The sequence below is a fragment of the Castanea sativa genome, chromosome 5 (assembly GCF_040712315.1).
Source record: "Castanea sativa cultivar Marrone di Chiusa Pesio chromosome 5, ASM4071231v1".
Classification (NCBI taxonomy): domain Eukaryota; kingdom Viridiplantae; phylum Streptophyta; class Magnoliopsida; order Fagales; family Fagaceae; genus Castanea; species Castanea sativa.
Genome location: NC_134017.1, coordinates 70,531,761 through 70,675,462, shown reverse-complemented (window position 1 = coordinate 70,675,462; position 143,702 = coordinate 70,531,761). Strand labels below are relative to the sequence as shown.

Below are 143,702 nucleotides of genomic sequence, written 5' to 3'. Positions count from 1 at the left end.
TGGTAGCGGTATTCAGCTGCTTCACCCCTAATGGTTAGGAAGATGAGTATGGAAAGGAGCACTAGGTGCATGGAGACACTGAAAGAAGGGATGCCCATATTTACATGATCAGTCTTGTGCTCAGCCTCTGCTCAGACTCAGAACTCTCAGGAGTCAGGAACATGGAAAATGTTTTGTTTATAAAACACGGTCAATAATACAGTAACACGGAGACCTGATGAAAGAAAGCCAAGCTATTAATCCTTGGTCCATAATTCACACCTTGACACGGTCATCAAAGTGGCAAAAATTGTGATTATAGTTATAGTCTTAATATTTTTATTTTTCAAGTAATATGGAAATGGAAAATTAAAAGTCTACCAACCGAAACTTCTTTTTCCACAATTTGTGAAGTGTGAATAATGAAGTAGCAGATGTTAGCGGTAACCTTACCGTGTCTTTTAAGGATTAGTTGTTGTGTGGTCCATCTAATAAAAATGTGGAATTATTGAAAATGATAGGGACAAGATATTGGGCTGAAGTGATAAGTGAATAAAGCAAAGCCACTCACCCTTGCACTTTGCAAATACCGTATGGAAAATTAAAGTTCGTCAACGAAGACTTCTTTTTTCATGAGTGGTGATTCATGAATAACAAATTTACGTGTTTATTATTTTCTTTTTTGATAGGTAAAAAGCGGGGAGGGGAATGTTAGATTTAAACAAGAGCTACCACAAAATATATTAGCATTTGCAGGGTAGAATTAGAAATTTTTGTTTGAGGGACAAGACTAAACTATGATTTTGAATCATCATTCAAGTAAAATTTCAAAACATTGTGAGAGCATTATATCTTTCTAAATCCTTCTGAGCATACCAAAATTTATAGTTTGCATTAATACATATGCATAAAATTTTTTTTTTTGAAGGACTCAGCATCTTGACCTTAAAGTGGCAATATATGTAGCATTATGCGGAGTAAAACACTTGTCATCAAATTTAGCTACTGTTTTAATAAGAAAATGACTAAACATACAAACATAACAAGAAAATTTATTCATCATGACTTTATAAAAAAACGAAAATAATAAGCCACATAATTTTTTTATTTTTTTATTTTTGTAAGAATACTTAGACTTTCAATAAAATAAAATAAAAAATCAGCCACAATTGGCTAACAAAACATTATTGAGTATTGAGGAACGTCCTTCATCTACACTGATAAATTGCTAACATGTCTTGCATATTTAACAAAATTATGAGCTACAAAATATCATTGTTTACCGATATAAGAAAAACTAAAATTCTGAAAGGACTCTGCATAAAGTTTGACCTCTGAAGTGAGAGGCCTAAACGATGCAATGCACTGATCTTCACACTTGAGATCTTTAATTAACTTAAATAAAAAAAAATAAAAATTGAACTCAAATTCTGCCACAAAATAAATAAATAGAAATTAAACTAAAATATTAATGAAAAAGAGAATCAAAATTTTGTACTTCCCAAAATTTTAAAGCCATTTTCCCTTAATCTCTCGTTCTTGTAGTTTATGTTGCGATCGAATTCCATTGCTATATATTTTTTAAAATTAAAATTGATATTTAAAACAATAACCCAAAATGTTGTTTATTTCTCATTACGAAGTCCTTAAATTGTTTCAAGCCTTTTATAATCATATCAATATATGCAAGGCGGAAGAAGTCACTGAAATATCATTTTAGTGAAAGAACATGCCAATTCTAAACCAAAACTTTATAGAAGACATCTCATTACACGTTAACTTAAACTCGGAATGAAAGAGTGGTTAATAAATGGACGATCTGGAGTCTAGACTCTTATGGCCTGTGTGGATGAAGGAGTGAGAGTAGAGTTAGCTAAAAATAAGCTAATTTTTTGCTAAATCTACTCTACTCTCCCTTTCTCACTCTCAATCCAAACAGACCATTAATTGAGAGAAGTGAAGTTAGGATCAATAGAGGCTTCTTCCTTTTGATGATCCTTTTACATTCCCAAGAAGCAAGGCAGAAGATGTAATTGATTCTATGTTTGTGAAATTATTTGCCAAAATTCTAAAATGTGCACTTTTAACTTCACAAACAAAGTCAATGGCATTTCATAAGGCCATTGACAACCTTGTTAACATGCGAATAAGGCCAAGACTTGCGCTAAGCGACTACCAGCTGGCCTAACAGCTTCTAACTACTCAACAACTTCTATAATCAAGCACTTTTTTTTTTTTTTTTTAAATTATAATTTCATCATTACTGATGGGACTGATGAAGTTAAATGCAGACGGTACCACCTCCATAGACGAACCCGACCAATCGTCCGCGACATTAACGAGAACATTAAGGCCATTCAATGCTGCCAATAATGTCCCGAACTGTTACAAGACCAACTGGACGAACCCGTGGAAACGCATTAAAACCCGTTACTCCGCCAGAGACGTTACCAGGTGAGACATTAATGCCCCAACGGCTATAATCCACAAAGATATATAAAGCCCTCGCAACACCAATACGAGGTATGCATAGTATCACAATTTACACTAAGTTGTTCTTGATATTTTGATTACGACCTTCTTTCACACTGACTTTGGCATCGGAGGCGTTGTGGCAGGCACCACACCGATGACCATTCGAGTAAGTTCTTGAATCCATAGGTTCATCAGAGTACTACCAGGAACCATCTGGACGAATCCTAGAGAAACCGACGAGATTTTGCTTCATCAGTTTAGCGCCGTCTGTGGGGAACGATTTTCTCATACAACGAAAACGTGATTCCTACCAGCTCCAGATGGAATCCAACCAGGACTCAGCGGCCTTGGCACAGCAAGTTCGAAATCTTGCGGCCACTGTCGAAGAACTCACCAAACAGAATCAGGAGATGAGGCAAAGGTTGCAGCAGGAGGAGAACCGGTCAAGAGCTGTCCAAGAGGACGAGGGGGATAGCCACGGAAGGAGTGACCGACGGAGAACCGTTACTCCAGAAGAGGAAGGAGATGGACGAATTAAGAAATGCCATCAAAGAGAAGACGAATCCAAGCCTAGATAGAATGGTCAGAGCGACCGACTCCCCTTTTACCATGGCGGTCTTAGAACGACCAGTACCAGCAAAATTTCGGCTGCCTCAGCTCGAGCCTTTTGATGGGCTCAAGGATCCCCAAGATCACCTTAATACCTTCAAGATGACCCTAGGCCTTCAACAGCCCCCTGATGAGATCATGTGTCGTTCCTTCCCTACTACGTTGAAGGGAGCTGGACGAGAGTGGTTCACGAGATTGCCCACTTCGTCCATCGACAACTTCGAGCAGTTAAGTAGTGCTTTCCTGCGCCATTTTGTTGGGGGGCAACGCCCCAAGAGACCAGCGGATCACTTACTCACAATTAAGCAAGGAGAGAGGGAGACCTTGCGGTCGTACATAAAACGCTTCACTCGAGAGACCCTAGAGGTGGACGACGCGTACGACAAGGTCCAGCTGACAACATTTAAAGCAGGGCTTAAGTCCAGAGAGTTCATTGTCTCACTGGCAAAAAATCCGCCTTGGACAATGGCGGAGATGCTACTGAAAGCCCAAAAGTACATGAATGTTGAGGACGCGCTGGCGGCCATCGTAGACAAGGAAAGGCCGAAGAAGGAAAGAAGGAAGACGAACGCAGGGGACAAAAGAGGGAGCGCCCAAGCCGCCGAGGAGGTGACACTGACAAATGAAGGGACGAGAAAGTTTCACGACCGGTAAAATTCACACCACTAATTATGCCTGTTGACAAGATTTTGACGCAGATCCAGGATCAACACCACCTAAAATGGCCGAGACCCTTGCATTCGTCACCAAACATGCGCGACAAAAACAAATATTGCCGGTTCCACAAGGATCACGGTCATTACACGGAGGATTGCCGAGACCTAAAAGGGCAGATAGAAGAGTTGATACAAAAAGGAAAGCTTTAGAAGTATGTGAAAAAGGGAGAACCCAGTAGGTTCAGGGAGGTCGACAAGAGCCAACGTGAATCCCCGTCCAAGAATGAGATTCGCCCGTCCCAACCACAACAAGACGCGATCGGGGAAATAAGCACAATCACAGGGGGGCCACTCAGGGGGGGTCATTCAAGTCACTCAAGAAAGCATGCCAAAGGCAAGTAAACAGTGTCCATACGGAACCCCTGCTGAAGCAGAGACGGACGAGCCAGGACATATCCTTCAGCGAAGAGGATGCTCGGGGAGTAAGGCAGCCCCATAACGACCCCTTGGTTATAACACTCACGATCGAAGGATTTAACACTAAAAGGATCCTCGTCGATAACGGCAGCTCCGCAAACATCATGTACTTACCGGCCTTTCAGCAATTAAAACTAAATCCTGATAGGCTGCGCCTATTCGATTCCCCCCTCGTCAGCTTCAGCGGAGACAGAGTATATCCCAAGGGCATCGTAACGCTAAAAGTCACAATAGGCACCTACCCGAAGCAGCAGACCCGTCAGCTAGATTTCCTGGTGGTAGATTGCACCTCCTCATATAATGTGATCATTGAGAGACCCACGCTTAACAATTGGAGAGCAGCCACATCCACCTACTGCCTAAAAATAAAATTCCCAACCGAAAACAGAGTCGGCGAAGTAAAAGGAGACCAAGTTTTGGCCAGAGAATGCTACCAGGCCGTGCTGGCTAGAGGGGAAAACCACACGTGGGCGATCAAGGGGGAAAAAGAAGGCAACATGGAAGCCCTGGAAACAGTAGAACTCGTCGAGGGGGAAGCTTTAAAGGTAACGAGGATAGGAACAACCTTAAGCCCCAAAATGAGAAATAAACTCGTCCACTTCCTTAAGGGAAACTTGGACATATTTGCATGGAGTCACGAGGATATGCCTGGTATACCACGCCAAATAATCCAGTACGAGCCGAGGACAGACCCCAAGAAAAAGCCCGTCCAACAGCGACGACAGGTCTTTGCCCCCGAACGGAACCGAGCAATCACAGAAGAAGTTAACAGGTTGTTGCAGGTAGACTTCATCCGAGAGGTTTACTATCCCGAGTGGCTGGCCAACGTCGTGCTGGTGAAAAAAACAAATGGAAAGTGGAGAATGTGCGTGGACTTTATGGACCTGAACAAGGCCTGCCCAAAGGATAGTTTTCCCCTGCCGAGGATAGATTAATTGGTAGATTCTACGGCTGGACATAAGTTACTAACATTCATAGATGCATTTTCAGGATACAACCAGATAAAAATGGCTGAGGAAGATCAGGAAAAAACTGCTTTCATCACAAGCCAAGGACTTTACTGCTATAAGGTAATGCCCTTCGGACTGAAGAACGCAGGAGCAACATACCAAAGACTGGTAAACAAGATGTTCAGCAAACAAATTGGTAGAAATATGGAGGTATATGTGGATGATATGCTCGTCAAGAGCAAAGAAGAGTTGACTCACCTGGAGGACCTGGGAGAGACATTTGATACCCTCCGAAAATACCAGATGAAGCTAAATCCTAGTAAGTGTGTGTTCGGGTGGCTTCAGGAAAGTTCTTAGGATTCATGGTATCCTAGAGGGGAATAGAAGCAAATCTGGAGAAGGTGCAAGCAATACTCAGCATGGCATCACCCAAGACCGTCAAAGAAGTCCAAAAGCTCACGGGAAGGATAGCTGCACTCAATAGGTTCGTCTCTAAAGCAACGGACAAATGTCTCCCATTTTTCAAAACGTTGAAGCAAGCTTTCTCCTGGACTAACGAATGTGAGGCAGCCTTTCAAGAGCTCAAGCGTTACCTCGGTAGCTCGCCCATCTTGAGTCCTTCAAAAGCAAGGGAAAACCTTTATTTATACCTGGCATCGGCCTACCGACGTCGGTCAGCGGCCTTAGTTCGAGAGGAAGATAAGAAGCAGCTTCCAGTTTACTATGTCAGTCAAGCCTTCCAGGGAGCAGAGGCCAGGTATCCCAGGATTGAGAAGATCGTTTTCGCCCTAATAGTGGCTTCACGAAAGCTACGACCGTACTTCGAAGCACACCCTATCCTTGTAATGACGGACCAACCTATCAGAAAATCCATGAACAAACCTGAAGCAACTGGGAGAATGGTCTAGTGGGCAATCAAACTCAGCCAGTTCGACATCGAATACCATCCCAGAACGGCCATCAAGGCGCAAGCTCTAGCAGACTTCATCGCCGAGTTCACCCTTCCAGAAGATGACGACGGCAAAGACGAGGTGGAATTGTGGACGATTCAGACTGACGGATCGTCAGCCCAAAAGAGGGGAGGAGTAGGGGTCATTATAAACACCCCCAATGGAGAAAAACTCCAATATGGAGTCCAATTAAAATTCCCGGCAACCAACAATGAGGCTGGGTACGAAGGGATACTAACGAGACTAAAACTCGACAAAGCCCTTGGGATTAAGAACCTGCTTATTCAAAGTGACTCGAAGCTGGCAATAGGGCAAATTAGGGAAGAGTATGAGGCGAAAGAAGAGAGAATGCAGAAGTACCTCAAGCTGATTAAACATTTAGCCCGTGAGTTCGATAAGTTGGATTTCGTTCGGATCCCGAGAAACCAGAATGTGGCGGCAAATGAGGTCGCCAAAATGGCCTCGTCTAAAGAAGAACCAATGAACAGTGAAATTCTCATGGAGATTCAGAAACACCCAGCATCGAAGAAGTCCCAGTATTCTCCATCCAGAGCATAGGTGGTTGGATGGCACCGATCGTCTCATACTTTCAAGACGGGCATCTCCCTCGTGATTCAATGGAAGCCAGGAAGATTAAAGCAAGAGCGGCTAGGTTTACAATTTTGAATGATACCTTATACAAAAGAGGGTTCTCCCTGCCTTATCTGAAGTGTATCGACGAGGAAGAAGCCAAGTACGTCCTTCACGAAATCCACGAAGGGATTTGCGGAGACCACGCCGGGCCTAGATCCCTGGTAAGCAAAGTTGTTAGAGCAGGATATTTCTAGCCAACCATGCAGGCAGACGCTACGGATCTCGTCAAGAGGTGCGATAAGTGTCAGAGGTTCGGGAATGTCCAGAGGCTGCCAGCAGAAAAGATGACGACAATTACCTCCCCGTGGCCATTGCACAATGGGGGATTGATATCGTCGGCCCATTACCCCAAGGAAGAGGACAGGTAAGGTTCCTGCTCGTCGCTATCGACTACTTCACTAAATGGGTCGAAGCAGAAGCAATAGCAACGATCACAGAGGCAAGAATCCGTAGTTTCGTGTGGAGAAATATAATTTGCAGGTTCGGGATTCCAAGAACAATTATTTCGGATAATGGTCGACAGTTCGACAGCCAGGGATTTAGAGACTTTTGCTCAGGACTAGGTATCAGGAACAAGTTCTCATCACCGGGACACCCATAGTCAAACGGGCAAACAGAATTAACTAATCGAACACTGCTCAGAATCATCAAAGCTCGGCTAGACGAGGCTAAGGGCGCATGGCCGGAAGAATTGCCCAATGTCTTATGGGCCTACAGAACAACAGCAAGAACCCCAACGGGAGAGACGCCTTTCAGGCTCACTTATGGCACTGAGGTGGTAATCCAGTCGAGTGAGGTATGGCCAGCACCGGCGAGATTCGCGAGGAGAACAATGACGACCAACTTCGAATCAATGCGAATTTGCTTAGACGAGGTAAGAGACAAGGCCTCGAACATGACGATGAAGTACCAACAGAAGATGACTGAATACTATAACAAAAGGGTCAAGCTCAGAAGACTAGGAATTGGCGACCTCGTCCTACGCAAGGTGACTACTGCAACTAAAAACTCCGCCCACGGGAAGCTCGGTCCTACATGGGAAGGACCTTACAGAGTCGTGCACTACTCCCGACAAGGCAGCTATCATTTGGAGACCCTAGACGGGCAAAAGCTCCCGCGACCCTGGAACATTAAACACTTGAAGAAGTACCACCAACAGATGTAACCCAAGAATGTACCCATTCCTCAAAATTAATGAAATAATGGTTCAAATAGTGTGTTCATACAGGTACCGTCAGTAGAAAATCCCGGAGACTCACTACGGCATAGACGAATGTACATTACTGACGAAGGCAAAAAAAAAAAAAACGCCTACGTAATAAGATTCCGCATAGACGGATGTACATTACTGACGAAGGCAAAAAAAAAAAAAAAAAAACACCCAAGTAATAAGACCCCGCATGGACGGATGTACATTACTGACGGGTACGAAGAAATTGACACACAGAAGAACAATATGTGTAAGTAAATACGATATTATAAAAGCCTAGAAACCAAAGGCAATCATCATTGTTTTTACATTTAGAAACCCATAAACACTGGGCCAAATATATGCTTAACAAAAAAATTTAAAGATGTTCAGGAATAAGGCACCATTAAAAAAAAAAAAAAAAATTTCTTTTTTCCTAAACAGGTGATGGGGTCAAACATCCAAAGTAGCGTCGTCCTTGGCAGGGGCATCAAGGGCAGGGGCTTCGACGACAGGAGCATCAGGAATGTCTCCAGGAGCTTCAGCTGCTACGGCTTGGGCAGCTTCGTCAGCAGAGATCTCCCTGTCCACCTCCTCCATGTCCAGCGCCTCCAAGCCTACCCCGGAAGGGTGCTTGATGCAATACCTCCTCAAGAGCTCGAACCCTTTAAAATACCAGCTAAAGAGCACAGAGTTGTACTCCTCAGTCTGCTGGAAGCCCTCGATGGCCCTGGAGGTGACAACCTTAATCTTTTCCTTCGTGGCTACAAGCTGCTCGTCATTTTCCAGAACCAGCTGTTGCTCGTCCTTTTCCAGAACCAGCTGCTGCTCAACCTTAAGGTCGTCACCCAGCTTCTTGACCTCTTCCCTGGAGTGGTGAACATCCTCTATCGCGGCTATCAAATCCCTCTTCAGCTTCGAGTTCTCCATCTCCAGGGCTTTGATCCGAGAAAGCGAGGACTCGACCTTGGCTTCCTGAGCCAGATACTCAGTTGAAAGATGAACAGTCTCCCCCAACACCTAAAAAATAAATTAAAAAAAAAAGGGAGAGAGAAAAGACACGCGAAGGGATAAATAAGTAAATAAAAAAAAAGCATATATATATATATATGAGGGCGTTTGGATAGCCAAAACGCGCGTCCACATCCAAATTTTTTTTTTTACGCGTGTTTGTTACTGTTCATTGACCATGAACAGTGATTTTAGGCCAATGAACAGTAACTTTTGGCATGAACAGTGTTTTTTACCCATTTAAAAATTATTTTGCTACAGTATTTTCAGTTTTCAGTTTTTAGCAATAAGTTCTATCCAAACGGACCCTATATATATATATATACGTCACGTAAAACAAGCAGGTTACCTGGACGAGCTTATGGAGGTGACGACTCATCAACTCATTTGGGGTCGAACCCGAGAACACCTTTAGGTCTTCTGCAGTCACGACCCCATGAGCCCGTTTTGTCACCAACTTCTCGTCGTCCCAAATGGTGGACGAGCAAGCAGCTTTCTTCCCTCTGTCCGATGTACGAGGCCTCTTTGAAGCAGGTGTCGGGATCTCTTCGACCGAGGTGGCCAGAGAAGCCGTCCTCGTCGTCTCGGCACCCGAAATCACGGGTGTGGCCGAAGCCGTCGGAGTAACGGAAGAGACTTTCCCTTTTACACGGACCACCTTCTTCCCGAGGTTGGACAAAGGTTCGTCCTTCTTAGACCGCATCTTCTCGTACATACCCTTATTGAATTTCGTCATCATCTCTGCGAAAGAGGAAAATTTAAAAAAAAGAAAAAAAAAGAGCAAGTCAAACAAGTGCAGCTATAGGATCGAGTCCGACGAACTCAGAGGCTTACTCTTCTTTCCCTCAATATCAAGGCTCCGCAAGATGTAGGGAGACGGATCGGGGCCGAGGTTGTAAAAAGCAAGTGTCTGCGGATCTACTAAATCGTCCCAGTTTTCGATGGTCTGGGAATACGCGATGGCCGCCTCAACGCGCTCCTTGTACCTACTTTTCAGCTTTGGCCTCCGTTTAACTGCACAGGAACGAAAGAAGTTAGTAACGGTAACATCCGGTAGAACAAAAAAAAAAAACGAGAAAGGAGACTGACGCACCTATGGTCGGGGTTCCCCACCGACGAAGCAACCTAGGGATCTCACCCCAGTCCTGGCTAGAGGGGGTCTCAAAATCGTCCCCGGACACAAACACAAATTTGGACTTCCAGTACCTAAAGGACGAAGGTAAGCCCTTGACGATCCTGGTTCTTCTCTCCCAAGGTACTAGCTCATAATACCCGTACTCTTTGGACTCTTTTAAACGATATAAATAGACAAGCTCGTTTACCTTGATCATATCCCCGTTAACAGCCAACCATATTTCCATACAGTTGACCACTATTCTCCACGAATTGGGCATAAGCTGCCCAGGGGCAATCCCCAAATATGTCAGGAGCTCCATCACAAACGGGTGGACAGGAAGCCTAAGTCCACAAGTAAAAGCGGCCTCATAGAAGCACACTTCACCTGGAAAAAACTGACAAGCCCTATCCTCGTCAGTAGGCCGACGAATACGAACCCGCTCTGGAAACTGAAACCTATCCCTAAACCTACCGACGGCGTCAGAATCTAACCCACACGGCTCCACGAGGGCATGAAAAGCCCTAATCTCTCTAAAGGTCGACACGGCTGTGTCCCCCTCCATAAGGTCGCCGCTAGACGACAACCCAGTGTTGAGGTCACTAGACCTAACTTCAGATATCGACTGTGGCTCCCTTCCCAAACCTTCGAACCAATCGACCGACTCTCGGAGCAATGGAAACAAGTCACCTAAAACAACGCCTAAGCTGCTACCCTCAAAAACAAAACCCCTCAAATTGGGAAAAGCGCCTAAAGACCCCCCTAAGCGAGCAAAGAGAAAGGAAATCGAAGGACAAGCTTCCCTAACCTCTAAATTACTGACCATGAACTCCCAGGCTAACAGGAAAGTACTAAAATTCCCACAAAAAAAGGAGGGGGAGAAACAAACAAAAACACAAAGAGAACTAAGAAACAAAAACCGAAATGAAATTAGATATTTGCAAAAGGGAAAAAGAAGAAGGAAGAAGAAGAAAAAGCTTACCTCAAAGAAGAGAAGCGAGAAGCCCAGCAACCAAGCAAACACCAAGAAATGAAGAAATATATGAAGAAGGTGCTCAGAGGGGATGAACTGAAATTTGAAAGAAAATGAAAGGTAAAGTAGAAAGAGAGGAGTTTAAGAACCAAAAGAGAGAAAAAACCAAAAATCGGCGGGAAAACCAAGGGTCATAAGGACATAGGCCTTCTCCAACCACATCAAGACATGTGGCCGTAACCCATGTAACGCCGCCACTACGCATTCAATGCGGCACGAAATCCCAAAGGTCAATAAAAAAAAAAAAAAAAAAGGAGGAAAAACTTTTTGTCTCCCACAGCCGTTAGGAAACTCACTGACGACCATGGAACCCGGGGGGCAGCTGATGGGATTGACGAAGTTAAATGCAGACAATACCACCTCCATAGACGAACCCGACCAATCGTCCGCGGCATTAACGAGAACATTAAGGCCATTCAATGCTGCCAATAATGTCCCAAACCGTTACAAGACCAGCTGGACGAACCCGTGGGAACGCATTAAAACCCATTACTCCGCCAGAGACGTTACCAGGTGAGACATTAATGCCCCAACAGCTATAATCCGCAAAGATATATAAAGCCCTCGCAACACCAATACGAGGTATGCACAGTATCACAATTTATACTAAGTTGTTCTTGATATTTTGATTACGACCTTTTTTTACACTGACTTTGGCATCGGAGGCGTTGTGGCAGGCACCACACCGGTGACCATTCGAGTAAGTTTTTGAATCCATAGGTTCGTCAGAGTACTACCAGGAACCATCTGGACGAATCCTAGAGAAACCGACGAGATTCTGCTTCATCAGTTACAATAAAGGAGTGAGAATTTGAATCATATTTCTTTCCGTGAAAACAACAAGAGGTGACAATTACAATAGTCAATAGGCCTAGTCTGAATGCACATGTTTACAAGCTTGTACACTATGCTATGCACGTACAACACACAACCATTTTCACAACATTAATCTCTCAAAACTCAAGTCATCATTATCAAAGAATATTGCATGTCTAGCTTTATTTAATTTCACTTCTAGGTGATGTAACATTACTAGAATCTTAAGGGGGCGTTTGATTTGTCATAATGTTACATTACTCCATAATATTATGTTAATGTAATCTTACATTAATGTAATCTTAATACAACAATATTACAATGTTTAGAAAGTAATGGAATTAAGATTTTGTAATTTTAAAGTATGGTAATAGAAAAAATAAGGTACATCAAAAATATGAGTAATGTAATTTTAAAGATGTGATATATTTTGTAATTTTAAAATATAGTAATATTAAAAAAATAAATAAATCAAAAACTTTAATGTCATATCATAGAACACGTTAACGGTACATCAGCAAACCAAACGCCCCTTAACTTAAGAACGTGACTATGAGACCACTAAATGGATGGAAAGTCAATGAATAATGCGACTGTGAGAGAAACCGCACCAAGGAATCGTTTAGAATTGGGTTGTTCATGGCAGGAAGTGTTGATTGGCTATTGCCTAATGCGTTTGGAAAACCAATTTGAGGCTTAAAAAAAGACTAGAATTATCTGTACATTTTACGTACCGTTGCGGGCTCAGATTTCGTTGGCATTTGCCATTTTCCAGTTGTAAATTGTAAGTGGGTACAATTCATGAGATAGATTGGAGGTCCAATCCCCCACATTTCATGTGACTTGTGTTCATTATTAGTACATTTTACGTACCATTGCGGGCTCAGATTTTGTTGGCATTCCATTTTCCAGTTGTAAATTGTAAGCGGGTACAATTCATGAGATAGATTGGAGGTCCAATCCCCCACATTTCATGTGACTTGTGTTCATTATTAGTACAGTGATATCGCTTAATTTTGGGCCCTTGTTCCTTTGCTTTTAAACAATAATTTTAGTACTTGTACCAAAAGAATGTTCATGATAGAGTGCACGATAAACAGGAAATTTTGCTTTGACCATCTTCAAAACTCGGTTGCGGTTTCACCAGCAATTCAACATATTTGAATTTATTAAGTAATAAAGATGGGTGAAACTTGTGTCCAGTGCATCCATGCACTGAATATGATATGATTCAGATACGTGTCTAAAATTGTATCGTGTCTAATACATAAATGCACTAGACACAAGTCGTATCCAACAAAGCTGTATACTTTTGTATGTGCTATTTAAAACAGCTTTAAAGCAGATATCAACCAAAAATATTTGGGCGTGAGTGATTTACTTAGGCATGGTAGGGATGGGTCATGAAGATCTAAACCCAGAAACAAAGTGTTGTACAGATGCAATAAAAGCTAAATTTGGGTCCAGCTATTTAATCTTAACAGGAGGTCCAGTTCCAACATATGTATTATAGTTAATCAAATTCAAAGAATTTGTGATATTAAAGTGATAGCCCATTGATAATAGCTTAAAAGTACAATATTACCTTAATTTTGGTAGACTTTATCACATCTATTTTGTGTTTATTCCCACACTTACACGTAAATATGAGAGTTTGCAAGTATTCTGTAAAATATACTTACTACGTGTATTTTTCTCTTATACAAGATTTTAACTAATGAGTTAAGCATGCAAAAATGAAGCCAAGAGAATCCAAGGGTGAAGATTGATTGAGAAGTGGCTTTTGATGAGTTTAATGAGTCAAAGACGTGTAGAAACATAAAAAGAAAGAAAGAAATTTGTTTAAGCCAAAGATGGAAAAAATCCTAGAATGAAAATATTTTGACCAATTTTGGTATTTTGGCCATATCTTTTTAATCCATGACGGATTGACTTGTCTTGAGGCTACTGAACGAGAACTTAAAGATCTAAAACTTTATAGTTTACCAAAACCTCAGAATCTACTGTATTCAGGGCAAAAAACTACTTGAAAGTTGACTCACTTTTGAAAAACGAGAATTGACATTTTACATTTTCCTTTTTGGAGATCATGTGTTTTAGGGTTTTGAATGTTATAAATACTAGTATTTAACCTGCACAATGTGCGAGAACATTTAACATATTTAAAATACCATCAATTTAACGTAACAATACAATAAAATACATTGAAATTCATTTGGGTGAAAAGATTAAAGCCTATAAACATGTTCCCATCTTTTTCCAGAAGTTCCAAAAGCTTCTAACAATATTTAAGGCACTCAGCATGATGTACAACAATTAATATTTGTAACATAGGCTTGTTAATGTCAATCACTTCAAAAAACAAAAATGACAATTGTGTAATATAGGGTCAAGTTCAACAACAATGCAAAAAGTCCAAAATTCCCCAATAGCAAAAAATTAAGTCTAAGATTTTTTAACCAAAAAACAATTTAGTGAGATTAGCCATATTTTGGCCCTGATGCACTGTAAGTGCCAACTCTATTTCACTTGGATGAATTGAGACATCATCATTCACCTACAAAAACTATAGCACATATGGAGAACCCCAGCAAATGTAGTCCATCTTGAACATGCCAACTACAAAGGTATGCACAATAGGAACAAACTGGTTTATGGTGTGCTAAAAGGTGATTGTTGTCCTACTGGAGGAAATAGCATAATGAAGACCTATTTAAATGTAACCTTTGAAAAGATAGAAACTAATACAACATTTTGAGCCCCACGTTCCTAAAAATTCTTTCAATGGTAGAAGTGCACCTAGATTCATAATCCATTCAAACTATTTCTATTGATCTATAACAATGATGAAAACTAAGGAGAACATATTCAATAATATTATAAGGTAAAATTCCAACGTATAGATATAAAGAAACAATATTTTAATTTCTATTAGTAGAAACACTTTAAGAAGCAAAATTTAAATGTGGAAAAACCAAAATCAAACCTTTATGGAAAAAAAACACCACCTTAAATTCTCTAAATTTGGTGGTTTGAATCTAAATGACTCTGATAGAGTAACTAATTGATAAGAGAAAGCATAGCTGATAGTTTAAAGGAATTCGGATGTACTTAATAGTATTATAAGATCTTTTATAGCTAACACTTAGCACTAAGCAACAGAATCACTTACACCTCTGCTAGGGAAATCCAAATTGGAATGTAGATGCCTGAGATTGATGTTCTATTCTTAAATAGATTAAAAAAAAAAAAATCATTGAACATAGTTAACAATTGCAATTTTTAATACACAAATAGCATCTAAATTAAATCCCTAAAAGCCATAAAAGAACAAAGGAACCTAAACAAAATTGGAAAAGAAAAGTAAATACATATTTTTTCCCTTCCAAGTTACACTTTGCAACTTTTGTAGTCCAAATTCTAAGAATGCATCTTACAATCCCAACCACAATATTTCCACTATGGAAGTTTCAAGTGTGTAATGGTCATAAGCACCATAGTGTCAAGAAAATTTTTATTAATAATTAAAAGCACATAATTCTTGTAATTCAAGCAGTATTATTTTTTTGATAAGTTGTAATTCAAATAGTTCTTAAGAAATTTTTACAAAATCTATGTCCAAAGTTGAAGCACATACATGCTGGAGGAATTGCATCTAAAATCTCATTTTGAACAAATTTAAACAAATCAATTAGTTAGACTTATACATTAGAGAACATAATTGATGCTGAAATTCCTTCTTTTCACTAATTATAGACATTTCCTTCACTTTAGATAGACTATTATTTCTACATCGATTTCATAGTTTTTTTTTTAATAAAATTTTAGGCAGGAAGAAACTTCTTAGTGTATGAATGATTCAACATAGTTCTCTAAATTCACCTGAGACACTGTACACATACCATGTCCTTCCTATTCCTAAATTTTTCTTTCTTTCTTTTTGACCGTTTCCCACAAAAGTATAAAATTTAAAATGCATAGCAGAAAGAAAAACACATACACATTATTGAACAAACAATATAATAAAAAAAAAAAAAACAAATTGCAGGTCGTACATGACAGCTTATTATATAGCATGAAGAGATTATGTATCAGGCTTCAATCCGAGATTTGAGAGATCCATTTGTATTTATTAAAATCTGTAACTGGATTAACAAATTATCATTAATTCTAGGTACATAATTTGTTAGATGGGTTAGTAGTATTGCTAAGTTTTTGTAAATACATTTGTTTTGGAGGCTTTTGTTGCTATTCTTTCTTGAAGGTGTAAGAGCATATGTGTTTTTTTCAATAAAAGTTTCTTATGGAATTCTAAAAAAAAATAAAATAAAAAATAACTATAGCATTAAAAAACCCAAACAAAGGTTCTTTTTTACCTTGACGGGTCCACTGTTCGACTTGAGGTTAATCTTCTGCGTTAGTCCTATAATCCTTAAATCATTCACGACGTTAAAAGACAAATAGAGAATATAAACTAAAAAGACAAAGCTTTGATATAGAAACCCAAAAACCTAAAACCGAACCAAAATACCTAAAACTAAGTCATAAATCTTAGTTATATTCAAATCAAAGGAAAGGAAAAAATTCTGGCTTTGATATAGAAACCCAAACCAAAATACAATCTAACCCAAAAAACTAAAACCCAACCAAAATACCCAACTAAGTCATGAAACCCAATTTAAGATTTTAGCATTTGGTTCATTTTCAAATATTCTAAAAAGATTAAGCATACTAAAAACAAAATATACTGACCATATTGGAACTCTTAACTCTTCCAATTAGAAAGTAACAGTTTGTCAGTGCCACCCTCCCTTGAAATCAACATAGGTAAATAAGCATATCCATAAATAAAAGAATTTGTGCAAAAAGTATAGAAAGCTAATAAGAAAACAATTGTAACTAATCATAAAATTTAGCAAATTTAGACCACATTTGGTAACATAAAAAATCATGACAGCAATAAAATGTAAGTCCATAAGACATTTATTAGTTCATAATAAGGGAATTGATTCTAAAACTGTACTGCTAGTCGATCATTGTGGTTCCTTGTTATGTTGTAGCACTATTCACAGATTGCTGCTCTACACCTAGTCTAGTGCTAGTGTGCTAGTGATTTGGCCATTTGGTCAACTGTCTGGCTAATATACTTATTGTAGGTCCATATGTGAACACCTAATACTAAGAGAATTTTTTTGAATTAATAGCTTTCTCTTTTTGTTTTCCTAAGCTCTATGTTTTTTTTTTCAGATTTGATAAACTCAATAACTTATAAAGAATAAAAAAAAAAAATCTTCATTAAGACATACCTAAACAATTATACAAACAATACCAAACAGGCAATTAAGCTAAGCTAAACCAAATCTACTAAAAAAACCGAAATAGGAAAAAAGGCAGAACTTGAAACTTACACATGAAAGCAAACAACAAAAAAGCAAGAGCTGTAGGCTTGTTGACTCCAAGTTGCTTAAGATTTTGCTGATCTCTCAATGGTGTAGACCAAGAATGGAACTGTTTCTGTGGCTTCTACATTTCCTTCTCATCAAGAAGGAACCAATAAAATAAGACTAATAGCATTCTTTTACTCTGATTTTGTGCTAAAGTTTGAATTTCAATAACTCCATTCACTCTAATTCTTTTCTTTGTCATCCAAATTTTACATGGGTCATTATCATAGTTAGGGCCCGTGGGTAACAGGAAATAGATGTGTATTTGGTAGTGGGGCTGTGGGGGTAGTATTGAAGAGCCTCCCAATCAATTGCACAGCCATAAAAAAACAAATATGTACATGCTATGTAATACTACCAATTGCCTCACATTTGTTTCATAATTCATTTTTTCCACCATGTTGATATCTTCTAGACTTCATCCTTGAATTTTTTTTGTTCAAATTCATTGTTCATAAATGAATAAATCATTTAGATTTATCATGGTAAGAGGGAAAAATTGAATACAATCATCACTAATTAAGTCTAAAAGGGATTTTATCGAACATGTGGAATGCAATAAAAACAAAAATATAGAATACCAAAATAACATATATAGAACAATGCAAATTTTCATCAGCATTCAAAGAAACCCAAAAATTCATATCAGGTCCATTAGTAACACCATAGACATAGCAGCAAGCAATGAAACATATATTGTAGGATTCGAAGATTATATTAGCTTACCAATAAAAGCTATTGTGGCCCATTTCATTGTTGAATAACCCCCATCATTGAAATTTTTGACTCTTACGGTGTAGGAGGCTGGCCTGACAGTGGCAGCGTCCTTCAGATTTCTCTCTCTCTAAAGAGAGAGGTTATTTTTTACTCTAGAATGCATAATAACCTCTCTCTTTTTTTTCTATTCTACGCCAAGATGGGCTAGATTGTAAGAGATGCTATTTGTTTTCTTTTTTCCTCTGTTTGTTGGTTTGGAACGGAACATGCAAACAGTAAAAAAGTGGGCCGAATTAATGATGGCAGAAAATGGTAAATTACACAACAGAGAGAGTATCTGAAAGAGGAAAGTTAACAACACTATTCTGGCCTCGTGTGCATGGAGTTGCAGCGAAGAAACGGAACAAGGCCTGATTTGATTTCCTCTCCAAGCTCTGTTGTGGTTGGAGCGAATGGGTCCCATTGTTGACAACTCATTTTGCAATTCGCATTAAATTTCACCTAGAGGGTAGAAGGGCAATTTTACCTTGAAAATATGCATATTGATTCTGATCATTAGATCCTTAATCTCATTTCATCAAAATGATATTACAACGATCAAATCAACTGGTTATAAGTCCTAATCAGACCACCAGATTGAAAATTATCATCAAATTAAGTTTTAATGGCTGAGATGCACTATCATAAATTGAGTCCAACTATATGTGATTATGAACAATTTATTTCAATTGATTATAAGTATAATCAATTTGAGATCAATAATATGTCATAATTTGATTGGTTAGGACTATATTTTATGGTAAGGTTGCACAAACCTAATTAACTAAATAGTTAAACATTAATTATTTAATGAGTAATTTGTACAATTATCTTTTAATTATGGTGAATTTGAAACTAATTAAGTCTGAAATGGGAGTGATTGGAGTCTATTAATTTTAATTGGAAACTAATTTGGGACTTATTATTGCTAATTGTGCTAAAATTGTTTCCTAACAAATGAACTCTACTCCCCATTTCGATGATATCTCTCAGAATATTTTGAATATGTGAATGAGGTTAATTTTCCCATAAACTAGACATCCGAGGCTTCAATTGAGCACAAGAACGAGATAATTCTGATCAGAAATAAGTAAGATATGATTTTTTGAAGTTGGCTCTACAGGCTGTTACAATAGTGATGGGAAAACCGAATTTTGCTTGGTCCTCGCTCCCACCAATCTTTACATTTAATGCCTCTGATTTCCCTAAAGGCTAAAATAAGGTCTAGATTCATAATTCTTTGTCGACCCTCATTAAATGTTCTTTCATTCTTATTTCCTCTACCACTACTATATAAACCACATTCTCCTTCATTCCAAAAGACCAAAAAAAAACCTCTCTTCCCCTCTCATGAGTTCTAGTGAAGTTGAGTAGTCTTGTCATATCTTGATCTTTCTAAGACTCAAGGTATTGAGTGAGACTCACTCTTCCTCTCCTAGCTCTTTTTTTCCTCTATCCTTAGGACCTCTACCAAAAGTCTCTTCCTCCACCGTATGGATATTGCATGAAGGTATAATCCATTTTACTAACTTGTTTTTTGTGTTTCCATGATGAGAATTTAAGATTAAAACATGATAGTAATTATTTAAATTCTCTTGAATATATTTTAATGTTCTTAAATGTTCTTATGTGTTCTTTACATGTTCTTAGTGGTTCACCACATGTTCATGCATAATACAAGTTTCAATCTTAAATCCACATCAAAAACTTGAAAACGATGTGTGTTTAAAAATTCTTTTAAATTCTTGAATCTAGGATATCACCATCCACACACATTCACTAGAATTTATTTTTCAATCCAAATGAAATGCTTAATAAATTGAATTAGGGTTTATCACATGCACACACTTTAAATTCAACATGCAAATTGATTGATAACATATTAAATAATGTGATATGAATGTTGACCACCATAGCTTAGAAGACCGGTTTCACCAAGCAAGGTGGGTGCCTAACACCTTCCCCACCTTGTAACATAGCCTCCGACCTTAGATCAAAGGTTAGTAGATCCAATACTTATCCATGTAATTTTTCAATTTCTAGATTGTAACTAGGAAACAAAGTCACGTACTCTATTTTAGATTGTATCTAGGACCAAAGCTATGTGATTTCCTATGATCAATGTAAATTCAATTTCAAATTAATAAAATGAGAAATTCAATTTTGGATTTCTTATTTATTCCAATAATTAAATAAGTGGCGGCTCCATTGTAAAATTTTAATATAAAGGGGAAAATATAACTAGTCGAACCTCCTTTTTGAGAGGCAATAACACGACTTCACCCATTCATGTGCGTTTGGCCCACATAGCACAAAAAACGGGTCGAGCGCGCAGTCTCTCACACCCATCATCTCCTTCACTTCTGGAAAACTCTCCGACTGTGGAACCATGGTTCATGGTTGTATCGCCAAAGGACCAGAGCATATGGTTGTAGTTTATGCTGCGTTTTGGAGAGAACTTTCATCGAGATTTTCATTTCGAACAATGGGCACGCTTATTACAACTTCACAATAGAAACACGTGTGGAAGAAATATTGAATCAAGAGAGAGTTAAAGGAACCTACCCAATAACGGCTCTAGCAGTGCGATGTTGGAGGAAATAAAGTTCTCCTATGGTTGGACACCAACAGGAGTCAGCTAGCTAGTGTCGGCCCTGAGATGTCTCTCCAACCACATGAATACTTTATTTCAGATGGGTAGCCTTAATCAATCTCAAACGGTTTGTGTTTCTAAAGAATTCTAAAAGGATGTAACATACAGGTTTTATCTAAATTGAACTCTTTATGTGGCAGGAGTTTAAGTGCCTTTTTTTTTCCTAGGTGTCACAACAGCCTTAATTGCAGGAAAAAGCTTCTACTATTATATATAGTATATGATTAAAGGGATTAAAGGGCAGCCACGTTTTTGGGCTGCTGGAAAACCTTATTTTTCATTAATTTTGAGAGTTTTTTATTTTCTATCTAAGCTTAAGAACTTAAGTTAGGGTTAGGGGTGAATCCTCAATGTTGTAAGTTGTTTATTATTCAATCCAAGCATGTTTTTCACATTTTGAATATTAAAATCAATTGTTCTCTTTTCATAATTGTTTTTCAAGATTGATATTTAATTTTTAATTCTTTCATAAGTTTATTCTTAAACCTTCTTATTTTTAGAATAGAGTTTTATAATTTCTCTCATAAAATGTGGTAATCTAGTTGGATATTATTTTTGCCATAGTATTGCCTCTAAGGTATGCAATGTTATTGAGTTTTTCTAGCAAAGTTATTATTTTCTAAACTAAATTTTTGGAACAATTGATGAATATAATCAACCAAAGAGAGTTTTATTAATAAAGCTTCTTTCTAAAGCATCCAATTGGATAGTTTTTGTGTTTACTTACCCGATTGTGTACTAAATTGGTAGTGGATGCTTAGCAAAATTGGTGGACAAACCCTAACATCCTAGTGATTTTAATTATTGAATTTACCAAACATTATTTTTCCTAAGTTTCAATCATGTTTTTCTACGTATTATTGGTGCTTTTGACTTGTTCTTGTTTTCCTTTTCTTGGTGGAACGACAACCTTAGCTGCACTACAATTTTCGTTACAAAATTGGGCGATATCAATTTTTGGCGTCCTTGCCAAGGAAAAGGTGCAAAGCAAGGAGCATAAGAAGAATAGGTTGGGTAGTGTTGAGTTCTTCAAACCCGGTAAACTCATTCCTTTCTTTTTAATTTTGTGATATGCAAAATAGATATAGGGATGAATGCGACAGATTTGAAAAGAGACCCGATATTCATTCTGATGCTCTCTTTGCAAATTTAATTGATTCATCCAGTTCATCTAATTCTTTGAGTACATATTCACACACATCTAACACCATGAATGGAGATGAATTGCCCATTAAATCTTTAAATGATTACCCAACACGTAATAGTGCACCATCTTGCATTATGTTTCTAGCCCACTTGCATTATGATTCTACTTCTCCCTATCTTTCATGGTATGGGAATGAGAACCCTTATGTGCACATTAGAGAATTTGAAGAGGTGGTGGCTATCTTCCATAATCAACTAGGAGCAATGGATATAATTAGACTGAAAATTTTTCCTTTTTCCTCGAAAGAGAGAGCAAAATTTTGGTTGTATTCATTGAGACCTAGGTTGATTGGGACATAGGGTAAGATGACACATGAATTTTTCAAGAAATATTTTCCTGAATATAAAACAAATGCTCTCAAAAGACAAAGTTCAATTTTTTCACAAAAAGAAAGTGAGACTTTGTACCAAGCTTAGGAAAGATTTAAAGTCCTTTTGAATTTGTATCCTCACCATGGTTATGAGAGTTAGCACATTGTGAGCTATTTTTATGAGGGACTTTCCAATAGAGAGCTTTAATTTGTTGAGATGATGTGTAACGGGAATTCTTGCAAGAAGACCCCAATGAGAGTACCAATCGGTCTAGACCATATGCCTTCACTCTTTCTAGTGGAGGAATTTACCAATTGAAAGAGGAAGATAGTTGTTGATGCCACATTTATAACATTTACGACTCGGGCTCCCGTTCCCCAATGATGGAAATACTCTAAGGCTTAAGGTTGGTTTAGAGCCTAATCAGATGAAAATTGATTTGAGAAAAGTGTTTATAAATAATACAACTTATTTTTGGAAGAATAAATTTTTTTTGGAAAATAAAAGCTACGAAAACCCTAGAGTGTGCACACGCATACATGTGTATGCATATGCACACTCAAGCTATGTGTACACATGCTCAATGCATTTACATGCATACACATGCATGCATACGCATGCTAGGGTTCTAGAAACTAAGGAAATTTTTTGCATCTAAACTTGGTTTGAAATGAATCCCACATCGTCTAGGAGCCACCCCAAACCCCCTATTTTTTGCCTATATAAAGCCATAAACTGTACTTTTTCAAAGGAGGATGAAATGGTGGAAAAAACACACAAGATTCTCTAGAAAATAGTGAATCAAAGAGGGATTATTTCACAAAATATCCTCAAGTCAAATCTTGTTTGATTGCAACCTTTTCTAGTCTTGATCTTTGAGTTCTAAAGTTTACTAACTCATTTTGAATTGGCTGTGAATAAATTGACTGAGGGGAACAGCCAAAATAAAGCTCTAAAGAGTTCTAGTATTGAGGTAAAGTTTCTAACTTTGGCTCTTCGTTTTTCCTTGCTTTCCTTTGTTTTTGTTGTTTATATGTGTGTGTGTGTGTGTGTGTGTGTGTGTGTGTGTTTATAATGTGTGTTTGTTTTAGTTTTATATAGTGTATGTGTTTAAAGCATGTTAGGTTGTTAGATTTCTTATTTTCTGATTTTTTTTATTCTGCATTTTCTAGGTTAGGGTTCTTGGGGTGTGTATGAGTATGCATGCTTCTCATATGCGTACGCACACAGTTGGGATACACATGCATACCCTATATATGCGCACGCATACTCTTGCCTAGAAACCCTAATTCATTCATGTTGTTTTTCCCTTTGTTTTAATTATTTGTTATGGCCTTTATTAACCTAGTTTACCTATGCTTAAGCCTCTATCTCTTTGTTTTGTGTTGTTTTATTTTATCTCTTTGATGTTTGCTAGGGTTTTAGATAGTTTTAATGCCATGAACATGCATATGAATATGCATTAATGTATAGGTGTTGTGATGCAATGAGGTAAGTAAGGTAAGTCATGCAGAATCACATGAACATGCATTCTTTTACTTGATGACGTATGATATGGGTAATGCACATGATATGCTTGATTGAATCCCATGCTTTTGATGTTTAGATGTTGTAACATGTTTTCTTTAATCTGCATTGGATATGCTTACTGCCCTTGATGATATATGCTTGATACCATGATAGATGAATGCTAGGCTTGGGGATATTTATGCCATGTTTGTTCTTAGATGTATGTTAGAGTGTGTGTGTGTGTGTGTGTGTGAGAGAGAGAGAGAGAGAGAGAGAGAGAGTTAGAATAACATGCTAAACATGCCTTTAAGGAGAATAAGATTTGGAACACAATGTGTGGAAGCCGACTCACAGGTTAGGTGGGGTTGGGTGCCTAACACCTTCCCATCCCCATACCTAAACTCCAGACACATGCTCTAGTAAAGATCAGTCCTTCCAAGAAGGGCACTATATTTATGATTCCTAAACTTAAACTATGTGGCGACTTCATTTTCACCCTCCACCATGGTCCACTCTAGGCCAAGGCGTATTTCCCACGGATTTGAAGAAATCCAAAAGCTCATCGCAGGCGCTTGCGCCCTCAATGGCAATTCCATTGGGGATAAAGAGTTTGATTCTAATGTGTTCCATTTCTTAATTTTGATAAAGGCTTGTTTAATATTGTTTGCACACACTTTCGTTTGGTTCTTTTGTCCCTTTTCCATGGTTGGTGATGAGTGGGAAAGTGAAGCTCCATTCGGGCCAAGACTTTCCGAAATTCATCCCACCAACTTATAATCTACCTATAATAGACTTTGAGTACGTCAATAGTTTGCTACCAATCCATTACGATTCATTTAGACCTAAGGTTGGAATCATGGCCTACCTAGTTGTGAGTGACCTATTGATATATCCCTTTAGCTTTAAGGAGCTAACTCACACATAGAGAGATCATAGATCCTATCAATAAAGGGTAACCTTTATATCTCTTGCTTGTTCAACAATATTTCCTGTGTTCACTTAATTCTAAAGGAAAAATAAAAGATATAATATTGGAAGGATAGCCCAAAAGTTATGTCATACCCTAAGACATTGGGATGAAAAGAAAAGAAGTTCTCACATATAGGAGGCTTATCCCAAAATATAAAGGTATATCTTAACTTGAAAGGTTCATTGGATCATAGCCCAGTCGCTATCATAAGCCCAAAATCAAGAAGCCTTGGGCCTCCTTGTTATATGTAAAAGCTCAAATGATGAGATTCATGGGCTTTAAAAGGTAGGCTACAACATATTCTAGCTACTTCAAAAAAAATTGACAAATGAATATAAGAAGAGAAGAGCCCAAAGTTGATGAGTACATTGTTAGCCCATATTTGAGACAAATGGTTGAAATTCTTTAAGCATGTTCTAATAAAATCCCATGAGTGTAAGATGAAAGCTTTATTGTAAATGAAGCAAGGGGCAAGGCTTATGAGAGGAAATAGAGTGATTTTGTAATAGGATCTTCATTAAAATAGATTTAAACACGTTCTAAAAACATCTAAATAATAGAAGCTTTTATAGGGGGGGGGGGGGGCATGTGTTTATGTTTTCGAATGATTTCTCCTAGCTTTTCCATGTGCCACGATGTCTGACTATGCAACTCAAGAGGAAGCTAATCATGTGATGATTGAAGGAGTAATGCGCTTGCTTTTCCCAGTGCTAAAGCATATTCCTGAACCATGGACCTTCAAGAGGACCCATGTCAATGAATTTTCTGAGGTAGGAAGTGCGGGATCTTAGTTGTATTCCTAGCATTTTTATTTATCAAGTGATATGGAAATGGAAAATTAAAGTCTATCAACTGAAACTTCTTTTTCCACAATTTATGATTCGTGAATAATAAACTAGCAAATGTTAGCAGGAGCCTTACGGTCTCTTTAAGGATTAGTTGTTGTGTGGTCCATCTAATAAAAGTGAGCCAAAATGGGCATTTGCCCCTTTTGCCAAAAGTTTCCAGAAAAATGTATCTATTCTGAAACTATCTAGCAAAATGAAAAACTTGATTTTTAGAAAATTGAGTTATGTAAAATCAAACTTTAAAAAAAAATACATGGAGCTTGAGTTCCATTGAAGGAACTCAAGTTCATGGAACTCGTGTTCCATGTAAAATTTCTTACATTACTCAATTTTCATCGAATCAAGTTTTTTATTGAAACTCGATTTTCTAAAAACTAAGTTTCAAAATAGGTGCATTTTACTAGATAGTTTCAGAAATTGGGCATTTTGCTACATATTTTGGGCGAAAGGGACAAATGCTCATTTTGGCCAATAAAAATGTGGAATTAATGAAATGATGATAGGAACTAGAAATTGGGCTGAAGTGATAAGTGAATAAAGCAAAGCCACTGTTAGGTTCTAAGACTTTAAGAACTAATGTATTAGAACTTCAATATGTATTATATTGGCAAACCATGATCAAAACATAGAGTCTAGGTTTAGGCTTGCTCAAAGTGTGATTTAATATAAAATTGGAATCGAGTGATTGCAGGATTTATTGGACAAAAGCTGCAAGGCTCGATCGATCAAAAATTAGACTCGATCGATCGAAAATCGTGCAGATTTAATTTTTTGTAGAAATTCCAATTTAGCCCAAGCCCATATCTCGTGTAGGGTTAAGTGTTTTACTTCAAGTATAAAAGGAAAAACCTTAGCTACGTTTTAGAAGTCTTTTGGAGAGTTGTGTATTGAATCTTCTGTGAAATCTGAGAGGTGTTTGCCTTCAAACACACACATAGAGTTGTCAAGATCAAGATTCGCGTCAAGTACTTGATGATCTCTTCAATTGCTGCATAAAGAATTTTAAAAAAGATCTGAAACCTTTGAGTAGAGTCTCAAAGTCACAAGTAGAAGAACTTGTGGTTGCTACAGAACAAAGAAAGAAATAATCCATGGACTTAGAGAGCTGTCATGTGGTCGTGGTAGTAAGTTTTCTACTCGAGGTAGCAATTAGATGTTAGTGGTCTAAATTCTATTGTAAAAACTTCGATTCTTTCATAGTGGATCTGTTTTTACCTTGAGATTAGCTAAGTTAAATCCTCCCCAGATTTTTTACCAGTTAGGTTTTCTTGGGTCATCATATCGTGGTATTCTTTATATTTTCACATTATTTGCATGATATGATATTATTGTGTTAAGATAGAACTAAATAATTTATCTAAGTAATCACTTAGCAAAATAACTATGTTAAATAACTTGTGTTAAGAGGTCTAAAAACTTACAGCCACTCGCCTTTGCACTTTTCAAATACTGTACGGAAAATTAAAGATTGTCAATGAAGACTTCTTTTTTAATGAGATTCATAAATAATAAATTTTCATGTTTATTATTTTCTTTTTTGATAGGTAAATAGCGAGGACGGGAATGTGAGATTTAAACAAGAGCTACCACAAAATATATTAGTATTTGCAGGGTAGAATTAGAAATTTTTGCTTGAGGGGCAAGACTAAACTATGATTTTGAATCTCCATTCAAGTAAAAACTCAAAACATTGTGAGAGCATTATATCTTTCTAAATCCTTTTGAGTATACCAAAATTTATAGCTTGCGATACATATGTATAAATAAATATTTTTTCTTAAAAGGACTCAACATCTTAACCTTAAAGTGGCAATATATGTGGCATTATGCTATCAGTAAAACATTTGGCTTCAAATTTGACTCTGGTTTAAATAAGCGAATGACTAAACATACAAACATAACAAGAAAAATTATTGATCATGACTTTATAAAAAAAATAATAATAATAAGCCACAAGATTTTTTATTTATTTTTTTATTTTTACAAGAAAACTTAGACTTTCAATAAATAAATAAAATTCAGTCACAATTGGCTAACAAAACATTATTGAGTTGTGGACGAATATCCTTCATGATCCACACTGATAAATTGCTAACATGTCTCGCATGTTTAACAAAGTTATGAGCTACAGAATTTCCTTATGTATGGATATTAGAATAACTAAAACTCTAAAGGACTCTGCATTACCTCTGAAGTGAGAAGCCCAAACGATGGAATGTACTGATCTTCACACTTTAGAGCTGTAATGAACTTAAATTAAAAAAAAAAAAAAAACTGAAATTCATTCACAAGATAAATAAATAGAAATTAAACTAAAATATAAATGAAAAAGAGAAAGAAAAATTTTGTACTTCTCAAAATTTTAAAAGCCATTTTCCCTTAACTTCAAGTAAGAATAGTCTTTATTAAGAAAGTGAGAATAAGAATGTGACTATGAGACCACATAATGGATGGAAAGTCAATGAAGAATGCGACTGTGAGAGAAACCACAGCAGGGAATCGTTTAGAATTGGGTGGTTCATGGTAGGAAGTGTTCATTGGCTATTCCCTAATGCGTTTGGAAAAACATTTTGAGGCTTAAAAAAAGAAAAAGAAAAAAAAGATATGGACAGGTGGGGCATGCCGTGGGGAACCAATAAATTTCCTTGTGGGGGTCAGTTCATACAAAAAAAAGCATTGTGTCGCATTTCTATCTAATTTTTACCTACAGTAAAATGTTTTTTTTAATTTTCATGAGGGTCATGACGCCCTCTTGTTATACACATAGTTTAGACCCTGAGCGTTTGACAATCACTTGAATCCTAGATTTATAATACTAGTCTATAATGCGTGCAATGCATAGAAATATAATATAAAGTGATTTTTTAAATTCTCTATATATAAAATTTAATAAGTAAAGTAGTTATTAATAGTTATTTATTAAGATTGTGGTTGTATATGAAACTATATATTTTATCATTACGCATTGATTATGATTGTGTTTACATATAAAATTATATATTCTATCAATTATAGAATCAAGATTTTAATGGAGAGTTTAAATATAGAATAGAATTTAAATTTAATTATATATATATATATATATATATATATATATATATATATATATATATATTACAAGAGATAAATTCAAGTTACATTTGATGTAATTTCACAAGAAGTACACATTTTCTATAACTATAGATCTTCATAGGATTTGAGGGTGAAAAATACACAAATGCCATATCATTAATATTATGTCATATTATTTTAATATTATGTGAAAAATACAAAAATGTCATATCAACGCTTCTCCCTCTAAAGACTAAACCCGAACAACTTCTCCCTCTAAACTCAACTTCTTTTCCACGGCTCCAAACTCTCCTCCACCCTGTTGACAGTTGATAGAATTTTCTTTGCAGTTAAAGTCCAAATTTTGTATTTGATGAACCTGCAATTGCTAAAATCAGGTTTCAATTTCCCTTGTAGAAGAGAGAGGTTTTTATTTTTATTTTTGGAGAGTAAAGTAAAAGAAATAATTTGGTTCTTTTATTGTCACATTGTAAATTTGGTTTATTGATTGATCAAGAGACAAATAATAATGCTACAAAACGAGAGTAATAATTTTCATTTCCTCAAATCTATTCTTCCCTTTCCCTTGTACATGTTGATCATGAATCGCAAATATTCCAAATTTTTTTTTTTTTGAGAAAGAATATTCCAACATTTTAAGAGAGAAGAAAGGAACCAATGTATCGGTATGGCTCAGGCTAACCATATTTATTTGTGTCTTCTTTTATTTGTATGAATTTTAAATTTAATTTTTAAGGCCAAAAATAAAATTAAAAAAAATGCCCATTTTTCCAATGTTGGAAATACAGAGTTTTGAAAGGACAAAATCTCTTGGGCACTCTGCTTCTCTGCCACCAGAACCGGTGAACTAGCCGTATCTTAAAGAAAAGAAAGTACTAGTCAATAGCAAATAATTAACTTGTTTGTGTTTGTGATTTTCGTCTCTTATTCATGGCTTCTTCTTATACAGTGACTTGACCCGTGGAAAGTGTGTAGCTATGGAGAAGAATGTGAGTTTAGAGAGAGAAGATATTTAGGTTTAGTCTTTAGAGGGAGAAGCGTTGAATTTAGGGAAATTAATGTGGGGGCAAGTAACTCATTAATTTTTAGACATAAAATTAATGATATGGCATTTGTGTTTTTCACCCTTAGATCTTATAAAGATCTATGGTTATAAAAAATGTGTAACTTTTATGAAGTTACACCAGGTGTAACTTGAACCAATCTCATATTAAAATAATGAAGTGTACAATTTTATGAGATACAATATTTATTTGGTCAACTAAAAGTCAAATGCCTTTGGTATGCATTATGTAGCACATGTAAGGAATTCCAACCATTGAAAAAAAGGTAAAAAAAATTGGCACACTTTACCCCTTCCCCCCCCCCCCCCCCTCCTTAGACCCCCAAGCACAAATAGAAGAACAGGTGTCAATTAAGCTACAATGCTCTTGGCTTTTAAATAGACTTTTAGTTGTAGAAAACACCAAATATGATGGAATCATGGCCCTCCAAAAAAACATCATCAGTAGTGGTGCCATGTAATGGTTAGGTTGTGTATATTTGAACACCTTGACCTTTAAAAAATAGAATATATATATATATATGTATGTATCTATGTATGTGTATGTATATATGTATGTATGTATGTATAAAGCTAAACGTTTGACTTTTTGTTGATGACTTCTTATTGCACCACCTGACTATATAAATCCAAGCCATGTATACATTTTAAAACACTAAAGAGTTATGCCTTTTTCATTTTACCCATTAAGTTTTCAGTATCTTTTCACCGTTTCACATAGGATAAAAGTGGAACATTTGACTTTTTGTTGATCACTTCTTATTATGCCACCTGATTGTATAAATTTACGCCACTTATCTGTATATGTGTATATATATATATATATATATATATATATATATATATATATAATAGGTGAAGCTGAGAGAAACTCAAATTATAATTCCATATTAGAGTTCCAATTTTGTGCCATGTGTCCTAAATTATTTATTTTTAAAGAGTTTTATTCCTTAATTTTAGAATCAAGTGTGGGACCATATTATAAATATTCATCCAAGTGAGTTATTAAATACAAAAACCAAAGAGTTCAGAATAAATGAATCGTAAAAAAAAAGTGCTTCACAATAATTTTTAAAAAAACATGGACAATCTACATTTTATACCTAATTATATACTTACAATTTTTTTAAAGAGTTAACAAAATATAAAAATGACTATCAATAGTATTTAAATTATATATATATATATATGAATTATATTATAGATCTTATTATATATTTTTAAGTGTATGTATGCATATGCATGGGGTTACAAGCTAATACATTTAAAAACTCCAAACAGTTATGTCTTTTTCATTTTACCCATTAAGTTTCAGTATCTACTCACCGTTGAGAATTTAGAAGAGTAATGTAATGAAATAACAAAATGATCCAGCAAAAAAATAGAAATTTTGATTGGCTTTGGAGGCATAATTGAATATTATCCTTAGACAATATTTGCCCCCACACAATAGTTACTAAAGGGTTACTGTAAGCTTTAGACCTCTGGAAAGCATAGTGTTTAACCTAATTTATTAACTAAGTTCTTACTTAGGTTAATTATTTGGATCTAAGTTAAACATTCATCACAAGAAAACGTGCACAATGAAATTCTAAATAACAGAAAATGTGATGACCTACGAAAACTAATGAAACAAACTAGTTTCAAGGGAAAAAATTGGGAAGAACGATCTCAAAAGAACAATCCACTATATCAAATTAAGATTTACAATTAAGAATACCAATTTATAGTAAATCTAACTACAATTACCAAACTGAGCTATGAACTCCCTCAGACTTATTTGATGTGAACTTGCTCCAACATGAATCTCCAATTCATGTTTTGATCTTCAATACACTTGATAGTTGAAGCTTGTTGCAACTTTTACTCCACCGATACTAATAATATTTGTGTAATCTCCGTTAGGTGCTTAAAAGAGTTAGAAGGTACAATAACCTCACAAATCACACAAGAGTAGGTCTCAAAGACTTGGAAAACGTGCTTTTGGCTTTCCTTATATACCTAACAAGTTTCGAGTGAAACCCTAAATGTTTCGCAAGCTAACTGGCCTCAAATTTTAAGCTTCATTACAACATGGCAAAGCCTATGAGATCAATTTGCTCTTCTTCTTGTGGTTAACGGCTGTGAGTAATTGATTGATTACAAATTCTGGACTGCCAAATTCATTCTGCAGGCCCACCTATGAGATATGACTGAAAAATAATAGCGGCTCAAAATGTCCAAGTCTCTTGTTTATTTTGTACAAATGTCCCCCAGTTCATCAGTGGCCTACGTATCAAATGCGCTATTGAGAAGCCCAGCCCACAAAGGAACAGACATGGAAATAATAATAATAAGTGTCATTTTCCTTTTAGCTACAAAAGAAAATTTAACACAAAAAATCACTTTTTTATTAATTACAATTGAAATTTCCTTTTTCAATTTGAAAATTGAAAAACATTTTTATACAAAATACATTATTATTTAATAACTTTGTAGTTTGTATAGTACAATCATTTGCTCAATTAACTGGACCTTCCTTCCCAAATTCCAATACACATCCTATCCTATTTTATACAAATTTAGGGTACAATATTAAGTTCACCATCATGCAAAACCAATTGCGATCTTGTACAGTTGTAAGCGTTCATTTTGGTACAATAGTAGAAAAACTTAGCTCATTTACAGAGATTTCATCCCTCGACATGAATTTAGCCACTGAAAATGCAGGGCGTTTTGGTTTAGGAAGCGCTATTGATTCACTTCCCAGCATAACTACCACAGTCGACATGGTGGGTCTGTCTTGTGGATTTTCCTCAACACACAAAAGTCCAATATGTATGCACTTTACAATTTCTGATGTCGAACCTGATTCCATCAAGAAGTTGTCCACGAACTCTAACACTTTATCTTCATTCCATAGTCTCCATGCCTATGAATTTAGATTGCAAATGAAGTTATATTTCATATATGCTATCCCATTTCTATTTTTGTCTAATTCTAATTCAATCCGACAAAAGTTAACATACATATGCTAGGAGTGTCTGCGAATGTTCAGTGAGATAGAAGCCACTACTCCTTTTTCCACTAATAATCTCAAGTAAGATTACACCAAAGCTGAAGACATCTGACTTAACTGAAAATACTCCTTCCATTGCATATTCTGGAGCCATGTATCCACTTTTTGGATACCAACATCATTATTATTATTATTTTAAAAACCAAGAAGAAGAGAAATAAAAGAAGAAATGGCTTACTATGTTCCTACAACTCTTTTGGTGTTAGCTATATTTTGGTTTTCAGAAAAGATCCTCGCCATTCCAAAATCCGATATTTTGGCAACCGTGTTATGGTCCAACAACACATTACTAGGTTTCAAGTCTCTGTGAATGATTTTAAGTCTAGAGTCCTCGTGAAGATATAGAAGTCCTCTAGCAATCCCATTAATTATGTCATAGTAAGTCTTCCAATCAAGTTGCGACCTCCTTTTTGAATCTAAAATTCAATATTAGTTTTAAGTTATGAAATAGTGTATAAATATGAATTGCAAGAGTTTTCAAGAAATCCAAAATACTATCAGACTTAAAAAATAGAATGAGGAAGAAACAAACCAAAAATAAAATTATCAAGGCTTTTGTTGTGCATAAACTCGTATACAAGCAACTTTTCCTCTCCCTCTATGCCACATCCCAATAGCCTCACAAGATTTTTGTGCTGAAGTTTTGCAAGAAGTATGACCTCATTTTTGAACTCCTCTAAGCCTTGCAATGACTTCATTGAGAACCTTTTAACTGCTACTTCCTTCCCTTCAGGTAGCACACCCTGAGTGAAAATAACCTCCAATCAGACAAAATTCAGGACCTAGTTGTTAATTGGTATGGATTGTATTAGATTACCATTAATTAGAAGCCTTTGGCGTGCATGACAAAAATATTATAAGCACACTTTGATTCATATGTTTGGGACAACTTATTTGCATAGTCTTTATCAAAATATATAGCTTTTGGTGACTTTTATGTTAAATGTGTGATAAAATCTATAAAAGCTAGCTTATTTTTAGTAGGCTAAAATTAAAATTATATGCAAAAAAATTGAAGCAAAAGCAAAAAGTAAAAAACAATAAGCAAATGCTAAACACTTTCGGAACCTCTTTTTCTACTCAGTTTGGAGTTCAACATGACAAAGAATCCTTCGGAATCGCATACAACATAACAAAGAATCCTAGCCGACTTAACATGACAAAGAATCTTTTTATAGTGTTTTCAACGGTTTTCTATGTAGCATGGTTTTCCATTTGAAATGTTTTCCATGTAGCATGGTTTTCCATTCTCTATGTCAACATATTTTTATTACTTATTATATATATATATATATTGATGATATGTTGAGTATATTGTGAAAATATATATGTATACTACTGTGTTATATCAGTATTATTTTCAATATTGTGTGATTAATTGTTTCAATTAATTATTTCTAAATTGTTGATCGCCAAGGGGTTTAGACTTTAGAGTATATTTTGACGATGTGTATAATGCTTAGATTGGCTGTAGAAATAGTTCCCTTCGCAGAATTTATAAAATCCCAACTTTGAAAGCTTTTAAATTTTTTTTTTTTTCATATATATGCAGTAAATTTGCTATGTTTGCTAATTTTGAGTACTAAAAAACGCAAGAAATGAATTTTGATTCTACGTACCTTGTAAACTTTACCAAATCCACCTTCACCAATCTTGTTGTCATCTGAGAATTTGTTTGTTGCAACTTCAATTGTCCCAAAATCAAATTGCAAGGATTCTATAGTTGTTATTTCACTTGCAGCTAAAGATCCAAAAATAAATAAACGTAAGAGATTGCACTACAAAGAGCATTGTTTGCAGACATTATAGAGGTGAGCGTTTGTACATATTGAATATAATCTTTACACAAGAAAAAAAGTTCTGTTAACGTGTATTCTTAAAATATTTGTTAATGGATTATTTTTAAAAAGTCTTAATATCACTTTTATAAAAAAATTTAAAAGCTCTTAAAAAGTTAGTTTTTTTTTTTTTTTCTATTTCCATAATATTTTTAAAAAAAGATAGTTCATTAGCCAATTTTCTTAAGATATTTGTTAACTTTTCACATTCTAATTTATATAGCTTTTAACACTCCCTCACGTGTGGCTTGAAATGCATCGTTAATGAAAGGATTCCACTTGCATACCATGATAATTGAGGAGGCGATCAGAATTTTGAGTATTCTCTTCTTTTATATCATTGGACTTCATTCTTGCTCTCCTCCTTCGGAAACAGTAAAGCAGAATGACTAGCACCAAAGAGGCAGCAATTGTAACAGCAATTACGATAGCTATTACAGTTGAGCTTTTGCCTTTCCCTGCAAAACAGTATCATGTTTTATTGAGAATAGTTAATAGTCAGTTTATAAGAAGTGCTTAAAGCAATATTATACCATTGGACCATACTTGAGTTTTTAGAGCATTCTCGCCTAGCCGGTCAAACTAGCCTAGTAAGAATATGATTAAACACCCACAAAAACTGTTGGGTGCCGACACCCACAAGTCCAGCCCACACTCCTTGTCAAAGCTCCTTGAATGAAGTCAGCTTTTTTGTGCTAAAGTCAAGCCATATTTCTAAAGGATGTATCTATTTTCTTGTGCGTGTCGTACAAGATAGAGAAGCTAAAGAATAAATCAACGACGCCATCCCGCGAGTAGTCCCAGAGTTAGGGATGGCGATATAAATTCGTACTCGCAAGTACCTATCTCACTTGTTCTCAATGGAATAGTTTTACCCGTGCATAACAAATGGACGGGGATTGTGATTAACATTTTCTCCGGCACCCGCCCGTTTTTATTTAAATAATTAATATATATATAAATATATATATATATATAAATTTTTTAAAAGACAAATATATATGTTTTTAGCCATTTAACTTTAAATTTATGATAATTTTTATATTGTATTATTGAATTTATATGTTTATGTTTTAATATTTGTGCTGTTTATATTTTTTTAATTGTTGTATTCCTATGTTTGAATTGTTTTTGTACTTCTTATAAATTGAATTTTTGTATTGTTAAGCTTTGAGAAGGTTTTGTAATTTTATGATTTTTTTTAAAATTTTATGAGCTTTAAGTATGCATTCAAATAAAATTTTATGAGTTTTTTTTAAATGTTGTATTTGATGTAAATTTTGAAAAAAAAAACATTGTTGAATTACATTTTATTATAATATTTTCCATGTTTGAGAAATTTTTAAGTGAGTAAAGACCAATAACAATCCCATCTCTAAAATGTTTGAAATTGATGTTTTTGTATTTTAAAATTATGCATAAAAGAGTAGTTTATATATCGAATAGTAAATAACATCTTATTAACGCAAAATTTGGTATGATTGTTAACGACATTTGGAACATATAGTCCAACTGTTTTATTTTCAAAATAAAAAATTAATAAAAAGTTTAGATGATGTAACATTAAATGTTTCATTTATAAATAGCCTTAGGACATTGTACTAGCAATGTAAATCTTACATTGTACTAGCAATGTAAATCTTACATTGTATACTAAATAAAAGTATACCTTTGCAAAAAGCCTGTTGTACACTACATATTTTACACAGTATATTGGATACACTTATTTTGTCTATAATGTAATATTTATATTTTTAATACGATAAACATTAAGAATTTGCCTCATGAACTAAAAAAAAAAAATCCTTTCAAATAGACATCATCTTGGTAGGATATGTACCTTTTGGTCCAGGTCCTGGTGCGGGAACAGCTTGAACATGGTAAAACGCGAAAACTTCATACCTAACGTTACAACTAGGATTCAGTACTCGACCCCCTCTCTTTCCACCAAAAGCTGTGGACAAGTTCGTTATGGCTTCCCGAAGACACCTATTGCAATCAAAGCTGGATAGGTCAGGGAGGCACTGTACAAGGTTGTATAGCGTTTGCGAGTCAGTAAATTTGGTTTCTTTGGTACCAAATCTTTTAGCACCAGACAAAGCATTTACGGCCACTGGCACCAAGTCACTCAATGATTTTTCCACTAGCTGAAGGAAGCGATCTCGCTCTGTTATATCCAACAAGTTCCACAGAATCATTCTCGGCTCGGCTTCCATGACGGAGAAGAACGTTCGATTTGAGTAGCGTAACATGCATTCATCATACCATACCACGGCCACTTTTTCTTCTGGGCAGTACTGCTGAACAATCTCTTTGGTTGCTGTTGACACGCACTCTTGGCACTCATTGGTGGCGAGGTCACCGCGGCAGAGGAAGAGGCCGAAAACTGTGTTCTCTGGGGTTTGAGTTTGACCCACGGTGGTGCTGTAGAAACCGGTTTCACGCGTGGAATTTGCGTTAAGGAAAGAGAGGAGGTTGTTGAGGTTGGACTGGTAGGTGCTATTGGGGGAGAAAGTGGTTTGGTTTGAACAGAATTGGTAGCGGTATTCTGCTGCTTCACCCCTAATGCTTAGGGAGATGAGTGTGGAAAGGAGCACTAGGTGCATCGAGACAATGAAAGAAGGGATGCACATATTTATATGATCAGTCTTGTGCTCAGCCTGCTCAGACTCAGAAATCTCAGGAGTCAGGAACATGGAAAAGGTTTTTGTTGTGGATGTGGCTTGTATTTGGATTGCCAAATTCGATTTGGCTTCATCCTAGTGGCAGTATAAAACCAAGTTCTAATTGGTTTTGGTTTCATGCATAGTAATATAGGAATGCAAGTCCAAGCTGGTTTAAGACTCGCAGCCGGCCTATCATATATGTATATATACTCATATATTTTAGATGTGTGCTAAGGCTTTGTGAATTGAATTGTATTGTATAGACTATAGAGAAAAGCCATCAGACTAGTACAATAGGATGCTTTCTGAGTGTTTGTGTTACTATTGTAATATCTTAAGTTTATTTTTCTTCTCTCTTTTTTTATCTTGGATAAGTGAGTTTATTTTACAACAATCTTGTTGATAAGACATTTTATATATTCTTTTATTTCTTAAAAATTTCTGTCAATAATACTAAGATCCAATGTAAAAAAGCCAGGTTACTCCCTCTTACTCCACAACTCAACTTGCCATGTGAACAAATGTGACAAAAATTGAAACTATCATTGTAGTTCTAGCATTTTTATTTTTAAATTATGATAAAAATTATGATTACAGTTGTGATTCGAGAATTTTTATTTTTCAAGTGATATGGTAATGGAAAATTAAGAAGCCATTTAATAACATTATTCTAGTAATATTATTTGTATTGTTTAGAAATATGTATAGGTAAAAAAAGTATAAATATATATATATATATATAATATTGTTTAAAAATTGATTAAAAGTGTTTAAACACACCTATTAAACAAGCCTATATTCTGTCAATACCGAAACATAATTTTTCACAATTCCTGAATCGTGAATAATAAACTAGAAAATGTTTGCGGCAACGTTACGGTAAGGATGAGTTGTTCTGTGGTCCACCTAATAAAAATGTGAAATGAAATGACGATAAGAACTAGAAATTGAGCTGAAATGACAAGTAAATAAAGCCAAGCCACTATCACACTTGCACAATTTTCAAAATGATACGGTATGGAAAATTAAAGTGTGTCAACGAAAACTTTTTTTTTTATTTTAAATTTTTATACAAGGTAAAATTAAACTCTAACTTAATCTAAGTGTATATATATGTAAAGTTTTTTTTTAGAGACTTGAACCTCGGTCCTTACCCCCTTACACTCCACGAGCACTTATACTTGTAGAGTGACCATCGTACCAAGAATGTGCGATGATAAAGATTTCTTTTTCATAATTAGTGATTCAAAAATTATAATAAATTTACATGTTTATTATTATCTTTTTTTAATAATAAACATGTGGTATTATGCTATAAAAGTAAAATATTTGGCATCATATTTAGCTCCTGTTTAAACAATCCAATAACTAAACATATAAACATAACAAGAAAATTTATTCATCAATGGATAATCAATTGACTTTATGAAAAATGAAAATAATAAGCACAAGATATATATATATATATATATATATATATATATATATATATATATATTTGATAAGGAAACTTAGACTTTCAATAAATAAATAAAATTCAACCACAATCCGCTAACAAAACATCATTGAGGGTTTGAGGAATATCTTTTATCCACACTAATAAACTACTAACATGTTTTAAATGTCTGATAAATTTTGATCTACAGAATTTCCTTATCTACATATATGAGAAAAATTAAAACTCTAAAAGAACTTTGCATAAAATTTGACCACTGAAATAAGATGTCTAAACAATGCAAAGGATCGAACTTCACACTTTAAAGTTGTAATGAACTTAAATAAATAACTAGAAATTGAATTGAAATTCAGCCACAAGATAAATAAACTGAAATATAAAGGAAAAACAGAAGAAAAATTTTGTACCTCTCAAAATTTTAAAGCCATTTTCCCTTTACTTCAAGCAAGAAAGGTCCTTACGGAGAAAAAAAGAATAAGAATGTGACTATGAGACCACAAAATGGATGGAAAGTCAATCAAGAATGCTACTGTAAGAGAAACTGCACCAAGGAATCGTTTAGGATTGAATAAGTGTTGATTGGCTATTGCCTAACGTGTTTGGGAAAACAATTTGAGGCTTACAAGGGATATGGACAGGTGGGGCACCCCGTGGGGAGAATAAATTTCCTTGTGGGGATCAGTTCATACAAGAAAAAAGGCATTGTGTTCACATTTCTACCAAGTTTTTACCTACAATAAAATGTTTTGTAAATTTTCATGGGGGCATGACACCCATTTGTTATACACGTAGTTCTGCCCCTGAGTGTTCGACAATCACTTGAATCTTAGAATTATAAATTAGAATACTAGTATGTAACGCGTGGAATGCATAAAAATGTAATATTAAATAATTTTTTTAATTCTAAAAATATAAAATATAATAAATATGGTAGTTATTAATAGTTATTTATTATGATTTTTTTTTAGAAGATTATTATTGTGATTGTATTGGTATATGAAACTATATATCTTATTATTAAGCATTAATTACAATTGTGTTTATATATAGAATTACATATTCTACTCCTTCTGTCCTAATTTGTTTGTCCTGTTTAAAAAGTCAAATTTTTTATGGGAATATTATTTATTATCTTGTCTGCCTTATAAAAATGTATAAGTTCACAAAACTACCATTAGATAAATTTATCAACTTTTTAAAAAAAAAGAGTTATTCTTAATGGGGTAACTAAAAAGGTGGCCCAATTAGATTGATTTTTTAAAATATTTTTTAGTTTTCTTTTCAAATAGTTCTGAAAATAAAATAGGGGTATAATAGGAACATTAGTAAATTAATTAATTTTATTTTTAGAAACAGGAGAATATTTTGGGACATTATAAAATGGAATAGAGGACAAACAAACTGGGACAGAGGGAGTAACATTTATAGAAATCAAGATTTTAATGGAGAGTTTAGATATAAAATAGAATTTAAATTTAATTAAATATATATTAAAATAAAGAAGTGTACAATTTTTGAGACCCCAAATTTTTTTAGGTAAAAAGACTATTTTGGTCCCTATATTTTGGGTTCACAATCATTTTGGTCCCTACATTTTGGTAACAATCAATTTGATCCTTATTATTTTTAATCTGCAGTCAATTTAGTCTCTATCATTAACTTACTAACGGAAAATATTTACATTGCAAATGGATTGCATAGTTGGCACATTAAAGCCTATGTGGCTAATAAAAAATTTAAAATTAACATTTAAATATGCCACTAAGCATTTGAATAATCAAAAATTCTACGTCAAAAAAAAAACCCCCATAAAAACACCAAAATTTTAAAAAATAAAATTCATCAAACACATTAAAAAATAAAAAAACATAAAGTCAAAATTAACCCAGCATCTATTTTCTCAAACTTTGTTTGTGCGAATTAAAGTTTCACTCCAAACTAGTTTGAAGGGAAACTCTTCAAATTTCTTATATATCTCTTCTTCTTTTTTATGAATTTTGAAAATCTAATTGTTAAATTTCATCTTTCTTACGTTCTTAACATGCATATCAAATTTCGTTCAAATCAGATATTATTTACTATTCGATCAATAAACTTGAAATTTTAGGTCATAAAAATTTGAAATTTTAACATTTGTTTGATGATATAGTAATTGATCTTTGATCTTCTTGAAATTTTATAAGCATAAAGGATATAATAAGAACATACAATTTAATGGTTAGATTTTGAAAATTTATACTCAATATAAAGATATATAAGGAGTTTGTAAGGTTTCTCTCCAAACTTATTTGGAGAGAAACTTTATTCATGCATGTAGCTTTGTGGATAAATGTAAAATCTCTGAGAATTCAAATCCTACGAAAATCCCAAATCCCAACTCCGCCGACAACCACTCCACCACGAGTCAACCGAACTACAAGTAAACTCATCAAGCCACAACTCTCGAGTCGGCCAGCAATGCCCAGATCAGTCAACCCGAGATCCAAACAGCTATGTCACCACCATACATATCAAAGCCAACCTCATTTGTCATGGCCAAGATCACTGATCTGCCATGGACGAGCAACTCCGAGCTCCATCTCCTTCGCCCAGATCTAAGTTATCGTTTCCCTTTCACTTGTTGCTATTTCCAAATTTGCTGAGAATTCTAAGATGAATGTCTAATGAATTAGGGTAGTAAGATATTGTGGCAAATGTTGCCTTTTTTTCTCTATCTAGGTTTTGGCTATACAAGTTTGAATATGTATAGGTTTTACAAATTTGAATATGTATTTAGTTGAATCATATTTGTGTGAAAGAGAAATTCTTGGTTTAACTTATGTTGTTGATTTTATTTTTGGAATAATTTGTATAGACATTCTGTATTGAGATAACAAATTTTGATGAAAGGGTTATTTGATTTTTTATATTTCGTGTTCTTCTTGTTTGGAGATTAAAGATTAAGTTAATTCATTTTAATTTTAAGGTTCTTTTTTTGGCCCTTTGATGACTCTAATGATTTTTTTATTATTTAATTTTTGTGTCTTTAAGTCTTGTTTATAAATTTTGGTTTTTTTTTTCTGACATGAAATTTTTTATTGTTCAAATGCTTATGTGGCATTTTTAAATGTTAATTTAAAATTTTTATTAATATTTTATTGGCCACATAAGCTTTAATGTGCCAACTATGCAATCTGTTTGCCACGTAGACATTTTTTGTTAGTAAGTTAACAGTAAAAACCACATTGACTACAAATTGAAAATAATAGGAATCAAATTGATTGCTACTAAAATGTATAGACCAAATTGACTGTGATCTCAAAATACAAGCACCAAAATAATGTTTTGCCATTTTTTTATGAGGCACCATATTTATTTGGTCAACCAAAAGCACATGTTTCCGGTGTATATTTTGTGGCCCATGTATAGAGGAATTCCAACCGTTGAAAAAGAGCTAGAAAAATTGCACGCCTATTAAGATGGAGATTTTCATGCATTGGCTAAATTTAGGGCCTAAATTAATACTCTAGAAGATAATTAATAGTCCAAAATTCTATTTTATTTTTTTTTAGAAAAATACATAGGATTTCTTTTTGAGAGAATGTACCGACTAATATTTTAGATTTTTATCATTGTTTTTTTAAAAAATTATTGGCCTATACTTGGAGCTTTCTTTCTTCCACTTTGAGAGCCTTACCTATGTTGGCGAAGTTCTTAATACCATTTTGGACTTTGTTTTGGTTTGTTCATTGGAACAAGATATTTGTCAGTCTATTTCAGCGTATCGTTTCGTGTTACCGCAAAGTAATCATTTATGGTGTTTTTGTAAATTAAACCAACATGTTCAGTAATTGTAAACTAGAAATTAATCTTCACATTTCCCTTTTCACCCCAATTGACTTTCTTTCTCACCTACTAATTTTATTTCCTTTTGTGATCTCACACGCTTCTCACCTAAACCGTTGAACCTTCATTATTTTTTCTCTCAACTTAAAGTATTCACATCAATCCATCTAAAATAGCATAAGCACTACCATTTGCCCAACTAACCCTAAAAAACACCTACATCAACGCATGCAAAATTGTGTGAAAAAGGATTCTAGATACAACAACCATGCAAATATATATAGTTATTGTTCAAACACAAATTATTTTTTTAATATTTTCTTTACTAATAGAGAGAGAGAGAGAGAGAGAGAGAGAGAGAGAGAGAGAGAGAGATTATTTGGGAGAATAAAAAAATGATAAATAAATAATATCTCAATGAAATGTAGTGTAAAATAGATAATCTGATATGAGTGTTTTTGAAAAATGATTGTGTTAAATAGAAAAGATATGTTATTATGATCAAATAGATAAGAATTTTTGCATGAGCTAGTGCGAATGGTCTTAATGTGTCTACTTTTTTCTCATCTTGTTCTTCATTTATTTTCTTTCTTCTCTCATGGAACCTTAGTTTAATTTTTTTTTTTCTTTCCATCTTGTGTTTAGCTTAAAAGGTGTTAAGATCTAGTTTTTTTCTACTATGTTTTAAACAAAGACGAAGGCAGCGGCTCATATATATATATATATAGAGAGTGGTTCAAATTGAGGGAAAAAGGCCAAAATGAATATTGGTAGAATCTTTAATTTTGGCTTGTGTTGGCTGAAGCTAATTGAAACGTCTGGAATGGACCGAAATTTTACCAGAGGTAGAATAGGGGGCCGGAGAGTCACCGTTCCACTTTGCATACTGGTACAAGATTTTCTTCTGTTCCAACCAAAATGAAACAGTATTCAAAACCATGCTAATTGGTTTAGTGGTTCGGCCGACTTTGATTTTGAGTTACCTTGGTAATGGGAATGCATGGAAGGACTAATATCAAAATGCCATATGATGTGAAGGTTCAAAATCCAATATTTTAAATTTTAAGTAACAAAATCAAAATGACAAAATTAGAGAATGCAATTTACAATTTAGTTTTTAAAAAATACAAAATAATTTTTGCTCAATATATTTTAAATTAATTATCTATCAAAATAGAACTAGACATATATTAGTTTCAAAAATCAATTATGGTTGATTATGTTCTAAATTTTGCAATAATTTCTCTTTCAACGTAAAAAAATCTAAGAGTTCTTATCAACCACTTGGAAAAATATAGGGAAAAAGTTATTATGAATAAACATATATTTAGTTTGGATCTGCTATAACCCATCAAATTTTTTAGGGGAAAAAAATACACAGATAAAACATAAAAGAAGGAAGAACACGCATGCATATAGAAGAGTAAGGATCTAAGTTAGAATAAAAAAGAGCAATATTTTTTAAAGGCTCTTAGCCTTTTATTTCTCAGTTTGTCCTTAATTTTCAATTATAGGAAATTTATATTTTTTCAAAATCTACTTTTGGTAGAAAAAACACCAAAAAGGTCGACTTTTTTCTTTTCAATTTAATGAAAGGCCATACGTCATGGGCCAACTGACCATTTAGTCATTTTGGCGTACTCTTTCTCTTTGGGCCGATTGGATTTTTCAGGGAAGGGCATGGGTGAAATCATGGCAATGATTTTTTAACTCAACATTCTATAGAAATAGAATAGAAAGCCATGTAATGCAAAGTCAGAATTTGCTAGCCACTGCAGAGTCTTGTAACTCAACAATTACTGCTTGTATAGAAACATTCAGAGTTCAAATTCTCTAACTCCAACTAACGATTTATCCAAAAGTAAATAAAAAATTGCCAGCAACATCTTACTACACAAACTTGTGCACATTCCCTTTATTTATTTATTTATTATTTGAGGGAGTCTTGTGCACATTCCTTGCCTTCATATAATTAATGTGTGTCTAGTTTAAGTAAGATGTTCCCCTCCCTATCTTACAGAAATTTTTGTACATTTTTTTCTCCTAGCATTCGAACTAAGCTACATTGGCAAGTAGAATGGCATCAAGTTCCCATCTTTGTCAATTTCCACCATGGTGAAATAATAGAAACAACTAGTTCATTAATTTACAGAAGGAGCTGTTGAAGACTGACCACTTTACCAACATGTCGGACCGTGAGCTATGCCATTCTACCTCAAAACCAATTGGTGATGAGGAAAACATACTCAAATATTTTATGGCATTTGACATCACGCCACACGGACCTGTTTTTAGAGCGGTTGTAGGGAGTCAAATTGTGGTCCCCCCAACAATCCCTCCCTCATAATGACAATCCCGTGACTCAAACCCATGACCTTGGCTCTGATACCAATTGAAAGCTCGGATTTGTGTTAAAAACACAAGAGCTATTTAGACCCTAAATTAAAAAATTACGGCTCGGTTGATTTTACTCTAACTTAAACTAAGTGCGAAATAGAGTAAAAGCGAGCGAACAAACAAAACCGCTACTCTAAGTCATATTCAACAATACACAGCAGTAAAATGAAAGTTAAAAGAGTAGGGAAGAGAGATGCAAACACAATATAACACGCCGATGTGTTATCGAAGAGAAAACCGAAGAACTCGGCGAAAAACCTCTTCGCCGCCCTCTAAGCGGTAATCGATCCACTAGAGAATAAAGTTGGAGTACATGAATAACAAAAGACATTTCAAGCCTAGTCTACCCAATGTTCTTGAGCCCTCCAAGCTCCTACTACCAACGGACTTTTCGAAGTTATGTCTTTTCTAGCTTTCCGGATCTCGCAATACGCCCGATTACATCCGCCAAGCCTCACCAACTTCTTTTGGCAAATCCCCAAAGCTTCCCAATCTCCAAAACACTCTCTACACTCTGAAAATATGTGAGTTGTGTTTGGGTACAATCTCCTCTTAATGTATGATAATGGGAGAGGGAAGGAGAAGAGGTTAGGATGATTTCTCACTAAGGATTAGTAGCTCTCTCTCTAAAAGAGGGGTGTGTGTGTGTGTTATAGAAAACCTATCTAGGGTTTTTCTCTCTGAATGGCCTCCTTACACATTTGTGGGTAATGAGGGTACATATAGTATAGGTGAAGGGTAAGAAAGTCACACTTAAAAAAAAAAAAACTCCAAGCAGAGAGTTTCACGGGTATCTCGCGGGAAGGCCTTACCAATGAGACACTCGCGAAAACCTCTAGGCTGGCACGACTCTTCAGCTTCCAGCATGTGCTTCTCACGTGACTCTTTCATGGGTTAGCTACTAGCGAAACAGCTGCGAAATCCACTGATCTTTAATTAAGCTTTAGTCTTCACCAACTTAATACTAAACCCAATACAATAAAATCCTACAAAGTACAAGGAACAAATTAAAGCAAATACAACACTTTTTGTCATGGAATAAAGCCAACATAAAACATAGTTGTAAATCACAACTTTACACAACAGAAAGTGCAGGTTGTCTTGGTGGTGGAAGTTCCATTGACTCACTTCATAAAAGAGCCACCACAGTGGACATGGTAGGCCTGTCTATAGGATCTTCTTGCATGCACAAAAGTTCGATTTGATTGCATCGTTGGACTTCGGATGTCTAGCATGATCCCATCAATAGAGAGTCCACAATTTCCAAATCTTTTCCTTCATTCCATAATCACCATGCATGCCTGTTAATTGTTTAAATAGTAATGTTTTATAGAAATGATTGTTTCTTCTTTGAAAGTATATGAAGGAGAATTGTCAATCCAAGTGGATAAAGACATGTACATATGCATGGAGTGTTCCTACAACCCTTCTCGTGTTAGCTACATTTTGCTTTTTACAAAAGATCCTTGTCATGCTTATATCTAATATTTTGGCAACCATGTCATGGACATACAACACATTATTAGGCTTCCAGTCCATTTGAAAGATTTAAGCTAGGAGTCCTCATAAAGATATAGAAGTTAGGGTGTCCTAAAAGTTAGGCTTCCAGTCCCTTTGAAAGATTTAAGCTAGGAGTCACTTTCAGGACACTTTTGCATGTGTGTTCCAACCGTATCCTTTTTATTTTTTTGAAAAATTGCAAGACATAATCATGACACTTATCTTTTATTTCTTTTTAGTTTAAATCTTGAATACTTACCTAGTTATCTTTAATTTAATTATTTGGATCTTATTTGTTGATTTGATTCTAATTTCTAAATATCATTTTATTAGTCATGAATTCATTTTATTATCTATTATTACTCTTAAATTGATATATGTTTAACATTATATGCAAGAATAAATGATTAAGAATATTTAAAAATATAAATAAAAATGTAATTAATAATTAATTAATTTGCATATTTTGTCCATGTTTTTTTTTAATTTCTCAAAAATTGTTGCAAACTTCATTGTTCATGTCCATGCTTCCTAGTGCTTTGAGAATTGCACCTATAATGTCATAGCATGACTTCCAATCAAGTGCTTTGGGAATTGCACCAATAATGTCAAAGCATGACTTCCAATTAAGTTGCGAGCTTCCTTTTGAATGGAATGAACTGTCTCAATGGCATCAACTATTAAGAGATACAGCACAGTACTAAATTTTTTAGCATTTTTTTTTTTGTCTACCATTTTTTTCCCTTGTCTTAGCTTTCAATCTAGGTTTACCCAAAGGCATAGCTATATGAATTTATTGTATGACACATTGACATATCAATCTCTCAAGTCAAAAATCATGGAAAGGAGAACTATTTACTAGATCGTGTTAGAGCATTCCCATCAAGAATTCTAAAATTTTTAGCATTTAAAAGCTCAAAAATCTACTTTATTTATTATACCATCCCACTTTAAGATACATCAAACATCAAAACTTCTATATTTTTTACCATTTCATTTAAATAATATAAACTACTCATTAAAATAATAATAAAACAATTACACAAAATTCTATACCAACTAGCCAACCTCCTCCTTCACCACCCCTACCACCACTCCACTTGCCATAACCACCATTATAGCAACCACAACCCACCACAGCCACCACCACCACAAGTCACAGCACCACCGTGGCAACCACAAAACAATTCTGAAGGTGAAAAGTACTATAGATAGAACAAAAAAATTGCAATTTTATATTTTCCTTTCCTCCATTTTTTCGGCAAGTAAACAAAGATTTAAGGAAACTCTGAATGTGAAAAAGAACAAAAATTGAATGAACCCAATTATAATTGAACCCAAAAATCAATACATTAATATCTCAATTTCCAATTTTGAATTTTCTTTTCCTCCATTTTTTGGGAAACCAAACAAATGGTACTATTAACAAAAAAATAGAGTATGAAAGAAGAAACAATAGAACGAATCAGCACCATTGGATCCAACAAGGAGGTAGCAATCACTGAAATGAAGACCCATGAACCCAGAGTGATCACCCAACAAGGAGGCAGCGATCACCGAAGAGATCACCCACCTTATTCTTAACCCCGACCAAAACCCACCACCCCGATCTCAACCCCAGCCAAAACCCACCATCTTGATCTTAACCCCGATCACGTCGATCATCGACGAACGCAGACCCGTGAACCCAGACCCATAAACTCAGACCCATAAACCCAAGCCCACAAACTCACTGGAGCACATCAGACCACAACCCACGACTATCAACGAAGCACACTCATAGGCGAACCACATCGACAAAGCACAGAGAGAGAAGAAAGAAGTGAAAGAGGAAATAAAAAAATAGAAGAGAGAGAGCCTGAGGTGAATAAAAAATAATATTTATTTTATAATTGTAGCTACAGTACGGTCTCAAATATGAGATTGCATTGTAGCTTGAATCTTAAAAATTTAAGATGAAGTAATTTTAATGTAGAGGTTTTTTATCTCAAAAATGCTAAAAAATAACATTTTTAGCATTTGAGAGGTTTAATGTGAATACTCTGTCTTAGTAGTAGGGGGACTGTTTATAATCTAAGGATAACAGATTTTCAACATATTTCAATCATTGTCATTTAGTAGTTATATGTGTAATGTCAAATTTTTATTGCACAAAAGAATGGGCTTTTTCTCAAAGCAACAATGCTAAGTACACAATGAATTTAACAACGCTTTTTTGCTACTAGTTAAGGTGGTGAATTATGATGAGTGCAATATCACACTCACATGGGATCAATAGTGACATTCACAACATTTCATCATTGCATTAGCCCATACATGATATGTACTTGTTGCTTGTCGTAAATCTCTTAGACAAGTGGTATGTAATTTAAGAAGTGAGAATTCATTTCATTTAACATCCCACCTCATAAAAAAAAATATTTATGTCAATATTTTAATTAATTGGACCACCGCACACCCTTGGTGTGATGGTCACTCCACAAGTATAAATGCTTGTAGAGTGTGGGGAGGGGCAAGAGCCGGGGTTCAAGTCTCTAAGAGAGAGCTTCACAGACATATACACTTAGATTAGGCTAAAGTAGAAATTCTATCTTGTATATAAAAAAAATTAATTGGGTAAATGCATTGATTTTCATATATTAATCATCCACAAATGGTGCACCAATTATTTATATGAAATGAATTTATATGTTTATTTTTATAAAATTTATATAAAGTATCATTTGATTTGAAATATGATATTTTTTCTCATGTTTAGTTGATTTAGTAATGATCGAAACAAAACCATTAAATGATAAAAACAAATTCAGAAACACATGTAATAAAAAATATTAAGAATAATTGTACGCTTAGTTGAAATAATCAAAAAATTTGAATTCATTAAAGTAACATATCCTATATATCCATTTTCTTATTATTTTAATCTTAAAAATTGATATTTCATAAATCCTTTTAGTGACATAGTGTGTGTATGTGTTGAACCAATACTGAAGTAGTCTAAATTTGTGCTATGTAATTAAACCGAGTATTATTAGTGTAAATGGATTTATTTTCATGTTATTTGTAGGTGGTGCACTAATTATTTTAGTAAGATGAATTCTTTTATGATTATTTTTTATTGGATTTATATAAGAAACAATTTATTTGGAATATAACATTCTTATTCAAATTGAGTTGTGTTGAGTTGGCACGACATCAGGGCTATGGGTTAGGGATTGGATCTGGGCTTCACCAGTGGTAGCTCTCTCCATCCTTCAGCTTGGGCTTGGCATGAGTGATGAGATGAATTTTTGGAGGAGTGGAAATGGTTTGAAGGTAATATTATTGTGTAAAATATTTTACGGGTGTGAGTGTGGGTGGGGATATTTTACAGTCAAACTAATGTATTGTCAGTTTGACTTTAATTTTTTGAGTTGCCAAACACCACCAATGGTGTAAAACATTTTTCAATTTACAATTACACCTTAAACAAACACAACCTTAACTACAAAAGAAAATTCCCTTCAAAACATCGTTTTTTTTTCTTCTTTCTTTCTTTCGATTGAATTTTCATTTGTGCTAATTAAAACCCAAAACTGAAATTCATTTTTTCACAACACACAATCTTATCAAAAAACTTTGTACAGCCAATCATTTTCTCAATTGATGGACCTTCCTTGCCAACACGTATCCTATTCCTATTTTGTAGAAATTTGGGCTTCAATATTAAGTCCACCACATGCAAGAGCCAGTGGCAATCTTATATAATTGTACACGTTCATCGTGGTACAATGTTAGAAATGCTAAGCTCATTTACAGAGAATTCATCAATCTGAATGAATTTATCCACAGAGAATGCAGGGTGTTTTGGTTCAGGAAGGGCTATTGATTCACTTCCCAGCAGAACTACCACAGTCGACATTGTGGGTCTGTCGTTTGGATTTTCCTGCACGCACAAAAGTCCAATATGTATGCACCTTACAATTTCTGATGTCCAACATGATTCCATCAAGAAGTTGTCCATAAACTCTAACACTTTATCCTCACACCAGAGTCTCCATGCCTATCAATTTAGATTACAAATGGTGTTATATTTCATATATGTTGTCCCAATGGCAATCTTATTTAATTCTAATTCAAGTTGACAAAAGATAACATACATGTGCGAGGAGTGTCTGGGCATGTTCTGTAAGGTAGAAACCACTATTCCTTTTCCCACTAATAATCTCAAGCAAGATTACACCAAAGCTGAAGACATCGGACTTCACAGAAAATACTCCTTCCAATGCATATTCTGGAGCCATATATCCACTTTTTGGATACCAACATTATTGTTATTATTTTATTTTAAAAAAAAAAACAAGAAGAAGAGAAATAAAAGAAGTAGCAACTTACTATGTTCCTACAACTCTTTTGGTGCTAGCTATATTCTGGTTTTCACAAAAGATCCTCGCCATTCCAAAATCTGATATTTTGGCAATCATGTCATAGTCCAACAACACATTGCTAGGCTTTAAATCCCTATGAATGATTTTAAGTCGGGAGTCCTCATGAAGATAAAGAAGTCCTCTGGCAATCCCACTAATAATGTTATTGCAAGTCTTCCAATCAAGTTGTGAGCGTCTTTTTGGATCTAAAATTCAGTATGAACATTAAGTTATGATATCATGTATAAATCTGAATTCTAGAAATCTTCAAGTAATCCAAAATACTCTCAAGCTTATAAAATAGAATGTAGGAAGGAACAAACCAAAAATAAAAAAATCTAGGCTTTTGTTAGGCATGAACTCATATATAAGCAGCTTTTCCTCTCCCTCTATGCCACATCCGAATAGCCTCACAAGATTTTTGTGTTGAAGTTTTGCAATAAGTAGGACCTCATTTTTGAATTCCTCTAAGCCTTGCAATGACTTCATTGAGAACCTTTTAACTGCTACTTCCTTCCCTTCAGGTAGCACACCCTGAATGAAATAACCTCCAAATAGAAAAATTCAGGACCTACTTGTTAAACGGTATGGATTGCATTAGATTTCCATTAGAAGCCTTTTGTGTGCACAACAAAAATAATTTGGGAACAGCTTATTTGTGGTATCTTATTTGGTAGTTTTTATCAAAAAGATGTAATTTTTGGTAAATTTTATGTTAAAGGTCTGTTTGGGATTCGCTTATTTTGTTGAGTTTGAAAACTTTTTGCTGAAAGTACTGTAGATAAATGTAAAAGTTAATTGAAATAGTACAGTGAGACCTATGAATAGTACCAAAAAGTGCAGTGGAGTCCATGAATAGTAGCAAAAATAAACTAAATAGTAAAATAAGTTAGAAAAAATAATTTTTGCCAAACACACTATATGTGTGACAAAAAGCTAAAAGCTAAATTATTTCCACAAAAATAAAAACTAAAGGTTAGATTATTTTCCTAAAATTTGAGATAAAAAGGAAAAATTAATAAACAAATAAACACAAGCCAAACGCACTTGGAAGCTTTTTCACTACTCAGTATTGGAATTCAACATAATTTAACAAAGGATCCTAGCCAACTTAAATTGTCTTTAATATACATATTGTTCGGTCTGCTATATGTATATATTGTTAAGTTTGCTGTTTTTGATATTAAAAAAAAAAATACAGCTCCTAGCCAATTTTATGAGAGAGAGAGAGAACTGGGAAAATCTCCTCATCATCATTGTATGGAGTTCTTGATGTTGCTTTGCTTTTACAATAAATTGATTAAGGCAAGATCATATAACCAACTTTATCTAGTCTGCTTCTATTGTAATAACATAGTAAGCAAGAGTGAGGTTGAAACCACATAGCCGAAATTCAATGAGGTTCACTGAGTAATGTGTCAAGAGGTTCTTGAAGTGGCAAAGGTTTTTGGTTTAGAGGAGATCACTATATTAGAATTCCGAATGTTCTGGGATTACCATGATAAACAGGCAAGCTGAGTGTTTGCAAAGGTTGCATAGGTCTAGACGAGGCATAGGTTTTGTAAGTCTCTAACTATGTAATCCTTCTTTTCAGTTTTTACATAGTTTTCAACGGTTTTCCATGTAGTGGTTTTTCCTTTCATTGTTATGAACCGAGATAATGTGCTAAATAAATTTTATTTGCATTAGAAGTATTTAAATTTAGGCTTGATGAAACATCTTTATTTGAATAAGGTAAGAGTAGATTAGTATTATTATTTGTTTGTATTTAAAATGATCCATATGTTTCAGGATGAGAAATGATTTGTCCACAACATTTTCACAATATTTTTACAATAAATCCTAAGAGGCAAGTTGTTACTAGTTGTTATTATTGGGGTAAAAAAGTAATCTTCGTGTTAAGTTCAAATTTGAACCAATAATAACTAATCACCTATGATTTGTTGTGAAAATGTTGTAAAAATGTTATGGACTAACATCTCTCTTTCAGGATATGATTAGTTCCTATATTTTAAGATTTTTTGATGAGATTATCTCATCCTTGGCTATTATGTACATTAAATGCATTAATGAGAATTAAGTATAAAATTAACCAAAAATGTCTATTTTCTCTCTCAAGTTAAGGAGATTAGTCATCTCGAATTAACTACACTATCTTTTATTTCTCAGTTCACAACATTTCCTTTCATTTTCCATCTCAAATTCATGCTCTAGTCACGAATAATAAAGATTATATGGATTCTATGTACCTTGTAAACTTTACCAAATCCACCTTCACCAAGTATGTTGTCATCCGAGAATTTGTTTGTGGCAGCTTCAATTGTCTCAAAATCAAATTGCAAGGATTCTACATTCGTTATTTCATTTGCATCTGCTAATCATCAAAAAATGAATAAATATCAGAGATTACACTACAAAGAGCATTGTTTGCAGATATGATGAGGTGAGACTTTGTACATAATCAGTATAATCTTCATCATTTCTGATAAACTACCAAACATAATAGATTTTTTTTTTTTAAATCAATAATCTCTATTGAATATAGTTGGAGAACCAGCAACAACACAGAACCACAAACGACCCAAACCAGCAACAAATCAGACAAGTTTCCCAAAAAGCAATGCCAATAACAACAAACCAACAAGAACCTCAACTAAGCTCCAGCCACTCAAAGCAACACCACCTACAAACCTGCTGAACCATAGCAGAACTACAATACCAAAATAAATAAACCAACTAACAAATTAAAGCACAACCAAGACAAGATACAACCACTATTCAACAACAGATAGCCAGCAAACCAAACAACAAACAACTTCATAAAGCTAGAAGGGAGGCCTAGGCTGTATCCTTAAGCTAAGTAGAGGCTCTCTGAAGAACAGAATCTATGAATCCCCATCTACAGCAGAGCATCTGATTAATATCCTTCCTTATTCAAATCTTGACTTACTTTCTGATAAGCTCCACAATCTAATCTTTTGTTTAAATCAATCCTTGAATTATAATTGCATTTCTACAGACTCCAAATGTGGTAAACAAGCAGCACTAAGCCCCAATTTACTAAGATTTCAAGGATTTTTCTTTCCATTGTTTTTCTGCCCACGAACAATGTCATCCCAATCATGCCTTATGGAATCTTGGCAGAACCAACACTTGACCTTCCTCGAAATTCTACTAGAATTTTAACCTACAAATAATAAGGAATTTATTATTTCTAATTTATATAGTTTTTAACACTCACGTGTGGCTTAAAACACATTCTTAATGAAAATGAGGAGAGTGTGACATGAATATATGATGTGAACTGAAAACCACTTGCATACCATGATAACTTAGGACGCCGTCAGATTTCCCAGAATTCTTTTCGTTTGTAGCATTGAACTTCTTTCTTGCTTTCCTCCTTTGGAAACAGTAAAGCAGAGTGACTAGCACCACAGACGCAGCAACTGTAACACCAATAACGATAGCTATTACCATTGAGATTTTGCCTTTTCCTGCAAAAACAATATCATGTACAATGTTAATAGTCATTTACAAGAAGTGCGGCCTAAATCCTAATAAAGTAATTAAGTCTCATCAGTAAAGATGAGGGTTGAAACTTGAATCAATAATATTTAGTTTGAATTAAAAAATGGATCCTCTCAAATAAACATGATCTTGATAGGATATGTACCTTTTGGTTGTGGGGCATCAGCTTGAGCTTGTACATGGTAAAACGCGAAAACTTCATACCTAATGTTACAACTAGGAGACAGAACTCGACCCCCTCTCTTTCCATCATAAGATTTGGACAAGTTAGCTATGGCTCCCTGAAGACACCTATTGCAATCAAAGCTGGATAGGTCAGGGGTACACTCCACAAGGCTGTATAGCGTTTGCGATTCGGTAAATTTGGTTTCTTTGGTAGCGAACTTTTTAGCACCGGACAAAGCATTTGCGGCCACTGGCACCAAGTCACTCAATGCTTTTTCCACTAGCTGAAGGAAGCGAGCTCTCTCTGTTATATCCAAAAAGTTCCACAGAACCTTTCTCGGCTCGTCTTCCATGACGGAGAACAAGGATCGATTTGAGTAGCGTAACACACATTCATCATACCATATCACACCCACTTTTTCATCTGGGCAGTACAGCTGAACAATCTCTTTGGTTGCGGTTGACACGCAGTCTCGGCACTCGTTGGTGGTGAGGTCGCCGCGGCAGAGGAAGAGGCCGTAAACTGTGTTCTCTGGTGTTTGAGTTTGACCCGCTGTGGTGTTGTAGAAACCGGTTTCAGTGGTGGAATTTGCGGAAAGGAAAGAGAGGAGGTGGCTGAGATTAGACCGGTAGGTGCTATTGGGGGAGAAAGTGGTTTGGTTTGAACAGAAATGGTAGCGGTATTGGGCTGCTTTACTCGTAAGGCATAGGGAGGTGAGTATGGAAAGGAGCGCTAGGTGCATCGAAACACTGGAAGAAGGGATGCCCATATTTATATGAGGCTTATGAGCAGTCTTGTCTTGTGCTCTTACTGCTCAGACTCAGGAGTCTCTGGTGTCATTTCCATGGATAAGGTTTTGTTAATAAAACATTTTATTGCAAGTAAAAACTGGGTAGTAACCAGAAATTCCACAGAAAAATGTTAGTACTCCAAAAAGAGAGAGAGAGAGAGAGAGAGAAGAGAGCGTTGTGAATATATGAAAAAAAAGAGTAATGTGTGGGTCAATACCTTTTTTTAATGATCTAGTTCCGAAGGTGATTATCCCCCTATCCCGCCACGAGAAAATATAGAGAAAACATTTCATCCGGATTTGGCGCAATCACAGTATTCTATGCCTCCAATAATAACAAGACACATCAGCATTTCACAAAACAATCAAATACACATGCCACTCACTATCACTCCTTTATTTTTGATGGGCACACCGCACACTGTCACTCCTTAAAACCCAATTTCATAAAATAAAAATAAAAACCATCCAAGCACGGCAGAACCACCCACACTACACACCATCGTCAGGAAAGCTTCCAGAGCAGTGCCAAACAGTACAAAGTTGCCGGAGCCGTTGTTTTTGTGTTCAAATTAAGTGATACCCAGAACCCATTAAGCCTAGTTACAAATGATGATTTGGCGTGGAGACTCAATAGTGCTAGAGCATTTTCCAGATCTCTTTGGGTTTTTTTGGTAAATGAAAATGAAGAAGTAGTTGAAGTTGGGGGAGACTATAAGTCTTTAATGGTAGTGAAATAAGTTCGATTTTTTTTTTTTGGTTGTGTAAAGGAGTTTGTTTGCGTATTTGGTAGATCTGAAGGCAAAGTCTAAGCTAATAAACAAAGAGAGCAAAAGCCAAAGAGGAGAATAATAGTGGGGTTGGGGGTGGACTACCTTTTACTTTGGATCGGAGATTAGATTTTTTTTTTTTTTTGGTTTTACACTTTTACTTCTGTTTTTGGTTTTGAGCCAACTGAGCTTTTGGAGTTTTTCACTTGGAAAGACCATCATCTGAATCTGGGCTTGATGGCTTCTGAGTTTTACTGAATTCTACCGCAAAAATGGTGAATCCGACGGCTTTTGTACAGTCCGTCGATGCTCTGGAAGCTTATTTGATGACGACGTGGGTGGGTTTTAAGATGTGATTGTGTGTGTTAAGTGTATTTGATTGTTTTGTGAAATGCTGATGTGGCACAAGGCTATTAGAGGGTGTAAAATGATGGTTTTACGCCAGGTCCGGACCAAATTTGCACTCGAAAATATAAGGTGCTTCATGTGCATGCATCTGAAATATTTAATATCACATCTTTCACCACACACTCACAACCACCCACTAATTATGTCCCTTTCAAGAGAGAACTTGACCGAAGTAGAATTAAGAAAGAAAGAATAAAAAGAAAGGGAAAAGAAAGAAAAGAAGAAAGAGAATTGATGTGATAATGCTTTAAGTGGGTCCTATTGCATGGTTTTAAAAACTAAATCGAACCGGCCAGTCCAACTGATTGAACTTAGAATCGGCCACAATTCGGTTTGAAAAAACCCCAATAACCAAATCATAGGCTGAGCTGGAATTACGAAAACATCTTATACTTTCTCCTATCAATGCCATAGACCGTAGTGGTAGACAACTCATTGAAAAAGAAAAAATCTTGGCTTTTGGGTACTAGTGATTGGCGCGACAGCCAATAGAAGAAGAAAGTAGAAGGAAAAAGCAGATGAGGATGATGAAGAAAAGGTTTGTGCCTTCGTCTCATTGTACATGGATTTTTCAATTTATGGTGTGTTTATATATTACTCATTTTACTAAAATTAAAAAATTATTACTGAAAAGACCGTGAGCCTATAAATAATGTCAAAAAATGCAGTAGAGCTCATAAATAGTAGTTAAAATAAGCTGAATAGTAAAATAATTTTCATTTTTAATCTTTACTCAAACGCGCACTTAGAATGTGTTTGGATCCAAATTATTTTTTCTACGTTTTACTTTGTGTTTTTTTTTTTTTTTTTTTTTCTTCGTTTTTGCTGCGGGGGACAAACGCGCAGTACGTGCACTGTTCACGTATTTTTTCAACAATTTTTTATTAAAAATTAGTCCCGCAATACTATTCACACATTTAAAAATTATTTTGCTACAGTATTTTCAGTTTTTAGCAATAAGTTCTATCCAAACGGACCCTTAGTGTGTTTTGGGACTGCAATTTCAAATTTGGGGTTGAGAAGGCATAGAAAATGGCACAAACAACTCAGTTTCACAGGAGATGAACTGAAGTCTTTTTTATTTTATTTTATAAAGATTTAGCCTAAACTGTAAGCCCCGATCACAGTTCTCAAATTCGGGCGGTTTGACCTCAGCTCGCACTGTTCATTAGATTTTTTGTGTAGAACAGGTTTTGGGGTTAAAGGAACCATCCAAATGGGCAATTCCCGGTTAACCGGGTTGGACCGTACGCTCTAGTTTGGATTTCAAAACCAATTGTAGTATAATATTTTTCGTTTGTTTTGATCAGAATGGAACGGAATTCAAAACCACGCTAACTGCCTTAGTGGTTGGGTGGGCCTTGATTTTGAGTTTCCTTGGTAATGAGTATGTTAGGATTAGTGCACTTAAATCCTATTGTATGATGCTATATATGTTATTATTTATGACATTATGTATGACTTAATGTTGTGTTTAATAAATTTTTTTTATTATTATCTAAATGATAACATGAATATTGAGACATTATCATATAGTCCATAAGATGCATTGTATGTGATTTACGTGATTTAGTCACAGAAAATGTAAACCACAAGTTCCTTGTAAATTCAAAATGTAATTCGTAGTCGGTGATGAAACTGGACATTTCATCTGCGAAGACTATAACGTATCAACTAAGATGATTTGTCTTGATCATGGAAATGCAGATTTCTAGTTGATATGTTGATATGTTTTAAGAGTTAAAACATATTGAACAAAACCGATGTGAGATTTATTATTCTCCTAACGACTGTCAATTGAATAATAAACTCACGACTTTTATTTGCATGAACTCTTAATTTTAAGAGAATAATGGACTTGATCATGAGATGTAGGTTGTTTTGATATATTAGGAGTGAGATCTAGAGTTATGGTCAAAACTTCAGTATGTTGGGCAACCACATTTAATGTTGATGGAACATATATTCTCAAGATGGAATTCATAGTCTCTTAACGGAGATACAAAATATTCCCTTGAGATAAGTTTAATGAGTTTATTATTCAAAATGTTAGGCCTAACTATTTTAGTAAATTGTTGCTAGAGTATATATTTGTGAAATTGGATTTCATAAATATATGATGAATGACTTAAAGGATTAAACCGGATACTCAAGGATAAGATGTAGTAATTTACAAAGTGGCAGTTCACATTCATAACTTTGTATTACTACGAATATTTTATAAATGGGTTACATGTACAATAAAGTCTTGGGATATAATTTATAGATAATGCCTAGAGTGCAACTATATTTATATAGTGGTATTAAATATAGTTAATGGTAACTTTGGACTTGTCAAGAGTTGACAGAAAAGCCCAAGGCCCATTGGAGCTAGTGTCTTATTGGTCTCTTTTGGTCCCACTCCAAGCCACACACTTAAGCTAAATTGGAAAAGTCCAAAAGGCAAGCCTAATTAGATAATTGGTTAGACACAAAAGGAGAAAGATACAGATTTTTCTGTAGAGAATTTTGTAAGAACACTATTGTGTAGTGGTGCAAAAGGTGTTAGACACTTTTTGACATTCTTCTTTTGGAACTGATTGAGAGACCACACATCTTGGGCGTTAGTGGAATTGGAGTGAAGATTGAAGTGTTCCCAAGCGATTTTGATCTTCGGTTTTAAAATTCACCGCTACAAGGTACACTCTCTTGTTCTCAAATTCTGAAACTTATATAGTGCATGTTAACTTTTATGAATGAAGTAGATCTGTTAGTTTTTCATTGCGCACATGCCTTTTTCCATCAAAGTATTCATGGAAGAACTCAAATCAAAATGCCATATATGTTGTCAAGGTCCAAAATCCAAAATTTTAAATTTTAAGGAACAAAATCAAAATGACCCAAAGTTAAAAGATGCAATTGGCAATTTGGTTTTAAAAAGGCGCAAAATAATGGTTGCTCAATATTTTTCAAATCAATTATCTATCAAAATATAAATAGTCTTTATTTTAAATTTTAAAAATCATTTATGATTGATTACGTTATAAATTTTGCAATAATTTATCCTTCAACATATTGAATCTATGAGTCCTTATCAACCTTTTGGGAAAATTCAGAAAAAAAAAAAATGATTATGAATAAGGAATATACTTACTTTGGATCTACTATCACCCCCATAGAATTTTTGAGGGGAAAAAAATAAACTAATAAAAGAATGAAGCACACACATGCATATAGAAGAGCAGGGAACTAACTTAGAATAAAAAAGAGCAATATTTTTTAAAGGATCCTAGCCTCTTATTTCTCAATTTATCCTTACTTTTTTACTTGTTAAATTTTCTAGTAAAAAAAACTGCTTTTAGTAGCAAAACACACAAAATGCAGATTTTAAAAAAAATAATAATGAAAGGACCATTCAATTATGAAAAATGTTAAGTTCACAACATTTTCACAACAAATTTCAAATGACATGTTGTTATTGGCTTTTACGAGTGAGCAAAAAATTAAATTAAGTTCTAGATTCAAATTTAAACCAGAAACTACTTACCACTTAGGATCTATTGTGAAAATGTTGTGGACGTAACATTTCTCTTCAACTGTTATGGTATCCTTTGCCTATCGTAATTTGTAAGTGTGTCCCACTATTACAGACTCACATCACGACAAATATTATGAACATTATTATCATATTTACCCTTGAATATTTGTCTAAATAACCTTTTCTAGGCTTACTAGTTAGCTGATTTCAACAGATATTTGCCTACCCAATGATATTTATGAAACATATATTTACGATGTGGCAATGATTTTTCTAACTCAACATTCTATAAAATAACAAGCCAAGTCATAATATTCTAGCCACCTACCAAGAGCCTTGTAGCTCAATTATCACTTTCATGGAGATACTTAGGGTTCAAATTCTCCAACCCAACTAACAATTTGTCCAAAAATAAATAAAAAACTGCTAGCCACATCTTGCTGCACAAATTCCTGCACATTCATAGCCTTCACCATGTTCAAACTTGAAATTAATGCATATCTAGTCTAAGTTAAATGTCCCCTTCCCTATCTCCCATAAATTTTTGTACATTAAGAAGAATGGCATCCAATTCCCATCTTTGTCAATCTTCACCATGGTGAAATAATAGAAATAGCAAGTTCATTTACCGAAGGAGCTGTTGAAGACAGACCACTTGGAACCACGTTACCAACATAAAGTGCAGGTTGCATGTCTTGGTGGTGGAGCTTCCACCGATTCACTTCCTAAAAGAGCCACCACAGTGGACATGGTAGGTCTGTTGGCAGGATCTTCGTACACGCACAAAAGTCCGATTTGAATGAGTCTTTGGACTTCCGATTGCTGGCATGATTCCATCAACAAATTAAGGGTCCACAATTTCCAAATCATTTCCTTCATTCCATAGTCTCTGTTCCTATTAATTGTTTAATAGAAATTTTTGTTTCCCAATTGAAATTATATGTAGGAAAATTTTCAAGTCAAAAGGATAAAGAAATGAACATATGCAAGGAGTGTAGGGGCATGCTATCCAAGGTAGATGCCATTATTACTTTTTCTGCTAATAATTTAGATTAGATCACACTAAAGCTAAAAACATCTTATTTTATAGAGAACAGTCCCTCGATTGTGTACATTGGAGCCATGTATCCATTATTTTGTGTGCCAAAAAAAATGTTGTTATGATATATATATATATATATATATATATATATATATATATATATATATGGTTGGGTAAATACTAAATGCATTGATTTTCATATATTAATTATCCATAGATGGTGCACCAATTATTTATATCAAATGAATTTATATTGCTATCTTCATAAATTTTATATAAAATTAACAATTGATTTGTAGTGTCTGTTTGGGATCCGTTTATTTTGCTGAAAATGAAATTTTTTTGCTGAAAGTACTATAAATAAAAGTAAAAGTTAACTGAAATAGTACAGTAGAACCAGTGAATAGTATCAAAAAGTGTAGTGAGACTCATGAATAGTAAAAAAAAAACTAAATAGTAAAATAAGTTGGCAAAATTAATTTTTGCCAAACGTGCACATAATATGGCATTTTTTTTCCATGTTTAGTTGATTTGGCACAAAACCATCAAAAGGTAAAAACAAATTTAGTATCACATGATATAAAAAAAAACATTAAATATAGTTTTATGCTCAAATTAGTAATAAAAAATATAAAAGATAATAGCAAATTTTATAAAAATATATAAAAGATTATTTTATGCTTAAATATGTAATTCCGAAATGGGATTTGACTGAAGAAAATAGCACTCATGATTTTTGTTTTCGTTTTGTTTTAAATTTGGTAAGGAGGCGACACAAAAACTGAAGAGAATGATAAATGTTGATTGGGTTGGAAGCAAGTTGGCTACCACTCATTGGAGGTTAGTTTGATAAGCTTAGTCCATACAACGTGGCTAATCCTATGAGGGACTTGTATAGTGCACTAAATCCATTGTAATCATGACATGTGCCCATTTTTTACTATATAAACGGGTCTAGTGCAAGCCCCAACTACAAATTTCCTTATGGGTAACAGCACTGAGTATTGATTGAATTCAAATTCTGGACTGTCCAAGTCATTCTGCAGGCCCATCCATGAAATATGACCGAAAGATATACTGGGCCAAAATGTTGGGGTCTCTTGTCTATTTTGTCCCAAGGTCCCTTTTTTCTTCAACTGCCTACGGATCAAACGCTCTATGAGAAGCCGAGCCCACAGCGAGACCGACCTGGACATTAAAACTTTGAACTTTGAAGAGTAGAGCGTCTTAACATATTTTTGGAACAGAAGATTGTTTTGCTCTTTTATGGTCGGGGTGGGATTAAAAAAAAACGGTCATTTGCTTTTTTAACTACAACAGAAAATTCTCCCCAAAAATCACTTTTTATTTTTCTTTTTACTACAATTGAATTTTGATTTGAGTTGATTGAAACCCACAAGTAATTTTTTTTTTCTTCTTTTCTCATTTATGATACTGCAAGTAATCCTAAAGATAAAGTAGCTTATGAACTGAAAGATAAGAATGGCCAAGTGGGGGGTACTTGGGTGATAACTTATGTGTTTTTTTGTACAAATTTCCACGCAAGAGAGTGTTCTTTGTTGTGACAAGTCAGTGAAAGTGAAACCCACAGATTTGATTTTTTTACAAAAATGCTACTATATTCATTTTAAAAAAAATGAAAACACCACAAAGTTGTATTTAGTTTTTGTATTCGAATCCTATTTTGTTTGGATACTTCTAATGAAAATTGAATACATATACAAAGCCATAAGTTTTTTAGTGGTGAATCTCACAAAAAAAATTGAAAATGAATAAAAAATACACCCCTTTTTTGCTCAAACCAAACATGCCTTCAGAGCATCCACATCAGTGGGTGCATAGTCTTTTAAAATACAAAAATTCCTTTATTTTACACATTTTGGCCAAAAAAACACCCACATCAGTGGGTATAAAATTGTGTATTTATATACAATTGTTACAGTAACCGTGCATATATGCATAGTTACTGTAGCTCGTGTATTTAATATTTTATTATCTTTTTCTCTCTCCTACCTCTGACTCTCATCTCAACTCTCTCTTTCTCATTTCATCATAGCTCTCTCTTTCTCTCATCTCAGCTCTACACTGCAAAGCCGATCAGCCTCTTCGATCCAACAATCCGATCAGCCTTTCCGACCATCTTAACTTGCTGTTGAACTTGTCGGAGGCATAGCTTGCACATGAAAATAATCAGCTTACTTGGCGGACCATGATTTGGCAATCCAAGGCCTTGACTCAGTGAACGCTGCTGATTCCGACGGGTTTGTTCTATTTGATAGTTGATGGTGGCTGGGTGTGGGTGATTTTGGGTTTATGTTGGGTTTGTAGCTCGACGGAGAAGACGGTGGCTAGGTGTGGGTGATTTTGGGTTTACGTGGGTCTGTGAGAGGGTTCCAGAGAGGAGAGGGAAGGAAATAATAAAAAATGTAAAAAGAATAAATATTTTATTGAATAAATGTGTAGAATAGATAAATTGATGTGGTTGTTTTATAAAAGTGGATGTGTAAAATAAAAAAAAAATAGGTTTTTTCTTGCAAAATAGACAGAAAATTTGCATGAACTGATGCGGTTGCTCTTAAGGTTTAAATTCTCTAATCTCAACTAAAAATTTATCCAAAAATAAATATAAAATTGTTTGCCAGATCTTGTTGCACAAACTCAAGCACATTCCTTGCCTTGACCATGTTCAAACTTGACCATATTCCTTGTCTAAGTGAGATGTCCCCCTCCTTATCTTACATAAATTTTTGTATATTTTTTCCCTAGTATTAGAACATGCTACATTGGCAAGCAGTATCTTTGTCAATCCTCATCGTGGTGAAATAATAGAAACAGTAAGTTCATTTACAGAAGGAGCTATTGAAGACAGACCACTTGGAACCACATTAGCAACAAAAAGTGCAGGTTGTCTTGGTGGTGAAAGTTCCATTGATTCCCTTCCTAGAAGAGCCACCACAGTGGACATGGTAGGCCTATCTGTAGGATCTTCTTGCACACACAAAAGTCCGATTTGAATGCATCTTTGGACTTCGAATGTCTGGCATGATTCCATCAACAAAGGGTCCACAATTTCCAAATCTTTTCCTTCATTCCATAGTCTCCATACCTGTTAATTGTTTAATCCGTAATATTTTATAGAAATTTTTGTTTCTCAGTTGAAATTATATGAAGTAAAATTGTCAATTAGAGAATAAAGAATTGTACATATGCAAGGAGTGTTGGGGCATGCTGTGTTAGGTAGAAGCGGTTATTCCTTTTCCTGCTAATAATCTCAAGCAAGATCACACCAAAGCTGAAAACATCTGATTTTATAGAAAATAGTCCTTCCATTGCATACTCTGGAGCCATGTATCCACTATTTTGTGTCCCAAAATTGTGCTTGCCATTATTATTATCAATAACAAAATAGCTACAAGGGGGGCAAAAAGATATAGGAAGAAGCAACTTACTATGTTCCTACAACTCTTCTTGTGTTAGCTGTATTTTGGTTTTCACAAAAGATCCTTGCCATGCCAAAATCTGATATTTTGGCAATCATGTTATGGTCCAACAAAATATTGCTAGGCTTCAAGTCCCTGTGAACGATTTTAAGTCGAGAGTCCTCATGAAGATATAGAAGTCCTTTGGCAATCCCACCAATAATGTTATAGCATGTCTCCCAATCAAGTTGCATGCTTCTTTTTGAATCTAAAATTCAGTACTAAACTAATGTTTAGTGCATTGACATCATGTGTAAAATTGAATTGTAGAAAACTTAAAAGCAATTGAAAAAATTAGCAAGCTTATGAAATAGAATGTAGGAAGAAAAGAACGAACCAAAAATAAAGATATCAAGGCTTCTGTTGGGCATGTATTCATATATGAGGACCTTTTCCTCTCCTTCTATGCCACATCCCAATAGCTTCACAAGATTCCTGTGTTGAAGTTTAGCAATTAGTATGATTTCATTCTTAAATTCCTCTAAGCCTTGCCACGACTTTCTTAACAACCTTTTCACTGCCACTTCCTTCCCATCTGGTAGCGTACCCTGAAAGAATTCCAAAGTCAGATGCAAATGGGGCTAATGAAGCAATACAACTACATGGAAGTAAGCACAAAAATTTGAAGTACAAAGTGTCTTACCTTGTACACAGTGCCAAATCCACCTTGCCCAAGCTTGTTTGAGTCTGAAAATTCATCTGTAGCTGATCTAATTGTAGCTAGATCAATAAAAGGTAGTTCCTCGGAGATCACCAATTCACCTTCTCGTGTGACTGCAACTGCAGTGGGGCTTGCTAACTCGTGCAATAATGCATGTTGGTTTCTCTCCTCATCTACCAAAGACAAAGTCTTGGTTATTAGTAAATTAGATATTTAGGATGTTTATTTAGAAAGATAGATAAATTTACCTTGTTTTGTTCCCTTTTTCGATCGGCAATAAACAGCACAAGAACCAAGTAGAACCACTAGTGTTGATATACATGCAAACATTGCAACCATCCAAATTTTCAGTTTTTTCCCTGTTTTTCAATGGAAAGACTTTCTCAATAATTATTAAAAGAAACAATAGAGTACTAAATTTTCTAGCATTCAATTCTTTTATTTCTTTTACCATTTTTCCCTTGACCTACCTTTCAATTTAGGTTCACCCAGAGGTATAGCTATGATTTAATTGTATGACACATCAGTCTCTCAAGGCAAGAATCATGGAAATTAGAATCATTTACAACCTTTTACATTTAATTAAGTTCAAGCTGACATATCAATTCCAAAACTAGTACTAGACTATGTTTTTGTCTTAATGGCAGGGGTAAGGATAACAGATTCTCAACATATTCCAATCAATGTCATCTAGTAGTTATGTGTATAATGTCAAATATTCATTGCACAAAAGACATATATAGGCTTTTTCTCGAAGCAACAATGATACATGACGAATTTCATAATGTTTTTCACAACATGTTAAGGTGGCAAATTGTGATTAGTGATGTTCACATGGGATGAGCATTGACATCATTGTTATTGTATATCAATCACAACATGTCATCTTCGCAAACTTGCAGTTGTAAAAAATGTAGTGAAATTTGTTGTATTACTAGACTTACTATTCTCAAAGTGTTAATGTAATGCAATGGAAATTGTTAGACAAGCAACGAAATTCTTTCATTATGTGGACCGATTTAAGAATTCCAAAAACATGATTACCAGGAAAGTTCGTTGGGAGAAACCTAACCTGGGATGGATGAAACTTAATACAAACAGAGTCAATGACGGCTCTAGGAATATTTTTCAAGGTGGTCATTATTAACCAAAATTTAATAATAAAAAACTTATATATTGACCAAAACACACACACACACACACACACACACACACACACACAGTTTGACAATTTTCTTCTAGGAATTTTCTTATTTTGAAATACTTGCATGATATTCTCATGATTAATGTTGCAAGTTACATCTCTTTCAAAAATTTAGTTAGATAAAATATATATTTATTGGAATTTTTCTTTTTATTTGTAAGGACCTAGTATATTGTTAAAGGAGCCAAAATTTAAAGACAAAGTTTGGTTACAAACTCTCACCAAACAAATAATCGTGGCTATATATTTTGAAAATCTAAACGTTGAATTGCATGTTCTTTATGTTCTTAAAACACATATCAAATTTCATGTCAATCAGATGTTATTTATTATTTGATCTATAAACTTAAAATTTTATGTAATTTTAGACTACAAAAACTCAAAATTTAAAGATTTGATTGATGACATAACTATTGATTTTTTATCTTCTTAAAATTTTGCAAGTATAGAAGATATATGAAGAAAATGTAATTCAATGGTGAATTTTTTACAACAAACATCCAATAAAAAAATATTGAGTGGACTTATAGTTTTAGCCTATAATCAAATTTGTTGCCAAATTTTGTCCAAAATTTAATTATGCTGGGTTTAAAAAATTTTGAAAGAGTCAAATATTTTTTAAGATAATAAAATCATAAATTTTTTAAAATTTATATATAATAATTAATTGTTTTGGCAGGTCAAGATGTTCCTGTAACCACTTCAACTACATGTGGTGCCTCCAATGGACGGAGCCTCCAATTCTTCGCTAGGCATAGCGGGGGGTTTCTGTTAAGAGATGACGCAGAGAAATGGGTCGTGGGTTTTGGCAGAAAAGTTGGGAAAGCAGATAGCTTCTTGGCTGAGCTTTGGGCACTCAAGGACGGGTTGTTGTGCCGACAGATGAATTTGACTGCTATTATTATAGAACTAGATGCTAAAGCCATAGTTGACGCGCTTACTAACCCGACCTACTCTAACTCTATTGTTTCTGCCCTCTTTGATGACTGCTGGCAATTGGTTACTAGTTTCTCCCAGCACCGCATCAGACACGTCTACCGCGAGGCCAACAGCTGCGCGGATCGCTTAGCTAATTTAGGATGTTCACAAGTTTCGAACTTTATTTTGTTCTCTAGTTCGCCTATGGACCTTTTGAATGTGTTTGAGGCTGATAGCCAAGGGTTGTACTCTAAAAGGCTTTGTCCTGGACCTCTATTTTCTTCCTAGTTTTAATGCATATTCCTCTTTACCAAAAAAAAAAAGTGTTAATGTAATGCACTGACAGAAAATAAATTATCAAAGATTGAATGACCTTACCTTTGGAATTTGGGTAAGTTACTAGAACACTTGAGGAACTATAGAATCTGTACAGCTGATACCTCACATTACAATTCCTACTAACAACAATTCCACCTTCACGAGAATAGCAGCAAGCCTTCAAATCGCCTATAGCAGATTCCAGACAATTATGACAGAATCCATCAGAAATGTCCCTAGTACACTGTACTAAACCATAAATTGTTCTGTTCTTAGAAAATTGAATTTCCCCAGTTGCAAACATGCGCTTATTAGAAGGATTGAGTGCTGCCTCATCTGAAAGGACATTCATTAAATGCTTCAAAACCTTATTAAAATGATCCGGGTCCTCATTTGATATAGTTTTCTCCCTGTTATTCCTGTCAGGATACTTCCCAGCATAAACCATAATTGAGAATTGCTGGTAAGAATAGCGAACTTGACAAAGTTCTAGATATATTACCACCTCTACGTTCTTGCACTGCAAGACTTCTTTGCTAGCAGTCTCAATACAAGCTTTACAAGCTGTGGAGTTGATATCCCCTCTACAAAGTGCTTCACCATAGACTTTGGTAGTATCTCCAAAAGAGGTGCTGTTGAAACCTGTTACTGAAGTTCTGGAAGGCAATAACCCAAGAAGGTGCATGAGGTTATTTTCAAATAGGTCGTTTTGTGTGTAATTTTGGAAATCATTTGAACAAAAAAGAAAGAGATAATCTTCAGCAGCAACAATTTTGGGCATGTACAGTGGTATAATGAAGAAAAGCATAGCTGAAAGTGCACCTTTGTCCATCTTCCTAATTTGATAACAAATTGGATCAGCTGAAGACACTAAAGATGGAAAAAAGAAATGTGCAGAGGTTTCTAGCTCACGAGGTCCTATAATGTTGCATGACTTTCCATGCTTGACATGACAACAAACAATGTGTGGTCCAAAAAGGCTGCTTGACATTCCATGATTGACAACAATGTGTTGGCAGAATTTTCTATACGGTTAAAGTATTAACCATCACTCAGAAGCTGCCGTGCCCAAAGTGGGAATCTTGACTGGAAGAGAGTTGGGTCTTTTTTGATTTTTCTTATCTTTGTTTTGGAGAATCAAAGCAGTTGGGTCTTGGGCTCACTAAATAGCATGCAAGTTGTTGATGGTGACCGTGAAGATACCAATATTCTATGTGGGGTGCTTGTATAGTCTATATGGTATGTCAATATCAGAGTTAAATATTCAGATCAAACGTACTTTCTGTGAACATTCTTTATATGTCAAAGTAATATAATCAAGTTCAATTGTAAAATAATCGACAATGACATTATATAGGACTAGCTATAAGTTATTTATTAATTTTCTTTCTATAGGCCATGCTCCAAAAAGAGAGAATTCATGCTCCATTCATGGTAGTTCTTAAGCAAGTTTCTAGGACAATATCTCCACATGCATTCGTTGGATTAACATAGTAAATTTATTTCTAGTATAGTAGTTGAGTGAGGAAAATGAGAAAACCAGAAGCAAGGTTCAGCCTAATAGTATATTTTTATAGCAGAAAGCAATTGTTGTTTACATCTTTATCATATGACTTATATATCACAATGATCAAATATAGGGTTTATATACTAGAAAATTGTAGACTAACAATCGAATTAGTTTGCTTTCTTCTACAAGTAAATGGGCCTATAACAGTTTTGGGCTTCTAAGGCCATATAATCTCTAATGCCCCCATAAACTTAAGGTATAACCTTGAGTTTGTAAGGTCTTCAATGTCATGACCAGTCTGGAAACACCCAAAACAAATGTCGGCATTGTGATATATCAAACCGATCCCTCATCTCCATCATCGAGGCAAAACACCTGAACATGTTAAGCCATTGACTGAACAGCTGTCAGGATTTGTTTCATAGTGATCAGTGAATCTCCCCACAGAGAAAGCGGGTCGTTCAGGTTGACAAAGTGTCACAGTTTGACCTTTAAGCATTTGGACAACAGAGAGCATTGTTGGCCTGTAATATGCATCTTCTTGAACACATAGTAAACCAATATGAATGTATCTCAAAAATTCATCCGAAGAACATGAATTAGTCAATAAAGGATCCATCAACTCCAATCCTTTTCCTTCATTCCATAATTTCCATGCCTGTCATGAATCATCATCTAACAGGGTCAGCAATTGCGGTAACACCAGTAATCTTGACGAACATATTAACAATACATGTCAGACAAACTTACATATGCTAGGAGGCTAGGAGCACGTTTTGATTGATGGAATCCGGCATTCCTTATCCCAGTTATGATCTCAAGCAAGAGAACTCCAAAGCTATAAACATCAGACTTTATGGAATATAATCCATTCATAGCATATTCTGGAGCCATGTATCCACTGATCAATGTAATTAAATAAGTGAGTGAATAAAAAATATATATATATATATATATATATATATATATATATATATATATATATGATGAGCTTAATAAAAGACAATTACATTTTCTAAAAACACATAAAATTAAATGGTAAAATTTTGAAAGAATACTTTTCTCTTTTTAAATTTTTCCTACCAACTTCCAAGTTCTAATTTGAATGGATGGTTTTGTTCAGAAAATTATTCGCTAGCAAAATTTCACCATGCATTTTCCCTTTCTGTCCTATATTTCCACCACAGAAATAAATAAATAAATAAAAATCCTTCATTTTTCCATCCCCTTTCTCCATCATTCAAGATTTATCCACAACCGAAAAAAAAAAAAAACAAAAAAAAAAACAACTGATGATTAGGAGAATAAAGGACTACTTACTATGTCCCAACTATTTTAGTAGTATCAGCTTCACGTTCATTTCCTTCAATTATTCTTGCCATCCCAAAATCTGAAATCTTTGGGTTCATGTCATTATCCAACAAAACATTGCTAGGTTTTAGGTCCCTATGAATTATTCTAAGTCGAGAATCCTCGTGAAGATAAAGTAATCCCCGAGCAATTCCATTTATGATATTAATTCGTCTGCTCCAATTGAGTTGCTTTCGTCTATTTGCATCTAACCATAGAAATGTAGAGAAAATACTCAAAGATTGAAAATCACATTAGGTTTATAAATTTTTATTTTTTTGAGTTGATTGTGAACTTAATTGAAGGAAACAAACCACAGAGAGAGTAATCTAGGCTGCTATTCAGCATGTATTCATAGATAAGCAGCTTTTCCTCCCTGTCTATGCAGAAACCTAAAAGCTTGACAAGATTTTTGTGTTGAACTTTCATAATGAGCAGAACTTCAGTGGTGAATTCCCTTGAACCTTGTTCAGAACAACCGGAAAGCCTTTTCACTGCTACTTGCTTTCCATCACTCAGTATACCCTACAAAAGACGATTTCTTTTAGTCCCAATTCACTTAATGGATAAACAGAAAGCTTGTACAATTTACACTTCAAACCTTCCCTCTATTTTCAGAAATTAAGCTGTTATTACCTTGTAAACAGTGCCAAAGCCCCCTTCTCCTAGCTTATTTGAATCACTGAAGTTGTCAGTAGCTGCACTTATGGATGCAAAATCAAAGTAAGGGAATTCTTGATCTTGCTGATCATTTCTTCCTTGAAAATTTTGGTGCTGAAAGTCAGCATTATGTTGGTCAGGAACGGTACAAAAAATAGATCCTTGAGTTGCAATTTCATTCTTCCCTGAACAGAAATAGAATTAGACAAAAATGAGAGAGTAGATTTCAAGCAACTTTGTATCAATCACCTTACTTTTTTTGCTTTTGTTATTCATTGCAAGCCTGAAAACGATAGCAATCAGTACTACCACAAGGCATACTGGTACAACCGTCAAGATTATGATCATCCATATTTTCCTCACACTACCTGCATTCAATTAATTATTGATCATTGTCACTTCATAAAAAATAAATGATGTGTCAAAAAGTGTTTATGGATACTTACTCTTTGTGGAAGAAGGTGAAACTTTATAGAAGTTGTAGAACTCATAGCGCAAATAGCAACTACGACTAAAAAGTCTTGCACCAACAGAGAAATAGCAGCATGTTTGAATATCTGATATAGCCTTCTGTAGGCATGAGTTACATTGATTTGCAGACAAGTCAGTACCGCACTGCACTAGAGCATAGATTGTTTCATCATTAAAAGGTTCTTCTCGAGTAGCATACATGTTAGGATCAAAAGCTGCCTTTTTCGCAAGGTTACTCAATACATTGTTTACAACACCTTTGAACAATTGTGGCTCTGAAATATTCTTTTCATTTTGTTTGGGAATGTTTCCTCTGACATCCAATTGGCCAAAGAAATTTTGATTCGAGTAGCGAAATTGGCAAAATTCCTCCCCTACAAATGCTTCCTTACTGTTCGGACAGAGCTTCACAATATCTGTTGTTGCAAGGCTTACACAGCTCTGGCAGTCGCTTCCATTTACGTAGTTGAAGCACATATACAGTCCATAAACTCTATCTGGGTCGTTTCCAGAAGAAGTGTTGTAGAACTTTTTAAAAGAAGAATTTGAAGATAAAGATAGGAAGAGATCTTTCTTGAGGTTATTTTCAAAAGGACTACCTGCCGTGTAATTACTAGTGCTTGAACAAAGCTCATCAGGAGGATCATTAAGAGGGTCAGCACAAGCAAGTTCGTAAATGAGAGCTAGAAAAGAACAAAGCTTAAGCAATTGAATCATTCTTGAAAGCATACTTTGCTTTCTTAGTACTACCAAAATGAAAATTGCCGAGTCTCTCAAATCATGGAGTCACTAAAATTGATACATAATTTCTTGGAAGAATTCTTAGGTCAAAATTTCTGTATCAATCATTTTCCTAGATTTTTCCACAGAGCACATTGTGGAATTATTTTTTGTTTGACTGGGGAATTCAAAGGAATATTAGAATTCGTATTTTGTAGCTAGTGGGATTGTGGTCCACCACAAATTTGTGTAAAACATGATTTGCCATGTCCAAACACTTGCAGACCGTAAAAGTAGTTCCCAGAAGGACGTTGGTTTTGAAATGTTAATACGCCTTGTATTCAAAATTCAAATGCTTTATGATTTGAGAGAAAGATCACCGATGCCACTCCATCGCTCGATCAAATGATCTTTTTTTTATTATTTTTTTTTATTTTTATTTTTTAACTTCATTGATTGGCTAAAAAGCTCAGGTATATATAGAAACAAACACAAACGCAAAGTAGAGAATTAGAGTCACAATTGAAAGTGACTAAAATCAAAGAAACATTTCATAATTATAAAGGAATATCCTGATAAGAATAGGTATAAATCATTATCTTGTTCATTTGCTATGAAACGACAGTCCATCTATTGTGCTTATTAAGCAAGTCAATGTTACATTTAATCATATTGCAATTCTGAAGTAACGGGCCAATATGTGGGCATACCATCCACTTAGGTGGGAGAAGTTATACCTTGCATCGGTTATATGCTTTTCCTCTCTTACAATTGGTGAGTCTCACTCCATAGTGGAACCCACCAATTGTGAGAGAGAGGAAACATATACCTAGTGTAGGGTATATTTTTTCTTGAGGTGGGCCTAGAGAACATTCGTCAATACAACAAAAAGGAAAAGTCTTGTTGTGTTTCACTAAATACAAACAATAATTGATAGGAAGTAATAAATACTGATATGAAATGAGAGGGCTTTCTGTAAGCACTCATTTTTAGGTAGTGGTGCCTAACTGTCAACCAATAATAAATAGGTTAATTTGAGTTTAATTCAATGTACCTCATGCATGTTACTCAACTAGAGGAACTATTAAACCTTACCTAGCATGAATTTAGAATTTTTTGAAAAAGGTTTTTTTTTTGCTCTTTATCTCAACTTCTTAGCAAATAATCTATATTTTAGTAGTATTGAATAAATTAGCTTTTTTTAACCAAAAAAAAAAAAAATAGCCTTTTCTTATAAAAAATATATATATAAATTAGCTTTTAAATTTTTGTAACACATTTTACATTAAAAAAAAAAACTAAAAATTACTAGAAATTATAATTTTTTATCAGCTCAATGCAAAATAATAAGCGATTCTGAAATAGATATATAGTTATCTTGCTTAAAGGATCATGCTTAATAGCTAGCTTGTTCAACTCTTGAGCTTGCAGGATAACTTTAGATCAACCTGGGTCCATAGTTTTAGGCCCAGCCCAATTGAGCTGGCAGATCAGAATGGCCTAGTTTTAGATAGAGCCTTTCAGATCTGCTTGTGTGGTTTGCCCCATCATAAAACTTAGGAGCTTTACCCCCATCCAATAATTATGCTAAAATAGTTCACCTTCGTTTAGCAACTCTTCCTGTCCCTCTAGCCAACCAGAAAATAAACTAAAATAAAGAATGAAAGGGAAATTGCCCTCCTAACAAAAGTCAACGAATCTTTACAAGATTTCATGATGGTAACTATGTGATGACAGTAAATATTGGTCATATTTTTCTAGCAAAAAATAAATATATAAATAATGGTTATATATGACCGGTAGCCTAGTACACATGGTCGGACCATTATTTTTATATAAATATTTCTTTTATATTTTCATAATTTAATGCGAAGTCTTTTTATTATTATTTATTGCAGTATTTTATTTGTATGTATTTTGTGCTTCAAAGTCAACAAATAATATTACATGTCAATTGCCTTTCCTGTCTTTGTCAAATTTAAATTAGATAGCAATAAAAATACGTATTAAATTGTTTTCTTTTTTAATCAAAAGTAATAGAATTTATTTAATCAAGAATCCAAGTTCACAATTGGAAGAAGAAAAGGACAATTCTCTAATCAGATAGAGAGATCCTTTATCTCCATAGCATATGTAGCTAAAGGTGTCTAAGAAAAGGACATTTTTCTAACCAAATAGAGCACCTTTATCTCCTTAGCATTTGTAGCTAGAGCTTCTTGAGACACCTTTTTACACATATTGTGTTTATGATAAGTTTATATTGGGCAACTTTTTTTACGATTTAACTTATTTTTGTTATTATTTATAGATCTTTTTACATTTTTTAGTACTATTTATGGGTTTTACTGTATTATTTCAGATAAATTTTACTTTATTTACAGTATTTTCAATAAAAAGTTTTCAGTTTTAGCTAAATGAGTTGTTCCCAAACGGACTCTAAGTTAATTCATTTTCATCTTTTTTAAGTTTCATTTTTGTCACTTTAGCTCATCAAATTTATATCTAGGCCAAAATGCAAAACTCACCCTCTAAATTTCACCACTTTCATTTCAGTCTTCTAAATTTGCATTTTGTTAATTCAGTCCTCTAAGTTTCAAATCTCCTCAATTCAGTCCCCCGTTAACTCAACATCCATATATACCGTTAGTTTTGGCCATAACTTAATATTTATTATATTATTTATTTCTTAATTTAAAACAAAATTTTCTTATAATAAAATAACCCAGAAATTTAAGTAACCCCAATTTCCTCCAAACCCACCTCATCTAAAGAACACAAAATCCCCAACCTAATCTTATATGCGAGAGACTGAGAGGGAGAAAGAGAGAAATATTTATAGCTTAGTAGCATAAGATAATGAGGTTTTTAAAATACAAATTTTAGAGGAGGAAGAAAGAAGGGGAAAAAAAAAGTCAGAGAAATAAGAATAAAAAAAGACCTAGAAACCTGTAGCAGTTGTGAGGAATAACAAAGCTTGAAGACACCAACCAATCCACAAGAACACAAACTTCTCCAAACTAAACACTTTCCGATCCCAAGACTTCCCAGATACAATAGCACAACCTCACTTTTCATCCAAATTTTTGGTACGTACATATAATACAACAACAACAATAACAATACTAATAGTTAAGGTAAAATAAAGAAGACCCAGGAAAAAAAATACTGTTCTTTGAGGAAAATATAAAAAAGAAAAATGATAATTCAAAAAGCTATGATTTTTTTTCGAATCATATATTCTCCCATCTATTGCTGCTTCTTCTTCTTCTTCCTCTCCTTCTTGGCCTGAGCCACTGAGTAGACCTTCTAGAGTGGAGCTAAGCAACCAAGAAATCCTAGAGCAGAGCCACTAAAAACACCTCCTCCTTCTCCCACTCAATCTCTCTTTCACCCTCTTAGTCTCTCAAACATTTGGGTTAGGCTAGGGATTTTTTTGTTCTTCAGAAGAGGTTGGGTGGGGACCGTGGGGTAAATGGGTTATTTTAATTTCATTTTTTTTTAATTAAGCAATAAATAATAAAATAAAAATAAAATATTAAATTATAGCCAAAACGGCGTCGTTTTGGGTTAGTTAACGGTAGATATGGATGTGAGTTAAGGGAGGACTTAATTGAGGAGATTTGAAATTTAGAGGACTGAAATGACAAAATGAAAATTTAGAGGATTGAAATAAAAAGTGGTGAAATTTAGAAAGTAAGTTTTGCATTTTGGTCTTATATCTATTAACACTGCGAGTCCTTCTATCCATATTTATTGTTAACCATTCTTAAAAAAAAAAATACTAAAACATTATTAATATTTATTTTAATAAAATATAAAATTAAGGGGGGGGGGGGGGGGGGGGAATCTTCAAGCTCCATCAATGGATTGATGGAGCATCAACTATAAGAATTATTGCCATCAATAAGCATCAACCCAAAATTTGATTTTACATACCTTATTGCTATCCTCCCCAAATCCTAAAAAGCCTTCGCTAATATTTATTGATTATAGTCGTTGGGTATATACGTGTGATTGGAAGTCCTGCATGTAGAAAAAGTAAATAATTTGAAGAATTAATATAAATTTATAAGGCTCAAATCCATAGATTTAAACTTTTACGTTAAGTGATGTTCCTAGAAGTTATAATAAGGCCTCGATTGGAGTCTTCACCCCTCATAAATAGCATCACACAAGACAAACACATAAAACCCACGTACAGATAATCTTGAAAAAATGCCCAACAAAATAATATTACCAGTATAAGATAAAAGAACAATGCAGTGTGAGGTATCAATGGAATGTGACCATTGAATGTTTTTTGGTTTTAATGAGCAATATATCAATTGCAAAATCCGATGAATCTCAAGCCCCTCGTTGTCTAGAAGCCTTTTAGGTTTTATTAAACCTTATCAAGATTTGCGCTAAGGAGATCCACTCTCCTGTAAGTGTTCATTTTAAACTCTGTTTACTTTATAAATAAGAAAATGGGGCATATTGCAAATTACGATTAGTAGAACATGAAGTGAATTGCTCTGAGTGAGACGAGTGGATTTTTATCATATGATGACTTAACTTGTCCTTTTTCGCCCCATAGAAATGAGGAACATCTTTCGTTGGAAAGATGGGCATTGTAAAATTTGGAATTACAAACACTAGTCCACAAATGAAATTGAAAAGGAACATACATTGTATAGGTAACTACATCCTTGACCAAATTTTTGGTCTTGCAAACATTCTGTATTCCCTTGGGCAGAAGGTTCCCCTATGTTTTCCTTGCCCTCTCTTGCATCCCTTGAATAAAATTTTATCACCTTTAACTGTTAAATAAAACAAAAACTACGGTCCAAACAAAATTTTGAAACCGTGTCTAACGACAAGGCACACATTTGAAGTTTGAAATTAACCCATTCCTTGCTTCCATCAGCGAGGCAAAATACTAGAAATTGTAACAGCATTAACAGAGCAAATGACATTGGTTTCTTTGTAATCAGAAAATTGTCCCCCAGAGAAAGCAGGTCGCTGCGGCGAGCGAAGACTCACGGTCTGTCTATTCAACATAAGAACAACAGAAGACATGGTTGGCCTATGAGATGCATCTTCTTGAACACAAAGTAAACCAATATGGACGTGTCTTAAAAATTCTTCTCGATTACATAAATCAATCAATAAAGGATCCACTAACTCCAACACTCTTCCTTCATTCCATGACTGCCATGCCTGCATGCATCATTTTACAACATCAACTACATTCTAGTAGGTGCAGTGACACTTAGAAATTTACCAAGATAATGACTTACACATGTTATGAGACCCGGACCTTGATTTGACCTATTCGAGCCGGCATTCCTTCTTCCAGTTATGATTTCAAGCAAGAGAACTCCAAAGCTAAAAACATCTGACTTTACGGAATATAATCCCTCCATAGCATACTCAGGAGCAATGTATCCACTATTTAAAATAAATCAACGAAGGATCAATGAGCAATCTATGCTACTACATAACATGAAGTTTTACAATAAAAAATTAAAATTAACATGATAATAAATATGATTGATGTTATATTAACAATAAATAAAATAAATAATAAATATTTTTTAATTTTTTGTTTAAAATTTACATCTGGATTTATATGGCTTATATTGTAAAATTTGTAGCAGTTTGTAGCACACTCAAGCATAAATATAAAATTTAAAGTAATGTTTGGCACATTTTCTAACCTACTTATACATAACAATATAGGCATACCTTGAAAAAAAAAAATCATTTGACACATGATACCTTATAATATATTTGATTTTTTAAAGAATTTTTTAATATTATTGAAGTTGAAACATATGTCATGGTAATAATTTTTTTTTATTTTTGCCCCACTCATTCTTGGGATAATATTGAGGAAATTGAACTAAAAATTGAAAAAATATTTAACTTACTATGTCCCAACAATTATTCCTGTGGTAGATTCACTTTCATTTCCTTCAAATATTCTTGCCATTCCAAAATCTGAGATCTTTGGATTCATGTCATAATCCAACAACACATTGCTAGCTTTAAGGTCTCTATGAATGACTCTAAGTCGAGAATCCTCGTGAAGATATAAAACCCCTCGTGCAATTCCACTAATAATACCAAGACGTCTACACCAATTGAGCTGCACACGTTTCTTTGGATCTATCCAGTGCAAATAGACATAAAGTTCAAAGTGTAAGATAAGCACCTCGGTATATTGCTTAATTTTAAACGTTCAATTTGAACATAATTGGATCTAAGTTCTTTTTAAGGCAAAAGAAATTTAGAAGGAAATGAAGGAAACAAACCAAATAGAAAGACGTCTAGGCTGTTATTAGGCATATACTCGTAGACAAGCAACTTTTCATCTCCTTTTACACAAAAACCCCAAAGCCTGACAAGATTTTTGTGTTGAAGTTTCATAATTAGTTGAACTTCAGTGGTGAATTCCCTCAAACCTTGTTCAGAACTTTTTGAAAGTCTCTTGACAGCTACTACCTTTCCATCACTCAGTATACCCTACAAAATAACAAAAAAAAAAAAAAATTATATATAAAAAATTATTCTCATCAACTTATACAATAATAGATAAGGAAAATGTTAAAATTATTCGTAATATTACTACAAAATACTTACAAATGTACATAACAATGAATATGTTTGGTACTACTTTAATAAAATTATAAATAAAAATTTGAATTAATTATATTCTTATGATTAATGATATCAATTTGTAAATTTAATGTAATAAATTTTGTAGTGTCGCTAATTTCACTTATTTAATGTTTTGTACTCAAATACCAGTGACATACTTTGTTAGAGAAACTATTACCTTGTAAACAGAACCGAAGCCACCTTGTCCAAGCTTATTTGATTCAGAGAAGTTGTTAGTAGCTTCACATATAGATGTCAAACTAATATTAGGGGATTCCTGATCTTTCATGTCTTTTCTTCCTGGAACATGTGTTATTGGAGTAATCATAATTTTGTTCTTTCAAGAACAATACAATTAACAGGAAAGAAAGAGAAAGCAAACACAATAATCTTACTCTTTTGAGTTCGATTATTCTTTACGTGACAGTAGACACAATAACCAAATAGTGCTATTGCCAGGCATACTGATACAATTGTAAGGATTATGATCATCCATTTTTTCCTTTCACCACCTGCATTTTAAACCAATCATTTGAAGTTTATGATTGACATTCAATTACATAAAATTACAAAATAAACAAATCGTGTTAAACGAAATAAATAGTTACAAATACTTACTTCCAGCTATCAAATTTTTTGGTGGTGCTGGTGCATCACCATAGAAAGGATATACCTCATACCGTAAATAGCAGTTAGTACTCATAACTCTAGCACCAATAGCATGATAGCAGCAAGTTAGAATTTCTGTGATAGCAAGATGAAGGCATGAATTGCAATGTTCTGCAGATAAATTTCCTGAGCACTGCACTAGAGCATAGATGGTTCTATCTATGAAGGGTACTTCACCAGTAGCATACATGTTGACCAAAGAACCAAAAGCTGCCTGCTTTGTAAGATCACCTAGTGTGTCATTCACAATAGATCTATATTGCTCTGGTTCCGATATATTCATCATGTTTATTTCTGTGAAAAGATTTCCTGTGACATTTAACATGTACTGGCTGTAGAAATCTTTATATGAGTAACGAACTTCACATAATTCTTCCCACACAACCGCTTCCCTTGCTCCCGGACAAAGCTTCGTGAGGTCTGTTGAAGCCACTGTTATGCAATCCTGACAGCTTCCATTTGTGACATAGTTGAGGCACATGTAGAGACCAAATAGTCTATCTGGGCCATTTCCAATAGACGTATAATAGAATTTTGAAACTGAAGCATTTGAGTGCAAAGAAAGGAAGAGATTATTGAGATTGTATTGAACTGGACTGCCAATAGTAGTGTTTGAACAAAAGTTATAAGGAGGATCAGCAAAAGCTAGGACGAAGAGAGAATAGAGCAAAAGAATTCGAGTAAAGCAATCAACGTGGGAATGAACCATATCTTGGTTTCTTTGCCCTAGCACAATGATGATGGCGAAGTCCTACTTTGTAGCTATATACATAACATGCACTCGTGGGAGTAACCTCTACTAAGCATTAACCATTCGAATAATCTCTAAATATCTTGGAAGACTTCAAAAATCTACTTAAATCAATCACTGTCTCAAGATTTTAGTCAGAAACACGGTAGGGTTTTGTTATGACTTTTATAAAAAAATATATATATATTTAATTATTGGCAAGATAAGAATACGCGTGATGGTGTTATGTTTACAAGGTTATAGGTAATTTTAATTTATTACTGTCTAACAAAAAAAAGGTACAAGCATTATGTAGCTTTTGGAACGTTGGGATTTTCTAATATCCTTCGTTTAAAAATAATAATAAGGGGAGAAGAAAAAGAAGAAGAAGACCATAGGAAAATAAGAAAAAATACTTTGGTAGCTTCTTAACTAGTTGTTTCTGGATTCCTAGAAGGTGTAATGTTTGCAATGAATATAAAATATACTGAGCCTAATTCTTGACATTTTGTAGACCAACTTGAGATTTATTTCTTAAATTTTCATGCCATGCACACAAAAGAAGCATAGTTGATTTTGCCATATGCTGTTTTGTCCAAATAGATACATGACCTATTAGCATAGACTAGATTGAATGGTTAAAATTCTACATTTATTATCTATTTAAGCTTTTAAGATAAACTGTAGCTAATTTCCATGGCGGTTTATCTATTTGCCCAATGTTGTTGGGATGTGCTTTTGATTTTGTTCAGTAACTAGCAACTAATTACCCAAAAATTCCCACAACAATGACCATTGGAACCCAAAGATTCACCTGATTAAGATGTGTAAAAATACCATTATAAGTACATGGTTTGCTAGAATTTACATATGTTTATGTTCTTTAGTATATGAGTTCTCCTCCTCTCTCCCCCAAATTCTTCCCTTTGACTCATGAAGCACAAAGGTAGTTGGTATATGCTTTAAAAAATATCCAAGAGCAATTTCCTTCCTAAATTCTTATTCTCAGGTGTGTCAGCAGCAGCAAATAAAGTCAAGCCCTCTGGGAAGGTACAGTTTGTAATTTTGTCACTTGCAATATATTCTCTCTGAATTATCCAAAAGAAATTTACATCAATAGAAAGCTAAGGTCTTTAGGTCAATTGACACATCCCTCTATAGTGGAAGGGTAAATATGACTAGGGTCAAATTCTTTTCACTAGTAGCTTGATATCCGCAACAATATTTTTAGGGGTTTTGAGAATATTTAGACTATTTTCGAATATTTCCATAATCAATTGTAAATAGTTGAAGGACGTAAAAAAGAACAAGAAAAATGACATTGTGGATCCAAGTAGAAACACCAATGTTCGGAGCATCTCTTTAACAAGAACATAAAGACAAACTTAATTACATCATTTGTTACATCATTATGTTTACATCATATTAATCCTATGGTTGTTCCTAATATATATATTAATCCTATAGTTTATGGGGGCCAATTAATTATTGTAGAAATTTAACATACATAATAAACTAATAATTAATACCTTGGAATATTCCCCACCTTATATGGAAGTTGAAAATTATTTTAATGGCAAAGAAGTTTGTCTTCTCTAATAAGACAATGAATTACCAGGTGAGATTTCCAATTCATTTGATTTTATGACCCGTCCACGCTAATGAAAATACTGGATAGAACCATATATATCATCATTGCTTACTTAATCATATAATAAAGACAATGTCATTTGGTTTTTGGGCTAACAATAATGTATGCAACATCAAGATATCGACATGATATGGAGGAAGTCAATTACGTGTTAAACTGCAAAAAAAAATTTAAAAAAATTTTTTTTTTAAAATTTTTTTAAAAACCCTGCACGTACGCTAGGTTTATTTGAGACAAGACATATAGATAGAGTTCAAAAAATGAACTTAAAAAAAAAAAAAATTGAAATGAAAGAAAGAGAAGGTTGTTAATTGTAATTATATTTATGTTAAAGAAAATGCTTTTCTACTGGCTCATCGGCATGAATGCGTGTCTCCAAGTCTACTTTGGAGATGGCTCGAATTTTAAATAAGAAATGATTCATTGATTTCTGACCCAAAAGTCTTACTAAATAACTTCGTTAAAAAATACAATTAAATAAACCCTTCGTAAGTTCCAAGTTAGAGATCTAAGTCGTGAACCTCGTGAAACATATGTAACTAGTAACATCTATCTGAGAAAATGAAAAAAAAAAAAAAAATTCTTTTTTTTCTTTCTTTTCACAGGTGTAAAAATCCAAGAAAGTCGTCTCATTTCTACTTACTTTTTGTATGCATGTGGGCAATGAATTTATATTAAAAGTAAGACAAGTTCAACTTATTTTTTTAGATGAATGGGTGTCCTATACTCCTATTCCAAAATAGGAATTATCGTGAAATTATGTTTAATAACCAAATAATATATACTTTAAATTTGTCGCATCTAATTTTGTTTTGCAGTCCAAGGGAAGAGGAGATTTGAAAAATTAGAGAGGGTAACTAGAATCTTTTGTGTTATTCTGTAGTTCATTAAATTAATGATCCTATAAGTCATGCATGCATTATGCTTATGCTTAAAAACTTTTTTTTTTTTTATAAATCTATTGTATAATATTCTTTCTATTAATAACTAACAATGTGGTGGTAAAAGAATTTTGAAGTTTACATGGAGTATAGAGTTAAATGTGTTTACATGATTTTTTTGTCCCCAAAATACAATCTTGGTTCCTAAAGTTTGGCTACTTAACCCTATCAGTTCCTTGAGTTAAGTGAGTGTTGCTGATCTTTCAACTTTAAAATATGAGTTTAATTGGTTCTTTTGTTAATAATTAATAGCCTTAATGCCTACTAGCTAACGGAACAATAACGTGACAATATTCAAATGATATGTCATCAATTTTAATATTAAAGAATTAAATATGACCATACTTTACATGACCCATTATTAAATAGGTCTCTCCAATTCAAATCCTCATTTTGAAGCCCTAATCTAAAACTGAATCCCCCCACACCTTGTCTAGTGTTTAAGGGATTGTTGATAAAATTATCTAAGTTAAAAAATGTTTAAAACTTTTTGTCAATATTAGTACAATTTGTAGTTTAATAAATATACTTTTTGTAGTACACATATAAGGTTATAAAAAATTTAATTGACATATTTTTAAAAATTATGTTTATAGTATTTTTTTTTAAGAACGCACTTATTTCCTTCACTTATACGTCACATACTTGCACTTTCATCCGTGGGGATCTAACCCCATTTGATGTACAGAAAACAGGGGAGAGGTTAAGTAAGAAAACTTAGGATCTTAAGTTTTCTTACTTAACCTGTCAAATGACTCAAATTCCACAAGAAGATCACTTCCAAATTAAAATATCACCAAGTCAAATTAACAACTCATGTGCACACTTAAATAACATACTGCCAGAGGGCAACTATATATGAATAAAAATAATAACAATAATATAAAAAATAAAAAAAAAGACTCTTTCACCAATGGGAACACAAATGCAATTGGTCGACAAGCCTACCATATATAATTACAGAAATATTTACATTTCTCTCTTCTTCTTCTTTTTTACTAACATTCTGATGTTAGATTTTGCTTCACATTTACAATGATGCTGAAACCACGAAGAGAGGCATTAATCCTGTCAGTTATCAACGTGGAGAAACATTGGATAAAGTAAGCTCATTTATAGAAGGATTTGTTGCTGAAAGCTGATCAGTCTGAATTACTCTAGCTATAGCTAATGCAGGATGTTTTGGCTCAGGAAGAGCTACTGAATCGTTTCCTAAAAGAACTACGACAGATGTCATTGTGGGTCTGTCCGCTGGATCCTCTTGCACACACAAAAGCCCAATATGCATGCATTTTAATACTTCTATTGTCTGGCCAGACACCATCAACAAAGGATCTACAAATTCCAATTCTTTCCCTTCCTTCCACAGCCTCCATGCCTGTCCATGAACATTAAATAATAAAAGATTTTATTTTATTTATTTAGGCCTTGTTAATATGCCTTTAATACTATATTAAATAATGATTTTACATAATTTACAAAAAAGAAAAGTGAAATTGTGCATAAATATCAAGAAAAAGACAAACAATCATTATAAATTTATGCAAGCAAACCAATGAATTATTGACAAGTATATTTTTATTTTCAAAAAGTGTGTAATGTTTTGGAGTATTTTTTATTTTTTGAAAATCAATGTGTTAAGAGTATTATAGCTAAATGATTCAAGGTATGTTTTGAACAATTAAGGGATAAGGGGAAAGTGACTAGACTAGAACATACTAATATTAGTAAATTCTACTGATAGCCTCCTCTCCTCTCCATTTCTCTCCCCTCCATCTCTCACCTTCCAAACATAAGGTAAATTAAGAATTTCAAAAAATTTAAACTTTTGGGAGAGATGGAATTTATCATGGTATCAAAATCCATGCAAGTTAAATAAATTTTTTTTTCATAAATACCGTCAATTTTACCAAAACAAAACCATCTTTTTCCAACTTAATAATATTTAGTTCAAGCAAACAAAAGAAACATACATATGCAAGGAGTGTTTGGGCATGTCCTGTGAGGTAGAAGCCATTACTTTTCTTCCCACTTATAATTTCAAGTAAGATCACACCAAAGCTAAAAACGTCGGATTTTACTGAAAATACGCCTTCCATTGCATACTCTGGAGCCATATATCCGCTGTTTTGAGCACCACATTACAACATATTCTTCTCAAATGAAATTAGAAAATATTCGGGAAAAATTTGACAATAGAAAAAAAAGAAAAAGAAAAAAGAAAAGCAGACTCACTATGTTCCAACGACTCTCCTAGTATTAGCTATGTTTTGGTTTTCACCAAAGATCCTTGCCATTCCAAAATCTGATATTTTGGCAACCATTTCATTGTCCAACAATACATTGCTAGGTTTTAGATCCCTGTGAATGATTTTAAGCCGGGAGTCCTCATGAAGATAAAGAAGTCCTCTAGTAATGCCAACAATAATGTTATAGCATGTCTTCCAATCAAGCTGAGTGCGTCTTTCTGAATCTAAAATTCAGTGCTAGAATAGAGAGTTAATGTATGGCATCATGTTTAAAGGCAATTTTTATGACCAATTTGGAATATAATAAAGCTAATAAGAAGAAGAGTGGAAGAAACAAACCAAAGATAAAGAAATCAAGACTTCCGTTGGGCATGAATTCGTACACAAGCAACTTTTCCTCTCCCTCTATGCCACATCCCAAGAGCTTCACAAGGTTTCTATGTTGAAGTTTTGCAATAAGTATGACCTCATTTTTCAATTCCTGTAAGCCTTGCCATGACTTCCTTGACAACCTTTTAACTGCTACTTCCTTACCATCTGGCAGGACACCCTAATAAGAATATCCATAATCAGGCATAAATTCAGACCAAGTGGCTTACAACAGTAATTTTAGTTGATTTGCTTATGTGTAGTTTTTTAAAATCTCACATTTGTTTTAGCTACAATTATATTTTTACCAACTTTCGGCAAATATATTAAAGCATTAGCATTGGTGGTGCTAAAAAGTCATATTACTATTTTTAGAACCACCAATGCTTAAAAGCATGTTGCAATGATGGAGGAAAACCAAACAATTTGGCTATTGAGCTATAGTGCACAAGCAAAGATGGTTATGCATTGTAACTAAGATGGTAATATATATATATATATATATATATATATATATATATATATAAAAATTAAAAGTCATTATGTTATTTTATTCTGTTGTTTATATTATCTTATTATGTTAAATGCTAAAATAAAATTATTGGTATTTGATATTTTGTAAAATAAAATAGTAAAATAAATAAAATAGTTTTTTTTAATGTTATATTGTTAAATTTTTAGCACGAGCAATGATGATTATCCAAACGCATATGTTATTGACTTTATAGCTTGCAACAAAGGTAGGTGGAATAGTAAAAGCAGTAAAAAGGTTTGCTAAATAACTTCCTTCTTTGGTTACCTTGTAGACAGTGCCGAACCCACCTTGTCCGAGCTTATTTGAATCTGAAAAGTCATTTGTAGCTGCCCTTATAGTCAATAGATTCATAAAATGAAGATCTTCAGAACCTGGTACCAATTCACCATCTTCTGTAATCTCAACTCCAGTGGGGCGTGCCAACTCATGTAATAGTGCGTTTTGGCTTTTCTCATCATCTGCAAATGAACTTGAAACCTGGTTGTTGGTAATTCTGAAGTACATTTATGATGGTTATCCATTTAGACAACACTCACCTGGTTGTGTTCTCTTCTTCCGCCTATGATAAACAGCACAAGACCCACTGAGAACTGCTAGAACTAACAGTGGTACACACGTGACCACCACGACCATCCAAGTCTTCCATTTAGCCCCTGCGTTATAATAATTTCATTCGCCATCCTTTTAATAGCTTAAACTTTTAGGACAACAGAAAATTATAAGACATATTTGCTTGAGGATTGAACAAAGCCCACCAGCAACATTAATATGTTCTTTTATAGAAGTTTCAATTTTCTTTTTCCCTTTTTAAAAAGTGTATAGCAGCTTTATTGCATTACAAGGCATTGACAGACAATTAATCAAAGATCATTTTTACTTACCTTTGGAATATGGGTAAGTCAATACCAAACTTGAGGAGTCGTAGAATTGGTTCGTCTCAAACCTCACATTACAATTTCTACTTAGGACTGTTCCACCTTGACGAGAAAAGCAGCATGTCTCAAGATCTCCAATTGCAGACAGCAAACAACTATTACAGTTACTTCCAGACATGTCCCTAGTACATTGAACAAGACCATAAATTGTGTCCTTCGAGAACTTAATTTCCCCAGTAGCAAACATTCGTTTAGAAGGATCATACGCAGCCTCATTTGAGATGTTATTCAATAAGTATTTTAGAACATCATCAAACTGAACAGGATCTGATACATTCAGCTCCAGATTATTCTGATCATCTGGATACTTTCCAGCATAAACCATCGAGGAAAAGAACATCTGATATGAGTAGCGAACTTGACAGAGTTCAAACCATATCATTGCATCTTCACTTGTACAGTGTGTTAAAATTTCCTGACTTGCATTCTGTATGCAATTCTGACAAACTGTGGAATTGACATCCCCTCTACAAAGTGCTTGGCCATAGACAGTATCTGGGTTATCCCCAATAGAGGTGTTGTAGAAACCTGTTACTGAAGTATTGGAAGGCAATAACTCAAGTAGTTGCTTGAGGTTGTTTTCAAATGGGCTATTGAAAGTGTAATTTCTGGAATCATTCGGGCAAAAGATAGCGAGAGGGTCTGCACTAGCAAGGATAGGAAGCAAAAACAGCGGTATAATTAAGAAGAGCATGGTTAAAAGTACATCTTTTTCCATCTTCCAAATATGATAGCACACAGGATAACTACTTTAGATAGAAGGAATAAGTAGAGATGGAAAGGGTATAAGCTGACACCTCAAGCACACAAGGTCTCAGAATGTCATGCATGAAAATTTGTCCATTTGGGAACTAGATTTAGGAAACTACTTGGATAATGTTAAGCTGTTGAAAATTCCTAGAAACTTTCATGCTCAAGCTGGATACTGACTGGAAAAGATTAATTAGAACTGACTATTCCATGAAGTGAAGGTGATCAGGACAAATTTTCCCAAATTTTTTTTTTTTGAATCTTGACTGACCAGAGCCACTAGTACTATAATTACATTTTTTTTTTCTTTATCGAAAGTCAATTGAATACACCCTGACAAGATTCGATTAAAGAAAATTGACATTATACTAAGCATAATTATAAATTGCCCCCAGTAGTTTTTTTTTTTTTTTTTTAATCTTGACTGACCAGAGCAACTAGTACCATAATTACATTTTTTTTTTCTTTATTGAAAGTCAATTGAATACACCCTGATAAGACTCGATTAAAGAAAATTGACATTATACAAAGCATAATTATAAATTGCCCCCAGTAGTTTTTAATCTATGTGACTGTCAAATAGGATTTAATTAATATTGCTTTCTATTAAATACTAACAGTGATGGTTGATTCCCCTCAAAAAAAAAACAGTGATGGTTGATACAGTCTAAGGACTAGTTAAACAGGTGGCTTAGTTGTCAAGAGGTTAAATCACGTGAACGAGCTTAATAAAGTATGACCATTCTATTAATTTGATATTACGGATTGGGTAACAAGTTGTTTATCCAATTCTGCCACATTTCAGACGTGTGAACTGTGAAATGGTACAATCAGCAAGAGGCTGCGGATGGCTTCCCAGTCAACTTTGAAGGTTAAAACCTTCTCATGGTGACTGCTCTGGGTCAATTATACAATGGATCAAGGTCAGTAGAATGGCCTTATAAACTATAATTAGTCTATTTTACCTAACAGTATTATTCTGACTTATTAACTTTACAATTCTTTACCTACCCTAGAAAATGATTAACCTACCCTAGAAAATGATTAAGAAATAAACTTTACCCTTTTTTTGTACAGAAATCCTAACTAGAAGAGATTTACCCTTTTTTTTCTTTTTTTTTGATAATAAGGATTTACTCTTTGTTAAACTAACTAATAAGTTGCCCATGCAATGCACGGATAATATTGTAATGTTTTATGTAAGATAATTTTGGAGAATGTTGTACATATATTATACCATAATTGTCATAGAACTTTGTTAGTAATGAGTTCATTATAAGAAGTAACAAAAGCTAAACAAGATAATGAAATAAAGATGAAATTTAGAACTTAAAAAAAAAAAAAAAACCTTAATGAACCAAATGCTAAAACCCTTAATTCATACATTATTGAAATTCATAAAAAATAAAGCACACACAACATATAGATCATTATACAATCATCATTAAACCAAAACTCAAAAAAAAAAAAAAAAAACCCCAAAACTCAATTTATTGTAGGAAAAAGGTCAATATGTATTTTTTTTTTTATTGAAACATCAAGAGACTCATTCGAGAAAGAAGCTTTGGAGTCTAAAGAATGCGGATTGAATAGTCGTGTTGTTTTTCCTCTGCAAATTCAATTTCCATTGACTAAATCCCCTCCAACCTCCCACCGTACACCCTTGGTGTGATGGTTACTCTATAAGTATAAGTATTTGTGGGTATGGGGGGCAAAGGCTAAGGTTCAAGTTTTCAAAAGAAAGCTTCACACACATATATACTAAGATTTGGCTAGAGTAGAATTTCTATCTTGTAAAAAAAATAAAAAATAAATAAAAAAACCCTCCACCCTAGATGATAACTGCTTGATCCCTATAATCTAGTTTATGATTTAAAGTAGGTTTAGCTTTTTGTTTATTTTGAAAAGACCAATCTACTCAAGCCATATGCTAAGATTAAGCAATCTTGAAAGGACAATGACAATGAGACTTTTTACATTACAATAAACAATCTATAAAAGAAAATAGCAAAATACAGAATCTCACGATTTTAACCCTACTGATTGTAAGTGAAGAAATGAACTTTTGAAAGTAACAAAAGATAGCTTGAACTCATACATTTGAAGGCCACTTAATGTGCGATGGATAGCCACTGGTTACAACAAAAGATCACAAGAACAATAGGTTTCTTCCATTGGCCCAGTGTTTAAAACAATTGTGAGTATGGAAACAAAATTTGAGAGTAGCAGTAGTTTAGGAAATTTAACTATTAAAGGTTTTTTTTTTAAGAGAAAGAAAGTTTTTTTAAGAGAGAAAGAAAGAGAATGGAGGCATATATTCAAAGTTGAGAGGGAAAGGCAAAGCGTGAGAGAGAGGTTAGGGAGTCAAAGGTTTAGAAAATCCAACATTAATCATTATAGCAGAGTATTGATAATGTAAATTATGTGAAAACAAAAAGACAAAAACTAAAATGTCATTTTGGAGGCAAGCTGTGATTAATGCATCTACACAATCATAAAGACAGAAACTTTTTATATAACTAACATAAAAACTTGCCATACCAAAAAAAAAAAAAATCTAACAAAGTAGGGAGACTTTGTTTATGAGATGTTTGTATGTAAATTCATCACCATAAAATAATAAGGATTCCCATAGAATAAAAGAAAATAATAATGATTATAGTAAATAAAAGATAATAGTTTTGTGTAATTTAGGCAACAAAAATGCTAAAAGATTATATATCTTGATCTCATTAGTTATTAGTATTCCTTTTTATTAAAAAAAAATAAAAAATAAAAAAACCTGAAACATTTGGTATACTAAAAGACATGAAGAAGAGAGAGAGTTGTGGTGTAAATTCAAGCAATTAATGGGAGAGTTGGATGATTGTAGAGAAACTTTATAGAATGTGTCACTTGGCAAAAGCTTAAACCCTCACACAATGAGATCTCCACTTTTATATATACTAGCATTTAACCCACGCAATGCTCGGGATCATTTTACATAGTATAAGACAATCAACTTAAAAGTTATTTTCAAAACACCACACAAATAATACTTTTGTGTATATATATATATGTAGGTGTCCAAAAAAACACAATTGAATGATGATTCTTTCTTGGACCAATCCAATTATGATTCTGAAATCATAACATGATTGAGGAATAACTGAATATATAGCAATACTACCACATGCTTTTTTGGTTGGGATATTCAATTGAGAATAATTTAAGAAACAGGGTAGCATACACGTAATGCCTTGGACAATGTTTCCTAAAAATTACAATCAATAGATATTAAATGAAACTGGTGCAATCAATCATAGTAAATATAAATTGTATCAATCTTCTCTACAATAAGCTAGGAATGCAACTATATCTATACATCATATATTTGCCCATGCAACTTGGATACACTTAGATCTAGAATTACATCTATTTCTCTAATTTGTTTCCCTCTTCAATTTCGAAACTGTTAAAAATTCCCAAAGCATCGGTTGTTACTATAACCTTAAATCGTAAACAAAATGTAAAACTTATAGCAATGGAAACAAAATATTTTTCTCAAGTAGATTTCTTGCATCATATTCAAAGTTCAAAATAACATTTATAATATTTAATGAATGCATTATAGTATACAGTTTATAAAGAAATCAGTAAGTGTGTTTTGTTGCTAGTTTAAATAATACAAAACGCATAATACAACAATACATATAAGTAATAGAAATGAAGAAATGCAGTTATCCAAAAATAATAATTAATTATAACAACTACGTATTAAAATCTTTCAAATATTTTATTCCATGCTTAATCACTTCATGCTTCATTTCTAAATCTTGTAGGCCCAAAGCTGTCAACAACCATGCCTTGAACATTGCGTTTAATCTCGTATTTTCTTCATTGGCTAAACATATCAAAAATATCATTAGCCAATATCAAAAATATTCCTAAACCTAGAAAAGCTTACATAATGCAAGTTCAATCTTGACCAAGGAAAATCCAATAAATAAGAAAAACAAATTAAAAGTGAACATGATATGATAAAAATTCTAAGATAGCTTTGTTATATTTATACACATAAAAGTAAATGTAATATTTTAGCTTGGCTATATTTATACATATAAATCATAAAGGAAAAAAAAGTAACAATAATTAATTTTAAATACCTGCAATCACCTTTGTAATATACATTGGTTACACCTCACCCACATAAGTCAATTTTCTTTTATACATGTGTGTGCACCAACATGTAATTGTTGAAACAATTAGCCACCATAAACCTAAGTATGTCTCTCAACTTCACGTTTGCTTAAACCTTTTCTATCATCCATATTTAACTAAAGATAAAAACCCCATTAAATGTCAATTCATAAAATTTTAAAATACATATAATAAGAAGGACAAAGTTTACCTAAAAACTCACTTGTAGCCAATGTCAAATTTCTTACTAAATAGATATTCTCGACTATTCAATATGAAATGAGATTTTTTGCAAGAAAATCTATAAAATAATAGAAAATGACCCTTAAATAGCTAAATCAGGTTGTTGCATAATACCACAATTTTACAAAGTACTATGAAATCATAGGTCAATACTTTGGTGACACTTAGCGTGAAATTATTCAAGTTTTCGAAGTGCTACATAAAATCACAATGTCAGTCAAAATTATTCAATACCTTTAGAGAGAATTTAGTACCAATTTAGACTTGATAATTCAGCATTTATAAATTAGAAAGCAAAGATAATCAATATTAAATTTTGAGTATTTCGCGTAAAAACTGTTCATATCCTAACTCTAATTAATCAAAAGAATATCTATATTAGAATTAATTTCATTGAAATAAAACAGACATGCCTTTTCACAATTACTTGGAGCCAAACAAATTAACCTTTAATGCAATATAATCGCAATCATGTTGAAATAGTCTTTGAAAGCAAGAGTTATGAAATAAAACCTGAACATAATTAAATCAATGAGTTTAGAAAACAATATATCTCTTACCCCTTTCTCTCTAACAGTTGCATTACATATTTTTTTTCTATTTCTTTGCTTCAAATTCAAGTCCCCAAAAAGAAAGTTATTGGAACCCAATCCACCACTCTTATTGATCTGCATAACAAAAAAAATAAATTGCAAGTGCCTTATGCTGTTCTTAGTACTTCCTAAGTCCAACATCTTTTTTTTTTCTTTTCTTTTCTTTCAAATAGGTAGAGATGACAGCAAACCAATTGTTTATTTGTTTTTCAAAACTACAACTTGACATTTCGAGATACACTTTCAAAACTACATTAGAGAGTCCCAATTGACTGGAAACTATCTACATCAATAGTGTTTTTCTTTATTGCTAAGATAGTTCAATAGAATTAGAATTTACCATTAAATTAAAATTTATTCTAGATTTTCCACCTAATCAATTTCATAATGTCTTCCTTTATTTTAACTCAATAAGAAACTTTGGAAGTGTACTATCTTACATATATTGTAATTATGGTAGTGAGTACTTTATAAGAGCACAATGTTTATCAAATTTGTTTTTTAACATATGAATGTTTCATAATGTATATGCTTCTTCTTCAATGAGTAATTCCTTTTATTCTCATACAATCATTTGAAACAAAGCTCACATGTTAAAAACATATCATGACTATGCCAATGCAATTGAGGGACTTTAGTAGTTAGATTTTTAGAAAAATGCAGTAAAATCAAGAAGTTTCTAAATATCAGGTCAGAAGCAAGGTTTCTGCAAGTGACAGAAACTGATCCAACATACTTAATAGATATAATTCTGAACTTCATCATAGCTGGAAAAGGAAACAACAATTTCTGAAAGTTAAAATGACTAAAGCTCCTTGCAACTGGTATACCTTCTGTCTAGTTCTATCTAGCATGTGATCTTTCTACACTTGTTTAGAAAATTCATGTTGTTCTTTACTTCAAACGATCATTAAGGGCTGCAAATGTAGATAAAATCATTGTTTGCTTAAGCTTTGAGACCAACTTAAGTAGATAGCCATTTGTCTAAACCTACATTAGAATGTTAACAATTCAATAGCCAAAATAACAAAAGGCTTAGAAAGAGTACTTGACTATTGAGGATCACACCAAACCGACTTTAAATCTCTGAAAGTAGAATCCCAGGCTGGTTATGATTTTTCCCTTTTTTTTTTTTGCACACTGAATTTGCACTTCATTTTTGGTCATCAGGAGAAAAAAAATAGCAATGTTGCAGTGCTTATAATTTTCATGTGACACTGACAGACTTTGTGAAAAATTAGGACACTGAGAAAACATTGGTTTCATAAGTAATCTAGCTTCTTTAATATAAAGACATGCCTCCCACATAATGCAAAGACCAAACAACATGCAGAGAAAAGGCACAACTGACATTGTATTAGCAAATAAGATTTAGCTAACCAACTCCAAAACTCAACCACCACAAAACAAGTTCCAAAAAAATAACAAATTGCTATATAACATCATAAATACAGTTGATCTACTTACAGAAGAGGATTCTTTCACACACAGAAATAGTCATTGATTATAATGCATTAGGGAAATGAACAAACAAAATCTGAAATTACTGAAGGATCAAATCTCATCCAATCAACCAAAAATAAATCAAGAACAAAAAAAAGAGCTGAGCAGGTATCTAACTGGAAAATAGTGTTAGTGAAAAATATTGATTTTACACCAGACAAAAATTGTATTCTTTGTAATAGGTGAAGATTTTTAAACCCATCAAAAATTGATCTTACACATAATATTAATAGGTTGTAGATTCTTACATGTTTTCTCAAGGTTGTTCAGCACCCTTTTGTCTTGTCACCTCACTCTAGTATGCTCCTGAGTCAGATTGAATACTTCCTTAACTTTTCCAGTTGTCATAACTATAATACCATTCATTTTAATGTTTGAAAGCCTAATAGAGAGAACCCTCAAAGATCACAATATAGCAGTAGTCTTCCTCTGCACTTTCCAACTCTAACAGCCCCTGAAAATATTGCAATCTATTTGATTCCTACATTGAAATAATACACCAATCCAATTGCCTTTCTTAGAGTTTGAATCTTCAATTAAGACCAAGATTTACCAGAAATAGAAAAAAGAATTCCTCCGTGTCAATGCTACTGTTGTCCCTGTTTTCCAGCAACTCTCCTTCCAAATGAACTACATCAAGAATTCCAAATGCACTAAATCAAACTACATAAATATAGCATTCTCATAGACACCACCTCAAAGACAATAGGTCAGCATAAAAAGTTTCCTTCTCAAAGACAATATGGTCAGTAATAAAAGTTTCATTCTCCTTCCATAGGCATCTAATGATACTCTATTTCTAATTTATAACCCAACTTACGTTAAAATAACTCTGCCTCCTCCACAATAAGTCAATAACACACCAAGGGAAAGGTACACCCCAATAAGAAATTGAACTATTAATTAAATTTCATACTTGGTTACTGTGTTTGGTTGTGCCCCTTTTTAGTGCTTTATTGTTAAATCTCTTACGATGGAATAAGAAGAAAAGGAAGTAATTGAACTATAAGACATATTGAACTACAATGAAAAATGCGATATTTTTCATATCAATGTACAACAGTGTTAAATAATTGGTATGACAATAAAGTGAATAAACTAATTATTGAGTATAGTCAGTCAACCAATTACTTGAATTTAAAAACAATTTACAGAAAAGCAAAAGTACTAAGACAGTATTGAGAAAGCTAATGTTTGGTCTATGATAAAAATAAGTGGCAAAGAGTAGATAAAAGAGCAAACACTGCAATATGCAGCATGCATGTAACAAAAAGTTGCGGTAGTCACGTTGAACCAAAATATTAAAGCAAAAGTTTAAGAGAATGGCAAAGAGATGGTGGTTTTCAGAGATTATATTATATACCCATCTGATAAAAAGAGGAAAATAAAATAAATCAGAGGAAATACCTTGAGCATTGCCAAGAAGGATGAATGGTATGATCTAATTTTGGATCCGAAACACAAAGATATAATGCTTGAAGCAGATTGGCATCAGTGGAGGAAGAAAAAAATTTTAATGTTCAATACCTTCTTATTCTCTGTGTTCTAGGGTTTTATTTTTTCAAATCAGAGCAATTGCAAATGAAAACTTTAAATATATACTGCAAAAACCTTGACAACAATGGTTGAAAAGAAACATGGGAAGCGAAAATATAAGGGGGAAAATATTTCAACAAAAAATTAATAAAAGCATAAATGAAATGACAGAGCTTTATTTTTTTTGGCAACACATGAATCTATGTTCTTCAGTATCAAATCGATTCATGACGATCTCCAGAGATTTCTATTTAGAGCGATAACATACACTCAAAACGAATTTAACCTAAATATCCAAAAGAAATACCAAATCTAACACAGCTAACTGACATTAAAACCATTCTAACCCAAATTCCTTACTCAAAACTGAATCTAAACCAAAACTTGAATGCAATTCAATACAATCCAATCCAATCCAAATACCCAAACCTAAATCATATTTAAACCCATATTTAAAGAACCATTTGCCTGACCGAATCTCTCTATCGTTCTCTTTCTCCCTTTCTCTCTGTTTAATAATTCAACGTTACATATCTCTCTCCCTAAACCCTTTTTTTTGGGTTTTTGTTTTTTGTTTTTTGTTTTCGCTTGTACGGGTGTAAAGATCGGGCTTTAAAACAGTGTATTGATTGGGCTTTTGGTTGAGTTTAGCTGTAAACATGGCAGAAATCAATATTTAATCTCAATAGTTTCATAAAGATTAGAAACAGAAGCACCCAAACTGAAATCAATATTTTTAATGATTTCTGTAATCTAAAAAACAGAACAAAAGCAAATATCTAAAATTGGGAAACAAACATTTTGATAGAGAACCCAAAATCCTGAAACAAAAACGAATCAAATGTAAACATATCAACAAAAAAATACTCAATCAAAAGTAACATGTCATACCCAAATGGCCAAATCTAGAAAATGGGAAAAAATTGTACCGGTGCCGATTCCAACGATCTGGGTGGCAGATATATGGCCTAATAGTGTTGATGGTCCATAGTTTTTTCTTCATGTGTGCTTGCAGTTCCGGTGGCCCAAGTCTAGCGAGGGAACGGACAATGGCCGGCCTTAGATATTTCTTCTCACTTTTGGTGCCTACGAACTCTGCTTGCTACTTCTATCTCCATATCCCTTAATCAAAACCAAATCTGAACAAAAATACCAATCTAAATCATAATTAACACCCAATTGATTCTCCAAATTAAAACCAAAAACTCTAAATTTTTAAATTTAAAACAGAACTTTGCCAATAGCGATTCCGATAGTCGTGTAGTGAGTGGAGGCTTACGGTGATGGCAGAAGATCTGGGTGCGCCCATCTCTGTCTCCCTTTTCTCTCGATCTCTCTTTCTCGTTCCTCTGTGCAGTAATCTTTCTTTTCTTTTCTTTTCTTTTTTTTTTTCTTTTTTTTAAGCGGTTAGTTTCCTTTTATACCAAGTGACTCCAAACAGTGTTTTAACCTTGTAAAGCACTATAGTTCATCGCTTTTAAACGGTGTTGCAGCATTGCCAAACAATATAAAATATCGCTTTTTAACTTAAATGTATCTAAATTTTAATTGCAAACGTGGTAGGGTTTAAAAAGGCAAGCGTTGTAACGTGCAACTGTATTTTTTAAAAACTATATACGTGTTTGAATTATAAATAGACAGTTATCTTATTTGTCAACACGTCCTTAAATGTAGGAACTAACTTTTTTTGAGCTTCGTCTATTATATATACTAGTGTTTAACCCGTGCAATGCGCGGGATCATTTTATGTAATAGAAAACAATCAACATAAAAATACATTAAAATTCGTCATGTGCAAGTTGTACAGCCCCTCATTTGTCCTATACTTGCAAAAATTCTATCTATAAAATACAATACAAAATATCACTCCATATGTAACAATAGTTTTCATCTAGAAACAAAATATCAAGCACATGATATATATCAAGCATGCTAACCACAAACAAAAGACCTTTTATGTTAGTTTTTTCTTTCTTTCTTTTAATAAGCCTTGGGTTTTTAGAGACAAAACATAACCTTAATTCCTAGCACATACTTTGAAAATATTTTGTTTTTTTGCTCCTCATTCTCCAATGACAATTACTCTTTTGGTTTCCATATTAATATGTCAAGCATATCACACCAATACTTGTGTGATCCAAACTCATTTTAGTAAAACAACTTCAAATTGTTAATTACAATGGACAGAATTAGAATCAACCAATCAATCAATAAATAAACAAAACCACTAATAAGATTTTAGATGAAAAATATGAAACAATTCTCACAAAATCTAAAGTTATATATTACAATGTCCTTAAAATAAATTTTAAAAAAAAATAATTCTGGCAAACATACACAAAAGAAAATAATAGATGCAAGAAACCATTGTTTGCAAGGGACTAAACTTAATTTTGTGGTGGGTATATATTACAAAGCAATTTGTTGGGAGTTTTCGTGCATTCAACTCTATATACCTGTAAATAAAAATAAAACCTAAATAAAATCACATATTTTCATGCAACAATAATTGCACAGTTCCAACGCTACTTTATATAACACACACACACACACACACACCAAATAGAAAGGAAGAAACCAAAAAATTAAAACAATAATAAATAGAAAAGAAATAGACATTCCCTCAGATCCCCACTCTTGGTCTGTACTGAATCTAATTTAAGGAGATGACAGACATCATCAAATAATTTGCTACCAACAACAACTGTTTCAAAGGGGAACCCAATCTGGAATTCTTAGAAATTATTTTTAGCATTGCCACTAATCAGCTAATATCAGTCCGTTACATTCAAACTAACTAAATTCATACATGCACTAAAGAATTAAACCTAGTATGTAAACATTAAAAACTGGAAAATCAATGTTAATATAAATAATATCAAGGAAAAATTCTTGTAAACTAAAGTATCTCTTAATTAGCACATAGACGCAATGCAAATAACTCAAAATTCCATTTATACACTTCTTTGATTATGGGATTAAACCTAGGGCATGAATGAAAGGGAAAAAAAAGAAAAAGAAAAAAGACACACACTTGTTCTAAGAATGACCAACCTGGCATCAACACATGATTTAGAAAAAATGATAACTGAAATCTTATAAGTTATAACTAATGTAGATTTGGTTCAAGGTTTTTCTGAAGGTTGTGGGTTTAAGAGAATATAGTTATTGATCCTCAAGGAGCTTACATGATAGTAATGATTACATTGTCCTTATTAGCTTTAATATGAATATCACGATTAACATACTCTTGTAAAAGCTCAAGCTCATCATCATTGAGAAACGACAGCTTGACATCATCTTAAGCTTGACATCAATAACACCAATTGAAAAACATACCACATAATAATTCCAAAATTAAAAGAGAGAGAGAGAGAGAGAGAGAGAGAGAGAGAGAGAGATATATATATATATATATATATATATATATATATATATATATATATATAAACAAAGGAGACGGTGAATATATATTAACCACAGTTGACATCTTGCATAGATGACTTATGAAGTCACTTAAGTCCATTGGTCTTTATAAATCCGCTGAAACAATATTCATTAACACTTTATATGAAATAAAAGAAAAGAATTTTGAATTACCAAAACTATTCCATAACAAAGACAAACATTTTTGCCAGTAATTATTCCAAAATTACCTGCATCATTATGTTTCAAAACTTTTTGGAAAAGAAACCCCAAAAATTTCTTTGGCCATCCCTGTTCAATCAAACAAAACACAAAGATCATCACTATTAATAGAACTAAAAGATTAGCAGCCATTTCCAATAGCTACACTTCAAACATCCATCTGTATATACAACATTTGATATGGCTTTAAAAATATATTCACCACAAACATGACATGCCCTAGGAAATCATTCATGCTTCAAGCACATATTTATTCTTATTGTAAACGGATATGGATATTATAAGCATGTTTTAGGCTAAATTGAAATCATGAAAACAAAACAGATTTCAATTTAGCCTAAACAGATATTCGTCTATTATATATATATATAGACCTGCAATATCAAACCAAGGTATTTTAAAGATGTTAACAGTACTATAGAAAATAAAATAGATTATAACCAAAAAAAAAAAGTGATTATTGCAAAAAATTACAAAAGTTTCAATTCCAAAGTCTGAAGGCAACCAAAGGGAAAAACACCCATAAATACAAACCCACAAAAATTTAGGCACTTAAAAGCATATAGAGTAGAAAGCCGCAATGGAAAGATTAAAAAAGAAAGTAAAATAAATAAAATTACAATCAAGGCAATGGTCGTGGAGGAGGACATAACGTGTGGGGCCTGAAGAGCATCTAATCAATTATTGGGCAGAGGGAAAGAAAAAAGGGTTTGAAGGAGTGGTAGAGGCAGGCCAAGAGATTCAAATAGAAGGAAATAGATTGTTTTTTTTTAAATAAAATTAAAAAAAAAATAAAAGAAGAAGAAGAAGAAGAAGAAAGGAATAGGGTTGTAAATAAAAAGGAAAGAACCCAAATTGATTGAATCAAAACAACCTAGGTGCGGCCTTTGTGTCATGTGTTGCTGAAGAAAACCCACCCTTTCAACAGTTTAGTCTAGCGCCCTTTCACCAATTTGAATAATAAAAAGCGATTGCGAGAAGTTCCAAGAAAATCATGTGTACCTTCCGAATACACCGTTGAAGAGAAGTGATGGAGGCAGACAACGAACAAAGCAAAGAAACATAACCCTAAACCAAAATCACCGTTGAGGCTGTGATTGAATGGAGCCGGAGATGGGTGGTGCTGGACCAAAAACGTAACCCTAAACCAAAATCAAGTCTTTCAAAAGCCTAAGTCATATTTAAAATTGAAAAAAAAAAAAAAGTTTGATAGAGAATCCAAAAACCCAAAACAAAAACGAATCAAATCTAAACCTATCCAACAAAAAAAAAACTCAATCAAAAAAAAATCAAAAAGGAAAAAACAAAAAAAGAAAACACACCCTATAACAGGGTACCGCCAGTTGAGGGAAGCAAGATTTTTGGTGGTCAGAGTTCGACGGTGGTGCTAGCCTGAGATGTCTCTCTATCTTGCTAATCTCTGCTTCCTTCTCTATTCTCTATTTCATCTTCGCGTCCCAGGCTTCTTCGTATTTTAACCAGTTATTTAACTTTTATACTGAGAGGCTGTCAAATCGTGTGTTAAGACAGGCAAACAATATAGTTTATCGCTTTTAAATGGTGTAGTAGCGTTACTAAACGATGTAATTTATCGCTTTTTAATTATACATATCTAAATTTTAGATGGGCAGTTATCCTATTTGTCAACACATCCTTAAATGCAGGAACCAACTTTCTCTCAGCTTCGTCTATTATATATATATAGACCTGCAATATCAAACCAAGGTATTTTAAAGATGTTAACAGTACTATAGAAAGTGAAATAGATTATAACAAAAAAAAAGTGAATATTGCAAAAAATTACAAAATTTTCAATTCCAAAGTCTAAAGGCAACCAAAGGGAAAAACACCCATAAATACAAACCCACCAAAATTTAGGCACTTAAAAGCATATAGAGTAGAAAGCCGCAACGGAAAAGATTAAAAAAGAAAGTAAAATAAATAAAATTACAATCAAGGCAATGGTCGTGGAGGAGGACATAACGTGTGGGGCCTGAAGAGCATCTAATCAATTATTGGGTAGAGGGAAAGAAAAAAGGGTTTGAAGGAGTGGTAGAGGCAGGCCAAGAGATTCAAATAGAAGGAAATAGATTGTTTTTTTTTAAAAAAAAAAATAAGAACAAGAAGAAAGGAACAGGGTTGTAAATAAAAAGGAAAGAACCCAAATTGATTGAATCAAAACAACCTAGGTGTGGCCTTTGTGTCATGTGTTGCTGAAGAAAACCCACCCTTTCAACAGTGCAGTCTAGCGCCCTTTCACCAATTTGAATAATAAAAAGTGATTGCGAGAAGTTCCAAGAAAATCATGCATACCTTCCGAATACACCGTTAAAGAGAAGTGATGGAGGCAAACAACAAACAGAGCAAAGAAACATAACTCTAAACCAAAATCAGCGTTGAGGCTGTGTTTGAATGGAGCCGGAGATGGGTGGTGTTGGACCAAAAACATAACCCTAAACCAAAATCAAGTCTTTCAAAAGCCTAAGTCATATTTAAAATTGAAAAAAAAAGTTTGATAGAGAATCCAAAAACCCAAAACAAAAATGAATCAAATCTAAACCTATCCAACAAAAAAAACTCAATAAAAAAAAATCAAAAAGCAAAAAGCAAAAAACAAAAAAAGAAAACACACCCTGTAATAGGATACCGCCAGTTAAGGGAAGCAAGATTTTTGGTGGTCAGAGTCCGACGGTGGTGCTGGCCTGAGATGTCTCTCTATCTTGCTAATCTCTGCCTCCTTCTCTATTCTCTATTTCATCTCCGCGTCCCAGGCTTCTTTGTATTTTAACCGGTTATTTAACTTTTATACTGAGAGGCTCTCAAACGGTGTGTTAAGACAGGGAAACAATATAGTTTATCGCTTTTAAACGGTGTAGTAGCGTTACTAAACAATGTAATTTATCGCTTTTTAATTATACGTGTCTAAATTTTAGATGGGCAGTTATCCTATTTGTCAACACGTCCTTAAATGCAGGAACCAACTTTCTCTCAGCTTCGTCTATTATATATATATATATATATATATAGATAGATAGATATAGATATGGATATATTAATTGATGAGTGGCTGTCAAGAATATAATGATTCATAAACTTGTGCAATAATTTAATGAACAAGGATTTAGCTAACTTCTTCAAAAAAAAAATTCCTTTAAAATTAAACCCTCGCTTGTTACAATATTTTAGTTTCTTTATTTTGTTTACACATTTTGCCCTTCATGGGTATGATTTTTAGAAATCAAGTGTGCCTTGTCCAAGCATTTTCAGTTGATTGTTACTTTGAGATTCTCCATACTTTAATACAGGGAAAAAAAAATTAAAATCTTTGACCGATTCTCAGATAGGAGTATATATCTGAGAATTGGTCATAGATTTTAATTGATATTCATATGCTATGTAATTGATTATATGAAATGGAAATGTAGTTGATATTCCTTTGAAGTTTAAGAAGGATTCAAAAGTTGAAACCATTTTCATTTGAAAATATGGTCTAACAAATCAAAAAATCTAACTATGGGTTTGTTTGGATACCACTTACTTTACTGAAAACTGAAAACACTGTAGCAAATAGGCTATGTTTGGTTGGATGTAAAATGTTTTCCAAGTGTAAAATATTTTCAGGTGAAAATATTTTCGAGAAAGGAAAATATTTTTAGGTGTTTGGTGGCATTTTAAAAAATACTTTGAAAAATATTTTCAGGTGTTTGCTTGTAATCTTGAAAATATAAAATACATTTTCTACTTGTTGCTCACATTTTCTCAGCTCCCAAACAAATATATATAACATCATTTCTCAATAGAGAAACACAAAAGAAACAAAACCCCAAAAAAAAATCATAAAATATGGGAGAGAAGAAGGAAGAGAGGGAGGCAAGATTGCGAAAATCCAGTAGTGGCGCAATTGCGAAATCCAAGCACCGGCGCGATCGCAAAGGCGGCATGATCGCGCGATCGCGATCACGATCGAGAAGGAGACGCCGATGCTAGGGTGCGATCTCGCCAGCGCGTCTGGGGTTGGGGCGTGATCTCCTTAACTCTCTCTATTCTCTCTTCTCTCTCTCTCTCTCTCTCTCTCTCTCTCTCTCTCTCTCTCTCTCTCTCTTTGCGCATCTGAAGCCCAGAAATGGTTTGAAGTGAAAATAAGAACGGAAATGGTTTTACGCCTGGGGAACCTTATTTTACGGTCAACCCTGAAAATATTTTCAGTTTGATCCAATTTTCGGTAACAACCAAACACACACTTTTACGAAAAAGCATTTCTGAAAGTGGTTTAAAGCCAAAACAAATGGAGCTTAAGTGAAAAATGCAGATGATTATTTTTTTTATACGGGTACTGTAGCTTATTTGAAAGTATTTAAGGGTTGCATTTTACTGTTTTTTTTTTGTCTTCTATTCACTCCTCACCCACCCTAGCTAATGCCTGTGCCTTTAGAGAGTTCCACGCCCATCGGAGAAATCCACGAGGAAGACCTACATCAGTTTGACGCCGGCGAAGAGTTCAGATTAGAAATCCACGAGGAAGACAACCCCAGTCCGACGCCGGCGTGTACTCTTCCTTCCATAAACCCATTTCACCCTCTTCCAATTTCACTCCTTTCCCAGCCTAACACCTCTCTTCCCATAAACCCATTTCATGCCTCTTCCAATTTCACTTGTTGACCCATTTGTTTAATTTTTGGGTAAATGGGTTTTTGAGTTTGTGAATTGTGGATCTTTCGTGTTCTAAATCACAAGTACATATTACGTTCACAATATTCTCATTACTATGATTTGTGTGTGTGTTTTCTCTTTGTTTCTTTCTATTTTGAGAATTGGATTTCAATACTTTGATTGTTGTTTGAAATGCGTGATGATCAAAGCTAGGTTTCTTTCTATGTAGATTTGCTGGGTTTTTTTTTTCTTTTTTTAGTTCTTTTTGCTTAAGATTCAGACTTAGCTTTATGATTAGCTCTGTTTTTTTGTTTATGGACCTAAATTGTGTAGATTAAGATTGGAAAATATCTAAGTCTCTCTATATGACCTTTTGGCTGTGTGATTAACTTACCAATTAAAAAAAATGATTAAAATACAAATTCTGCTCTTACGACTCCCGTCTAGTTTTTCAATTCATAGCAATTGATTAGTATTCTAGATTTTCTTACTTTAATTGCAAAATTATGGTAGTAAAAAGTCTCTACATGCAACAACATAATTTATTACTATCTATGTATGTAAACATATGGTCTAAAACAAAGCTCCTTCACACATTATACATTGAAAGGGACTGTCCCAGCTCCTGAAGAGGACAAAGAATGAGGGACTTCTTTTAATCCCCTTTATGGATCTTTATCCAATTGATTTCTTCAAGCTCTCTCACTCTGAATAAATTTGAAAATGGGAATAGTGCAATAGTAAGCTCTAAATAAGATAAGTTTAAGAACACAACATTTTCTCATCAATAATCATATATATATATATATATATATATATATAAGGTTGCTGAAATAGGGGATTCACTGCCTAGAGACAACTACATCTTCCTGTCATTGTTTCCACATATTATCTTCTTTTTTAGGTAAGCTAAACATGCACTTAGTCAGTTTTGAACCCACAACCAAACCTTCCACTGGGAGAAGGTGCCATTTAAGCTAGAGATCACTAGCCAAATGTTACCAACATCCATATCATGATTTAAGAGCTCCCTTCCTGTGAGAGGATATGCCCTGAGCATGACTATTAGTTTGGTTGAATGAGATAGATAATTTATTGCTAAAAGTCATGGTATTTGTAGATTTTGGGGTGGTAAGTTTAGGAATAGATATGAGACTGAGTAAGATAACAAATACCATCTCATTTGTCATACTTCATTGTACTGTCACCTGTGTATCATGTGAATGCATATTCAATGGGCTCCTTTGCTTTGCTTATGTTTTCACACATTTGATAATATTTATTGGATTACCATGGTCACCTAAAAATCTATTAAGCTTATCTAGAAGAGCCTGCAATTTGTCCATGAGTAATTTGTACAAGTGGCCCAATTAGGTTGATGTTATTTAGCTCTCTCATTTCTTCCATTATATTGATTACTTACATATGCACCTTATCCTCTATTTTTCTTTTTCAAGCCCAAGATATGCCAATGTCGGAAACGAGTAACTATCTCTCTAGTTATGATGGCCATTTTTGTGACATTGACAACTGATCATTAGGACTTCCCCGAAACTTCATACATTTGGTAGGAGGTTTTATACTTGTCACTATTGGTCGCTAGTAAGTACCATATCCAAGTATTGGCAAAATATTTGTGTTGTGCATTAAAGAACCAATTCGTTGTATTCTTGTTTATGTGTTGTATTGTATTGTGCAGGATGATGACCATGCATGCAAGTTCTTCAAGTGGTTAGACACCAACATTTGTTGTACGTGTGGCGCAGCAACAACACCTATTGTTATCGCCAAATTCAAGTGATTGGAGCATGCAGTGGAAGTTGCCAATGAGGAGTAGAAGTAAGCACACGCCCTGACAGCCGCAGCATTGGAAAGGGAGAGAGTTGCAAAACGAAAGGTTGAAAGAGCCAAGGCTGCACACATGATTTCTGAAGAAAAAGCAAAGAAGTTGACAATAGCTCTAGTAGTATCTAGGTCATGTTTCTAGTATTGCTTATCTTGTCTACTAGGTTTGGGGAAGTCAAAATCAGGCATATGTGTTTGCCATAATGGGATGTGTATGTATGTAATAATACAGACTTGTACTATTACATTTGTTTTGTATGTTAATTGTACTATTGCAAGTAACAGTTTATGATATGTATGAAGTTGTACTTCTTAAAACAATGTGGAGACGTTTGAATTTGTTCGATAATGTTAATGGCCAAGTTAATGGAGATTGTAAATTCTGTTGTTGTATATGTGTGTCTATATATACATACATACACACACACACATATATATATATATATAATATTTATCTATCTATATATACTTTGTCAGCAATTGATAGTTAGGGTTCTTCATGTCTTTAAAACAAATTCAAGGTAGATATTGTTTTTTTTTTTTTTTAAAGTTCCTGGTAGATTACTGTTGCAATCTTACAATCCATTGAGTTTTATCTCTTGTTCAGATAAGATTGGAGTTTATTCAGAAGTCCCCTGTAATCTTGAAATCTACTGTTGCAATACCCATGAATTTCACATGTAACAATATATACAAATGCATAAATCAAAGGTATTACATTCAAGTTTTGTGAGCCATCAGTTCTACTTACCAAAAATAAATCACCATAAAACAAAATGGTATTACATTGAAGTTTGTGAACCATCAGTTATGGTCCACACAAAAAAATTACCATAATGTTAATGGTATTTTCAACCACACTAATTTCTATTGTGACAAAAATAATAGTCACCATAATCAATTAAGGGGAATATAACTTCCGTAACAACTTAAGTCCTACGATGGACGCATCCTACATATTGATGTTGTGATATTGTCACGAACTTCTTTCATCTCAACTTCATCCCAGATTGAGATCATATGTGCCATGGCACCGTAATGACCTCCCTCACTACGTTCATATGTGCCCCGTGCAGATCTGGAACATTCAACGTCATTTTTTTTATGTGCTCTAATGAAATTGTGAAGAACCATGGTAGCAACAATGATGCGACATTGAGTGCGTAGATGAAAGGGTGGCATACTTCTCAAAATTCTCCATTTATTCTTCCAAACTCCAAAAGTTTGTTTTATGATCGAATGAAGTGATGAATGGAGATAATTAAATTTCTCCTCTGAACGATACATCTCTTCACCTCACTGAAATTCAGGGATGTGGTACCTCTCCCCCTTATATGGTACGAGGAAGCCTCTCTTCATAGGGTACCCTGAATTAACAAGATAATGCTTTCCTGCAAATGATCGCGTTTAGTGCATTAGTATTTTCACTACATAATACATACTTTAATACTGTAATTAAACTGCATATTTACAAACCAGCTAAAGGTTTTGGGAAGTTGTTACTCTCATTATTAATGCAGCTTAAAAATATTTTTGTGTCATGCACTGACCCTTCCCATCCAACACATGCAAATGTGAATTTTATGTCAAAATCACATGCACACATGCCTCTGTACAGGTGTTGTTCATTAACTAGTACGACCACGGGGACGTGGACCCTATCAATCGCACCAATGCAACCCTAACCATTGTCACAAAAATACCATGTGAAATGAAATATGTGGTATGAACATAAAAATAATTTGAAAAAAATCAAGTCAAGATGCCAAATTCACAAAGTACCTTGAAATGTGGCCAATATCGATCTGAATGCTGAATATGTTCTGGCACGTTACAAAATGTACGATTAGCAGGCTTGATAATGTCTACTGCCATAATGGTGGCTAACAATGTAACTACCATGGCCATGTGTCGTTGCACTGTCTCACCTGAATGCTAAAATCTATCATGTACTACTCTGTTACCCGAGGCAGGACCAAGTACCACCAATGTCATTGCCACAAACTCTTCCAAGCAAACTCTTCTGGTACCGTTATATCCATATTGAGTGCGCAATGTATTACAAAATTGTCGAAACACATGGCTTGACATTCTTAAGACATTGCGACATTTCTGCACATTTTCATTTAGTGTACACTGTACCCATTCATACCCTGTTTGTATATTTGTATGCATTGGTACTTTGGTCATATATGTCTCCACGTAAGCTACACATGCACACGCAGCTATATATGCTGCGAGTACAATGTCATCGCTTAGGTTGAAGTCTACGTCCCTACATATGTTACTGACTACAATTGCATGTACAAAAAATATGGAATGATACTATAATATGTAGGCTAAAAACAAGTTGTTAAACTTTATTGAACCTTTATTAGTACTAGGCTCAAACTATGGTGGTACCAATAAATTAACAATCCTAAAGCCTAGGCAGCAGTCTAATGTCTATAAAGTACCCTCACCAACTCATGCAAGTAGTGTGTTTGAATTGAATCATTGTCATGTGCTTCCATGATCTGATGGCTATGCTAATCAACTAGTTGCCAAACACCCAAAATAGATACCCCACTTAAATTTGGTTTGGATTGGTTAATTTTAATATGACCATATAGAGCTAAGCATATGCTTTCACGATTTTATCCAAAATTACTAAAAAATTTATACTCACATCTAGAGGGGAAAGTATAGAAACTCATTGTTGCTGGGAATCACTGGTGTTGGGAATCAGATGAGTCCTTTTGTATACCTTGAGACTTTTTTCTTTTTTTGTCTGTGGAAAGTAAAGGATAGTGGAAAATATGGCCTAATTTGAGACCTTTTGGAAGATTTAGAAATGCCTTATTTGACTAATACACACAAATTCACTAGTCAATTGGATATAAAGCAATACAACAGGAAAGAAGAAGAATTAAAGAGAGGCTAGCAGGGCTGTGTAGGGGTTGTGTGAAAAGTAATCTAACTAAATTAGGTGGTATATGAAAGCTTCAAATCATTATGTACAAACAAGGTTCAGTCTGCCTCCTAGCCATAATGAACAGTTTAAGAAGCACCTAACAATTTAAGAACAGCTCAACATGTCTATCAACGTATAAGCAAAGAAAAGAACAAATACATATAAGAGATGTATAATTTTTGGAATTGAAAATCGCAATCCACATACTTACTGCTTCTTAAAAAAAAAAAAAAACACTCCATATCATAATGCCCATTGTTATGAAATGACTTTTCATAGTGAAGATGCAATAGTGCACTAGAAGTAAATGCCATATTGGGCCTTTTGTATGCATATTAGTTATTCATAAATCCCATGCTTATGACTCCAAAGTAGGATAAAACAATATTATAGGTTTTACTAAAAGATGCAAATGATGCAACTGAGTTATTTATTAGAACCAAGCTTTGAATTTTGAAAGCATTCATTTCTATCCACTAACACTACCTAGTAATAACAAACACATTAATCACTAACCTTTTAATTCTTCTTAACAGAAAAGAAAGCATACAAATGGAATCATTGTTTCCAAAAGAGCATAAACCCAATGCTACCAATATTTGATCAAACAATATGAGACATTCTTGAGGGATTAATGAAACCAAATCAAATGATACAGCTAAGTATACTTCTAAAGTAAAGCAAACCAATTAACAATCAATTAAGCTCTAAACTAATAATTTCGAAATTTCATTGCAGAAGCGGGGAAATGATATGTGAATTGAATAAATTAGAACATCAAAACACCAAAAATAGATCAGATGTGGAGCTGAAAAAACCATAATCAAAATAGCAAATCATGGTTGATTAGAAATGTCCAAAGCCTCATTGAAACAAATAACATGGATGAAGTAGAACCTGAAAAGTCCATCACCAACAAAATTCATAATATAGCAAACTCTTACATTATCAAATTAAGGAAATATATTACATCTATGAAGAAACAGAATTTGAGTAAACACATGTTCGATACATTAAAGTACTCCAAAATTGTACAAGAAAGACCAAAAACTGTTTTGTTTTATTATTTACTGGAAAGCTCATTTTGCTACTAGATGTATAAATTTCACTAATCTTTACAAAGAATTCTTCCTACTTTTCATTTCTTGCTTATCAACAAAGTCAATGATAAAGAGTGGGACATACATAAGGACAACAGATTAAGCTATGTGAAACAATTGCAAATTACCGTGATTGAAGATGAACATATCGGTTCATTTTAAACAATGGAAATCAAAAAAAATTGAAAAAAAAGAAAAGAAATGAATTCTCACCACCAAAGTCTAGCTTTGACGTGAGTTTGGAAAGTTCATTAAAAATAATCCTGTCAACATAAACAGTATAGATTTTCAATAACTGATGAGAACAACAGAAAAGTGCTCAATGATGTGTCATTATAAATTTATAGAATTCGATTATTAGCCATACATATAATATGGAATGATAAAATTAATGCACAGATAACAATCAGCATAAGTAAGGGGAAGCATCTGTGCGTGTAACTTGTATAATCTTAACCACAAGTTAAGCAAATCAGGTCACGGCACAATCAATCAATCGGCTGATTAAGCTGATCCCTCCACAGGGAAAAAAGAAAGAATGTTCATTAAAAAACATAATAACAATTATAAACACTAGTAGAAGAACAAGGAACAAGTAAGCATACACTAAATGACAATTAATTAGTAACCATTGTCTTACATACACACCCATGGTAAGCATGGTTTCTGCCAATAAAGAAAGAAAAGAAAAAAAAAGAGTGCAACAAGTACATAAAGAAAATCTGATTACTACAACACCAAGCCTAAGCAACCCTATCGAGACAATCCCCTTTCCTTCAGAAAAAATGAAATTGAGGGTTCCTTTGGTACTGCATCTCTAACCACTTCAGCTGGATGTCTTTGTCATGAACAAGTGCTACAAACATGTTCCTACCCTCTACTTTTTCCAAGAAGAAGAGGGTGTTGAACATATAAAGGTGATCACCAGATTGAACCCCAGGAAGACTTAACACCATGTCCAGAATTGCTTTAAACTCAGTAGCTGTTGTGGAAGCAAATGGTGTACGAGTACTTACACTTCTACTTTCAACAATAACATTTGAGATGCTCTTCCAAGAGTCGGACATCTTTTGCACAACTGAACATTTTTTTTCTTGGTTTCTTGCAAATTTTCCTAAAAAGGTGGACACCACTTGCCAAGCCTTTCCCCTTATTCGCTGTCGATCTTGCCCTCGATAATGATGGGTCTTCAACCTCCATTAGGTCAACATTCGTAGAGGGTTGACATTAGGGGTCAACAAGTTCTTTACTATCAGCGGAGTCCCTAGACCCTTCGGTGCTTTCCTCTGGCATTTGACCACTCGTATAGAATGTATTTTTTTCCGTTGCAACCGTGCCTCTAAACATGATGTCCATGGAGTCAAGATTCGGCATACCTTTTTTTTTTTTTAAGGTCTTGCCTTGGGACATGCCTACATGTGGACAACCAGTACTTAGAACAAAATATAGTTGTAGACAATGGAGTTCTTCACAATTATGTAAAGTGAACTAACCACAATCTTTTGGGTCCACCCCTCATCACTGGCATCGAGCTTCCCAATTCTAGAAATAATACCCAACCTAGTCTCATGCTTAAAACACTCCTTATAATCCTTCCAATTTTTTCTCAGATGATCCCATTTGTTTTTAAACTGCTGGTGAGTCACCACTTTTCCCATTTCACCCAACTACTTAATCACTACATCAACCCCTTCCCTTTTCAAAAATCCTCCCTTCCTCTTGCCCTCTAGGACTTGAATAGCACACAAATCACAAAAAGATTTTAGTTTCACTGGTTCTTTTTAATCAATTCTTGCATCATTACCACCGTCCTTTGATTTACCCTTACCCATTTTTGCTACAACTTCCTTCTATACTCATTGAGGCATTTCAACAAATAGTTTGTGTGCATATCATGATCGGTTACGCATGCCCACATGAAAAATGCAAATTAAACTCACATAGTCCAAATACAACATAGGTAGGAAGAGAGACACACAAAATTACATGTAGGAGAGAGAAACCCACATACTAGTGTCATGGAAAACACAAAAACTACACACAAATGTTGAACACAAAAACCACACACAAACATTGAACACAAAAAACCACAGATTGAAGCCTCATGGAAAACAATATAACCACACACCAACAGATCAGAGAGTATGAAAAGTTAGATATAACTTACCCATGAATGTAGAGACCCATAGTGGCAGCAACGATGTCCCAAGCAGAGAGAAGGTGAGCTCAAGCGAAGGAAGAACAAAGGGGATTGAGTGGGTTTGTTCCACGTAATGGGTTTGCAATGTAGGTGTTTCCTCTGTTTTGATGGTTTATTGGTTGGCGGGTAGGTGCAATTCATAGATTTGGTTGAGGATGGAGCATTGAAGACATCTGCCATGGTAGTTGAGAGAAAAGAAGAAAGAAACCTGGAGAATGCAAAAATAGCCGTTGGCCTAAAAGCTGCGTTTTGTGTTTTATTACTCTGCTTCTTCGTGGGTCATATTGTGTGTGAACAGTACACGTACACAGTACAACGTGGTTGTGTCCATGAACAGTAACGTACACGCCCAACTTTTAATGAAACGATGCGTTGAAGCTGATTTCATCCATGCGTTGAAGTTAAAGAGTTGCACGTTTATTTTTACGCACTGTAGCGTGGGTGCTCATGGTTTGTAAACGCAATAACTGAAACGTAATGGAGAAAATGTAATCCAAACGCTCACTATATATTGTATCTATCTATATTATATATAAGAGGATTCTCCTCCAATTGAACATTTATATGGTTCGAAAATATCCTTATTAATGAATGGTAATTTTATTTAGAACTATAGTCATGAATGTCAAAGAACAAATTTCATTTTGAATTCAAAAAGAAAAGTCCTAATAATTATGGTTTTTTTCCCTCACGTTCAAAACAGAAAAAAAATTACAGTTATTGCTTATCTCTAAAGTTTATCTTTTTTACCTATTTGAAAATTAAAATATATATTAATAAATTATAATAGATGCAAATTATTAACCTTTACCAAAAAAATAAAAGAGTTCTAATAATATTATAAGAGAATTTTTGGAATATTTCTTGAACTTTGCTGTTATGCTGACGTTTCATATTCGAAAGCTTGTAGTTAAGGGCATATTTGGTTGATAAGAATTTCAAATCTTAAAAAAAAAAATACAAATTCATGAAACTCCCTGTTATGGGCATATTTGGTTGATGAAATCCTATTGTTCAAATGACCTTAGATAGGATCAAGTTACACGCGATGTAACTTTTTGCAATGTTACATCAATGAATAACTTTTTATTTCATATTTTAAACATTCATCATTAAATTAAATATTTTCATTTTTCTTATTATGCACACTAATTTTTTTATGCTAATATGCACGCTATATCTTGAGTCAATTAGATATTATTTATAACCTAATCCACAAACTCATGTTTTGAGTATAATTTTAAGCAAATGAAACTTAAAATTTAGATTTCTTTTGTTTTTTCAATGAGATAACTATTAATCTATGATCATTTTGAGCAAATATAGAAAATATAAGGAGGTAATGTAATACAACTGTTGATTCATCAAAATGCTCTCTTAATGAAAAGTTACAAAATAGTATAATATTGATCAAAATTGCATCAAATGTAACTTGAACCTAATCCACCTTGAATTAGAATATATGACCGAAAGGCTAGAAACAGCATGAGTGGACTGTTTGGTCTTGATGAGGAATGGCCAAGGACATGTTAGAGGAAATTTAGAGGAGAAAATAATTCAACACTTTACATAAACTAGAAAAAGTTCCTTTTTTGGTAAAAACAAAAAGAACTTTAAACAAAAAATGTTGGTGTCTCCTACAATGTTGTGTCATGTGTGAGTGTTTCCAATGTAGACATGAACTAAAGATGATGATGTTTTAAACCCAAGCACTTATGCCAAGAATCCGAACAAGGAATAAAAGAACAAACAAACACATATAAGGAAAAAAGATAGCAACAAAACTAACATTTTCCCCAAATTCCATAAATATCAACCCTAAACCTTAATAGCAAATCCAAGCAACAAGACAAGCAACAAAGTGGCATCATTGCTATTAAATACACTCTTAAAAAAATTAAGCCAAAATCTCAAAGCATTAATGAAAAACAATCCAAATTTACGAACTTTTTTTAATAAATTAAAAAATAAGTTAAGTAAAAATAGCCTTACATAGGATTTTGGACCAATGGATCTAATTTAGCCAAATATTATCTATGATCTAAAAGGATATAAGAGGAATTTTAAATTGAATTTAGTTAGACTTTTGAAAAAATACAGTCATTAAAAAGTTCACAAGGACCTTATATTATATGATCTAAAAAGATATGAGAGGAATTTCACATAATAAGAAATTAACACAAAGCACAATGAAAATTTTAAATGTAAAAATAGATACACATTGATAAAGTCTTAACAATCAATAAGTAAGAGTAACTTGAAATCATATTTCAGTACAGCACTTGAAAGACATGTTTTGAACTAGATTTTTCGTAGTGATAGTTAACTGTAAAAATTAAAACACTTACAAAATAAATACATAGAATAACCAAAACCTAAAACACACAAAATAGTTCAAAAGTTGAGAATTAAAAAAAAAAAAAAAAAAAACTTACCTAAGAGAAACTGAGAACTAAAATGAGTGTCCCTTGTTTTGCTTCTTTATAAAAGACTTCTTTTGACTTAATATCTATACATGAAAATTTAGAAACAAATAATAATAATAAGTAAAATGAATTTATTTAATCATATATAAATACATATGCATAAGTTACAACTTGCAAAACATAAAAAATAAATAAAACAAAAAGCGTGAGGTTCAAGAAGGATTCTATGGAAAGACTATCGGTAAATATATGTGTGTGTGTGTGTGTTTTGAAATTTTAATAATAGATTTTTAGTTGAAGTAGGAATTGAATTTCAGAAACTTAGATGATAAAATTGTAACTAAATTAAATTATAATTAAATCTTATACCTTGATTCGACGAAATATATCCTAACAATTGATAAAATAATTTTTTAAAATAATTAATAAAACGTAAGATGCAACTTGAGGGTGTTAACTGTAATGTGAGTTTTCATATTTCAATTTAGATTTTTTTTTTCTTAGGGAAGGAAGCTAAAAAAATTATAATAGACTTTTCATTTGAATAGAATTTATATTTATTAAATTTAAATAATAAACTTTTATGTAATTTAAACTATTGTTAATTTTATCCTTTAATATGAGGAGATATATCCTAACAATTAATAATTAATGAGAGTAGTTGTTTTTTAGGAAAACATTTGTTAGAGAGAGAGAGAGAGAGAGAGAGAGAGAGAGAGAGAGAGGTATCATATAAATTTATTAACACCTATGAATCCATATAACATGTATATCCTTCCAATACACACACATATGCGTAAGTTGCAACTCAAAAAAAAAAAAAAAAAAAAAAAAACAAAAATATGGGGTGCAAGAGAGATTCTATGGAGAGACCATTGGTGAATACATATAAGTTTTGAAATTTTGATAATAAATTTTTATTTAGAGTAGGATTTAAATTTCTGAAAGTGATCCATGTTGCATGTTTTGTTAAAACACTTATTGTTACTTCATCTAAAGAAACCGATAAGAACAAATAAGTTGTTGTCTCTACCAACTAAAACTTAGATGCATGCAACATGTTGCATGTTTTGTTAGAATACTTATTATTACATTATTTAAAGACATTGATAAGAATAATTAAGTTGTTGTCTCTATCAAGTGAAACTTAAATTCATATTGCATGTTTGGTTAAAATCACTGTTTTAAAAACCAGACTGGACCGGCCGGTCCGACCGGTTCAACCGGGAAAACCGGTGCAGTCCGGTCCGGTTAAATGTCTCAAAACCGGTCAACAACGGTCAAAAACCAGGAAAAACCGGTCAAAATCGAAAATTTGGAAAAAAACAGTTTGATTCTCGGTTCGGTTTTTTAAAACCATGGTTAAAATACTTATTATTGTTTAATTTAAAATGCATATTACAAGTTTTGTTTAGACACATATTGTTACTTTACCTAAAGAAATTAATAAGGACAAATAAATTGTTATCTCTATTAACTGAAACTTAAATACATGTTGCATATTTTGTTAAAATAAGTAATGTTATTTTATCTAAAATGTATGTTGCATGTTTTGTTAAAAAACTTATTGTTATTTTATCTAAAGAAATTGATAGGAATAAATAAGTTGTTGCCTACTTGTCTCTATCTTAAAAATTGTTTTTATCCAAAACATTCCTGTAATTTATTAAAGCCACTTATTGTAATTAATCTAGTGAAGCCACTTGTGACAACTACGACTTCTAATCCATATACATACATACATACATATATACATGTATATATTTCACTTTGTTAACTATTTTCCTCTAATTGTAATTAGTAATCATTCTCAAAAAAAAAAATGTAATTAGTAATTACACATTTTTATTGCCTTATATCTAAATCAGATTGCGCTTTTATTTTAACTTATAAAATATTTTTCCATTCTACTTTTTCATATTGTTAACTTTTTTTTTTCTCACATCAAAACAGCAGTAGCAAGTGCAAATCGAATCCAGATCCGCTTTCATAGTCATCTACCTAGATAAATCGCACCAACCTCTTGAAAATTTTAAAATGTAACAAATAAGTTTATCCTTACCTTTTTAACATAATGTTTCATTTAATGAGACTGCCTATATAAAAATTAATGGGCTTATTTATGATATTTATAAAAAAAAAATGCTACGTCAACAATAATTTTACAACATTACTTACCTGTCACTGTCGAGTTACAAAATACAACTTAAATAATCTGACTAGGAAAAAGAAAACAAAAATCTGACTAGGAAAAGAAAACAAAAATAAAATAAAATGAGAATACAAAACAAAGCAGATTTTGGTGAGGAGGGAAAGAAAGGGTTTTGTAGGAGGAAGAATCTTGCTCTCACACACCGGAGGCGGAGGTGGAGGTGGAGGCGGAGACGGAGACGGAGACGGAGGCAAAGGGCGGAGGCAAAGGCAGAGACAGAGACGCTCACTTCTTCTCCCTGCCGTCGCACATCGTCGTCGCTTCTCTATCTTCCTCAAAACGGTGAGACCCACATATCTTTACCTTTCTCAGATTTTGTTTCTTATTGGAATACTAAGTTGTGATTGCAATAGAATTAGCAAATTCCAAGGTTGAATTGGAGTATATATTTTTATATTTTGTTAAATTAATTAACGGAAAAAAATCCGGTGGGTGTAGTAGTTATGGGGGTTTTATTTAAGGAATTGTGTATTTACTTGGATTTGGGCATGAAACTATAAATCACATGTTTATGTTACTATCATCATGTAAGACCAGTTCAATTTCTGTTCGGTCTATATTATAATAAGAAATAGCTTGTGCCCTGAATTTCCTCTTAGTAATTTGCAATATGTGGTTCTTTCTGTTTCTGTTCACGGGATGTAACGAAAGAAGGGAGGGATGAGAATGTTAAGGATTGTGCTTCTTCCTAAGCTGAAACTGAATCACATGAGGACATTCTTTTCAAACCTAATCTCTTAACTGAATTTAAGTTGTCCGGGAGTCAAGAGGCAAGTTTGAACCTATTAATATTGTTTGTCAAGATTATTGGATTCTAAATTTGCTAATTTTCAGCCAGAAAAAAAAAATGAAAAGAAATATCTGATATGTTTTTTGGCCCTTTGCCTTCACCAGGAGATAGCAGAAGATGTAGAAAATGTAAGTGAGTTCATATCTTACAAATGTTGCGCTTCCAAAGTGTGTACAAGATCTTTGCACGCTTGAAGTTTCACCTATGGATGGACAAACATTAACTGAAGCACTCCATGCTCATGGAATTGATGTTCGCTATATTGGAAAAGTAAGCATTTGTGAATGCTTAAATATTAGCATATAACTATGGAAAATATATATAAATCAATGCCTGAATTGAAATTTATTATTTGTGTTAAAGCTGTCATGTTCATAACCTTTATATCTCTCTGCAAATGATTGTATTACTTTTGACATGTGAGCTTTGCTACAGGTGGCTGATTGATGGGACAAAACATTTACCTCATTTGTGGGATCTTTGTTCTAATGAGATTGTTGTTAGGTCTGCAAAGCACATCCTCAAGGTGGTAAGCATAATCTAAGCAGCTTCTACTTTATAAATGATTTTACAAAATGTATACATTGTTCCCATTAATTCCACAGTTTCACCGCAATAATTAGCAAAGAGGTATCGCATGTTACCATGTCAATTGTAAAATGTGACATCTTTTTCCTGCCGTTGGTGTTAGAGATAGACACCATCAACTTTGCCTACAAGAGGGCGGTCTAGCATAACTTGCACACTTGCATGTGGAAACACATTTCCTGTTCACATCCACTCTTCCCTTTCTATCCTGATTAAACCGACTCCATCTTGAGCAGGATGTTTTGAGAGATATAGAGGATCATGATATTGCACCAGCTATAACACATTTCTTCAACTGCTTTTTTGGAAGTGTTCAAGCTGTTGGCTCAAAAGTTGCTGCCAACAATATGCAGTCCAGAACCCAGAAAAAGGTATGTGTCACATGGATCAATAGTTTCAGGATTTTTTTTCTTTTTCTTTTTTTCTTTTTTTTTTTGGTTGTTACTGCTTTTCAGCTTTGAGCTTTTTGTGAGCTAACTCTTGAGGCCATATGTTCCCTCAGTTTGTGGTCTGTCATTGTAATTTTCCAACAATCAAAGCAATTAAGTTGCATCTTTTTCTTCAGAACCCTTTCTTTCCCTCCTCACCGAAATCTGCTTTGTTTTGAATTCTCATCTTATTTTATTTTTGTTTTCTTTTCCTAGTCAGATTTTTGTTTACTTTTTTCTAGTCAGATTATTTAAGTTGTGTTTTGTGACTTGGCAATGACAGGTAAGCAATGTTGTAAAAATGTTGTAAAATTGTTGTGGACGTAGGATTTCTCATTTATAAATCTCAAGGGTGTAAGTATCATTTCCTAAAACGTTTAAGGAAGTTTCATTTTGTAAAACGTTGGAGGTGGTTGGCATAATTTCACCTACATATTATTAACACAAATACAACATTTTTGTATCTACTTTTTTGATGATCAAAAAGGAGGGGGTGGGGGCGACCATATATGGCTTACCCCCCAAGATGTGACCTGATAGGGGCACCCTCCGTTAGGGAATATTAGATTGAGCCATAACTACTGTGATCGGGACGCCACAGACCTCACCCTAGCATCCCAAGAGAGCCAGCAGAAGAGGCGCAAAGCATGCTAGGAGCTCACCTCTCACATGGTATCCGCCACGACTTGAACGAGGGACTTTGTACATGCTTGCGGGATCTCACACCAACTGGGCCAAGGGTGGGGCACATTTTTGTATTATTCTATTTTGAAATGGTCCAAAATATTTTCAAACATATCCTGACACTGAGACATTAATCAAAATAAGTTTAAATAGTAAGGCCAAATAAATAATAATATATTCAAATAGATAAATTTTAGGTGACATTGACATTTTAAATTTTAAAATGGATTATCCATATGCCACGTAACTTGCTTTTTTAAACAATTGTTACTATGGGGATTCAAACTTTAATATTCTTCATAATAAAGACTAAGTAATTTCACTAAGTTACAAGTTTTTTGTCTACTTTAAAATATTTAGATTGAGGATAAATAAATAAATAAATATATAAATAATATACATTTATTTATTTGTAAAAGAAGACCTTTTGAGAGAAGAGGTTAGTGTTACCAAACATTAATTTCGACACACCCATCTCATATAGGTCAAATTCTAATATTAAGCTGTATTTCACATCAAATTTTTTTTTTTAATATATAAAATAGAATTATACTCTAGCTTAATCTAAGTGTATATGTATGTAAAGCTCTCTCCTGGAAACTTGAACTTCGACTTTTGCCCCTACACTCCACAAGCACTTATACTTGTGGAGTGACCATTGCACTAAGGGTGTGCAGTGGTATTTTACATCAATTCTAAGTATGACATGAAAGTAATTTTTTTTTGTAAGACATTAATTAGGGGTTTTCGGTTAGTGAGATAATGATAAGGGTAACATTGGATAACACTGCCAAAAACCTAGGGACTGGCTTTAAACAATTGAATTTTTTTCGTTGTTAAGGATAAAAGTTTTTCTTTTTAATTTTTATTAACTTAGTAAGCCCTTTTGTAGCATGGAGAGAAGGCAAGGAGGGATCCTCCAATCAAACTAAAGGGCAGCCATCATTGGCTTGTGCACCGCTTTCTTGTTTACTAGCAATAGAGCATTCATATCAATCTCTTGTAAATTATTTTTGTCTATTTTAGTAGAAGAGCTTACTTTTTCTATTTTACATATTTACTTTTTAAAATATTTCTCATTAGATTATTTATTTTGCACAATATTTTATTAAAAATTTAAAATATCAATTTTTCTTGATGTTTTTAATTGCTTCACTTTCTTTACACATAACAACCATCATCCATTCTCTTTCTTCACCTTCGAGATACGTAAAGAAAGAATAAAAAATAAAAAATAAAAAATAAAATGAATAGTTTTAGTATAAATTTACGTAGTTATTGTAACAACCATGTAATTTTCCACAACTTTAGATGGCTCGATGTAGGTAAATTTTGAGTTTGGTTCGCTAAAATGTGTTACTTTTTTCTATTATAAAATTACTGATGTAACATGCAAATGCTGTTAGAATGTTAAAAGTTATTAACAGTTTTCAAACGATGTCACATAGGGAATATAGGATACATGTATAATGATATGCAGTATAAAGTCAATTGTAAATTACAAGGGAATACAGACATTTGTTTCTGTACAGCACACAGGAATGATATAATCATATAAGACATTAATGAAGTTTCAAATCCATTAATGGATCCTTCACCGTGGCCTAATATTGGAAATTGATAAGCCGGAAACAGAGATACAATCAGGATCAGTTTCGTTGATATCAGCGAATCTACCCATCGAAAAGGCAGGTCGTTCAGGTGGGCTAAGACTCACAGTTTCACTTTTCAACATTACAACCACAGCTGACATTGTTGGCCTATCAGATGCATCTTCTTGAACACACAAAAGTCCAATTTGTACGTGTCTTAGAAATTCATCTTTATTGAATGAGTCAATCAATAAAGGATCCATTAGCTCCAACGCCTTTCCTTCATTCCATAGTTTCCATGCCTGCACCATGATTCAATGCGTTTATAGACAATTTTTTACTGCAATGTGAACCTCAGAAGTATGGTCTTGACTTAAGACAAATAAACTTACATATGCTAGGAGGCTAGAAGCATGTTTTGATTGATGGAAGCCAGCATTTCTCTTCCCTGATATGATCTCAAGCAAGAGTACTCCAAAACTAAACACGTCAGACTTAATAGAATATATTCCTCCCATAGCATATTCTGGAGCCATGTATCCACTATACAAAATATAGAGAACAAATAATTAGTAAAGCATTTGCATTCTTTAGGATTAATACCTATAATTCTCATCTTTTCAGCTCTTTCATTCATTTACTATATGGCATAGTATGAATTTCTTTCAGAAAGAGTACTTCATTTTTAAACATCTAATTGACTCTAAGGAATATAATTGAAAATTATTTTTAAAAAAAAGTGTACTTACTATGTCCCCACTATTGTAGTAGTATTAGTTGCGTCTTCATTTCCTGCAAAGATCCTCGCCATTCCAAAGTCTGAGATCTTAGGATTCATCTCATAGTCCAACAATACATTGCTAGCTTTTAGGTCCCTATGAATAATTCTAAGTCGAGAATCCTCATGAAGATAAAGAATTCCACGTGCAATTCCAGTTATTATATTAAGACGTCTGCTCCAATTGAGTTGTGCATGATTCCTTGGATCTTAATCATCAAAAGTTGAAAGAAAATCAATAGCTTAAATGAAGTCATTATTGAAGTTAATGAAATTTATTTAGTAGTTTTTCCTATATATGAAGTTAATTCAAGAGCTAAGAAAATATAAAATTGTGAAGAAATTAACGAACCAAAGAGAATCACATCTAGGCTATTATTGGGCATGAATTCATAGACAAGTAGCATTTCCTCTCCATCTATGCAAAACCCCAGAAGCCTGACAAGATTTTTGTGTTGAAGTTTCATTATTAGTAGAACCTCATTTGTAAATTCCTCTGAACCCTGCTCAGAGTAGCATGAGAGCCTCTTAATTGCTACTTCCTTTCCATCACTTAGTATGCCCTACAAAAGATAATTGGCTGTTTAACAACTAGTCAACATAAAAGTGAAATGGATAATGCTTCAAATTGTAAAATTAGAGATAAAGGATGGACTTTTCCCTTTTATTATAATCATCATTGGTATTGCTTTGTTTAGTGCTTGTTTAAGAGAGATTATTTTTATTGACTTATCATGCTTAAAAATAAAGGAGACAAAAATACAATTATATCTATAAAAGTAAAGCTATAAAAATTGTACATAAGTCAATAAGTTGAAAATAAACTTTTCCAATTGAGCTCTAAGAAACGCTAATAACCTTGTAAACAGGACCAAAGCCACCTTGCCCAAGCTTATTTGAATCACCAAAGTTGTTGGTAGCTGCTTGCAGAGATGCCAAATTAAAAAAGGGGAACTCCTGAGATTTCGATTCATATTTTCCTTGAAAATGCTGGTGATGTAAGTGTAAGTTACTGGAACTACCAATGTTTTGAATCATTCCATGTTCTAAAATTTGCTTCTTCCCTGGATTGAAAGGCAGTATCATAAGATAAAAGAAAAAGTAGAAAATTATAGAGAAAATATATATATATATATATATATATATATATATGAGTTATATATTTTTGTCCTTGAAATTTGGTTTAGGTTTGAGTTTGGCCTCTCAAATCTAAAACAATTAAATTTGGTCCCAAAAATTTCAAAAGGGGAGCAGTATTCTGGTCATTTCATCTATTTTTCTGTTTGGGTGACTAATGGGATATAGGATACCCAATTTTTAAGAGGTCAACTCAAATCAATCATGTATTTAAAGGATTATATATAAATAAACCAATCTTAAGGGACCAAAATTGAATTAACCATATGTTTAAGAGACTAAAATTGAATCCAGCCCATGGACATGGGTCAAAATTGTTTCCTTTTGTAAAAAAATTTGGGGCCAAATCTAAATATTTTGTCCCAAAATCGAACCTTTCCAAATTTCAGGCACCAAAACTATGATTTATTCTAAATGTATATAATTACATGTTTTTCTTACCATTTTTATTCATCATACGATGGTAAACATAGGAACCCAGAAGGACTATCACCAAGCATGCTGATACAGCAGTAACAACTACAATCATCCACAATTTCATTTGAATACCTGCATTTGAAAGTAATCATTTGCAGCTAGTTATTGATTGTCACTTGTGAATATTATAAAATAAAAATTGGTGTTATTGTTTGCAAATACTTACCTCCCACTTGTGAAGAACCAGGAGAGTTAGGTGTGCCTCCATAAAAGGAATACAATTCATATCTCAAGAAGCAACTACGACTAAGAAGTCTTGCACCAACGGAGTAATAGTAGACCCTCAAAATATCTGCTGTAGCACTCTGAAGGCAAAAATTACAGTCATTGGCAGACAGGTCTCTAGTGCACTGTACTAAAGCATAGATTGTTTTGTCTTGAAAGGCTGCTTCTCCAGTAGCATACATGTTAGCTGAAAGCTTGAAAGCAGCCTGATAGGCAAGCGCATTCAATGTCACGTTCACAATAGATTTGAACAATTCTGGTTGTGAATTATTCTTCTTGTTATCTAAGGGAATATTTCCTGTGATATCTAATATGCCAAAAAAACTTTTTTTGGAGTAGCGCAATTGACATATCTCCTCCCATACCACTGCTTCTGTTGTACTTGGACAAAGCTTCAACATATCGTGTGAAGCCGTAGTTATGCAGTCGTGACAGCTTTCGTTTGTAACATAGTCGAGGCACATGTAGAGACCATAAACTCTATCTGTGTCATTGCCAGTGGAGGTATTGTAGAATTTGGAAATGGAAGCATTCGAGGATAAAGAATGGAGGATATTGTTAAGATTATTCTGAAATGGACTAGTAACTGCATAGTTACCAGTGTCTGAACAATTTTTATATGGAGGGTCAGCATAGGCCAGATCCCATAGGAGGGCAAGGAAGACAAAGAGCATATGCAATTGAAAGACTTTTGGAACAATGTGGAATTGAACCATATTTCACTTTCTGAGTGTTTTACTTCGAAATAATGGAAATCTGAAATTTCTCTAGCTATCTATATACAGTAGCTGAAGTTTTTTTTGTTTTCTTTCTGTTACACCTTAGGCTAGAACTGGAAAAATAAATACCATTCTTGGATACTTGGAGTCTCTTTAAATTTAATCAATGACCAATTTCTTATTAGAGCTCTTATGCCAACATCAAGTCAATCATTGTTTTAAATTCAACGTTAGTTTGCCAATTTATTGAGTGTATTGCAGAAAAATAAAGAATGCATTATTGACCTATGAAAGCAAATATTCAATGATAGCTAATCCAATGGGACTCTTATTTCTTATATTATTCTACGGTATTTGTTATGTAACTACGGGATGTGATATGTCATTGTTTTGAACAATGACAGTCAAGGGAAAATTTCCTAGTAGTATAAAACAATCTTAGCCATATAAATAGAAAATGGGAGGGAATTGTAGTTTCGAGGAAGGTGCATGTTTGAAAATATAAATTTAGTGTTCCATAGATTGTCTGACTTTGAAGAACGTTTCATTGACATCAAGCAATAAGCATAAGTACTTCGAGACTTCCAAGTTCTGAACCAGTTGGACAGAAATAGTATTTATTATACACACACTATTATACTTACTTTTTGAATTAAAATCGTGTGTTAAAAACACAATTTCAATACTACAAAGCTAACAACCTGATAAAGATTTATAGATCTCGATATATTAAAAAATTAGGGGTTACTGGTTTGTTTTGGCTTCAAAAATAAACAGGCATAGATTCCATATATAAGGACAATTTGCAAGAATATTGTTATATTTTTCTTTTCCTCCCATTGAGACGAGAGCACATCATAGAGGATGTGGAGTAATCTTTCATCCCAATGACTGGTATATAACACTAGGAATCATACCTCATGAGTAGGGGTGGAACTAAAATTTTATGAATGGGGGCAAAATAATAATAAATATATTAAGGGTAATTTATAAAATTAGAAAAGTTTGGGTGGCCATGGCCCCCCACCCTTCTAAGTGAGTCCGCCCCTGCTCATGAGGTGAAGATCATTAATTAGTTCTGATGGGTAATTAAAAAAAGCATATATCATCCATAAGAGTCATACAAGAGATCCACATCCAAGATAGTCGTCCAAAAGAAAAAGAAAGAAAAATAGTAACATCAAGGAGCCAGGTCATCTAAAGGAAAAATAGATCGTCTACATACAAAAGACCATGGACGACTAATACTTAGTGAAATCTAAGGTGTTTTTTGCAAACCAAGAATAGTTGTACCATGTTCCACTATTCTGAGATAGAGTGAATTATCTTGAATTTGCTCAACTGTCTCCACTAAATACACACATCTCCCATGATGTTAGTGGTACCTAATAAGTAAACTCATTCCAAACTCTCTATAAAAGGGACCAAACATCACCAAACCAAGGTATGCATGACCATTCACCCACTTATCATACTTGAGTTCTTGAGAAAAATACTGACTTAACCATTATAGGGTCCTTGGCCAATTCACTCTGATCACTTTCGATAGTCTTTCTTCCTTTTTCAAGTTGTTGATTTATGCTGAAATTCGGAACATACGGCCTACTGATTTCACATTTCATCAAGTTTGAATACACAAATAATGATAGCAAAAAGAAAAGTCTTCTCACATTTATAAATAAATAAATTCTAAATATTAGATAGTTTTGTAGGTTCCTAGGAAGAAGTGTTTTGCACTTTTATTTATATTGCAGGCAATCAAGTTTAGGAATCCGAATCATACAACATAGGAGTAATAATTTTTTTTCTTCATATTTTACTCTTTAAATATGACGAGATTCAGTCTTAGTCTTAATTTAGTCAATTCAAATGACAAATTAATTTATTAAAAAAATTATATAATAAAGTTTATGGTACCCTTGGTACAACTCACAAATAGCAGACAATGTGGTCATTAATACCACTTTTATTATACATCAATCATAACATGTTTTCTCAATAATAATAATAATAATGTGTGTAAATAGACTTATTAATATGAATATATAGGGGTTGAATGAGTCATCCAAGGGCCTCAAAATAGAAAAGTAAAACTTAAGTACACTAGCTTAAGAGCAATACATTAGATTCTTCATTTAAATTCAAACATATAACTATATTAAATTTAATTTTTCTTAATTGTTTTATATTAATTAATGCAATTAATTTGGACATGCTTAATAGCATCTTCATTAGGTTAGAGCATTCTCATCAAGTCCCTCATATCCTATAAATGCTATTTTGTAGCATCTAAACTCCAAAAAACCATCTCCATCAAAACTGGTATATGTTATAAAATTTACAATCTTGCTACAGTGCAATCTCATTTTTGAGAGGGCACTGTAGCTGTATTGTAAAATAAAAAATAGTTTTTTATTCCCTAACGGCACTTTCTAAATTTTCATTCTCTTTCCTCTCTCTCACTTCTTTCATCTCTGTTCTCTCTTCTCTCTCTATGGCTCATGGTCTGTTGTGCTCGTAGCCGATCTCTATTCGTCGCCAATCTCTCTACTCTCAATCACTCGATCTCTCTACTCTTCGTCTGCAACATCGCTGATTTCTCTACTCTCAGTCACTCGATCTCTCTACTCTTTGGCCACAACGTTACCAGGTCGCCGCTGCCTCTGATTCCCCCTCCCACTCGCCCTCACTGGTTCAGATCTATGATTATCTCTCTCTCACACCTTGGGTTCCGATTTGCAGGTTATGGGTTCTGATTGGTAGTGTGGCGTCGGTGGTGCTATGAGAAAAAGAGAGAGAGAGAAAGAGAGAGAGAATAAAAATAAAAAATTATTGAAAATTAATAAATAAATAATATTTAAATAAAATTGTAAAAAATAGAAGTTTTGATATAGGTTGTATTGTAAAGTGGTGTGTTATATGTTATAAAATTAGGTTTTGAGATGATGAATGCTAGATTTTTTTAGAATTGTTGATGAGAATACTCTTAGTCAATAGGTTGATGCTAAAAATATAACTAAATACCCACAAAAACCTCATGCACTAGACTCAACAAACTAACTCAGAAAAAAAATGTTAACAATGAACAATAATTTTTTACTAGTGGCGTGAGATTGTTACTCGCCAAATCTAAATAAATAAATATAAAAAATATTTTTTATTATTCTCTCTCTCTCTCTCTCTCTCTCTCTCTCTCTCTCTCTCTCATTTGTCATCTTTCACTTATAGAATGCCATGGATTGAAGTGGATTACAGTAGATCTGCTGGGTTATAGTTGTTGGTGGTGGTCTAAAGATCGGAAAACTATTAGATACTTCCGGAGTACTATAAATGCGTACTCCTTCCTCTCACATAAATGGTGGGTCTCACTATGAATTTAATTAGTAGGACCAACCATTCATGTGAGAGGAGGGGATACGCATTTATGGTACTTCGGGAGTACACAATTATTTTCCCTAAAGATCAAAACAGCAACACAATTAGGACTTCTAGCCTTAAATTGCCTCGACTATTCAATATTTTCCCAACAAATGGATCTTTTTCAACTCGTGCAAATCAGTTTTGGATTTTTAATGGAGTTTCAATTCTGATGTGGGTTTGATATTGGATTTAGTTGTTTGATATGGTTGTATTTGGGATTTAATGTATATGGTGTTGTTGTGGTGGTGGTTCAAGGGAGAGTTTTGTTGTATTTGGTGGCGGTGTCGTGTCATGGTGGGCTGACGGTGTTGGATTTTGTTCTTCCCCAATTAGGGCTTCTAATTTGTGTAAATGATTAGGCTTATTCTAGTTGGTGGCTAAATCTATCATCTCCACTACATGCAGTGGTGGCTAGCTGATTTGGTTAGTTCATGGCTATGTGCGGTGGCAATTGCGTCTTTGGTGGTTTTTTTTTTCTTTTTTTCTACTTTTTGTTTTGTGCAAAACTTTTACTTTTTTCATTTTCAACTGCTTTCGATCGTTGTCCACCAGTTCTTCAAGACTGCACTTAGGGTGCGTTTGGATACTGCTTATTTTGTTGAAACAGAAAATAATAAAAAATTACTATTCACACGTGGGTTACTGTTAATTTGCCTGATTGCACTGTTCATGTTCCATGAACAGTGCAAGAGGTGATGGTAAGTTAAAATAAGAAAAAAAGAAACACAAACGTAGGGAGAATAATTTGAATCCAAACGGACCCTAAGGATTTGTTTGGATACCGCTTATTTTGTTGAACATTGAAAACTCTGTAGCAAAATAATTTTTAAATGTGTGAATAGTATTGTGAGACCCATTTTTAATATTATTTTTTTTCTGAATAAAGTGGTAGTGGGTCCTGTGAACAGTGAGTGCACAGTGCGTGAACAATGCGTGATGTCTCTTGAACAGTGTAATCCGCGTGCATTAAAAAAAAGAAAAGGAAACGCTCAACACAGACACAGAGGCTGGGACTTCACTACTTGCTCACTAGCCAAATGACCTCTCACTTCTTGCTCACTTCTTGCATTTATTTCTTCATATTTTCCTTCTTTTCTTCCTTTTACGCTCTTGACATCAAATCACAATAATTGCAACTCACTTGCCTTGACTTTGCTTTAGCCACTTTTTTTTTCCCCTTCAACTCTCCCTTAGGCCGAATAGCCTTAATGCATCAGCCCCTTTCTTTTCTTCTTTTTCTCCTCAGCGTGTCCAACACACCTAAGTCATTGCCCAAGAAGAAAATAGGGTGAACTTTGTGGCTTGTCCAACCACCTCTTTAATGAGGTGTTTTATCAAGAGTGGGTTGGACCCACGGTGCTATGATGCACCCAACATGGTGGACATAATGGTCACAAGCAATTGAAGATGAAATAAGTAAAAGTTTTGTACAAACAAAAAGTAGAAAAAAGAAAAAGAAAAACAAGGTACTCAACTTTTTTAAGCTCGAGTACTATAAAATACTCGATTCCCGCAATATCAAGTACCACATTATTTTTTTATTTCCTCAAATTCTAGGTCAGCAGAGTCACGCTGGCAACTCACCTAGGAACTCGAGTTCACTAAACTTGAGTACTATTTAAAACTCTATTTTGTAAAATTCGAATACTAAAAAAATGGTAGATTGCTAGATATTTTTGAAACAATGCTAATTTGCCACAAATTTTATCAAAACGTAATATTTAGCTATTTTCACCATGCTTTAAATCCTTAAGTATACCAAAATTGTTAAGCCCAACTTCAAGCTTTAAAACAACAAGTCTACTTGCCTAAGACAAGTCAACTTCGATTCTCAAAAAGGTTTAGTTTCAACTCTTAAAGTATTAAGACCGCGCATTCTTGATGCGATGATCACTCCTTAGGTATAAATACTTATGAGGTGTAGGGGTAAGGGCTGAGATTCAAATCTCCAGAGAATCTTTATACACACATACACTTAAATTATATTAGAGTAGAATTTATATATATATATATATATATATATATATATAACTCTCAAAGTACCTAGGAAAATAATGATGATGATGAAAAAAAAACGAAAAAATAACTTTTATGACCAAAATACCCTTATAATTATATGCCGAATGCAAGTGCAGTGTGCAACTACCGTCCGTGTAAAACATTATCATCCGGTAGACCGAAATACCCTTATTACCTAGTTGGAATAACGAGACAGCCCCTCTGTCTCTGTCCGTACTCCGTAGCTGTCTTCAGAAGCAGACAAGCCGAGGCACTTTCTTTCCCATTTCCCTAACAGAAATTCAACTTTCAACTCACGTTACATTAACATAAATAGAACAACGTAAGACCCATTCTTCTCTCAGCCATGTCACTCACTGTTAAAAAATTAGCAATGTCTCACCTCGTGTCCCTCAACAGAAACGCCTATATTCGTGTTTTATCTCCGTGGACTAATGGTAATAGTCGTTGCAGCTTCTCCGTTGGCGCTGGCCAAACTGGGTCTGGTACGTCTTGTTGAACTATGAAGTTTGAAGTGTTTTTATTTTTTAATAATTTTTTTTGCACTAGAACTGTTTGTGAAAATGTCTGTGAGAGTAAACCCGTTTAGAGACTAGTACATGTCTTGCTATATACCACGTTGTAGATGCTTGGTATGCGTTTTTGTTGATTGAGCTTATAATGAATGCGTATTTGAATTGTACCAAGAATGAAAAAAGGGAAATACTCAAGGTGAAGGCTTGTTGAGAAGTGAGCTTAGGCATTATCTAAAAACATTAAGCACAGCGCGTAGTCTAATATTGCTGAGTGCAATACATTTACTATGAGATCATTGGGATGCTAGGTGCTGACCACATTTTATGTTGTTGTGTTAAAAACCTCCCCAGTAAATGCAAATGTTTTATATATTGTAATGTGATAATAGTCTAGCTTGAGGTGTTTTTAATGAGTGATGATTGATTTTTACTGAAATTCAAAAGATCATGTTGCTTTGTTGACATGGGTTATGAAGCTTATTTGCATTGTTTTCATTTCAGTATGATGTCAACTGTCCTTATTAAATTTTCTATGTTTTTTGGGCTTAGAATTATTTTGATTTTAAAAAATAATTTTATAAGCATACATTTTTGAAGTTCATGTGGTTTTACTTCCATGGCTTACATTAACTGGCATTTGTCACATACTCACATGCCTTGAATTCTAAGATTAGAGGATGGTGCTGGAGTACATTACCAAGAGTTTCAAAGATGGCATAATGGAGGTGGAACTTTCCACAAGTCCGCTTGCATTGACCCAACAGCACTAATAGAGATTGGTGCCATAGTTCATCCAAAATCTGTTGTTGGTGCATATGTTCATATTGGATCAGGAACTGTTATTGGACCTTCTGTTACAATCGGCCAATTGACAAAAATAGGGTGAAGTTTCTTCTTTATGCAGCAACAGAGATATTGCAACTAATATGGTATAATGCCAATGTGGTGTTACTGTGATCTTTATATCGTATGGTAGTCTTCACTGCTCATTTGTCTCTTCAGTTTCACTGAAGCCTATGTGCACTAAGAATAAAGTTAAAAATAAAAAATAAAAAATTCCTGGGGAGATTTATTATGTAGTAACACAGAATGGATAAGCAGAGTAAAATGTGTTGATTAGTCATTCCCTCACCCCTTTTCTTGTATTTAATTAATGGAATTGTTCTTGATTGAGGTTAAGTTCCTTAAAAGCCCTGAATTTTTTGAAATATCATGAAAAATTCCTGTAGGTTTATTGCCTTTTCCTAGAAAATACAGAATAACAAGAACATTTTAACATGTTACCTATCAAACAAAAAAAAGTAGGACATTTTAAAATGTTTGATTCTTTAATTATAATCTGGAAATATTGGGCAGCAGCTTTTGTGCTCCAACTGTTTTTTTTTTTTGGTTCCCTTTTCATCTGTAAAATATTGGAAATAAAAAAACTGGTCTTACACATGAACAAAGTGAAGAATACTTGTAAAGAAAAAGGTGAAGAATGAAGCAACTTAACCTGCTGGTTATGTGCTTATGCTAGTTTGAGTGGTGACTATTAATTCGTGTATGATGGTAGACTGGTAGCTTATATGTCAGATTTGTTTTCAGCAATCCTAATGTGATATGCTAGGTTGTTTGGATTTGACTAAATTGGATGATAATATGTGTTGCATGGATGTGTGTTGAGTCCCAAATTGTAAGTGTGCTACATCATTGTAGGCTATATAAACAATTACTAGATCCTCCAATTGTAACTTGACTAGTCTTTTTGGGGTATAACACAAATGAAGCTAGCAGTGGTATTCTTTGGTTGTGACAGTAAGCCTGATCATTGTTATTCCTGCACTCTTTAGTTGTGTGCATGTGTGAATGCAAGAGCATACACATGTATCATGTATACATACAGCTCAATTTATCAAATTTAAGTTCATAAATCATTTACATTTATACTAATATGGCTTCTACTTATAAAAAAAACATTTATCCTAATAGGCATTTAACAAAACTACTGTGTTTTTTCCAGGTATAATGTTGTACTCACTAATTGCACTGTAGGTGATTCGTGTGCAATCCACAATGGAGTTTGCATTGGTCAAGATGGTAAGGCTTGATAACTATCAGCTTGGTTCATTAGTCATCTTTTTATTAACTGATATCAAATTTTCTCCCTTGCATATTACTGATTGCGATATGTATCAAGTGATTGACTTTTCAGACTTTTCTTTTTTTGATAAACAACTTTTCAGACATGGTACTGAACTATTGATATGTATCATGGTGCATGTGGTTACTGAGGAATAGTGTAGAATATATCTTAATTTTTCATCTGTTCTGCTAGGTGCTACCTGTTAGTCAATTCTTGCCACCTCTGCTGCTTATAATGCTCCTTGCTTGAAGACCTTAATCTTAAATTTTAAATTATGGCCCAACACTAAACCTTCAACATACCAATATTTTTTCCTACCCTTTACACTTCTTTAATTATAGGAGTTATTTATTGTGGTAACAACACTATTTTCAATGTGAAATTGAGCTTTTATTATAAATCCAGTTCTATATTCTGATAGTAGGTGCCACATTGTTGACCTGCAGGGTTTGGGTTTTTTGTGGATGAGAAAGGGAACATGTTGAAGAAACCTCAGGTTGGTGATACTAAAGTTTTTTAATAACCTAACTTGTTATATTGTCTTCTTTGGGTATTCTTGTTCCTTGTTGGATCAGCAATAAAGTACCCTATTTTAGATATCTTGTTTTTTCTTCTCAGATGCTGAATGCTAGGATAGGGAACAATGTGGAGATTGGTGCAAATACATGCATTGACAGGGGGAGGTGAGACATGTAACGGCTTTTGAGTATCATTTATAGTGTGTTCATGTGCATATACATATTTTCTGTATCAGTTTGAACTTGAAGCTATAGGCTGGAGTAATAATTCCACCACCTATTTGGATATGCAGTTGGAGAGATACAGTAATTGGGGATCACTCAAAGATAGATAATTTAGTTCAGGTTGGTTTTTTGCCTTCTTGATTGGTATTCAATTAATTCTGGAATTTGTGATTTCTAGTCTTGTTGGCATTGCAGATTGGTCATAATGTAGTTATTGGGAGAAGTTGTATGCTTTGTGGACAAGTTGGCATTGCGGGTTCAGTGACGTATGTTACTTTTAATCAATGTTTTTTAATTGTTCATTTATTTATCAAGTTCCTAGTATAATAGCTTTAACCAACTTTCCTAAGTAGTTGGAGAAGTTAATTTTCCAAGAATTAAGATTTACAACTTTGTCTTGTATGTTCTTTTCAGGATAGGAGACTACGTAACTTTGGGGGGAAGGGTAGCTGTTCGGGATCATGTTTCCATTGTATCAAAGGTATAAATTTTTTTTTTTTTTTTTTGCTGGATAGAATAGAAGGAATCAATTTTGTAATTAAAAGAAGGCTGTCTTTGTAGCATAATGTAGTGATAATGTATAAACCATTTAAAATATTTTCACATCTGATTTTATTGGAAACATTGTCAGGAGAGGAGACTATTTAACTTTGATCTGGCTTTAGAATTTTCACATCCAAGCTGTGGTTTACTAATTTTTTACTCCCTTTTCTACACTCGTTTGAACTCTGAAGTGAATTCATAAAACCCTGAAACGTTCATCTTTTGCCCGCATACTTAAAATGTGCTTCTGTGCTCTTACAATTTGTTCATATGGAGTGCACATGGCTTCAATCATAATATATTTAGAATTACTATGGGACTGCATTTCATCAACTAGAGAGTAAAAAATATTGGGTTGAAAACAAGATATCTATTCACATGGACTTGCAGGTCCGGCTTGCTGCTATTAGCTGTGTCACCAAGGATATCAAAGAACCTGGAGATTATGGTGGCTTCCCTGCTGTAAGGATTGTATTATTATGTTCTTTAATTTGTTTGTTATTTTAATGTGTTCCGTGAGGGTGGTGTTTATTATACACGAACTATTACACTTTTTTACACATTTTACAGAGTTCTAAAATAGGGTGTATAAAACTGTATAACAGCTTGTGTGCATCAAGTATTACCCATTCCACAATTGGATGACTGAGCATGTCAGCCAAACTTGTTGGTGCTGACTGACTGGAAATTTGGAGCTACTATATATGAATTTGTTTTATATTTCTTTTGGTTGCTATGCAGGTTCCAATTCGTGAGTGGCGAAGACAAGTTGCTACCCAATTCCAGACTTCAAAGAAAAGGGTTCCTTAAGTAGGATGTCTAATGATATGCTATTCTGGGTTCGATCTGAGACCCAACTGGATGACACAAAGGTTGTCCGAATCCTAATAGATGTCTAGCTTGTTAGGCACTTCCTTGCTTAGTGGTAAAGAACTGTAATTGGTAGTGAATCTAGATCTGTGGCAAATTTTATAGTAACTTCGAGTTTATGGAAACTATAACTTGAATGGATCCCCCAGCTTCATAAAGTCTAGGGTTTATGGTAGGGTTAGGAAAACTTCTTCATTGAGTTGGGGGGCAAGCTAGTTTTGAATTTGGGCTTGGGACAAGCACAGGGCAGCTGCTAGAAAAATTCAATGGGTGCCTGCAGAAAAGGATCCATATTAGGGGTAGAAAATCTGTTTGTGTTAAGCCTCTGAATGATTGACAATAAAAAGGAAAAGAAAAACTTCACTGTTTTTCAAAATTTTCTATTCCTTCGGTTAGCAAGAAAAAGTGTGGATCAAACCTTTAAGGATTTTTTTTTCTTCAAAATAACAATGATTTTTAAACAATTTCGTTAGTTATAACATTTTCAAAACTATTTGGGAAACTAACAATCCGAGCACAATAAACTCGATTTTGGTTTAGTGAAATCGAGTTCGTAAAAATCGATTTCCCTAAAATCGACGCTTACAAACTCGATTTTAGTACTCTCTCATCACACTTCTTCTCCAACAATCAAACAGGAGAGAAACAACACAAATCCAAGCAAACCTAGAGAGCATAACGAAATCATCAAACCCACCTTATCAATGTCATGATTACGGCTCGAATGTGGACTTGGAACTCAGAGTCGAACTCGGCGGGCCTTGGCGGTTGTGTTCGGAACGGCGTGGTGGTTCATCTACACCGGCGTGGTGCTTCCTTGTCCCCTTCGCTGGAGCTCGATTTCTTAGGCATGCTCTCTCCGTCTCTCACTTCGTCAAGAAACGAGTTTGATCTCTCTGGTTTGATCTCCGTCTTCGCCAACAAACCCAATGCTATTGCTTTGGCTTTGCTGTCCCCACCTGGGTCTCTAGTTTGGGTTTTTGGTTGAGGGTGAGAGACGGAGAAATCGAGTCCGCAACGCTGGAAATTCAATTTAAATGAAATCGAGTTCTCTGAACTCGATTTTGCTCTCCAAAATTGAGTTTAAGGGACTCAGTTTGTTAGATACCAAAATAGTTTCAAACATTGGCTAACTAATAATATAGTTTGGATTTTATAGTTATTTTCAAAAAAAAATCCAACCTTTAACTATGTTCTTACAGGGAATGGTTTTCTTCAAATCTTCCGCATTTATAAACAAAATTGTGTATCAAGAAAAAGTTAAAAATATTTCCTACAAACTTTTCTTGCTAACCAAATACCTATGAGAAAACTTGAGGGAAAAAATTTAGTCTCTCTGCTAAGATGACGAAAAAGAATTGCTTGCAGAATTGGATTGCTCCCGGCCTTACCTTATTAATTGGTATAGCTTAAAAGGGAAAAAGAAAAAAAAAAGAAAAAAAAAATCTTTTACTTTTTCTTTAGTTTGCTTTTATTGCCTCTTTTTCTTCCTTTCAACTTGTCCTTTCCTAAGCAAATGGATGCCAAATATACATACTTTCTTTAGCTCATAATTTGCATGTAAAATCGGATCTCCCAATTGAATATAAATTTATCGCTTCCCCTGCCACTTAATAGTACATTCGAATCCCAATTTGCAAGAACAAATTTCATGTACTCTATGCTTATTATAACTTTAAAGCCATGTTTTGACTCACAATATGGGATCTCTTGACGTGTATTTATTATTTAACCAATTTGCAGAATAAGCATTTTTTTTTTGAAGAACATTGGATTGCTTTGTTGCTATGCAAGATTGGATTCACACTATTGCTCTGTAGTTTCGCATGCTACAACTTTCTAACATTTAAGCAAATCCTTTGCTTACTTTACAAGGATAGTTGAGCTTAATGGCTGTCTTACCTCCTAATTACCTTAAAGAAAATTTTGAGTAAATATGTTATAGAATGGTCGAATCTAATCAAATATATTGCATTTGGATTTTGGAGAGCTTAAGATTGGTATTGCTCGAGCTTTGCTGCCTCTAATTGACGTAAAAGAAGCCTGTTACTAGAAGAAAGAATTGAGTATCAATTATGGTAAAACCTTCGAACCATTTTCACTTGGAAAAGATAAATAAATAAAGCCTTTAAAGTTCCAAGCAATTGTATTAACATATAGAGTTTTTTTTTTTTTGGGTGCTACACAAGTATTACTTTGTAAAACACTACACAAATATAAGACAACAAATTGTAGATTAACCTAAAAACAAAGTAATTCCACAACCCTTCTTTCTGTGTATAATGATACAAAAACATCTAATCATGTAGTAATTACCAACCATAATGACTCAAGCTTTATACTTTCTCCATTTCCTGGAAGAATGGCGTAGCTTAATCTTTTTCTTCTTACCTGAAATCTTCCCATCCGAGCCAATTGGTAGAATACCTACCAAATCTAATTTATGATGCTTACTCCTCTGTCCCCAAGTCTTATATCGAACTTTAGTTAATAAACTCGCCTTCAACTCGGCTTTTCCATTTGATATTGCATTGCGAAAAGATTTCCAAACACTCGGTTTGACCTCCAAATAATCAACTACTTGACGAGTTTTACTTCTTCCTTGATGGAAAGAAGGTATTGTTTTCTGTCCTACTGTATACTGATCATAATAAAAAGTGAACAAAAGGTCATCATAATATACGCTTGAGTCTTTGTTTGGATTTTCAATTTCAAGGTCATAGTAGATAGTGGCATTTTGATCCTCACTACTGGCTAATGAGCCTGGTGGGATGGTGATGTCAACAATGGAATAGTTGGGAGCTTTGGGACGTAAGATTAGCCATAGACACAAGGCTAGGATACCCAAGAGTGCTAGAATTTGGAGCAGCCATAGATAGAAGTTCTTAACTTCACACATCTTTTTGCTGTGGTGTAAGATGATCAGAAGGAGGTTTCAACTGGAATTACATATCATTTCAGAATTGAATATGGTAGGAGAAGCACTGATTTTATGAGGATAAGGGAGATAGGCTTGAGGCTTTCATTTGAAGGTTGTTAATGAAAGGGAAAGGGGAATATTAGAGGTGGATGCATGTTGTTCAGGTTATATGGACAAGAAGAATCATTCTTTTCTTCAGGGGTGCTTTTATGCTTTTTCTCACGCGTAATGACCTTAATTAAACCTCATAGTTGGCACATGAAAGAAGCTAGGTGGAAGCTTATATGTTTGTGCTTGGAGTGTATAAAGGAATTTAAGAATCTTTAAGGAATGAAAACCTCTATATCAAGCTTCTTATCTGTACTAGTGGCGCATGCAGTCATTTCAATAAACTAGTTATTGCATGACAAAATATAATAAACATCATGTTCTAGTCTAAGAGAGACTGTTTATGAAACATAACATTATAACAAGGATCGAGGGGAACTGAGAAAATGCATGTTCAGTTCTGTGAATTTGTAGGAAGTATGGTCATCCTCGAATAGGTGGGACAAAGAATTTGTTGATATAAAGCCACAGGCTTCCAGTACTTAAAACTATAATCATATGCTTGGCGCTATATTTCTAGTCTAGCTTGCAGAGATGCCAAACCAACTTCAGCAAATAAAAAACAAGAATGGTAATGGAAGAAATTATACTACATGATGGAAAAATAAAAAATTCAAACTTTAGTCCTATGAAACAAGTCTTAATTTCAATTTTTTATCTGATTGGATATGTGGTGTAGCTTTATATTCTTCTTTCCTAACATCCTCCCATTTGAACCAACTGGAACATAAGCTTCAGTATATATCTGACGATGCTTTGTCTTGGACATGAATATCTTGTATTTGACAGCATTTTCCAAGCAAACCCTCAAATCTATCGTCCCATTTGTAATTTCTTTCCAGAACTGTTTGTTAGCTTCCACTAGCATTTCATATGTCGTTGCATTATTGTAGCCTTGGTAGAAGCCTGGCAATAACTTGGAGCCAATATGAACATCACCATGAAATAAGGTAATGTAGATGTCATTGTAGTAGATGCCCATCCTTTTGTTGGGGTTTGAGAATATCAAATCCAAAAGAACAGTGGGATCCCTAGTGTGATTTGAAGTAGAATTCATAGCAACCAAGGAGAAAACGTAGACATGTGATGTGGAATTCCTACCATGTAAGGCTGGAATGTGGACATTGGTGATTATGTAAATGGGACTCTTTGGAGTTAGAATCAGCCATATTACCACCACGATCGATGTTAACAAGATTACAACCTCAAATAGAAATAGAAATATAGAAATTTCAGGGTTAGAGGTTTGTGGGAGAGTAGGTTGAGATTCCGAAGTTTCTTCGAGATCAGACATATTGGAAAAATGCTATTTTTCGAGGGATTGATTATTGAACGTGTTTCTTCGGATTATATAGAGGTTGCTTTAGGACTTAATTAGTCTGGTGAATCAACTTTTGTGAGAAAGGAGGGTTAAATTTTGTGTTTTTCAGTGTTCAAAGGCTCTTTTTAGATGGTCATGCATAAATAAGATTTGGTAACAAAAATAATCTTATTCCAAAAGTACACTGGACCAAATATTAGTGATTTTTTTTTTCTTGAGAAGAAAGTAATAGTGATTTAAACTCTCTTTTGCATAATGGTTTGCTGACTCGTTGTCCATTAATCATAGAGACTCAAAGAATGCTTCTTTATACATTTCTAAAACACTTTGGTGGTGGCTCTTTGGTGGAAAACCATACTTTTTAAGACAATAAAGTATATATAGCTCGTAGATCGGCACGAAGAAATGTAGAAGATTTCTTAGCACTGAAGTCCTCTTGATACCAATACCATTCCAGGATTCTTACAAGTTACAAACAAAATACCATGCTAATTATTAGTGCATACTCGAGAAAGATGAAAAGGCATATATGAAAGGGATAACCAGTTGCTTTTAGTTCTTTTTAAGAAGCTTTGTAATTAAGAAATGTAAAGCCATTAGGCATCACCGATCAGATCGGTACATGTAACCCAGGGGCTGTCTTTCTTCTAAAGCAAACCTTTTCCTTGCACAAAAGCTAGCTAGAACGTTGATGTATGAATGGCTCTTTCTGAGATACGTCTTTTCCATGATGTTAGTACTTTCACAGCTTAATATCTTTTCAATAAGACAACTATTTACCTATTATCTTCTTTATCTTCTTGTATATTGCCAAAAATAGTCGTGGGGCACGCAAGTTTCAAAAATATTAGTTGGATTTTTTTAATTAAAAAAACTCAAAAAGAAGCAAAACTTATTGCAAACATACATACGAGGAAAGTTAACCAAAAGTCTTAATTGAATAAAATTCAAATTTAAAAGATGCAATTGAATGAAAATAAAGTAAGAAAACTGAATTCAATTTTGGCCAAAGTTAGAGGAAATTATTTGCAATTTAGCTTTTTATTTTTCTATATCAAATCAGTAGGCCACTTTCTCCTCAATATTCTTATTATTTTATTAAATTTTGGAACTTTTAAGAATAGTATTTTATTTCCTTGTTCCATAGCTTTTTGATCATTTTATTCAAAATTAAGTTGTTACATGATAGGATATTAATGGAGATCTATGTTCTGAATATTTTTTGCTTAGGAATTAAGTTTGCCGCTAAAGATGCAAAACCAAGAAACTGAAATCAATAAATTTTCAATCTTTAGTTTTTAATTTTTCTAGTGGATTCAAAAGATGTTCTTAGGGTCTATCTAGTCATCATGTATATTGCATACGCTTTCATGCATGTTGCATCAAGTGATATGCTATTTACCTTAAGAGCCAACTAGTGAACTACTGCACGGCATGTTTGTGTGGAGTTTATGATGTACTTTTATATTAGAATCATTTTTCCTCTCTCTTACGTGCATGTGTTTGTTTCACAAGGAAAAAAAAAAAAAAAAAAAAAAGCGTTATAAAGCCTTAACTATCTTAGCTTGGGGGCGAAATGAGGAAACTAATGGCAGCCATCCTATTTAAGATTAGGACGTAGAATTACGATCCTGTAAACAATAATTGCATGTTAATCCAACTATTTACACCAATAGGTAGGGTCTTTTATACATATAAATAATGTTATCTTAAAATTATTTGGTAAAGTAACACTGTTTTAACTTTTATTTATAGGACTTGTCTTTTGAAAAGATGAGATCAAAAAAATTTTATTTTACCAAAGCAATGGGCAAAAAGCTTTATATATATATATATATATATATATAAAATATTTCATTGAATGAAGGGTTAGACTTGTATTTAGTGGTTAGTTCCATTTGACACGTTGAGAATTGAAATGCGGACACGTATCTGCATCCTAGCATGTTTAATAAAATTGGCCACTGAACACAAATTTCACTCTTAAATAAATTACTAAATTGAAAAAAAAAATGCGCTTATTATTGAGAGATTTGTGAAAGAGAAGTAAAAACTATGTCAAATAAATTGGAGATTGAATTTGAAGCTAGAGAATCAGAACGGTGGAATGAGGAACCAAATGGCAGTATACCAAGATAAGCATAAAGTAAAATTTTAAGCTGAAAATGAAAAAGATGTTCGTTGATTTCTTTTCTCCTCAATAATGATATTACAAATCAAATAATTTGAAACCAATCTCCAAAGAATGTACACCAAGTTAAGCAATCATACACTTTATAGGTTACTAAGCAAACCCAATCCCAATAGCCAAAACCAAAAGAAATTTAAAGAATTGCAAAGAGGAAAATAATAAACAAGAAAGAATGAAAATGCATGATACCCCTCTTAACAACATTAATACATCAAGTGAAATAAACAGGGCATCTCTTGTCTTTAGAAATTGGCAATATCACACCATCTGGGCCCACCGAAACTTCACAGTTGGCATGCATCCGATGGGGCCTGCTATGCCACTTGGAGATCTGAAATTGGATGATCGAAACTATTTCTAGACGAAACACAACCACTCGAGCCATATTACGTTCATTCATTATCTCCGTCCAACGTTGAGCGTTCTCTTTTAACGTTGTCACAGTGATTTTGTCTTCCACGTCTGTTGTATTCTTTGGACCCTGATAAAACGGAAAAAGTAACGGTTTCGACCCGATACTCTGATCCTTGTAAAAAACCGACCCGTCCATTGAATCATAATAGATCCCAATGTTATGGTTTGCATTCCGGGCCGTTGCATTAAATTGAATCTGGGTAATGTCAGTACCTTGGCCCAAGCCCACAACTCCAAATCCATGAATATGAAACCTTGGACGGTGTGGACGTAAACTAAGCCATAGTATGAAAGAGATCAAACCAACAGCTAGGACAAGTGTCAAGAAAATGGCACATATCAACTTGCACAGTCGGGAGGTGAAGCTATCATGGACCCGGTGGGCGATTTGCCGGACGGAGTGGTGGCGTTTCATGGGCCGGGGCACCGGGCTGGACCGGGTTGGTAATCCACCGGGGGAGTACATTTTTTTGGGAGCAAGAAATTGGAGGGGAATTCAGGGAAATGTTGATGAACAGAAACAGATGTCTTGGTTAGGGTATTTATGTAGAAAGGTGGTGAGGAAGAGAAAGAAATGTAGGAGAATTTTGGTTCTTTTGCATGGAGAAAGGAAGGAATAAGGTCCTTGTTTTAACCGTGGGTGAGCTCAACTTTTTTGCCATATGATCCTTTGCATTTTTAGTGCGCTTGAGAGAACTACACTTTTTCGGGCTGTCATAATTAGCTTTATCTTATGTTGTGTAGTCCAAGGTAGCATAAATTGAGTTGAAAATTAATATGTAGGATAAATATATTTCATCCATATATGCTTTTGGTCGAATCCTTTCTCAAATGTTGGGCTTTATCCAGATGAGATTTAATTATTTGAGAAAGATCAACTTTAAATTGCTTTATTCACTAAGGACATGTTTGGTAGACTGTAATAAGCGCGGTAGTGTAATAGTTATTCCTATAGTTTAATTATTTTTTAGTTTGATTATGTTTTTATTACAAGTAATAATCATTTTTTATGAATAGCTATTCTTCAAAATGAGAATAAATATTCTTTCTTTAAAAGGTTGTATTGGTTATTCCTTAGTAGGTGTAATAATTTCAAAACTTAATATATTTCCAAATAAACAAGCTTTCCATATACATCTAACAGTTATAAAGATAAAAAATCATAAAAAATAACACATATCTCTCATAAATTTAAAAATAACAAATTTTAAGGAGATATAATTGATGAGTAAGATATTTCTTAAAATAAATGTTAAGTTTCATTTTAATGTTATAACTCAGAACCAAACTAACGAATAAATTTAGTTATTACATTACATTACAGTTTATTACTAGTAATAGATATTACAATTCCTACCGCAATCCCTATTCAGTGTACCAAACGTACCTTAAGAAAAAACATCTCAAAAAAAAGAATCTATAAAAAGTAGATATAGAAACAAAGTAGCAATCTGATCACAATCTTATTACATTAAATTCTTCAATTACAGCTATAATTAAACCTTTCCATCAATATATATGTATATAATTAAACCTCATAAGGATACCCATCAAAAAAAGAAACAAAGAAAAAAAAAAGATAAATTGCAAATTTTTAGACCACAACTTGAATCGACTTCAAGCCATGTTATAGCCCACATGTGGGTAAAATATAATTAATCTTCATTTTAAGATTAAGCGTCTGTTTGCCTTCAAATTTTTTGTTAAGTTTTTAGTTTTTAGTTTTTTAAAATCTTAATTGTTTTTAAAGTATAAATATGTAATAGCAAATTTTCAACAAAAAGCTAAATAAGTTGATATTAACGCACACTTATATTGTGTGTTTAGAAATAAGTTGCATTATTCTATTATAAGTTATCACACTTTTGAATGATAAATTTTGTAAAGGAAGAACGTTAAGCAATAGTAGCCATGTCTTTTCTAAAAATAATGCAGCCTTAATAAAGATTTCCTACAGCTTGTGGAAATTGTACATATATATATATATACGAATACTAACGGGAATATGTTTCGTGGACTTGAGTCCAATCTCCAATGTTATGTGTACTTTAAAATATTCCGATTTATAATGTTTTATTTATACATTTTCTCGTTGCTTTTGCATATACCCCTGAAAAATTCTCCTACTTATTTTTTAAGGCTAAGAAACTGGT

The 143,702-nt window shown here is 33.8% G+C and overlaps 13 protein-coding genes, 1 long non-coding RNA gene and 1 other non-coding gene across 27 annotated transcripts in view; 3 read left to right on the top strand and 12 right to left on the bottom strand.

Moving 5' to 3' along the window:
- The window catches only part of LOC142633851 (cysteine-rich receptor-like protein kinase 10), a 6,789-nt gene extending 6,426 nt beyond the window's left edge, over positions 1-363 (bottom strand). The window contains exon 1 of the mRNA XM_075808099.1: positions 1-363. This exon is cut by the window's left edge and continues 698 nt beyond it. Coding sequence (XP_075664214.1) covers positions 1-98 — 98 coding nt within the window. The 5' untranslated portion in view covers positions 99-363.
- A 2,838-nt stretch (positions 364-3,201) lies between these two features.
- On the top strand, positions 3,202-3,717 carry LOC142635707 (uncharacterized). Its single transcript, XM_075809827.1, has one exon. The coding sequence runs from the start codon at positions 3,202-3,204 to the stop codon at positions 3,715-3,717; it is 516 nt and encodes a 171-aa protein (XP_075665942.1).
- An 18,588-nt stretch (positions 3,718-22,305) lies between these two features.
- LOC142637721 (small nucleolar RNA R71) lies at positions 22,306-22,412 on the bottom strand. The gene has a single exon (XR_012844847.1). It is a non-coding gene; the product is annotated as a small nucleolar RNA R71 (small nucleolar RNA).
- A 9,752-nt stretch (positions 22,413-32,164) lies between these two features.
- Positions 32,165-37,456, bottom strand: LOC142633657 (cysteine-rich receptor-like protein kinase 5). The gene is made up of 7 exons (XM_075807901.1): positions 36,462-37,456; positions 34,909-35,079; positions 34,403-34,524; positions 33,316-33,526; positions 32,962-33,199; positions 32,734-32,884; positions 32,165-32,636 (listed from the first exon to the last, which is right to left on the bottom strand). The coding sequence occupies exons 1-7, from the start codon at positions 37,315-37,317 to the stop codon at positions 32,352-32,354; spliced, it is 2,034 nt and encodes a 677-aa protein (XP_075664016.1). The 5' UTR covers positions 37,318-37,456; the 3' UTR covers positions 32,165-32,351.
- Positions 37,457-50,042: 12,586 nt separating this feature from the next.
- LOC142636463 (cysteine-rich receptor-like protein kinase 10) lies at positions 50,043-55,581 on the bottom strand. Of its 2 annotated transcripts, none has more exons than XM_075810703.1 (7): positions 54,545-55,581; positions 54,195-54,365; positions 53,121-53,245; positions 51,195-51,405; positions 50,840-51,077; positions 50,605-50,755; positions 50,043-50,507 (listed from the first exon to the last, which is right to left on the bottom strand). In XM_075810703.1, exons 1-7 carry the CDS (start codon positions 55,332-55,334, stop codon positions 50,223-50,225), a joined length of 1,971 nt encoding a protein of 656 aa, XP_075666818.1. In that variant the 5' UTR covers positions 55,335-55,581; the 3' UTR covers positions 50,043-50,222. The 2 variants fall into 2 exon arrangements, with proteins under 2 accessions (XP_075666818.1, XP_075666819.1); XM_075810704.1 differs by having other exon boundaries at positions 53,121-53,242; positions 54,545-55,578.
- Positions 55,582-63,782: 8,201 nt separating this feature from the next.
- Positions 63,783-68,531, bottom strand: LOC142637457 (cysteine-rich receptor-like protein kinase 15). Its single transcript, XM_075811728.1, has 7 exons — positions 67,733-68,531; positions 65,481-65,591; positions 65,215-65,405; positions 64,909-65,119; positions 64,542-64,779; positions 64,297-64,447; positions 63,783-64,198 (listed from the first exon to the last, which is right to left on the bottom strand). The coding sequence occupies exons 1-7, from the start codon at positions 68,502-68,504 to the stop codon at positions 63,902-63,904; spliced, it is 1,971 nt and encodes a 656-aa protein (XP_075667843.1). The 5' UTR covers positions 68,505-68,531; the 3' UTR covers positions 63,783-63,901.
- A 958-nt stretch (positions 68,532-69,489) lies between these two features.
- LOC142633236 (cysteine-rich receptor-like protein kinase 19) lies at positions 69,490-72,392 on the bottom strand. Its single transcript, XM_075807457.1, has 7 exons — positions 71,639-72,392; positions 71,447-71,560; positions 71,169-71,377; positions 70,847-71,057; positions 70,503-70,740; positions 69,933-70,083; positions 69,490-69,840 (listed from the first exon to the last, which is right to left on the bottom strand). Exons 1-7 carry the CDS (start codon positions 72,390-72,392, stop codon positions 69,541-69,543), a joined length of 1,977 nt encoding a protein of 658 aa, XP_075663572.1. The 3' UTR covers positions 69,490-69,540.
- A 4,745-nt stretch (positions 72,393-77,137) lies between these two features.
- LOC142633572 (cysteine-rich receptor-like protein kinase 10) lies at positions 77,138-80,403 on the bottom strand. Its single transcript, XM_075807815.1, has 7 exons — positions 79,644-80,403; positions 79,421-79,537; positions 79,204-79,325; positions 78,680-78,890; positions 78,296-78,533; positions 77,663-77,813; positions 77,138-77,582 (listed from the first exon to the last, which is right to left on the bottom strand). Exons 1-7 carry the CDS (start codon positions 80,401-80,403, stop codon positions 77,286-77,288), a joined length of 1,896 nt encoding a protein of 631 aa, XP_075663930.1. The 3' UTR covers positions 77,138-77,285.
- Positions 80,404-83,776: 3,373 nt separating this feature from the next.
- Positions 83,777-97,307, bottom strand: LOC142635578 (cysteine-rich receptor-like protein kinase 10). Of its 11 annotated transcripts, none has more exons than XM_075809714.1 (11): positions 97,188-97,307; positions 96,838-97,047; positions 94,926-95,002; positions 94,621-94,826; positions 87,051-87,751; positions 86,706-86,822; positions 86,434-86,627; positions 85,605-85,815; positions 85,252-85,489; positions 84,990-85,140; positions 83,777-84,394 (listed from the first exon to the last, which is right to left on the bottom strand). In XM_075809714.1, the coding sequence occupies exons 5-11, from the start codon at positions 87,484-87,486 to the stop codon at positions 84,095-84,097; spliced, it is 1,647 nt and encodes a 548-aa protein (XP_075665829.1). In that variant the 5' UTR covers positions 87,487-87,751; positions 94,621-94,826; positions 94,926-95,002; positions 96,838-97,047; positions 97,188-97,307; the 3' UTR covers positions 83,777-84,094. The 11 variants fall into 11 exon arrangements, 8 of the variants coding, with proteins under 8 accessions (XP_075665829.1, XP_075665830.1, XP_075665831.1 ...); XM_075809715.1 differs by having other exon boundaries at positions 87,051-87,746; XM_075809716.1 differs by having other exon boundaries at positions 94,621-94,842; positions 97,188-97,305.
- A 20,278-nt stretch (positions 97,308-117,585) lies between these two features.
- Positions 117,586-118,807, top strand: LOC142633644 (uncharacterized). 2 transcript variants are annotated; one of them, XR_012843948.1, is made up of 4 exons: positions 117,586-117,712; positions 117,837-118,002; positions 118,168-118,258; positions 118,557-118,807. It is a non-coding gene; the product is annotated as an uncharacterized LOC142633644 (long non-coding RNA). The 2 variants fall into 2 exon arrangements; XR_012843949.1 differs by having other exon boundaries at positions 118,168-118,261.
- A 2,151-nt stretch (positions 118,808-120,958) lies between these two features.
- On the bottom strand, positions 120,959-124,357 carry LOC142637401 (cysteine-rich receptor-like protein kinase 10). The gene is made up of 7 exons (XM_075811674.1): positions 123,583-124,357; positions 123,381-123,488; positions 122,661-122,866; positions 122,155-122,365; positions 121,774-122,011; positions 121,417-121,567; positions 120,959-121,326 (listed from the first exon to the last, which is right to left on the bottom strand). The coding sequence occupies exons 1-7, from the start codon at positions 124,355-124,357 to the stop codon at positions 121,027-121,029; spliced, it is 1,989 nt and encodes a 662-aa protein (XP_075667789.1). The 3' UTR covers positions 120,959-121,026.
- Positions 124,358-130,015: 5,658 nt separating this feature from the next.
- On the top strand, positions 130,016-135,000 carry LOC142634008 (putative UDP-3-O-acylglucosamine N-acyltransferase 2, mitochondrial). The gene is made up of 10 exons (XM_075808271.1): positions 130,016-130,284; positions 130,989-131,196; positions 132,317-132,393; positions 132,886-132,935; positions 133,058-133,122; positions 133,251-133,302; positions 133,378-133,448; positions 133,597-133,663; positions 134,116-134,187; positions 134,467-135,000. The coding sequence occupies exons 1-10, from the start codon at positions 130,146-130,148 to the stop codon at positions 134,533-134,535; spliced, it is 870 nt and encodes a 289-aa protein (XP_075664386.1). The 5' UTR covers positions 130,016-130,145; the 3' UTR covers positions 134,536-135,000.
- Positions 135,001-136,732: 1,732 nt separating this feature from the next.
- LOC142633275 (protein NDR1-like) lies at positions 136,733-137,704 on the bottom strand. The gene has a single exon (XM_075807491.1). The coding sequence runs from the start codon at positions 137,492-137,494 to the stop codon at positions 136,925-136,927; it is 570 nt and encodes a 189-aa protein (XP_075663606.1). The 5' UTR covers positions 137,495-137,704; the 3' UTR covers positions 136,733-136,924.
- A 565-nt stretch (positions 137,705-138,269) lies between these two features.
- Positions 138,270-138,917, bottom strand: LOC142635706 (protein NDR1-like). Its single transcript, XM_075809826.1, has one exon. The coding sequence runs from the start codon at positions 138,915-138,917 to the stop codon at positions 138,270-138,272; it is 648 nt and encodes a 215-aa protein (XP_075665941.1).
- A 2,187-nt stretch (positions 138,918-141,104) lies between these two features.
- LOC142636971 (NDR1/HIN1-like protein 13) lies at positions 141,105-142,148 on the bottom strand. Its single transcript, XM_075811259.1, has one exon. The coding sequence runs from the start codon at positions 142,013-142,015 to the stop codon at positions 141,347-141,349; it is 669 nt and encodes a 222-aa protein (XP_075667374.1). The 5' UTR covers positions 142,016-142,148; the 3' UTR covers positions 141,105-141,346.
- Between the last annotated feature and the right edge of the window lie 1,554 nt (positions 142,149-143,702).

Bases quoted from the DNA above. Each gene is read 5' to 3' on its own strand.
- LOC142635707 (XM_075809827.1), top strand. From the start codon at position 3,202: ATGTGTCGTTCCTTCCCTACTACGTTGAAGGGAGCTGGACGAGAGTGG.
- LOC142633657 (XM_075807901.1), bottom strand. From the start codon at position 37,317: ATGTTCCTGACTCCTGAGATTTCTGAGTCTGAGCAGGCTGAGCACAAG. The intron at 34,525-34,908 runs GTATGCAAGTGG...TTGGATCTTTAG, and splicing joins TCGCCTCCTCAATTATCATG to CTGCAAGTGAAATAACAACT. The intron at 32,637-32,733 runs GTATGTTAACTT...CTAAATTCATAG, and splicing joins CGCAGACACTCCTAGCATAT to GCATGGAGACTATGGAATGA.
- LOC142636463 (XM_075810703.1), bottom strand. From the start codon at position 55,334: ATGGGCATCCCTTCTTCCAGTGTTTCGATGCACCTAGCGCTCCTTTCC. The intron at 54,366-54,544 runs GTACATATCCTA...TTGTTTTTGCAG, and splicing joins TGATGCCCCACAACCAAAAG to GAAAAGGCAAAATCTCAATG. The intron at 53,246-54,194 runs GTATGCAAGTGG...TTTGATGATTAG, and splicing joins CGGCGTCCTAAGTTATCATG to CAGATGCAAATGAAATAACG.
- LOC142637457 (XM_075811728.1), bottom strand. From the start codon at position 68,504: ATGGACAAAGGTGCACTTTCAGCTATGCTTTTCTTCATTATACCACTG. The intron at 65,406-65,480 runs GTAAATTTATCT...TGTCTTTGGTAG, and splicing joins GAAAAAGGGAACAAAACAAG to ATGAGGAGAGAAACCAACAT. The intron at 64,448-64,541 runs GTAAGTTGCTTC...GACACAAAATAG, and splicing joins AGAAGAGTTGTAGGAACATA to TGGATACATGGCTCCAGAGT.
- LOC142633236 (XM_075807457.1), bottom strand. From the start codon at position 72,392: ATGCTTTCAAGAATGATTCAATTGCTTAAGCTTTGTTCTTTTCTAGCT. The intron at 70,741-70,846 runs GTTTGTTTCCTT...TTCTATGGTTAG, and splicing joins CCTAGATTACTCTCTCTGTG to ATGCAAATAGACGAAAGCAA. The intron at 69,841-69,932 runs GTAAGTTTGTCT...GATTCATGACAG, and splicing joins CTCCTAGCCTCCTAGCATAT to GCATGGAAATTATGGAATGA.
- LOC142633572 (XM_075807815.1), bottom strand. From the start codon at position 80,403: ATGGTTCATTCCCACGTTGATTGCTTTACTCGAATTCTTTTGCTCTAT. The intron at 79,538-79,643 runs GTAAGTATTTGT...TTTAAAATGCAG, and splicing joins AAAAAATTTGATAGCTGGAA to GTGGTGAAAGGAAAAAATGG. The intron at 77,583-77,662 runs GTAAGTCATTAT...TGATGCATGCAG, and splicing joins GTCCGGGTCTCATAACATGT to GCATGGCAGTCATGGAATGA.
- LOC142635578 (XM_075809713.1), bottom strand. From the start codon at position 87,822: ATGGAAAAAGATGTACTTTTAACCATGCTCTTCTTAATTATACCGCTG. The intron at 85,816-86,433 runs GTAACCAAAGAA...TATTCTTATTAG, and splicing joins GGTTCGGCACTGTCTACAAG to GGTGTCCTGCCAGATGGTAA. The intron at 84,395-84,989 runs GTATGTTTCTTT...GTTCATGGACAG, and splicing joins CCCAAACACTCCTTGCATAT to GCATGGAGGCTGTGGAAGGA.
- LOC142637401 (XM_075811674.1), bottom strand. From the start codon at position 124,357: ATGGTTCAATTCCACATTGTTCCAAAAGTCTTTCAATTGCATATGCTC. The intron at 122,012-122,154 runs GTTCGTTAATTT...TTGATGATTAAG, and splicing joins CCTAGATGTGATTCTCTTTG to ATCCAAGGAATCATGCACAA. The intron at 121,568-121,773 runs GTAAGTACACTT...TATTTTGTATAG, and splicing joins ACTACAATAGTGGGGACATA to TGGATACATGGCTCCAGAAT.
- LOC142634008 (XM_075808271.1), top strand. From the start codon at position 130,146: ATGTCACTCACTGTTAAAAAATTAGCAATGTCTCACCTCGTGTCCCTC. The intron at 132,394-132,885 runs GTAAGGCTTGAT...GTTGACCTGCAG, and splicing joins AGTTTGCATTGGTCAAGATG to GGTTTGGGTTTTTTGTGGAT. The intron at 133,449-133,596 runs GTATGTTACTTT...TGTTCTTTTCAG, and splicing joins GGCATTGCGGGTTCAGTGAC to GATAGGAGACTACGTAACTT.
- LOC142633275 (XM_075807491.1), bottom strand. From the start codon at position 137,494: ATGTGTGAAGTTAAGAACTTCTATCTATGGCTGCTCCAAATTCTAGCA.
- LOC142635706 (XM_075809826.1), bottom strand. From the start codon at position 138,917: ATGTCTGATCTCGAAGAAACTTCGGAATCTCAACCTACTCTCCCACAA.
- LOC142636971 (XM_075811259.1), bottom strand. From the start codon at position 142,015: ATGTACTCCCCCGGTGGATTACCAACCCGGTCCAGCCCGGTGCCCCGG.